Raw genomic sequence first — 144,179 nt, 5'->3', positions numbered from 1 at the left:
GACCAATAGATTCACTGCTCGGTGAGTCCTGACTGACAGGCCAGAAACTGGACATTACAGACCGGAACTGGACATTACAGACCGGGAACTGGACATTACAGACTTGGAAACTGGAAATTACAGACCAGGAACTGGAAATTACAGACCGGGAACTGTTCATTACAGACCGGGAACTGGAAATTACAGACCGGGAACTGGACATTACAGACCGGGAACTGGACATTACAGACCGGGAACTGGAAATTAAGAATAGGAAGTGGAAATTACAGACCGGGAACTGGAAATTACAGACTAAAACTGGACATTGCAGATTGGAACTGAACATTACAGACCAGAAACTGGACATTACAAGAACTGGACATTACAGACCGGGAACTGGACATTACAGGAACTGGACATTACAGACTGGGACTGGACATTACAGACCAGGAACTGGACATTACAGACCAAAACTGGACATTACGGACCGGGAACTGGACATTACTGACCGGGAACTGAACATTACAGGCCAGGAACTTGACATTACAGACCGGGAACTGGACATTACAGGCTGGGAACTGGACATTACAGGCGGGGAACTGGAAATTACAGACTTGGAAACTGGAAATTAAAGACCAGGAACTGGAAATTACAGACCGGGAACTGGAAATTACAGACCGGGAACTGGACATTACAGACCAGAAACTGGACATTACAGACCGGGAACTGGAAATTAAGAATAGGAAGTGGAAATTACAGACCGGGAACTGGACATTACAGACCGGGAACTGGACATTACAGACTAAAACTGGACATTGCAGATTGGAACTGAACATTACAGACCAGAAACTGGACATTACAGGAACTGGACATTACAGACTGGGAACTGGACATTACGGGAATTGGACATTACAGAGTGGAACTGGACATTACAGACCGGAACTGGACATTACAGACCGGGAACTGGACATTACAGACTGAAACTGGACATTACAGACCGGGAACTGGACATTACAGACTGTGAACTGGACATTACAGACCAGGAACTTGACATTATAGACCGGAACTGGACATTACAGGAACTGGACATTACAGACTGGGACTGGACATTACAGACCAGGAACTGGACATTACAGACCAAAACTGGACATTACGGACCGGGAACTGGACATTACTGACCGGGAACTGAACATTACAGGCCAGGAACTTGACATTACAGACCGGGAACTGGACATTACAGACTGTGAACTGGATATTACAGACCAGGAACTTGACATTATAGACCAGAACTGGACATTACAGGAACTGGACATTACAGACTGGGAACTGGACATTACAGGAGCTGGACATTACAGACTGGGACTGGACATTACAGACCGGGAACTGGACATTACAGGCTGGGAACTGGACATTACAGGCGGGGAACTGGACATTACAGACTGGGACTGGACATTACAGACCGGGAACTGGACATTACAAGCCATAAACTGGACATTACAGACTGGGACTGGACATTACAGACTGGAAACTAGACATTATATACCGGGAACTGGACATTACAGACTGGAAACTGGACATTAAAGGAACTGGACATTACAGACCGGGAACTGGACATTACAGGCTGGGAACTGGACATTACAGGCGGGGAACTGGACATTACAGGCGGGGAACTGGACATTACAGACTGGGTATGGACATTACAGACTGGGAACTGGACATTACAAGCCATAAACTGGACATTACAGACTGGGACTGGACATTACAGACTGGAAACTAGACATTATATACCGGGAACTGGACATTACAGACTGGAAACTGGACATTAAAGGAACTGGACATTACAGACCGAGTACTGAAAATTACGGACTAGGAACTGGACATTACAGGCCGGGAACTGGACATTACAGACCGGGAAATGGACATTACAGACCGGAACTGGATATTACAGACCGGGAACTGGACATTACAGGCCGGGAACTGGACATTACAGACCGGGAATTGGACATTACAGGAATTGGACATTACAGACCGGGACCTAGACATGGACATTATGGGGCTTGAGGTGACAGACAGAGGATTCTGGATTTCAGCTCAGGGTGAATTTGAGGAGCAGGAGGTTCAGGGGGTTGATCATCTATTCTTGGTGTACAACAGGCGATGCAGACTTTGCAATGAGAGAGGAAGAGTGTGAAATATTAGATGAGATAAACATAGTGAGAGAGGAATTATTGAGGGGCTTAGCAACTTTGAAAGTGGATAAATCCCCAGGCCCGGATGAAATGTATCCCAGGCTGTTAAGAGAAGCAAAAGAGGAAATAGCAGAGGCTCCAATCCTCTCTGGCTACAGGTGTGGTGCCAGAGGACTGGAGCACTGCTAATGTTGTACCGTTGTTTAAAAAGGGAGAAAGGGATAGACCGAGTAATTACAGGCCAGTCAGCCTAACCTCGGTGGTGGGAAAGTTACTGGAAAAAATCCAGTCAGCATGGATTTGTTAAGGGAAGGTCGTGTCTGACGAACTTAATTGAATTTTTCGAGGAGGTAACCAGGAGGGTCGAGGAGAGCAGTGTGCGTAGATTTTAGCAAAGCTTTTGAAAAGGTCCCACATGGCAGGCTGGTCACGAAGGCTAAAGCCCATGGGATCCAGGGCAAAGTGGCAAGTTGGATCCAAAATTGGCTCAGAGGTAGGAAGCAAAGGGTCATGGTCAAATGGTGTTTTTGTGACTGGAAAGCTGTATCCAGTGGGGTTCCACAGGGCTCAGTGCTGGGTCCCTTGCTTTTTGTGGTATACATCAATGACTTGTACTTGAATGTTTGGGGGGTATGATAAAGAAGTTTATCATAAAATCAGCTGTGTGGTTGATAATGAAGAAGAAAGCTGCAGACTGCAGGAAGATATCAATGTACTGGTCAGGTGGGCAGAACAGTGGCAACTGGAATTCAATCCGGAGAAGTGTGAGGTAATGCATTTGGGGAGGTCTAACAAGGCAAGGGAATACACATTAAATGGTAGGACACTGAGAAGTGTAGAGGAACAAAGGGACCTCGGAGTGCAGGTCCATAGACCCCTAAAAGGTGACAGGCCAGGTAGATAAGGTGCTTAAGAAGGCACATGGAATACTTGCCTTTATTAGTTGACCCATCCACCTCCATGGCACGAACCTGGTATTGCAGTACTTCCAGGAACGGTGCAGTGGCTCTCGGCCTTTTGGCTAAGAGCATTGGCGCAGAGTGATCCTTGATGTGTGCAAGGTGACCTCTGGCGTTTGTGATTTGACAAAGAATTGGAAAGATTGGCAATGAAAAATTTAAAAAAAAGGATGTTCTGCTAGGAGGTGTGTGGGGGGCCTGACCCATCCACCTCCATGGAGGTGTGTGGGGGGCCTGACCCATCCACCTCCATGGCACGAACCTGGTATTGCAGTACTTCCAGGAACGGTGCAGTGGCTCTCGACCTTTTGGCTAAGAGCATTGGTGCAGAGTGATCCTTGATGTGTGCAAGGTGACCTCTGGCGTTTGTGATTTGACAAAGAATTGGAAAGATTGGCTATGAATTTTAAAAAAAAAAAGGATGTTCTGCTTTTGAATGTATTGCACAAATTTTTATATGAATAAAGTATATTTTGAAATTTAAAAAAAAAGGACGTTCTGCTTGCAAGAATCACAGCTTTTGTTCCAAACGATGGTTGCTTGAATTTCATTGAGGAGAACGATGAAGTTCTGGTTGCTGGTTTTGGTCGTAAGGGCCATGCTGTTGGTGATATTCCTGGTGGCCGCTTCAAGGTGGTCAAAGTAGCCGAAGTATCTCTGTTGGCCCTGTACAAAGGCAAGAAGGAAAGACCAAGATCTTAAATGTTTTGGTGTATTATCAGAGATTGAAAATAAATCATTTAAAAATTAAAAAAAAGGACATTCTGCCTGAACTGTATAAAACACAGGTTTATCATCACAGGCAGTCGCTCGAAATCAAGGGAGACTTGCTTCCACTCTAAAAGTGACTGTACAGTCTAATACAAAAATTACAGTCTCTGTCACAGATGGGACAGATAGTGGTTGAGGGAAAGGGTGAGTGGGGAGTCTGATTTGCCGCACGCTCCTCCTGCTGCCTGCACTTGGTTTCTGCATGCTCTCGGCGATGAGACTTGAGGTGTTCAACGCCCTCCCGGATGCTCTTCCTCCGCTTAGAGCGGTCTTGGGCCAGGGACTCCCGGGTGTCGGTGGGGATGTTACACTTTATCAGGGAGGCTTTGAGGGTGTGCTTGTAACGTTTCCTCTGCCCACCTGGGGCTTGCTTGCCATGAAGGAGTTCCGAGTAGAGCGCTTGCTTTGGGAGTCTCGTGTCAGGCATGCGGACAATGTGGCCCGCCCTTACGGTCCCAAGATGGCGGATGGGATGGCAGCGCCCTTGGGAGCTCTCCGTGAACAAATTTCCCCCTGGCCATTTGCTGCCATCTTTCGCTCTTCTCTCCCTCAATCTCCCCTCCTCAATGTTTAAGCCTAATAGTGGGTGCATTTCCCACCCCTAAAATATTTCCCTTACCCCTAAAACCCGTGCTGCAACGGCAGCTACCTGAGCCCAGTGCCCTTCCCCCAACCATGCCTGCTCACCTCCATCACTGAGCATCGGACTTACCTCCCAGTTCGACCTTCCCACCACCAAGCCTTTCACTCCCCATCAGACGTGGCCAACTCAACTACTCCACCCGATTCCCGACGGCATCTGGTGAGGCTCCACAAAACATTGGTTAGGCCACAGCTGGAGTACTGCGTGCAGTTCTGGTCATCACATTACAGGAAAGATGTGATTGCACTGGAAAGGGTGCAGAGGCGAGCTGTGGAAGCCGAGACATCGAATAAATTTAAGACAGAGATAGACAGCTTCTTAACCGATAAGGGAATAAGGGGTTATGGGGAGCGGGCAGGGAACTGGACCTGAGTCCATGATCGGATCAGCCATGATCGTATTAAATGGCGGAGCAGGCTCGAGGGGCCGTATGGCCTATTCCTGCTCCTATTTCTTATGTAATGTTGCCAGGACAGGAGAATTTTGGCTATGAAGAAAGATTGGAGATACTGGGTCATTTCCTTTGGAATAGGGGAGGCTGAGGGGAGACCTGATTGAGGTGTACAAAATTATGAGTGGCCTGGATAGAGTGGATAGGAAGGACCTGTTTCTCTTGGCAGAGGAGTCAACAACCAGGGGACATAGATTTAAACTAATTGGGGGGAGGTTTAGAGGAGATATGAGGGGAAATATTTTCACCCAGAGGGTGGTGGGGGTCTGGAACTCACTGCCTGAAAGGGTGGTAGAGGCAGAAACCCTCACCACATTTAAAAAGTACTTGGATGTGCACTTGAAGTGCCGTAACGTACAGGGCTACGGACCAAGAGCTGGAAAGTGGGATTAGGCTGGATAGCTATTGGTTGGCCGGCACGGACACGATGGGCAGAAATGGCTTCCTTCCGTGCTGTAAATTTCTATGATTCTATGAACAGCTTCAAATAGTTTACATGAAGTGAAGCAAGGGAATTTCAACTCTCCAAACCTCCTGCAAAACCATCTCAAGCCCACAGGGTGGCGGTACAGACACACGAGTCAAAAACTCTCAGCACACCTCGAACACCAGCAGGACCTGACCAGGAGGTGGCAGCGCTGTGCCATCTGGTCAAGTCTCTCTCGTGGGCCCCCCGGACCTGCGAGAGGACACCACCGCAGGTTGGGAGTATAAAGACCTGGAGCACGCCACTACAGCTTCCAGCACGAGTTGTCCCAAGTGTGTAACGACTTTGAGGTGGGCAACTGGGTGATGTCATCAAGGCCCAGGTCGCCGGTTAGAGCGCGGGCTGGAACATCGGTGGGGCCCAGGCACAGCGGAGGAGGGTTGTAGCAGAAGTGCGGCAAATGAGGGTTCGGGGCCCAGAAGAGGTGAGGGCCCAGGGGCAGCACGGGCCAGCCCACACTGCGATATGTGTGTGTGCACTAGGTCCATGTAGCAGAGCAGGTCTACAGTTGTCCTGGTTAACCCTTGCCACTGAATAAAGGTCTAGCTCTGTCAAGCCCGTGTGGTGGTTGGTGTGCAATGGTCACCCCACGTTAAAAAAATCCACACACAGGCATCTTTCACCCCTGGAGTTCAGGTCCTTCATTGAAACATCTGTGAACTCATCCCTTTTGGTGTGAAAGCAAGTCATCCTCGTTCGAGGGACTGCCTATGATGATGATGATGAGTCTGTCTGCTTCAGTCTGTCTGATTCAGTCTGACCGCCTGGCTCAGTCTGACTGTCTGTTTAGTCTGACTGTTTGGTTCAGTCTGACCGTCTGGCTCGGTCTGACCGTCTGGTTCAGTCTGACTGCTCGGCCCTGGGGGTATAACGTATAAAACAAGGTTCGAGTGCGGCGACTCTGGAATATCTTCTCCCCAAACACCAGCGATAGAGAAACAGTTCAACAGACGGGTCGTCCATTGTCGCCGTCTGCATCCTTCACACAACAAGAAACAAGCTCACTGCACACCACGCATTCAACAACAACAATGTGAATTTATAAACAGGTAGCGCCGTTTGCGGGGTAGAAGGATGTAACACGGTCGAAGGGGAGATTTCAGCTGGGGGTCGCACTAGAGGAGCTCCAGGTGGCAGAAGGTGCAGTGACTGGAGGCGTGATTATAAGGAACACAGGAACAGGAGACCATTCAGCCCATCAAGCCTGTTCCCCATTTAACGAGATCATGGCTGATCTGTAACCTAACTCCATATACCTGCCTTTGGCCCATACGTAGAAACATAGAAAATAGGTGCAGGAGTATGCCATTCGGCCCTTCGAGTCTGCACCACCATTCAGTAAGATCATGGCTGATCATTCCCCTTTCCTGCTTTCTCTCCATACCCCTTGATCCCTTTAGCCGTAAGGGCCATATCTAACTCCCTCTTGAATATATCCAATGAACTGGCATCAACAACTCTCTGCAGTAGGGAAGTCCACAGGTCAACAACTCTCTGAGTGAAGAAGTTTCTCCTCATCTCAGTCCTAAATGGCCTACCCCTTATCCTAAGACTGTGTCCCCTGGTTCTGGACATCCCCAACATCGGGAACATTCTTCCCGCATCTAACCTGTCCAGTTCTGTCAGAATTTTATATGTTTCTATGAGATACCCTCTCATCCTTCTAAACTCCAGTGAATACAGGCCCAGTTGATCCAGTCTCTCCTCATATGTCAGTCCAGCCATCCCGGGAATCAGTCTGGTGAACCTTCGCTGCACTCCCTCAATAGCAAGAATGTCCTTCCTCAGATTAGGAGACCAAAACTGAACACAATATTCCAGGTGAGGCCTCACCAAGGCCCTGTACAACTGCAGTAAGACCTCCCTGCTCCTATACTCAAATCCCCTAGCTATGAAGGCCAACATACCATTTGCCTTCTTCACCACCTGCTGTAGCTGCATGCCAACTTTTAATGACTAATGAACCATGACACCCAGGTCTCGTTGCACCTCCCCTTTTCCTAATCTGCCGCCATTCAGATAATGTTCTGCCTTTGTGTTTTTGCCCCCAAAGTGTATAACCTCACATTTATCCACATTATACTGCATCTGCCATGCATTTGCCCACTCACCTAACCTGTCCAAGTCACCCTGCAGTCCATTAGCGTCCTCCTCACAGCTCACACCGCCACCCAGTTTAGTGTCATCTGCAAACTTGGAGATATTACACTCAATTCCTTCATCTAAATCATTAATGTATATTTGGCCCATACCCCTTAATACATTTGGTTAGTATAAATCTATCAATCTCAGATTTAAAATGAACAATCCTTTGTGTGTTATCACACAGAATCTACAGCACAGTAACAGGCCATTCGGCCCAACTGGTCTATGCTGGTGTTTATGCTCCACACGAGCTTCCCCCCACTATATTTCATCTCACCCAATCAGCATAACCTTCTATTCCTTTCTCCCTCATTTATCGAGTTTGCCCTTAAATGCATCTACGCTATTCGCCTCAACCACTCCCTGTGGTAGCGAGTTCCACATTCTCACGTCTCTGGAACATAAGAACATAAGAAATAGGAACAGGAGTCGGCCATTTGGCCCCTCGAGCCTGCTCCGCCATTCAATAAGATCATGGCTGATCTGATCATGGACTCAGCTCCACTTCCCTGCCCGCTCCCCATAACCCTTCACTCCCTTATCGCTCAAAAATCTGTATCTCCGCCTTAAATTTATTCAATGACCCAGCCTCCACAGCTCTCTGGGGCAGAGAATTCCACAGATTTACAACCCTCTGAGAGAAGAAATTCCTCCTCATCTCAGTTTTAAATGGGTGGCCTCTTATTCTACGACTATTCCCCTCTGAGTGGAAATATTCTCTCTGCATCCACCCTGTCGGGCCCCATCATTATCTTATATGTTTCGATAAGATCACCTCTCATTCTTCTGAACTCCAATGAGTATAGGCCCAACCTACTCAACATATCTTTATAAGTCAACCCCCTCATCTCCGGAATCAACCTAGTGAACCTTCTCTGAACAACCTCCATTGCAAATATATCCTTCCTTAAATACAAAGACCAAAACTGTATGCAGTACTCTAGGTGTGGCCTCACCAAAATACCCTGTACAGTTGTAGCAGGACTTCTCTGCTTTTATACTCCATCCCCCTTGCAATAAAGGCCAATATTCCATTTGCCTTTCTGATTACTATGTGTTTCATGCACAAGGGCCCCCAGGTCTCTCTGTACTGGTGCACTTTGCAATTTTTCTCCATTTAAATTATAATTTGCTTTTCTATTTTTTCTGCCAAAGTGGATAACCTCACATTTTTCCACATTATACTCCATCTGCCAAATTTTTGCCCACTCACTTAGCCTCTCTATATCCCTTTGCAGATTTCTTGTGTCCTCCTCACAATTTGTGCTCTGACCCATCTTTGTATCATCAGCAAACTTGGCTACATTACACTTGGTCCCTTCATCAAAGTCATTAAAAAAGATATTAGAGGCCCCAGCACCGATCCCTGCAGCATACCACTAGTTACTGTTTGCCAACCGGAAAATGATCTATTTTTCCCGACTCTCTGTTTTCTGTTAGTTAGCCAATCCTCTATCTATGCTAATATAATACCCCTAACCCCGTGAACTTTTATCTTGTGCAGTAACCTTTTATGTGGCACCTTATCTAATGCCTTCTGGAAATCCAAATACACCACATCCATTGGTTCCCCCTTATCCACCCTGCTCGTTACATCCTCAAAGAACTCCAGCAAATTTGTCAAACATGATTTCCCTTCCATAAAACCATGTTGATTGAATCATGCTTTTCCAAATGTTTTGCTACTGCTCCCACTAAGTAATGGACTTCAGCATTTTCTCAACGACTGATGTTAAGCTAACTGGTCTATAGTTTCTTCCTTTCTATCTGCATCCTTTTTTAAATAAGGGCGTTACATTTGCGGTCTTCTAATCGCTGGAACCTCCCCAGAATCCAGGGAGTTTTGGTAGATTACAACCAATACATCCACTATCTCTGCAGCCACTTCTTTTAAGACCCTAGGATGTAAGCCATCAGGTTCAGGGGACTTGTCCGCCTTTAGTCCCATTATTTTACCGAAAACTACTTATTTAGTGATAGTGATTGTATTAAGTTCCTCCCTCCCTATAGCCCCTTATTGCCCCTTGATTATCCACTATTGGGATGCTTTTAGTATTTTCTACCGTGAAGAGCAATACAAAATATTTGTTCAATGTCTCTGCCATTTTCCTGTTCTCCATTATTAATTCCCCAATCTCATCCTCTAGGAGACCAACATTTACTTTAGCCACTCTCTTCCTTTTTATGTACCTGTACCTCTCTGTTAAGAAGTTAAGGAGAAGATTGAAGAAACAGTGAAAGGTGGTGGAGAGGTGGAGGAGAGGTCACGCAGCGATGTAGAACTGGAGGTAGAGCTAAGACAGAGTCGAAGATAAGGATAGATCAGAGGGACTTTGTGGAGCTCGGGAAGGGCTGGAGTCCTGGGATTGAGGGACAGAGATGGTTTGAGCTGTGGAGCACGGAGGCTGAGAGAAGATCCTCAGGAACACCCACCATCGAGGAGATCAGGGCATGAAGTACTCAGCAGTGAGACAGAGGAGGCACTGAGAAGGGATTAGACTTGGGAAAGAACCTAGGCCTAGAGTCCAACAGGAAACTAGGCTTGTCGAGTAAAGCTCCCTCTACACTGTCCCATCAAACATTCCCAGGGCAGGTACAGCACGGGGTTAGATACAGAGTAAAGCTCCCTCTACACTGTCCCATCAAACACTCCCAGGGCAGGTACAGCACGGGGTTAAATACAGGGTAAAGCTCCCTCTACACTGTCCCATCAAACATTCCCAGGGCAGGTACAGCACGGGTTAGATACAGAGTAAAGCTCCCTCTACACGGCCCCATCAAACACTACCAGGGCAGGTACAGCACGGGATTAGATACAGAGTAAAGCTCCCTCTACACTGTCCCATCAAACACTCCCAGGGCAGGTACAGCATGAGGTTAGATACAGAGTAAAGCTCCCTCTATACTGTCCCATCAAACACTCCCAGGGAAGGTACAGCACAGGGTTAGATACAGAGTTAAGCTCCCTCTACACTGTCCCATCAAACACTCCCAGGGCAGGTACAGCACAGGTTAGATAGAGAGTAAAGCTCCCTCTACACTGTCCCATTAAACACTCCCAGGGAAGGTACAGCACAGGGTTAGATACAGAGTAAAGCTCCCTCTACACTATCCCATCAAACACTGCCAGGTACTGCACGGGTTAGATACAGAGTAAAGCTCCCTCTATACTGTCCCATCAAACATTCCAAGGGAAGGTACAGCACAGGGTTAGATACAGAGTAAAGCTCCCTCTACACTGTCCCATCAAACACTCCCAGGGCAGGTACAGCACAGGTTAGATAGAGAGTAAAGCTCCCTCTACACTGTCCCATCAAACACTGCCAGGTACTGCACGGGTTAGATACAGAGTAAAGCTCCCTCTACACTGTTCCATCAAAGCCGATAAAACTCCTGGATCTGATGGCCTATATCCTAGGGTTTTGAAAGAGGTGGCTATAGGTATACTGGATGCATTGGTTGTCATCTTCCAAAATTCCATAGATTCTAGAACGGTTCTCGCAGATTAGAAGGTAGCTAATGTAACCCCACTATTTAAGAAAGGAGGGAGAGAAATCAGGGAACTACAGGCCAGTTAACATGACATAAGCAGTGGGGAAAATGCTAGAATCAATTATAAAGGATGTGGTAACAGGGCACTTAGAAAGTAATACTAGGATTGGGCAGAGTCAACACGGATTTATGAAAAGGGAAATCATGTTTGACAAATCTGTTAGGTTTTTTGAGATTGTAAGTAGCAGACTAGATAAGGGGGAACCAGTGGATGTGGTGTATCTGGATTTTCAGAAGTGCCACACAAGAGGTTATTAAACATAATTAGGGCTCATGGGATTGGGGGTAATATACTAGCGTGGATTGAGGGTTGGTTAACGGACAGAAAACAGAGTGTAGGAATAAACAGGTCATTTTCGGGTTGGCAGGCTGTAACTAGTGGGATGGAAAAGGATCGTTGCTGTGACCCCAGCTATTCACAATCTATATCAATGATGTGGATGAAGGGACCAAATGTAATATCTCCAAGTTTGCTGATGATACAACGCTAGGTGGGAATGTAAGTTGTGAGGAGAATGCAAAGAGACTTCAACGGGATAGAAACAGGCTAAGTGAGTGGGCAAGAACATGGCAAATGGAATATAATGTGGAGAAATGTGAAGTTATCCACTTTGGGAGGAAAAATAGAAAAGCAAAGTATTTTTTAAATGATGAGAGATTGGGAAATGTTGGTGTTCAGAGGGACCTGGGTGTCCTTGTACACCAATCACTGAAAGTTAACATGCAGGTACAGAAAGCAATTAAGAAAGCAAATGGTATGTTGGCTTTTATTACAGGAGGATTTGAGTACAAGAGTAAAGACGCCTTACTGCAATTATATAGGGCCCTGGTGAGACCACACCTGGAGTTTTGTCTCCAGACTGATTCCTGCTATGGGAGGATTGTCCTACAAGGAGAGATTGAGTAGGCTAGGCCTATATGCTCTAGAGTTTAGATGATCTCATTGAATCATACAAAATTCTTACAGGGCTTGACAGGGTAGATTCAGGGTGGATGTTTCCCCCGGGCTGGGGTGTCTAGAACCAGGGGTCACAGACTCAGAATAAGGGGTCGGCCATTTAGTACTGAGATGAGGAGAAATTTCTTCACTCAGTGGATGGTGAATCTTTGGAATTCTCTACCCTAGAGGGCTGTGCAGGCTCTGATTTTGAGTATATTCAAGATAGAGATCGATAGATTTTTGGATATTGAGGGAATCAAGGGATATGGAGACAGTGCAGGAAAGTGAAGTTGAGGTAGAAGATCAGCCATGATCTTACTGAATGGCAGACAAGCTCGAGGGGCCGAATGGCCTACTCCAGCTCCTAATTCTTATGTTCTTAAACACTCCCAGGGCAGGTACAGTGTGGGTTAGATACAGAGTAAAGCTCCCTCTACACTGTCCCATCAAACACTCCCTGGGCAGGTACTGCATAGCTTTGATCGAGTAATCTGTCTTTACTCAGTAGAGGGAGATTTACTCTTGCTGTCTGCTCCGGTTTGTAAGGGTCTAGTGGCTCCATGAGGAGGAGGCATTGCCGGTCTCTGAAATCTGGTGGAGAAATTGGAAGGGAGAGATTTGGGCTGATCAGCAGAACAGTCTGCAAAACATGAACATTTGCTCACCACAAACCACGGCTTGCGGTGAACTAATCTCTACTTCTGTCTTCTGGACCACAAAGATCCAAGTCACAAACTGAACTGTACCGAGCTCACTGAGATGGACTCCATGTAAGTATGTTCCTGGCTCTCTGTATCTCTCTTTATCTCTCTCTTTCATCTCTCTCTCTCTGTCACGTCTCTTTCTCTCTCTGCCCTCCCTCCTGTCAGGGTGACTTAGAGTCATGTCTAACGATAAAGGCAATGAACAGCTCATTCTCCTTGACTGGAGTAAGCATGAGCCCAGGGCCCTCCCAGTGCAGGCTGTTGGGAGTCTGACTGTGCCTCACTGACCCTAACGGAGTGTGGCAGGGGCCGGATTGACAGATGCTTCCTGCCACTGGGCCTTTGCTGAGTAAAAAATGAACAAGACACATGTGAGAGCTGAACCTAGCACGTAGGGAATAAGCCCCCAGCTCTCTACAGGCTCAGCAGGTATTTCGCTCCCCACACAGCTCTGAACCACTCCTGTATCAGCATCAGGAAACAGCAAGGTCTAGGTCGCCGACTAACACTCACTCTTCCCTACAACCTCACTGTTCAAACCCACACACCATTTCTCATTTTTAATCGGGTAGATTTTTGCCTTTACCCCTGGGGCAGAACACACAGTGGGAAATCAGACAGGAGCTTTACACTATACCACAGAACTCCCCGGAGTGGGAGGGAAATCCGTGGGCCAATGACATGGATGAAGGATGAAGGGCAGAGGAAACATTTCAAGGACACCTTCAAAGCCTCCCTGATAAAGTGCGACATCCCCACTGACACCTGGGAGTCCTTGGCCAAAGATCGCCCTAAGTGGAGGAAGTGCATCCGGGAGGGCGCTGGGCACCTTGAGTCTCAACGCCAAGAGCATGAAGAAAACAAGAGCAGGCAGTGGAAGGAGCGTGTGGCAAACCAGTCCCACCCACCCTTTCCCTCAACCACTGTCTGTCCCACCTGTGACAGGGACTATGGTTCCCGTATTGGACTGTTCAGTCACCTGAGAACTCATTTTTAGAGTGGAAGCAAGTCTTTCTCGATTTCGAGGGACTGCCTATGAAGATGAAGGAATTGAGAGTAGGTTATCCAAGTTTGCAGATGACACTAAATTAGAAGGTACAGTAAGTTGTGTGGATGGGAGCAGAAATTTACAAAAGGGGCACAGACAGATTCAGTGAGTGGGCAAACCTGTGGCAGATGGAGTTCAATGTGGGGAAGTGTGAGGTCACCCACTTTGGACCCAAAAAAGACAAATCAGAGTATTGTTTTTAGAGAGGTGTTGGTGTGGAAGAGCAAAGGGAGTTGGGCGTTCATGGCATAAATCACCAAACCCTGGTGCACGGGTGCAGAAAGTAATCAAGGCGAATGGAACGTTGCCGTTTATCTCAAGGGTGGCTGGAATATAAAGTTAGATTACAGTTATATAAAGCTTGGGCTAGATCCACTGCGCAGTAACTGCGTTCAGTTCTGGGCCCCATACCACAGGGAGGATATATTGGCCTCGGAGAGGGAGCAGCGCAGATTCACCAGAATACCGGGGCTAAAAGGGTTATATTATAAGGGCAGGTTGCACAGACTAGACCTGCATTCCCTTGAGTTTAGATGGTTGAGGGGTGATACAATCGAGGTTTATTAAAATGATAACGGGAACGGTAGCAGACTGGTAACGTCACTGGACTAGTAATCCAGAGGCCTGGACTAATGATCTGGAGACATGAGTTCAAATCCCACCACGGCAGCTGGGGAATTTAAATTCAGTTCATTAAATAAATCTGAAATAAAAAGCTAGTATCAGTAATGGTGACCATAAAACGACCAGATTGTCATAAAAACCCAACTGGTTCACGAATGTCCTTTCGGGAAGGAAATCTGCCATCCTTACCAGGTCTGGCTATGTGACTCCAGACCCACAGCAATGTGGTTGACTCTTATTTGCCCTTTGAAATGGCCTAGCGAGACACTCAGTTGTACACAATTGCTACAAAAAATAATAAGAATAAAACTGGACAGGCCACTCGGCACTGGCTACGGACAACAGCACAGTCAACACTGCACGCGCTCCGATGCTCAGGATTGGGATCACTGGTGGGCGCGGCTGGAAAAGGTAGCTGCGCATCTTTTTAACTATTTCCTGTCGAGCGCCCGTGGGAAGCAGAGGATTGGGATTTCAGGGCCAGTACTGATCAACACCAGCTTCGGAGGGCACTGAGACTGAAACACACGGCCCGCAATACCAGACGGAGAGAATCGCTCCTTCCCACCCAGTGTGTGCTGTACACGCAGCAGATACAAAGACATACAATACCACAGAAGCAATGCAGGAAACTGCAGAAGACCATCGACAGGGAGAGGCTGAAACGTGGCCAATGCAAGGAATATAAACAGGAGACCATTCAGTCCCTTTGAGCCTGTTCTGCCATTCAATTAGAGCACAGCTGATCTGTATCTTAACTCCATTTACCTGCCTTGGTTCCGTATTTCTTAATACCCTTACCCAACAAAAATCGATCAATCTCAGTTTCAAAATTTTCAGTTGACTCCCAGCCTCAGCAGCGTTTTGGGGGCGAGAGTTCCAGATTCCCACTGCCCTTTGTGTGAAGAAGTGCTTCCTGACATTAGCCCTGAACGGCCGGGCTTTAATTTTAAGGTTATGCCGTCTTGTTCTGAACTCTCTCACTGGAGGAAATAGTTTCTCTCTCTCTACCTCATCGAATCCTTTAATCATCTTAAACACCTCAATTAGATCACCCCTTAATTTTCTATACTCGAGGAAATACAAGCCTAGTCTGTGCAACCTGTCCTCATAATTTAACTCTTTCAGCTCCGGTATCATTCTGGCACTGCACCCCCTCCAAGGCCAATATATCCTTTCTGATAGGGTTACAGATACACAGCTAGGGGTACGGATATACAGAACTAGGGATACGGATACAGATCTAGGGGTACAGATACACAGAACTAGGGTACGGATACAGATCTAGGGGTACAGATACACAGAACTAGGGGTACAGATGCACAGATCTAGGGGTACAGGTACACAGATCTAGGAGTATGGATGCACAGATCTAGGGGTACAGATACACAGATAGGGGTACGGATACACAGCTAGGGGTACAGATACACAGCTAGGGGTATGGATACAGATCTAGGGGTACAGGTACACAGCTAGGAGTACGGATACACAGCTAGGGGTACAGATACACAGCTAGGGGTACAGATACACAGATCGTTCCCTGTTACCCACTGTGTGTTGTACATGTACAGCAGCTGACACTGAGGAACACATGGGCCGTACAGTACCAGACGGAGTAACAGAGAAGTTGTCCTTTCTCACCATGCCTGCCTGGTGTGTAGCAGTTGCAACATGGAGGTGTTGAAAGGGCAGCTGAAGAATGAAATTAATTTGAGATGGTTGCTGACTGTTTCTGGATGAGGATGCTTCTTGCCGTCGGTACTTGTTGAAAGGGTCTGTGGTTTGTCGCAGTTGCTGACTGGGAGCTGAATCTCAGGTGCTTGTATTTTTCACCTTGTTCATCCATCAAATCAATCAATAGTGGTCCCATCGATTCGCATTAATGATCCTGCCAGGGTTCGTACTCCGGGAGCGTGGAGTTGTCTACGATGATGAATCATCGTGGGGTTTTACTGTGATTTATTCCCAGGCCCTTCCTGTGTGCTGGATGGAGCTCTCTGATAGAAATAAACTAGAATTCCAGTCAAATTCTGTCTTTATTGGGTGGGATTCCTGGATTCTTGCAGTTCCCCATGGAAACTCGCACCCTGTAATTCCATCCAGTTTACAGCCAGTGATGTTGGGATATGATGTCATCGCACCATTCCTGCCGCCACACAGATAGCCCTCACTCTGCCACTCACTGGACATCAGGGCAGAGAACTGGCTTCACCTATCCCAGACCCATTTCCCTCCTTCCCCCAATCCCCCCCTCCTCACTTCCCTCTGCTCCCCTTTCCCCCGTCCCCACCATCCCCATTAACCCCTACCCATGTCCCCTCTTCCCACCATCCCCATTACCCCCTCACCACTTCCCCTGCTCCCCATTCCCCCTCCTCACCATTCCTATTCCCCCCTCCCCATTACCCCTACCCTCTTCCCATCATCCCCATTAACCCCTCACCCTCTTCCCTCCATCCCCATTATGTGCCCCCTCCCAATCATCCTCATTATCCCCTCCCACATCCCCCGCTCTTGAATTACCCTCAGGAGCAGGAGAATTGAAGCCAAGCGAGTTTTACTAACTGGCTTCCATTGGAGGGACCCAATCACCCTGGGATAGATCATTGGACTGCTGTTCCCAGATTGGCGTACTGCAGCAGGATTCAGGACTGGTAGCTAGAAGGTCAGTCCTGAACCCCCCATCCCAACCCCTCCGCCAGACACATATTCACCCCCCCCATCACCACCACAACAGTGTCAGGGGGACACAACACACTGATGGTCAAGGTGAACTCTATATGATTGAAAATTTGCAACATTTTAAATCCCACCAGAACAATCCTTTCCAAAATGGTGTTCTGTGGAAGAGGAACATTGAGGTCTGAACGAGAGAAGCATTTGATGATGCTGTTTTATAATGTCTGGAGTGAGGGGTCAAGGGTTAAATGGCAGCTCCATCACAGTGCATGTGGAAGGTTAGACAGCTCTTTCAAGCCATGGGAGGTGGGAGCAGGCAGTTTGTAATCCGATTGTGATGCCAGCAGTTGATGATATTCCTCCCTGCCGCCACACTTCACTGCCCCTCCTGACACATCTCCTCTCACTCCCCATCCATCCACTTTCTCATTCACCAGCATCCAGAAGATGGATTGTGGTTGTTACTAATCAGGCCCCAGGAGGGAGGAGGATTACAGCCAGCACCTATGCAGTAACAAACCCGCTCCAATCTTCTGCTTGTTCTGAGCTTTCCGTTCTCTGCAGGTCCTGCTACAACCTCTTCCAATTAATTCCTTCCTCGTACGATATATTACTTTGTCTGTCGGGACAGGCTCGGGTCGAGAAGGTACAATATGCATTTAGAAGAGCAGTTCATCAGCTCACTTTACCAGACGCTGTGCTGACACAAAGATCACCTTCACAATGACCGTTTACCAGCCCGATCCATGTTGAAGATGTAGTTGGGTACGTCTTTGCTCCACCAATTCTCGCTCTGCTTCTTTTGAACTTGGAATTGGTCCATGGCCTTGCTCTGTCCCGGCTCCTGAGCCAGCTCTCCACTTAATTCCATCCCCTTTGCAATCGTTCTTTTTCAAAACTCTATTTCTGGTCGGGTTTTTATAGTTCTTTTAATTTGTTCTGGGGGATGTGGGTTAGATTGGTACGGCAGCAGTTATTGCCCACGTGTAGGGCATTAGCAGTCGATCACAGTGTGGGACTGGAGTCATGTGTAGGCCAGACTGGGTAAGGACGGCAGGTTCCCTTCCCTGAGGGACTTCAGTGAACCAGTTGGGTTTTTACGACAATCTTTGGTTCATGGTTTCACAGCCCACAAATTCACAACTTGCCCTGGTTGTGTTTGAACTTATCCAGTATGATAACCATGGGTCTCTCACACCCATAACCCAAAAAATTATTATCCCAACCCCACTCTTGGCTTTTTTTTTGGAAAAAATCTGAAATTTCAGTTCTCGAGTTACCAACACATGGACCAGTGGGAAAGCTTTTAGGAACAGTAACAGGGACAAAATTAACAATCACTGGGATAGCTGTGGATTAATTAAGGAAAACCAGCACGGATTTGTTAAAGACAAATCGTGTTTAACCAACTTGATCGAGATTTTTGATGAGGTAACAGAGAGGGTTGACGAGGGCAATCCGGTTCACATACATGGCTTTCCAAAAGGCGTTCGACAAAGTGCCACATAACAGGCTTGCCATCAAAGTTGAAGCCCATGGAACAAAAGAGACAGCGGCAGCATGAATACACTGAGTGACAGGAAACAGAGAGCAGTGGTGAATGGGTGTTTTTCGGACTGGAGGAAGGTATACAGTGGTGTTCCCCAGGGCTCGGTACTAGGACCACTGCTTTTCTTGATATATATTAATGACTTGGATGCGAGTGTTCAGGGCACAATTTCAACATTTGCGGATAATATGGAACTTGGAAGTTTAATGAACAGTGAGGAAGATAGTGATAGACTTCAGGAAGACATAGACAGGCTGGTGAAATGGGTGGACACGTATTACGATGAAATTTTACGCAGTAAAGTGTGAAGTGATACATTTTGGTAGAAGGAATGAGGAGGGAACATATAAACTAAAGGGTACAATCCTAAAGGAGGGGCCGAACAGAGAGAGGGGTATGTGTGCATAAATCGTTGAAGATGGCAGGGCAATTTAAGAAAGCAGTTAAAAAGGTTTACGGGATCCTGGGCTTCATAAATAGAGTACGAAAATGTGGAAGTTATGATGCCCCTGTATAAAACACTGGTTTGGCCCCAACTGGAGTATTGTGTCCAATTCTGGGCACCACACTTTAGGAAGGATATGAAGGCCTTAGAGAGAATGCAGAAAAGATTTACGAGAATGATTCCAAGGATGAGGGACTTCAGTTACGTTGATAGACCAGAGAAGCTGGGGTTGTTCTCCTTGGAGCAAAGAATATTGATAAGAGATTTGATAGAAGTGATAAAAATCATGAGGGGTCTGGACAGAGTAGATAGAGAGAAATTGTTCCCATTGGCGGAAGGGTCGGGAACCAGAAGACACAGGTTTAAGGTGATTGGCAAAAGAACCAAAGGTGATGTAAGAAAAAACTTGGTTACACAGCGAGTGGATGGGATCTGGAATGCACTGCCTGAGAGGGTGGGGGAGGCAGACTCAATCTTATCTTTCAAAAGGGAGTTGGATAAGTACCTGAAGGAAACATATTTGCAGAGCTACAGGGAAAGGGCGGGGGAGTGGGACGGACGAGCCGAATGGCTTTCTTCCATGCTGTAACCATTCTATGATATCCTTTATCAGAACCTTCTCCACTCTAATGAAAGAGCCCCAATTTCTCCCGTCTCAACTCACAATAAAACCCTCTTATCCCTGGGGTCATCTTTCTCAATCTCTTTTGTATCTTCCAAATGGCCTTGACATCTTTCCCAAAATAGGCTGCCCAAAATGGGACACATTATTCTAACTGTGGCTTAATGTTCTAATTAGGTGATTCTCAGTGGGAGTATTCGCCATGTGTTCTCTAACTAGCTTCTTTCACTCGATCTGCTTCTATCCAAGTAATCTACATTTCAATTCCTCGCATTGATTTATTAACCTGGAATTGATAGCTATGATTTTATTGGAGGGAGAGTTAATGTAACATCTTCCATAATGATCGGAGACCTCTAATGACTAGGACTCTATCTCCAACACTGTCCAGGGTCTGCAGACAGACCCGGAGCTCCTGGAGTGATCCCGGAGTGATCCACACACACGACACTTCCAAGGGCTAATTTCTATAATCTATTATTGCCTCAACATATTGTGTACAACTCAGTATCGATACACTGAAGAGTTACACCACCTGAAACACCATGAATCTCACTCTGCACCCGTGCTGACATACCCCTCGTGTAATTCAAGCATTTGGAGTTCTTGCTTTTGATTTTCACTGGCCACGTATTAAAGCTGTTAGAGGCCCCAACCCCCCGCCCCTCCCCCCCAACCTCCCGCCCCTCCCCCCCAACCTCCCGCCCCTCCCCCCCACAACCTCTCGCCCCCACCCCCCCAACCTCCCGCCCCTCACCCCCCCAACCTCCCGCCCCTCACCTCCAACCTCCCGCCCCTCCCCCCCAACCTCCCGCCCCTCCCCCCCACAACCTCTCGCCCCCACCCCCCCAACCTCCCGCCCCTCACCCCCCCAACCTCCCGCCCCTCACCCCCCCAACCTCCCGCCCCTCACCTCCAACCTCCCGCCCCTCCCCCCAACCTCCCTCCCCCCCACAACCTCTCACCCCCCCAACCTCCTGTCCCATAACTTGGTGCAATTGCTAACTGCTTTGGGAGACAAAAGAGCGGAAAAACTGGCGATTTCAGGAAAAACTCTGTGGGCTAGAACACTTTTGTGCTTATCGGCCAAAAAGGGGCATGGGCGGTAAAAAAGGGTTTTCAGATCGCCGGCTTCTCGCCCATTCTCAAAACACCTGGTTTACACTCTTGAAAATGGACGTTACTGCGAGCGATATCAAATGGGTGGCAGCGTTAAATTTTTCTGACCGTCTGCTGTAAAGTGTGGCCGCTCTTAGCAACGGCATGGAAATGCTCGATTCCCATGATTCTGGTGGTCAAGGGTCATCAGGTGCAGTAGCAGGACATTTGGAAAAGCAAAATTCGGTCAGGCAGAGTCAGCATGGATTTATGAAGGGGAAGTCATGTTTGACAAATTTTCTGGAGTTCTTTGAGGATGTAACGAACAGGGTGGATAAAGGGGAACCAGTGGATGTGGTGTATTTGGACTTCCAGAAGGCATTTGACAAGGTGCCACATAAACGGTTACTGCACAAGATAAAAGTTCACGGGGTTGGGGGTAATATATTAACATGGATAGAGGATTGGCTAACTAACAGAGAACAGAGAGTCGGGATAAATGGTTCATTCTCTGGGGTGCCGCAGGGATCAGTGCTGGGGCCCCAACTATTTACAATCTATATTAATGACTTGGAAGAAGGGACTGAGTATAAGGTAGCCAAGTTTGCTGATGATACAAAGATGGGAGGAAAAGCAATGTGTGAGGAGGACAGAAAAAATCTGCAAAAGGACATAGACAGGCTAAGTGAGTGGGCAAAAATTTGCTTCTCCTTGTACTTGCGGGGGGTGTAACGTCTGCTCCTCCTCATCTGTCTGTCACCGTACACTGGGCACATAATGCAGTGCAGCGTTCCTTTGGCGATTTCGACTCTGCTGCATGTATTTGGTCACCAAGGGAGGGTGAGAAAGGGCAGGCCCCATTGCAGTAGCTCTCAGTTTGCCACCAATTGCACACAAACAAGGAATGTCCCGACGAACACACCTCTTCAATTCCAATCGGTCACAGTGTGGTCAAGATGTTTTTAGAGATGTTCACATCAACTCCAACGACCTGCAGAGTACATCCGAACTCTGCCGAGGTTGAAGCACATCCTTTTAAAGGAGGCGACATGTGATCTAGAACATGGCATCCATTACGCTGTGATTCATCCCGGTTAGTTCCACTTTTTGTGGGCGACTTTTTGAGCGAGTGATATTGTGGGCGATGTGTGTGTGAGGTGGTGAAATTGATGATGGGCGATCCCCATGGCCGCTAGTTTGGGTAAAAATGCTCTTTACGACAAAAAACAGTCACCGGGTGCTAATATTGAATCTCAGCGTTATTTCTGTGTGGAAAGTAAGTGGGCGGACGGTATTATATTTTCTCGGCATTAAGCCCATTGGAAAAATAACGCTTGCCGATAAGTCTCCTAAAAAAGCCCGTCAGTTTCCATTTTTTGCCAAAATGGGCGATATCTGGACGTTATACGTCATTTCAGCGGTAAAATGGGCGTTAAGTGGGCGTTAAGCAGGCAAAAAAAGTGGAGGTTCTAGCCCTGGGACTTTTTCGGCCAACTTCACAAGTCAATGAGCAAACTTCAGGAGTTCCCGTAACACATGAATGGACGCAGTTTAACTCACACACTCCTGATACATCCGAGTGCTCCCAGCCCACTCCAAACAAAAACAGTGACACAGGAAACCCAGTACAACTCAACAAACTTACAGAAATGATGAACATCCGGTCCATCAAGCATGCCCCACAGCACGATGGCTGAACCATCATGGCTAAACGACCCTTCCACCCCCTGCTGTCGTGTAATCTCCAGGGAGAAGCAAATAACAGGAAAAGAAAACAGAGCCAATAAGAGAAAATACTGTAAAATTCTCTCCGACCCCCTCAGTCCAGGAGATCACACGGACCCAGTGTTATCTATAAAGACACTGAGCCTCTTGATGATGCGATCTTGGCCCCAGTCAGGAATCGATCCAGCTCCCTCTTGAAGGTATACAGAGAGTCAGCATCCACCACACCAGCCCGCAGCACATCCCAGAGGCTTACTACTCTCTGGGAAAAGATGACCTGCCCAACATCCAAACTATTCCTACGCTTACACAGTTTAAGCTCATGTTCCCTGGTCCTCCCCAATCTGTCAAACTGGAATAATCTCTCAATAGGCACACTATCCAGACCTCCCATTATTTTATAGACCTCTATCAGATCACCTCCAAGTCTACGCTGCTCTAAAGTAAACAGAGCAAGGTCCCTGAGCCTATCTGAGTAGCTAAGTTTCTTTAAGTTGAGAATCATTCTTGTAGCTCTCCTCTGGATCTTCTTCAAGGCCACTATATCACCCACCATGTGGTCTGAACAGCGACCTGTACAGTGTCGAAATGTTGTCCATTGACTTATACTGAAAGGTTCTATTAATACAACCCAATATCCTTGTTAGCTTTACCTGCAGTTTCTCTACATTGGTCGTGAATCTTCAGTGATCTTCAGCACAATAACACTAAGATCTTTCTCTCTCTCGACCTCTTTCAGTATGATGCGTGCGTTGCGTTGGCCTGAACAACATGCATGACACTATATGTGGCAACCAGTAACTAGTGGGGTGCCGCAGGGATCAGTGCTGGGACCCCAACTATTTACAATCTATATTAACGACTTGGAAGAAGGGGCTGAGTGTAACGTAGCCCAGTTTTCTGACGATACAAAGATGGGAGGAAAAGCAATGTGTGAGGAGGGCACAAAAAATCTACAAAAGGACATAGATAGGCTAAGTGAATGGGCAAAAATTTGGCCGATGGGGTATAATGTTGGAAAGTGTGAGGTCATGCACTTTGGCAGAAAAAAAATCAAAGAGCAAGTTATTATTTAAATTGAGAAAAATTGCAAAGTGCCGCAGTACAGCAGGACCTGGGGGTACTTGTGCATGAAACACAAAAGAATAGAATGCAGGTACAGCAAGTGATCAGGAAGGCAAATGGTATCTTGGCCTTTATTGCAAAGAGGATGGAGTATAAAAGCAGGGAAGTCTTGCTAGTTATACAGGGTATTGGTGAGGCCACACCTGGAATACTGAGTTTTGGTTTCCATATTTACGAAAGGATATACTTGCTTTGGAGGCAGTTCAGAGAAGGTTCACTAGGTTGATTCCGAGGATGAGGGGGTTGACTTATGAGGAAAGGTTGAGTAGGTTGGACTTCTACTCATTGGAATTCAGAAGAATGAGAGGTGATCTTATCGAAACGTATATGATTATGTGGATGCAGAGAGGATGTTTCCATTGATGGGGGAGACTAGAACTAGAGGGCATAATCTTAGAATAAGGGGCCGCCCATTTAAAACAGAGATGAGGAGAAATTTCTTCTCTCGGAGGGTTGTAAATCTGTGGAATTCGCTGCCTCAGAGAGCTGTGGAAGCTGGGACATTGAATAAATTTAAGACAGAAATAGACAGTTTCTTAAACGATAAGGGGATAAGGGGTTATGGGAAGCGGGCGGGGAAGTGGAGCTGAGTCCATGATCAGATCAGCCATGATCTTATTGAATGGCGGAGCAGGCTCGAGGGGCCGTATGGCCGACTCCTGCTCCTATTTCTTATGTTCTTATGTACATTCATCTAAATTAAGCGCCATTTACCAATGTGTGGCCCACTTCCCTTGAACATCTAAATGTCTTGGGATTTGATTGCACTCCTCTTCCGTCTTAACCCTTGCTCACATTTTGGTGTTACCTGCAAACTTACTGACCATACACACAACACCACCGTCCAGGTCATGAATGAAGGCGGTGAAGAGCAGTGGGCCTGGGACTGAGCCCTGGGGGTCACCACGAGTAACATGTCTTCAAGCTGCAATACATCCGTTAACTGGCTGCGGGATTGGAACCAATTCCGAATGCAGCGTTTCACACTTTTACTGATGCCACAAGATTCTATCTTGTAAAGTAACCTAGTGTGAGGAACCTTATCAAAGGCTTTCTGAACCACCAGGTAGACAATGTCGACCGGATTTCCCTCTTCCACGATCCAAGTGACTTCCTCAAAAAACCCTATAGCATTTCTTCAGCACGACCTAGATTTTCAGAAGTCGTGTTGTCAATTCAGCTCAAACAAAACCAGTGACAGAGTCTTGCATTGAAGGGAAGGGAGAATTAATATTAATTTAATGGAGAGAGTTCTCGATAGATTAATGGAGAGCTCACATAAAAAGTAAAAACAGATCAAGAAATTGGACACAGACATCATAATAATCGCTAATGCTTCAAATATCTCTTTTGCTGACAAATGCCTTAGTCCAGGCAGTTAGAACACTGTCAGACCTGGAACTGGACACCAGATGGCTGACCAGTGGATAAAGTGCTACACCCTCGACCACAGAACGGGACTGGAAACACATCCTCTCCACTGGAAAAGGACCGACACAATTCCTCCTGTCTCCGATCGTCCATCCTTTCCCATTAATGTTATTAACCTGCTATCCAACCCCGACCGGCCGTGATGGATAAGGTTCAGTCTGAGCTGGGATTTGAGTGAGTTTTGGACCCTCAGCATGCTGTGATGTGACAGGAATGCAGCAAGGTCCCGGAAACTGGTACATGGAGGAAGGCGCCCGCCTATTTGCTGGGCGGCGGGTAGAAGCAGTTGAGAAGGTCTTCCTTGTTTACTTTCCCCATGTGGTTGCGAGGAATCTCCTCCATGAGGATGAGCTCTGTGGGGAGACTGTACATAGCCATGTGATCCCTGTAATCAAAATACAATCGGCAATCCGTTACATTGGCAACTCAACACACACCGCCCGCACCCACACACCGCCCACACTCACACACCACCCACACACCGCCCGCACTCACACACTGCCCACACCCACACACTACCCGCACTCACACACCACCCACACACTGCCCACACCCTGCCCACACACTGCCCACACCCACACACTGCCCGCACTCACACACTGCCCGCACTCACACATCGCCCGCACTCACACATCGCCCGCACTCACACAGCGCCCGCACTCACACAGCGCCCGCACTCACACACCGCCCGCACCCACACACTGCCCGCACACTGCCCACACTCACACACCGCCCACACCCAGACACCGCCCGCACTCACACACTGCCCACACCCAGACACCGCCCACACTCACACACTGCCCACACCCACACACTGCCCACACCCAGACACTGCCCGCACTTACACACTGCCCACACCCACACACATCGCCCACACCCACACACTGCCCACACCCACACAATGCGGGGGCTAGACAGTCTGGTGGCAGGGGACTGAAAGACTGTCGTTACTGCCACCAGCCCCCATCAGAGAAAGGAGAACCTCAGCCTCTTGGTGAGCACTGAAACTGAAGCTCAGTGTCTCCCAGACCCTCCCTCTTACCTGGCCCATTCTTTCAGCTCCTTCAGCGACAGCGAACGTCCTTCTTGTAGTTGGACAACTGCCACCACCTTCTGACCCCAGGTCATATCAGAGGCACCGATAACTGCAACATCTGAAATGGCAAATAGTGTGTGAGTGAGCAGGGCTGTGTGTGTGTGTGTGTGTGAGAGAGTGAGCAGGGCTGTGTGTGTGTGTGTGTGTGTGTGTGCGCGTGTGTGAGAGAGTGAGCAGGGCTGTGTGTGTGTGTGTGAGAGAGTGTGAGCAGGGCTGTGTGTGTGTGTGTGTGTGTGTGTGAGAGAGTGTGAGCAGGGCTTTGTGTGTGTGTGAGAGAGTGTGAGCAGGGCTTTGTGTGTGTGAGAGAGAGTGTGAGCAGGGCTCTGTGTGTGTGTGAGTGAGAGAGAGAGAGCAGGGCTGTGTGTGTGAGAGAGTGAGCAGGGCTGTGTGTGTGTGTGTGTGTGAGAGAGAGTGAGCAGGGCTGTATATGTGAGTGAGAGAGAGTGAGCAGGGTTGTGTGTGTGTGAGAGAGTGAGCAGGGCTGTGTGCGTGTATGTGTGAGAGAGCAGGTCTGTGTGTGTGTGAGTGAGCAGGGCTATGTGTGTGTGTATGTGTGTGTGAGAGCAGGGCTCAGTGTGTGTGTGTGTGTGAGAGAGAGAGAGAGAGCAGGTCTGTGTGTGTGAGAGAGAGAGCAGGGCTCTGTGTGTGTGTGAGAGAGAGAGAGCAGGGCTGTGTGAGAGAGGAGGGCTGTGTGTGTATGTGTGAGAGAGAGAGAGAGAGAAAGCAGGGCTGTGTGTATGTGTGAGCACTGCTGTGAGAGTGAGTCGGGCTGTGTGTGTGTGTGAGAGAGTGAGCAAGGCTGACACACTGGTTAACAGTGACAGAGTTGGCGTGACCAGGCTGACACACCGGAACGGGTAACTTAAAATACAGAAGATCGCTCCGGTTGAAAAGGTTTGCATTTTAATCAGAGGATTCTAACCTGCAATATCAGGGTGTCCCAGGAGGTGGCGCTCAACGTCCAGCGCGCTGATCTTGTATCCTCCGCTCTTAATGATGTCGACAGAGGTGCGGCCCAGGATCCAGTAAACACCATCCCTGTACCTCACCGTGTCCCCTGCACAACACAAACACAAACCCAAGTCACAGTCACTGCACTGGACTGCAGCAAAGTGCACATGCCTGTGTGAGTGTGCAGAGTTTGCAGGAGCTGCGAATGCCTGGTCTATCTCCGTGTGCATGAAGTGCTGAGCTCCCGTGTTCGATGTGAGGAGATATTGGAGGGAACGGGCAGTGAGACTGTCCTCATATCCTCTGCGGGACATGCTGCTGGGTTCTGTTCTCTCAGTTGTCACAAGCTGTTTGTTTTCATCACTTTTGCATGAGAATCACGAAAAAAAGTTTATTAAAATTGGTCACTTGATTAAAGAGGTGGGTTAAAGCTGAGAGAGAACATAAAGTCTGTCCCTTTCTGATACATCGATTCCCCTCATCCCTTCTTTCCATCCTCCCCCCCGCCCCAATCCCTTCCCTCGATTCCCCCGATCCCTTCCCTCCATCCCCTCACCCTCAATCCCTTCCCTCCATTCCCCTCGATCCCTCTCACCATCCCTTCTCTACTTAACCCTCAACCAAGGGACACTGGGATAGACCCCGGGACACTGGGATAGACCCTGGGATAGATCCCAGGACACTGGGGCAGACACTGCGCCAGACCCCGGGACACTGGGACAGACCCCGGGACACTGGGACAGACCCCGGGACACTGGGGCAGACACTGCGCCAGACACCGGGACACTGGGACAGACACTGGGACAGACCCCGGGACACTGGGATAGACACCGGGACACTGGGACAGACACTGGGACAGACCCCGGGACACTGGGACAGACCCCGGGACACTGGGACAGACACTGGGATAGACCCCGGGACACTGGGATAGACAGTGGGATAGATCCCAGGACACTGGGGCAGACACTGCGCCAGACCCCGGGACACTGGGACAGACCCCGGGACACTGGGATAGACACCGGGACACTGGGACAGACACTGGGACAGACACTGGGATAGACCCCGGGACACTGGGATAGACACTGGGATAGATCCCAGGACACTGGGGCAGACACTGCGCCAGACACCGGGACACTGGGACAGACACTGGGACAGACCCCGGGACACTGGGATAGACACCGGGACACTGGGACAGACACTGGGACAGACCCCGGGACACTGGGACAGACCCCGGGACACTGGGACAGAGATGCAGCACAGGATACTCTGGGATTATCACAGAATAAGCATATCCTGGCACAAGACAATTTGGCGGGGTGTGTGAAACAGCTTGGAGCCTGGGTACCTGGATTTATACACCTGGCGAGATGACAAGTGGATGCAGTTGAAAGCAGAGCCACAGGTTAATGGGTGAGACCCCAACAATCAAAGCAGCCCAATATCAAAGGTTACAGGACAGTAAATGGTGGAAACCATCTTGCTCTCCTCCCCAAACCACGGAACAGCAAACCCCAGGGAGCGCCCAGCCAGGCTGATTGCACCGGCTGCCTGTGCATTCGATGCTGACACTGTGCGTAGAATTCTCTAATCAGAGGAAACTCAAAGGAGGATGGGTCACCTAGTCCATTGAAATAAATGTCATTAGAAAGCAGCTGGAGGCTGCAAATTGATATTTTCTTAAGCGCAGCTCGCGAGCTGGGTTTTAATATATTCCAAGTGCCATATTATAAATGACCCCTGTCCAGATATATCCAACATATCCAACTTGCAACATCTCTGCAGCAGATTAATCAAACCCTTACTTCAGCACAAGAGTTGCTGCTAGCTCTGAGATCGGAGCTGGTCAGCAGTGTACAGGCTGCTGTTAACCATCTGAGGAGAGGAGCCACAATGTTTGCCAATCCCTTTCCTCCATTCCCCTCGATCCCTCTCACCATCCCTTCTCTACTTATCCCTCAACCAAGGGACACTGGGATAGACCCCAGGACACTGGGACAGCTCCCGTTGCATAACACCATGTATTCAGAGCAGGGGATTATTATGTGAGGTCACTATTAAATCACCAGGAAAAGATTAGGACCCCACGATACAAGAGAAGCCACTGCCTCGTCTATCCTGCATTAAGACAGCATTCCCAACTCATCCGGACAGGGAATGACAGCGTTCCCAACTCATCTGGGACAGAGAATCTTAGCTTCCCGAACAATACTGACTGGAGGGAAGTATGCAGTGGGGGTCCCTTGGGGTGCGTTATTAAGTCTGTTGCTTATCTTGTTGTAGATAAAGGACCTAGACTTGGGTATATGGAGTACATTTGATGTTTGCAGATGACAGAAAACTTGTCAATGTGGTAAATAGTGAGCAGGATAGGAGTAAACTTCACGAGGACATCGGCAGACTGGAGAAATGGGCAGACACGTGGCAGATGCAATTTAATGCGATGTGTGAAGTGGTGTACTTTTGGAGGAATAACATGGAGAGGCAGTATAATCTAAATGGTACTATTTGGGGCGGTCGGGGCCGGGTGGGGGGGCTGCAAGAGCAGAGGGACCTGGGCGTGCATATTCACAAATCTTTGAAGGTGGCGGGGCAAGTAGATAAGACGGGTGAGAAAGTATATGGGATACTTGGCTTTGTAAATAGAGCCATTGAGTATAAAAACAAGGAATCTTGCTAAATCTTTACAAATCACTGGTTCGGCCTCAGTTGGAATATTGCGTCCAATTCTGGGAACCTCACTTTAGGAAGGCTGTCAAGGCCCTGCGGACAGTACAGAGGAGATTTACCAGGATGATACCAGGGGTGAGGGAGATTGGAGGAACTGGGATTGTTCTCCTTAGAGCAGCGAAGGTTAAGGGGAGACCTATGAGAGGTTTAGAACAAGTCGGGAGAAACTGCTCCTCTGGCACGTGGGTCAGTAACCAGAGGTCACAGATTAAAAATAATTGGCAAAAGAACTGAGAGGGGAAATGAGACATTTTTTCACACAGGGTTGTTAAGATCTGGAGCACATGTATTGAGAGAGGGTTAATTTTCAGAGTTATGGGGAAAAAGCTGGGATGTGGGACGAAATTGAATAGCTCTTTCCAAGAGCCAGCACGGGCGTGATGGGCCGATGGCCTCCTTCTTTGCTGTAAGATTCTATGATTCTAATCCAGACAGGAAATCTCCACTTTCCAAACAATCCGGTCTGGGAATCGCAGCTTCCCAAACGATCCCCACAGGGTTTGAGAAGTCTACCTTGCTTCCGCTGAGCAAGAGGCCTGAAAATTATGCCCCGCATCCCAGAATGATATATCACAGGAGGTCGTCATTCAGTCCATCGTGCCTGTGCCGGCTCTTTGGTTGAGCTGTCCAATTAGTCCCACTCCCCCCTGCTCTTTCCCCACATTTGTCCCCTGCAGGTATTGTCGCCGAGAGCATGCAGAAAGCAAGCGCAGGCAGCGGGAGGAGCGTGCGGCAAACCAGACTCCCCACCCACCCTTTCCCTCAACCACTGTCTGTCCCACCTGTGACAGAGACTGTAATTGCCGTATTGGACTGTACAGTCACCTAAGGACTCACTTTTAGAGTGGAAGCAAGTCTTCCTCGATTTCGAGGGACTGTCTATGATGATAATTTATCCAATTCGTTATAATTGAATCTGCTTCCACCGCCCTTTCAGGCAGTGCATTCCAGGTCATAACATCTCTTAACCTCATCTAAACTCGCAACAAACCATGTCTCAAAATCCCGTGGTAAATTCCCTCAATCTCGCGTTAGATTCCTATGTTGTAGTTACTATCTGCAACGCTCCGTCCCTGATGCCACCTTGTATGAAGTCCCACCAATGTACCGCAGTGCCATTCTGCACCACACTATTCCCCCATGTGTGTTTGATTAACTCCGATAACAATGCAGACAGCCTGACGAAAGGTGCCTGGGTAACTTGCTGGGAGCAGGATGCAGGGTGCCTTGTTAATTACTTCCCCAACATACGGTTTAGTTATCGTGGCTGCTGGATCATTCAAAACAAAAGAGGCTTCATTAGCGAGCTACCAGTGAAGCAGAAAAATATCTGTCAAACGAGGGAAAGAACTGGATGAGGCACAGGGAGGGAGGTGCGGACTGGTGAAACATCCCTCAAACAAACTGTGATGGGCTCGAGGGCAGCAGGGTGCATTAAAGATCATTATTCCTTTATGGTACTAATTACCCTCACAGAATGTGCAGCACATTTGAAGCCCTCTCGCTAACATTCGGGTGACCATCACTTATGCCTGTCCCATGTGAAGCAGAGGTCCGTAAGGTCACCTAAATGATGTTTAGATTTGGGATGAAACCGATCCTGTATGAAAATGTCCGGCTACTGCAAAATATGTCAGTCTAAAGTGTCAGCTGTGGCTCAGTGGGTAGCACTCTCGCCTCTGAGTCAGAAGATGTGTGTGTTCAAGTCGCACTCCAGACACTTGAGCAAAAAAAAAATCTCAGCTGACATTCTAGTGCAGTGCTGAGGGAGCGCTGCACTGTCAGAGGTGCCATCTTTCAGATGGGACATTAAACCGAGGCCCCGTCTGCCCTCTCAGGTGGACGTAAAAGATCCCACGTCATCACTATTTCGAAGAAAAGCAGGGGCGTTATCCCCGGTGTCCTGCCCAATATTTCTCCCCCAATCAACATCACTAAAACAGATTATCTGGTCATTAGCACATTGCTGTTTGTGGGAGCTTGCTATGCGCAAATTGGTTGCCGCGTTTTCCACATTATAACAGTGACTACACTTCAAAAAGTACTTCATTGGCTGTAAAACGCTTTGAGACATCCGATGGTCATGAAAGGCACTTTCTTTTAGCCAAGTTGGCCATGAATATTTCTCGGTGTGGGATACAGCATTCTAAAGGGCATTGCAGCCAATGAGTGCACAGCAGGACCCAACGAACTGCATTGAGATATATGAGCGTGTAATCGGATTTGCTGGTGTTGCCGTTAGTTACGGGATGAATATTGCCCGGGACTCTGGGAGGCCTCCTTGCTCTTCCACAAACATGCGATCTTATACATCCACTTTAACCTGTCACCCAAAACATGGCCCTTCCAACAATGCAAGGTTCCCTCAGCACTGCACTGAAGACTCAGCCTAGGTTAGGATGTTTGGTGCCTGTGCTGTATCCAGGGCTGTGAATATTGGCCAAGTCCTCAGTATGAGATTTTGAGCTGCAAGCTGTACATTGCACCAAAATCACAAACAGCAAGCGGTGTAAGGCTGGGCCGAATGGCCTCCTTCTGTGCTGAAACATTCCGATTCTATTCTACCGCACAGCTTATCTGCCCTGTAGTCAGCTCACTGTCCACTCAAACCTATCGTCAGTCACTGATCAGCTTCAGTGGTGTCTCATACAACAGACATAAACTGGTACACGCCTCTCCCCATTAAAAGGATCAAATACAGACTGGTACACTCCTCTCCCCATTAACAGGATCAGACACAGACTGGCACTTTCCTCTCCCCATTAACAGGATCAGACACAGACTGGTACACTCCTCTCCCCATTAACAGGATCAGACACAGACTGGCACTCTCCTCTCCCCATTAACAGGATCAAATACAGACTGGCACTCTCCTCTCCCCATTAACAGGATCAGACACAGACTGGCATTACTCTTCCGACAATAACATCATTGACTGCAACTGAGCAGGAGAGTGGAACAAGAATCCATTATTCCATCTGTGTCTAGGATTTTATCAACTGATACAATAAATGATTGTGTTGGCGACTGAAACAATTGATTCACCAGGACATGTGCAGGAGAGAATAAGAGTTAAATAATTTGGCTGTGATCAGGTAAGTTGTGGTGTTTAATGCTCGGGCTTTTAAACGGTCGAAGGAGGCTCAACAATACTTGAAGTGCCGTAACTTGCAGGGCTACGGACCAAGAGCTGGAAAGTGCGATTAGGCTCTTTGTCGGCCGGCGCGGATACAATGGGCCGAAATAGCCTCCTTCTGTGCTTTAAGTTTCTATGATTCCTTTGTTAGCTCTAGACTTGACTATTCCAATGCACTCCTGGCTGGCCTCCCACATTCTACCCTATGTAAACTAGAGGTGATCCAAATCTCGGCTTCCCATGTCCTAAATTGCACCAAGGTCCGCTCACCCATCACCCCTGAGCTCGCTGACCTACATTGGCTTCCGGTTAAGCAACGCCTCGATTTCAAAATTCTCATCCTTGTTTACAAATCCCTCCATGGCCTCGCCCCTCCCTATCTCTGTAATCTCCTCCAGCCACACAACCCCCCCCCCACCCCCCGAGATATCTGCACTCCTCTAATTCTGCCCTCTTGAGCAACCCTGATTATAATTGCTCAACCATTGGTGGGCGTGCCTTTTGTTGTCTAGGCCCCAAGCTCTGGAACTCCCTCTCTAAACCTCTCCGCCTCTCTACCTCTCTTTCCTCCTTCAAGACTCTTCTTAAAATTTGAACAAGCCTTTGGTCACCTGTGCTAATTTCTCCTTATGCGGCTCGGTGTCAAATTTTTTATCTCATAACACTCCTACGAAGCGCCTTGGAATGTTTCACTACGTTAAAGGCGCTATATAAATACAAGTTGTTGTTATTGTTGTTGATTCTATGAACAGTTTTGAGTTCCTGGAAAACGGTGAGACTAGAAGAGATGGGTCAAAGATTAAATATAAGTTGGGGTTACTGTTACCGAACTCAAAGGCAAACAGCTCTGATAGGCACGATGGCAGCTTTCACTTGCAACATGTCTTTGGTCTAGCAGTAAAAGCCCCGAGTGTCAGCCCTGCCTATAGTTAACACAACTCCCATTAAGGGGCAGTCATTAAAGTGGTTCCACTCACTCTCAATCCATTGCTTCAAGCCCCACTCTAGGAATTACTACCTGATATAGGCTGACTGCGCTGAGGGAGCGCCGCACTATCAGAGGGGCAATACTGAGGGAGTGCTGCATTGTGGGTGGGGCAGTACTGAGGGAGCGGCGCACTGTCGGAGGGGCAGTACTGAGGGAGCGCCACAATGTCAGAGGGGGAATACTGAGGGAGTGCTGCACTGTGGGAGGGGCAGTACTGAGGGAACGCCGCACTGTCGGAGGGGCAGTACTGAGAGTGCGCCGCTCTGTCGGAGGGGCAGTACTGAGGGAGCGCCGCACTGTCGGAGGGGCAGTACTGAGGGAGCACCGCACTGTCGGAGGGGCAGTATTGAGGGAGCGCCGCACTGTCGGAGGGGCAGTACTGAGGGAGCGCCGCACTGTCGGAGGGGCAGTACTGAGGGAGCGCCGCACTGTCGGAGGGCAGTATTGAGGGAGCGCCGCACTGTCGGAGGGGCAGTACTGAGGGAGCGCCGCACTGTCGGAGGGGCAGTATTGAGGGAGCCCCGCACTGTCGGAGGGGCAGTATTGAGGGAGCCCCGCACTGTCGGAGGGGCAGACAGGCGGGGTGGGCGAGCGGGGCAGTGCAGTGCAGACTCACATTGCCGATCCTGCAGCCTGGTGCAAGGATGCCTGTGCGGATTGTGAGGGTTCCCTTGGTCCCGTGAATCTCACCAAGTGTTTGGAACGGTGCCAATGACAAGCTTCTGCATATTTTATGTTGTGGGCTATATCTGACTGTAAGACATCACTGAGTGCTGCATCAACGGAACCCATCTGCTCGCATGAATCATGCACTTCATTTCAGTTTATTAGCTGGAATAAATCATAAATATTTCATTATACATCACCCCGACCGATTGCTGAGAAACACACTCCATTAATACATCTCGGCACCACTCAGCCAGCCGTGGGCCAGGCTATTAAGCAAGATTGATACAGTGAACAAACAGAGATCCTTAGAACCTTTCTGCTCTAGTTGCACCTACAGTGACTGATGCACTCCAACTGTGCAGAACCCCACACTGCAGGAGCAGCAGGGGGAGGGGGAGCATGGGGAGGGGCAGCAGGGGACGGGGGGAGGGGGAGCGTAGGAAGAAGAGGGGGAGGGGAGGAGAAGGAGTAGGACGGGGAGGGGTGGGGGGGAAAGGAGAGGGAGGAGGGAGAGGGGAAGTGTAGCAGAGGGAGAGCGGAGGAGGATGAGGAGAGGAGGATGATGGGGAGTGTGGCGGGGGGGGGGAGTGGGAGGAGGAGGTGGTGGGGATGAGGGGGAGCGGGATGGGAGGAGAGGGAGGTGGTGCCATTGGCTCAGGTGCCTCACTACATCACGTCAGTGAAATGAGGCGTAAAGTCTGACAACTGACACCCACAGAGCTTCTAAAACTCACACACACATACCTGTGGTTTATATCACATTTTATCAAATTAAATGAACAGAGGGTGAAAAATTATAGATCATTTCTAAATGCGCAAAATTATTTTTGAATATTTTTCCAATGCAGAACTGCGTCCCCAAGACTGTGTCTGAGACTGCGTGTGACACTGCGTCCCTGAGACTGTGTCTGAGATTGCGTCTGAGACTTCGTTCCCAAGACTGCGTCCCCGAGACTGTGTCTGAGACTGTGTCCCTGAGACTGCGTCCCCGAGACTGCGTCTGAGACTGTGTCCCTGACACTGCGTCCCCGAGGCTGCATCTGACACTGCGTCACCGACACTGCGTCCCCGAGACTGTGTCTGAGACTGCGTCCCCGAGACTGTCTGACACTGCGTCCCCGACACTGCGTCCCCGAGACTGTCTGAGACTGCGTCCCCGAGACTGCATCTGAGACTGCGTCCCCGACACTGCGTCTGAGACTGCGTCCCCGAGACTGCGTCTGAGACTGCGTCTGAGACTGCGTCCCCGAGACTATGTCTGAGACTGCGTCCCTGAGATTGCGTCTCTGAGACTGCGTCCCCGAGACTGCGTCTGAGACTGCGTCCCCGAGACTGTGTCTGAGACTGCGTCCCCGAGACTGTCTGACACTGCGTCCCCGACACTACGTCCCCGAGACTGCATCTGAGACTGCGTCCCCGAGACTGCGTCTGAGACTGCGTCCCCGAGACTGTCTGACACTGCGTCCCCGAGACTGTCTGACACTGCGTCCCCGACACTGCGTCCCCGAGACTGCGTCTGAGACTGCGTCCCCGAGACTGCGTCCCCGAGACTGTGTCTGAGACTGCGTCCGAGACTGCGTCCCCGAAACTGCGTCTGAGACTGCGTCCCCGAGACTGCGTCTGAGACTGCGTCCCCGAGACTGCGTCCCCGAGACTGTGTCTGAGACTGCGTCCCCGAGACTGCGTCTGAGACTGCGTCCCTGAGATTGCGTCTGAGACTGCGTCCCCGAGACTGTGTCTGAGACTGCGTCCCTGAGACTGCATGAGACTGCGTCCCCGAGACTGCGTCCCCGAGACTGCTTCTGAGACTGCGTCCCCGAGACTGTGTCTGAGACTGCGTCCCCGAGACTGTGTCTGAGACTGCGTCCCCGAGACTGTGTCTGAGACTGTGTCCCTGACACTGCATCTCCGAGACTGCATCTGACAATGCGTCCCTGAGACTGAGTCTGAGACTGCGTCCGAGATTGTGTCCCCGAGATTGTGTCCCCGAGTTTGTGTCCCCGAGACTGCGTCCCCGAGACTGTACCTTGTTAAAAATGTGTCCATAGGATGTAGGCGTCAAGGCCGGCATTTATTGCCCGTCCCTAATTGCCCCTCGAGAAGGTGGTGGTGAGCCGCCTTCTTGAACCGCTGCAGTCCGTGTGGTGAAGGTGCTCCCACAGTGCTGTTAGGGAGGGAGTTCCAGGATTGTGACCCAGCAACGATGAAAGATTGGCGAAATACTTCCAAGTCAGAATGGTGTCTGATTTGGAGGGGAACCTGCAGGTGATGGTGTTCCCATGCGCCTGCTGCCCTTGTCCTTCTAGGTGTTAGAGGTCGCGGGTTTGGGAGGTGCTACCGAAGAAGCCTTGGCGAATTGCTGCAGTGCATCTTGTAGATGGTACACACTGCAGCCACGGTGCTCCAGTGGTGGAGAGAGTGAATGCTGAAGGTGGTGGATGGGGCGGCCAATCCACCACCTTCAGCAGCAAGATGCTTTGTCCTGGATGGTGTCGAGCTTCTTGAGTATTGTTGGAGCTGCACTTATCCAGGCATGTGGACAGTATTCCATCACACTCCTGACTTGTGCCTTATAGATGGTGGAAAGACTTTGAGGAGTCAGGAGGTGAGACACTCAGCACAGAATACCCAGCCTCTGACTTGCTATTGTTGTCACAGTATTTATGTGGCTGGTTCAGTTTCTGGTCAATGGTGATCTCCAGGATGTTGATGGTGGGGGATTCGGCGATGGTAATGCCATTGAATGGCAAGTGGAGATAGTTATTGCCTGGCACGTGTAGCGTGAATGTTACTTGCCACTTATCAGCCCAAGCCTGAATGTTGTTGAGGTCTTGCTGCATGCGGGCACGGACTGCTCCATTATCTGGGGAGTTGTGAATGGAACTGAACACTGTGCAGTCATCAGCGAACATCCCCACTTCTGACCTTATGATGGAGGGAAGGCCATTGATGAAGCAGCTGAAGATGGTTGGGCCGAGGACACTGCCCTGAGGAACATCTGCAGCGATGTCCTGCGGCTGTGATGTTTGACCTCCAACAACAACAACCATCTTTCTTTGTGCTAGGTATGACTCCAGCCAGTGCAGAATTTTCCCCTGATTCCCACTGAGTTCAGTTTTACTCGGGCTCCTTGATGCCACACTCTGTCAAATGCTTCCTTGATGTCAAGGGCATTCACTCTCACCTTACCCCTGGACTTCAGCTCTTTTGTCCATGTTTGGACCAAGGCTTTAATGAGGTCTGGAACCGAATGGTCCTGGTAGAACCCAAACTGGGCATCAGTGAGCAGGTTATTGGTGAGCAAGTGCTGCTTTATAGTATCATAGAATACAAGAGCAGGGGGGGTTATGCTTGAACTGTATAAAACACTGGTTAGGCCGCAGCTGGAATACTGCATGCAGTTTTCACCACATTACAGGAAGGACGTGATTGCACTGGAGAGGGTACAGAGGAGATTTATGAGGATGTTGCAAGGACTGGAGAATTTAAGCTATGAGGACAGATGAGATAGGCTGGATTTGTTTTCGTTGGAACAGAGGAGGCTGAGGGGAGACCTTATTGAGGTGTATAAAATTATGAGGGGCCTAGATAGTGGATAGAAAGGGCCTATTTCCCTTAGCAGAGAGGTCAACAACCAGGGGGCATAAATTTAAAGTAATTGGTAGAAGGTTTAGAGGGGATTTGAGGGGAAATTTCTTCACGCAGAGGATTGTGGGGGTCTAGAAATCACTCGCCACATTTAAAAAGTACTTGGCTGTGCACCTGAAGTGCCATAACCTGCAGGGCTACTGAACTAGAGCTGGAAAGTGGGATTAGGCTGGATAGTCTCTTGTTGGCCTGCACAGACATGATGGCCTCCTTCCGTGCTGTAAACTTATATGATTCTATGACACCTTCCATCACTTTCCTGATGATTGAGAGTAGACTGATGTGGCAGTAATTAGCCAGATTGGATTTGTCTTGCTATTGTGGACAGGGCATATCTGGGCAGTTTTCCACATTGTCGGTTAGATGCTAATGTTGTAGCTGTACTGGAACAGCTTGGCTAGAGGTGTGGTTAATTCTGGAGCAAAAGTCTTCAGCATGACAGCCGGGATGTTGTTGGGACCCATTACCTTTGCTGTATTCAGTGCGTTCAGCCGTTTCTTGATATCACATGGAGTGAATCGAATTGGCTGAAGACTGGCTTCTGTGATGGTGGGGACCTCAGGAGGAGGCCGATATGGATCATCCACTTGGGCCTTCTGGCTGAAGATAGTTGTAAATGCTTCAGACCTGTCTTTTGCAATCATGTGCTGGGCTCCGCCCTCAATGAGGATGGGGATAGTCATGAAGCCTCCTCCTCCTGTTAGTTGTTTAATGGCCCACCACCATTCACGACTGAATGTGGCAGGACTGCAGAGTTTTGATTGGATACGTTGATTGTGGGATCAATTAGCTCGGTCTATAGCATGCCGCTCTGCTGCTTAGCAAGTCCTGTGTTGCAGCTTCCTCAGGTTGGTACCTCATTTTTAGGTACACCTTGTGCTGCTCCTGGCGTGCTCTTCTACACTTCTCATTGAACCAGGGTTGATCCTGATGGTCATGGTAGGGTGAGGGATGCTGGGCCATGAGGTTACATATTGTGGTGGAATACAATTCTGCTGCTACTGATGGCCCACAGCGCCTCATGGATGCCCAGTTTTGAGCTGCTAGATCTGTTCTGAATCTATCCCATTTAGCACGGTTGTAGTCCCACACAACACGATGGAGGGGGTTCTCAGTGTGAAGACGGGACTTCATCTCCACAATGATTGTGCGGTGGTCACTGCTACCAATGCTGTCATGGACAGGTGCATCTGCAACAGGTAGATTGGTGAGGACGAGGTCAAGCAAGTTTTTCCCTCGTGTTGGTTCTTTCGCCACCTGCTGCAGGCCCAGTCTGGCAGCTGTGTCCTTTAGGACTCGGCCAGCTCGGTCAGTGGTGGTGCTACTGAGCCATTCTTGGTGATGCACAGTGAAGTCCCCCACCCAGAGTACATTCTATGCCCTTGTTATTCTCAGTGCCTCTTCCAAGTGGTGTTCAACATGGAGGAGCACTGATTCATCAACTGAGGGAGGGCAGTAGGTGGTAATCAGCAGGAGGTTTCCTTGCCCTTGCTGGACCTGAAGCCATGAGACTTCATGGGATCCGGAGTCAATGTTGAGGACTCCCAGGGCTACTTCCTCCTGACTGTATATAACCGTGCCGCCACCTCTGGTGGGTCTGTCCTGCAGTCGGACAGGACATACCCGGGGATGATGATGGAGGATTTTATGGCATTTTCTGAGATTGATTGTGTCTGAGACTGTGGATTTGAGACTGTGTCCCCGCGACTGTGTCTGAGACTGTGTGCCGAGACTGTGCCCGAGACTGTGTGCCGAGATTGTGCCCCCGATTGACAAGGGCTTCTATAAACAGCTCTTCCCGGTGATGTTCTGACTCACTGCACATATTTGCTAATTAACTGATCACTGCCAGACAGGATTCCTTTGAAGTCGAGTTCTCCAAACTGTCAACAAGATAATTCTATTTCTAGCTATTTGTTCCTCCAGGGCAGTATATTCTGATGAACCAGTGGGCAGGATACCAAGTGCGCTCATTTAAAGCGTGATCGCACAGTGCCAGCTATTCATAAGAACATAAGAAATAGGGACATTTGTAAAAGCATAATTCAATCAAGCAGAGTCAGTACGATTTTATGTTTGACAAATTTGCTGGAGTTCTTTGAGGATGTAACGAGCAGGATGGGTAAGGGGGAACCAGTGGATGTGATGTATTTGGATTTCCAGAAGGCATTCAAAAGGTGTCACATAAAAGGTTACTGCACAAGATAAGAGCTCACTGAGTTAGGGGTAATATATTAGCATAGATAGAGGATTGGCTAACTAACAGAAAACAGAGTCGGGATAAATGGGTCATTTTCCGGTCGGCAAACTGTAACTAGTGGGGTGCCACAGAGATCAGTGCTGGGGCCTCAACTATTTACAATCTATATTAATGACTTGGATGAAGGGACTGAGTGTAATGTAGCCAAGTTTGCTGATGATACAAAGATGAGTGGGAAAGCAAATTGTGAGGAAGACAAAAAAAAATCTGCAAAGGGATATAAACAGGCTAAGTGAATGGGCAAAAATGTGGCAGATGGAGTATAATGTGGGAAAATGTGAGGTTATCCACTTTGGCAGAAAAAATAGAGAAGCAAATTATAATTTAAATGGAGAAAAATTGAAAGAGCTGCAGTACAGAGGGACCTGGGGTCCTTGTGCATGAAACACAAAAAGTTAGCATGCAGGTACAGCAAGTAATCAGGAAAGCAAATGGAATGTTGGCCTTTATTGCAATGGGGATAGAGTATAAAAGCACAGAAGTCCTGCTACAACTGTACAGGGTATAGGTGAGGTCACACTTGGAATACTGCATGCACTTTTGGTCTCCGTATTTAAGGAAGGATATACTTGCATTGGAGGCTGTTCAGAGAAGGTTCACTAGGTTGATTCTGGAGATGAGGGGGTTGCCTTATGAAGATAGGTTGAGTAGGTTGGAGTTCAGAAGAATGAGAGGTGATCTTATCGAAACATATAAGATAATGAGGGGGCTCGACAGGGTAGATGAAGAGAGAATATTTCCACTCAGGAGAAACTAAAACTAGGCGACATAGTCTCAGAATAAGGAGCCGCCCATTTAAAACTGAGATGAGGAGGAATTTCTTCTCTCAGAGGGTTGTGAATCTATGGAATTCTCTGCCCCAGAGAGCTGTGGAGGCTGGGTCATTGAATATATTTAAGGCGGAGATACAGATTTTTGAGCAATAAGGGAATAAAGGGTTATGGGGAGTGGGCAGGGAAGTGGAGTTGAGTTCATGATCAGATCAGCCATGATCTTATTAAATGCTGTCTCCAGGCCACGTCCAAGATCACCCCAACCTCTGTTGTTGAGCTACAGTACGCGGACAACACCTGCGTCTGCGCACATAGAGGCTGAACTCCAGGACATAGTCGACGTATTTACTGAGGTGCAGGAAAGCATGGGCCTTACGCTAAACATCCGTAAGACAAAGGTCCTCCACCAGTCTGTCCTCGCCGCACAGCACTGCCCCCCAGTCATCAAGACCAACGATGCAGCCCTCGACACATGGACCATTTCCCTTACCTCGGGAGCCTCCTATCAACAAGAGCAGGCATCAACGACAAGATCCAATACCGCCTCGGAGTGCGCCAGTGCAGCCTTCGGCCGCCTGAGGAAAAGAGTGTTTGAAGACCAGGCCCTCAAAACTGCCACCAAGTTCATGGTCTACAGGGCCGTAGTAATACCCGCCCTCCTGTATGGCTCAGAGACATGGACCATGTACAGTAGACACCTCAAATCGCTGGAGAAATATCACCAACGATGTCTCCGCAAAATCCTACAAATTCCCTGGGAGGACAGACGCACCAACATCAGCGCCCTCGTCCAGGCTAACATCCCCAGCAATGAAGCACGGACCACACTCGATCAGCTCCGCTGGGCAGGCCACATAGTTCGCATGCCAGAACGAGACTCCCAAAACAAGTGGTCTACGCGGAGCTCCATCACAGCAAATGAGCCCAAGGTGGGCAGCAGCAACGTTACAAGGACACCCTCAAAGCCTCCCTGAAATAGTGCGACATCCCCACTGACACCTGGGAGTCCCTGGTCAAAGACTGCCCTAAGTGGAGGAAGTGCATCCGGGAGGGCGCTGAGCATCTCGCGTCTCAACGCTGAGAGCATGCAGAAACCAAGCGCAGGCAGCGGAAAGAGCGTGCGGCAAACCAATCCCACCCACCCCTTCCCGCAACGACTATCTGTCCCACACGTGACAGAGTCTGTGGCTCTCATATTGGACTCATCATCATCATAGGCAGTCCCTCGAAACGAGGATGACTTGCTTCCACGCCAAAAAAAGGATGAGTTCACAGGTGTTTCAATGAAGGACCCGAACTAGATCCTGAAGGGTGGAAGATGTCTGTGCGTGCATTTTTTTAACGTAGGGTGGCTGTTGCACACCAGCCACCACATGGGCTTGACCGAGCTAGGTCTTGGTCCAGTGGCAAGGATTATCCAAGACAACTGGAGATCTGCTCTGCTGCACGGACCTAGTGCGCACACGTATCGTAGTGTGGGCTGGGCTCCCTAGCCCCGAACTCGCACCTCCCCGGGCCCTGATCACGTCCCTCCACAGTCTCTCACAGCTCCTTTGCCCCGACCTCGCTGCTCCTGCTGTATCTGCCCACGCTCCAATCACTGACCTGGACCTGGTGATGTCATTCTTCACAGCCGTTGCCCTCCTGCGCCAGCTCACGCTGTACCTTGTACTGGCATGCCTCCATGCTGCCCATGGCCGCCGATCACCGCTCCTTTTATGGCCCCGACCTGCCGCACAGGGACTCGTATTGGACTCTTTAGCTACCAAAGAGCTCACTTCAGGAGTGGAAGCAAGTTTTCCTCGATTCCGAGGGATTGCCTATGATGATGAAATGGTGGAGCAGGATCGAGGGGCCAGATGGCCTACTCCTGCTCCTATTTCTTATGTTCTTATGAGCAGCAGTAGGCCAGGAGTATTCGTAATAAGGTGGACGAATTAACTGTACAAGCAGCAATTAATGAGTATGATATAATTGGCATCACGGAGACATGGCTCCAGGGTGACCAAGGCTGAGAACTCAATATCCAGGGGTATTCAACATTCAGGAAGGATAGACAGAAAAGGAAGGGGAAGTGGGGTAGCGTTGTTGGTTAAAGAGGAAATTAATGCAATAGTAAGGAAGGACATTAGCTTGGATGATGTGGAATCGGTATGGGTGGAGCTGCGGAATACCAAAGGGCAGAAAACACTAGTGAGAGTTGTGTACAGACCACCAAACAGTAGTAGTGAGGTTGGGGACAGCATCAAACAAGAAATTAGGGATGCATGCAATAAAGGTACAACAGTTATCATGGGTGACTTTAATCTACATATAGATTGGGCTAACCAAACTGGTAGCAATACGGTGGAGGAGGATTTCCTGGAGTGTATTAGGGATGGTTTTCTAGACCAATATGTCGAGGAACCAACTAGAGGGCTGGCCATCCTAGACTGGGTGATGTGAAATGAGAAAGGACTAATTAGCAATCTTGTTGTGCGAGGCCCCTTGGGGAAGAGTGACCATAATATGATAGAATTCTTTATTAAGATGGAGAGTGACACAGTTAATTCAGAGACTAGAGTCCTGAACTTAAGGAAAGGTAACTTTGCTGGGTATGAGGCGTGAATTGACTGGAAAATGATACTTAAAGGGTTGACGGCGGATAGACAATGGCAAACATTTAAAGATCACATGGATGAACTTCAGCAATTGTACATCCCTGCCTGGAGTAAAAATAAAATGGGGAAGGTGGCTCAACCGTGGCTAACAAGGGAAATTAAGGATAGTGTTAAATCCAAGGAAGAGACATATAAATTGGCCAGAAAAAGCAGTAAACCTGAGGACTGGGAGAAATTTAGAATTCAGCAGAGGAGGACAAAAGGTTTAATTAGGAGGGGGAAAATAGAGTATGAGAGGAAGCTTGCCGGTAACATAAAAACTGACTGCAAAAGCTTCTATAGATATGTGAAGAGAAAAAGGTTAGTGAAGACAAATGTAGGTCCCTTGCAGTCAGATTCAGGTGAATTCATAATGGGGAACAAAGAAATGGCAGACCAGTTGAACAAATACTTTGATTCTGCCTTCACGAAGGAAGACACAAATAACCTTCTGGAAGTACTAGGGGACCGAGGGTTTAGTGAGAAGGAGGAACTGAAGGATATCCTTATTAGGCGGGAAATTGTGTTACATGGAAACATAGAAAATAGGTGCAGGAGTAGGCCATTCGGCCCTTCGAGCCTGCACAACCATTCAATAAGATCATGGCTGATCATTCACTTCAGTACCCCTTTCCTGCTTCCTCTCCATATCCCTTGATCCCTTTAGCCGTAAGGGCCATATCTAACTCCCTCTTGAATATATCCAATGAACTGGCATCAACAACTCACTGCGGTAGGGAATTCCACAGGTTAACAACTCTCTGAGTGAAGAAGTTTCTCCTCATCTCGGTCCTAAATGGCTTACCCCTTATCCTTAGACTGTGTCCCCTGGTCCTGGACTTCCCCAACATCGGGAACATTCTTCCCGCATCTAACCTGTCCAGTCCCATCAGAATTTTATATGTTTCTATGAGATCCCCTCTCATCCTTCTGAACTCCAGTGAATACAGGCCCAGTCGATCCAGTCTCTCCTCATATGTCAGTCCAGCCATCCCGGGAATCAGTCTGGTGAAACTTCGCTGCGCTCCCTCAATAGCAAGAATGTCCTTCCTCAGATTAGGAGACCAAAACTGAACACAATACTCCAGGTGAGGCCGCACTAAGGCCCTGTACAACTGCAGTAAGATCTCCCTGCTCCTATACTCAAATCCCTTAGCTATGAAGGCCAACATACCATTTGCCTTCCTCACGCCTGCTGTACCTGCATGCCAACTTTCAATGACTGATGTACCATGACACCCAGGTCTCGTTGTACCTTCCCTTTTCCTAGGGAAATTGATGGGATTGAAGGCCGATAAATCCCCGGGGCCTGTTAGTCTGCATCCCAGAATACGTAAGGAAATAGTGGATGCATTGGTGATCATTTTCCAACAGTTTATCGACTCTGGATCAGTTCCTATGGACAGGAGGGTAGCTAATGTAACACCACTTTTTAAAAAAAGGGAGAGAGAAAATGGGTAATTATAGACCGGTTAGCCTGTAGTGGGGAAAATGTAGGAATCAATGATTAAAGATGAAATAGCAGCGCATTTCGAAAGCAGTGACAGGATTGGTCCAAGTCAGCATGGATTTATGAAAGGGAAATCATGCTTGACAAATCTTCTGGAATTTTTTGAGGATGTAACTAGCAGAGTGGACAAGGGAGAACCAGTGGATGTGGTGTATTTGGACTTTCAAAAGCCTTTTGACAAGGTCCCACAGAAGAGATTGGTGTGCAAAATCAAAGCACATGGTATTGGGGGTAATGTACTGACGTGGATAGAGAACTGGTTGGCAGACAGGAAGCAGAGAGTCGGGATAAACGGGTCCTTTTCAGAATGGCAGGCAGTGACTAGTGGAATGTCGCAGGGCTCAGTGCTGGGACCCCAGCTATTTACAATATACATTAATGATTTAGATGAAGGAATTGAGTGTAATATCTCCAAGTTTGCAGATGACACTAAATTGGATGGCGGTGTGAGCTGTGAGGAGGATGCTAAGAGGCTGCAGGGTGACTTGGACAGGTTAGGTGAGTGGGCAAATGCATGGCAGATGCAGTATAATGTGGATAAATGTGAGGTTATCCACTTTGGGGGCAAAAACACGAAGGCAGAATATTATCTGAATGGCGGCAGATTAGAAAAAGGGGAGGTGCAACGAAACCTGGGTGTCATGGTTCATCAGTCAATGAAAATGGGCATGCAGGTACAGAAGGTGGTGAAGAAGGCAAATGGTATGTTGGCCTTCATAGCTAGGGGATTTGAGTATAGGAGCAGGGAGGTCTTACTGCAGTTGTACAAGGCCTTATTGAGGCCTCACCTGGAATATTATGTTCAGTTTTGGTCTCCTAATTTGAGGAAGGACGTCCTTGCTATTGAGGGAGTCCAGCGAAAGTTCGCCAGACTAATTCCCGGGATGGCTGGACTGACATATGAGGAGAGACTGGATCAACTGGGCCTTTATACACTGGAGTTTAGAAGGATGAAAGGGGATCTCATAGAAATATATAAGATTCTGACGGGACTGGACAGGTTAGAATGTTCCCGATGTTGGGGAAGTCCAGAACCAGGGGACACAGTCTTCGGATAAGGGGTAAATCATTTAGGACTGAGATGAGGAGAAACTTCTTAACACAGAGAGTTGTTAACCTGTGGAATTCCCTACCGCAGTGAGTTGTTGATGTCACTTCATTGGATATATTCAAGAGGGAGTTAGATATGGCCCTTAAGGCTAAAGGGATCAAGGGGTATGGAGAGAAAGCAGGAAAGGGGTACTGAGGGAATGATCAGCCATGATCTTATTCAATGGTGGTGCAGGCTCGAAGGGCCGAATGGCCGAATCCTGCACCTATTTTCTACGTTTCTATATTTGGTCCCTCGATGTTTTTGGTGGCTTCTACCGTGAAGACCGATACAAAATATTTGTTCAAATTCTCTGCCTTTTTTTAAAGATGAGTTTGAGCTGTTGGTGAGGGATGTCACTTAGTGTCAGTGTTGACCCAGATACAGCGTGGCCAGCTGCATTTTCAAGAACCACTACTCGCTACAAAAATGTGTCTCGTCACCAGTGTGTATCGTTTCACTTCCCACATGAGCAATCCGCTCCGAGCAAGGCTACCAAGTTAGGGACTGAGATTGTGTGCCAGCTGCATGCACGACAACGAAAACTTAGAAAATGATTAGGAATAGAGGTAACATAATTTCATAAATCAATGCTCTCAGGTCCACAGACGAGACACTGCAAGATGGCTGAGGATATATTACAGGAAGTCACAGTGTAATTCAGAGTGTATTTGAAATGATCTATCTACTCCAAAGTTAATTAACGTACACTTTGATTTAATTGCTCCACAATTAGAAGTAAAGAGCTTCCTTCTCCCCGATACCTTGATTATAAAACACTCTTGCTCTCGTTAATAATTCATCATGATCCAGTCATAGTGTGAAATAAGGACATAACTTACAAAGAGGCAAAAAGTACTCTGCAAAAATTAATTATCGATAAACCAGTCTATAAAGATCCAGACACACAGCAAGGAAACATGAAGGCAGATTATCCACAAATTTGCCACAGTGTCTTAAATTGGCATTTTCCAACAGTCTATCGACTCTGGGTCAGTTCCTATGGACTGCAGGGTAGCTAATGTAACACCACTTTTTAAAAAAGGAGAAAGAGAGAAAACAGGTAACTATAGAGCGGTTAGCCTGACATCAGTAATGGGGAAAATGTTGGAATCAATTATTAATGATGAAATAGCAGCGCATTTGGAAAGCAGTGACAGGATTGGACCAAGTCAGCACGGATTTATGAAAGGGAAATCATGCTTGACGAATTTTCTGGAATTTTTTGAGGATGTAACGAGTAGCGTGGACAAGGGAGAACCAGTGGATGTGGTGTATTTGGACTTTCAAAAGGCTTTTGACAAGGTCCCGCAAAAGAGATTGGTGTGCAAAATTAAAGCGCATGGTATTGGGGGTAATGTACTGACGTGGATAGAGAACTGGTTGGCAGACAGGAAGCAGAGAGTAGGGATAAACGGGTCCTTTTCAGAATGGCAGGCAGTGACTAGTGGGGTGCCGCAGGACTCAGTGCTGGGACCCCAGCTCTTTACAATATACATTAACGATTTAGATGAAGGAATTGAGTGTAATATCTCCAAGTTTGCGGATGACACTAAACTGGGTGGCGTTGTGAGCTGTGAGAAGGATGCTAAGAGGCTGCAGGGTGACTTGGACAGGTTAGGTGAGTGGGCAAATGCATGGCAGATGCAGTATAATGTGGATAAATGTGAGGTTATCCATTTTGGGGGCAAAAACACGAAGGCAGAATATTATCTGGTTGGCGGCAGATTAGGAAAAGGGGAGGTGGAACGAAACCTGGGTGTCATGGTTCATCAGTCAATGAAAATGGGCATGCAGGTACAGAAGGTGGTGAAGAAGGCAAATGGTATGTTGGCCTTCATAGCTAGGGGATTTGAGTATAGGAGCAGGGAGGTCTTACTGCAGTTGTACAGGGCCTTGGTGAGGCCTCACCTGGAATATTGTGTACAGTTTTGGTCTTGTTATCTGGGGAAGGACGTTCTTGCTATTGAGGGAGTGCAGCGAAGGTTCACCAGACTGATTCCAGGGATGGCTGGACTGTCATATGAGGAGAGAGTGGATCAACTGGGCCTGTATTCACTGGAGTTTAGAAGGATGAGAGGGGATCTCATAGAAACGTATAAGATTCTGACGGGACTGGACAGGTTAGATGTGGGAAGAATGTTCCCGATGTTGGGGAAGTTCAGAACCAAGGGACATAATCTTAGGATAAGGAGTAGGCCATTTTGGACTGAGATGAGGAGAAACTTCTTCACTGAGAGTTGTTAACCTGTGGAATTCCCTGCCGCAGAGAGTTGTTGATGCCAGTTGATTGGATATATTCAAGAGGGTGTTAGATATGGCCCTTACGGCTAAGGGGATCAAGGGGTATGGAGAGAAAGCAGGAAAGGGGTACTGAGGGAATGATCAGCCATGATCTTATTGAATGGCGGTGCAGAATCGAAGGGCCGAATGGCCTGCTCCTGCACCTATTTTCTATGTTTTTATGTCTGCTCTGCTTGTTCTGGCTCAGTGTAACACCTGAGCACCAAAGCAATTCCCAATCCCAGAGGGAATTCTTGCTGCCCAGAGTGACATTCCCAATCCCAGAGCCTGTTCTTACTGCACACAGAGTTCCCACCCCAAGCTCCAACCTGTTCCACACAATCCCTGTCACAGAAACACTGGCTGTAATGTATGCGTCTGTGAGTATGCTCACAGGTTTGTAGTGCTGTTGCATTGTGAGTAGCTTAGACAGTCACGTGATGTTCGCAAGACTCAATAAAACCCAGCCAGTTAGGTCTAGGTCATCCACGATTAGGTATTCAGTTGTGAGCCTTGTGGATGAATTGGTAAAGTGTAGTGTTATTGTTAAACCTTTGTTAATAAACCAACTTAATAGCAATGTGTTGCTATGAATTCTTAAGAAAAGCACCCATGAAGCAAATACATTACAACCAGTATATCTATTAAGCACATAAATCTTGGCTGACACTCCAGTGCAGTGCTGAGGGAGTGCTGCACTGTCGGAGGTGCCGTCTTTCGGATGAGATGTTAAACCGAGGTCCCCTCTGCCCTCTCAGATAGACGTAAAAGATCCCATGGCACTATTTCTAAGAAGAGCAGGGGACTTATCCCTGGTGTCCTGGGCAATATTTATCCCTCAATCAGCAGAACAATAACAGAATATCTGGTCATTATCGTATTTCTGTTTATGGGAGCTTGCTGTGTGCATATTGGCTACCGCATTTCCCACATTACAACAGTGACTGCACTTCAAAAGTACTTAATTGCCTGTGTAGCACTTTGAGACGTCCGGTAGTTGTGAAAGGCGCTATATAAATGCAAGTCTTTTTCTTTCTTTCTTTCCCACATCGCCAGCACTTCCTACCTCAGAAGAAGTGGGCATTACAGATTTGTCTGAGCCTGTGCATTGTGGCAGCGTGGCAGCCTAGCCCAGTAGTCTGTGCGGCCCCCGGCCTGCGAGCACCATCGGAGCAGGCCGGGGAGCGGAAGGAGCAGCGTGGCAGCATACCACTCCAGGGAGCAGCACGAGCTGGAGCAGGAGAGCAACGGCAGTGAAAAGGGACGTCACCAAGGTCCAGGTCGGTGATTGGAGCGTGGGCAGGTACATCAGGAGCGGTGAGATTGGGGCGAAGGAGCGGCGAGAGACTCTCGAGGGACGTGATCGGGGCCCAGGAGAGGCATGAGTTTTGGGCCCATCAAAGGCGAGGCCCCAGGGGCAGCACGGGCCAGCCCACACTGCGATATGTATGCGCACTAGGTCCGTGCAGCAGATCAGGTCTCCAGTCGTCTTGGTTAACCCTTGCCACTGGACCAAGACCTAGCTCTGTCAAGCCCGTGTGGTGGCTGGTGTGCAACGGCCACCCCACGTTAAAAAAATCCACGCACAGGCATCTTCCACCCCTCAAGATTTAGTTTGGACCTGGAATTTTAGGAACATCATTGAAACACCTGTGAACTTTTTGACGTGGAAGCAAGTCATCCTCGGTTCGAGGGACTGCCTATGATGAAGATAATGACTACAGATAAGGTTTGAAGTTATTAGAGTCAATATTGAGGCCATAGGGCTGTAAAGTGCCGAGCAGGAAGATATGGAACTGTTCATCAAGCTTGAGCTGAGCTTCACTGGAACAGTATGTAGAGGTCAGAGTGGAAGTAGGAAAGGTAACTCGGGTTGCCATCTCCAGGAAGTTTCATCATGTAAACTCCAACTGCCCCGTCCCGCCCCCACACTCCCACCATTGGCCACCCGACATGTCCGTCCTCGCAGTGCCCCGCATTCCCAAGCCCATTGGTGAATGAACAGACTCTGTTGCCTGATTGGACAATTTTTGACTGATGGTCAAACCACCTTTTTGTCCATCTCCCACATTTTCACAACTAATAAACAAGCACGTTCAAAGGAAACATACAAATTTCTTTTAAAGCCCCCAACTTTTATCCCGAGTTGCTCATTGCTGAGATTAATCTTAAATTTCTGGAAACTCCAGGATAATCCTGCAGGTTTAGCAATCACCGAAGGGTAGCTACAGTGCCAAGTGATGGGGAGTTCAAGGTCACTGGGTCAGATCTCCTAGTTCTGTGAAGGGTCTACACCCAGAACTCTTCCTGTTACAGATTCTGAGAGATGGGCTGCACACTTCCAGCAGCTTTATATTCCATACGACCGCATGTGCCAGATGGTCCCTGATCAGTGAGAGGGGATATTAACTTAAATTGGAATTCAGCTCCCAGAAGCGAAAGGCCAGTTTGCAACCAATTCCTCTATCAGATAGGGAGCCCTTCATTCCATCATTGGTTAGATTGGGCCGTGAATCCCAGAGGTGAAAGTGCTGCATTCTAACACACTGCAGCCAGAATAAGTCAGGATTCTTTGACTGTTAAACTGCAGGCATGTGATTCCAGGAGAGTCAGACTGAGGGGACTGCAGATGTGAGTTTAACTGTACTGCTCATTACTAAGTCTTTAAGAGTTAGTGACACTAATGGTCTGTGACAAAGGGTTGTCATTCCACAGCTCTTCCTCCTGGGAGGCAATTAAACACAACCCCTGCCTGCACAATATTGAAAATCATTTGCTTCTTCGAGACCTCAGCTATTCTCAGTAATTACCATGCACAATGTTGCTCGCCATTTGAACCAAACCGAAAATTACCCACATCACAAGCTGTGAATTCCAGATTAAATCACCTACACTTCCCATGTGCCAACTTAGCTCTAACCTGCTCATGTTAAGCCGCGACAATTCCTCAGGGTCAGAATGAGAGGGGAACATTCCTTGGGGGTGGGAGTGAGAAGGGGCCAAATTTCCCTAAACGGAGTGAATGAAATGGTTCAGTGTCTCTCCTTCAGAACTGTGATTCTGCATGCCTGCCTTTTTGACCAACTGGACAGAAAAGACAAAAAGCAAAATACTGCAGATGCGGGAAACCTGACATAAAAACAGAAAATGTTGGAAACACTCAGCAGGTCAGGCAACATCTGTGGAGAGAGAAATAGAGTTAGTGTTTCAGGTCGATGACCTTCCGTCAGAATGCCTGACCTGCTGAGTATTTCCAGCAGTTTCTGTTTGTGGGCAGGAAATGCTGTATTCAGATGACATACAGTGGGTCTGCCTCCAGTTGATTGTCACGGTAGAGAGGGCATTGTATCCTTCTGAACCCCAGCACAGTCCTGTGCATGTCAACAACAACACCAACTTTCATTTATATAGCACCTTCAACATAGTAAAGCGTCCCAAGGCGCTTCACAAGGAGCATTATCAGAAACCGAGCCACAGAAGGAGGTATTAGGGCAGGTGACCAAAAGCTTGGTCAAAGAGATAGGTCTTAAAGGAGGAGAGGTAGAGAGGCGGAGAGGTATACGGAGGGAATGCCAGAGCTTCGGGCTCAGGCAGCTAAAGGCACGGCCGCCAATGGTACGGTGAAAGAAGTCGGGGTGTGAAAAGGGCCAGAATTGGAGGAGCGCAGAGATCTCGGAGGGCTTGAGGAGGCTACAGAGATAGGGTGAGGCGAGAACATGGCGGCATTTGAACAAAAGGATGAGAATTTTATAACTGAAGAGTTGCCGGACCGGGAGCCAATGTCGGACAAGCAGTGTGACAAACCAGAGGCAATGCATGGGTCGAGAGAGGTGGTGGTGAGGTCGAGCTGGGCGTCATCAACGTATACATGGAACCTGGCATCTTGTTTCAGATGAGAGGCAGCATGTAAATGAGAAATAGAAGGGGGCCAAGGATAGATACTGGGGGTCACCAGAGGTAATGGTGTGTTGGGGCGGGGGGGAGCAGGAAGGTTTAGAGGTGTATGAGGAGAGATTGGGTCGACTAGGCCTGTATTCACTAGAGTTTAGAAGAATGAGAGGGGATCTCATTGAAACGTATACAATTCTGACGGGGTTGGATAGACTGGATGCGGGGAGGCTGGGAAGTCTAGAACAAGGGGTCACAGTCTCAGGATACGGGGTAGGAAATTTAGGACCGAGATGAGGAGAAATGTTTTCACTCAGAGGGTGGTGAACCTGTGGAATTCTCTACCACAGTAGGCTGTGGAGGCCAAGTCACTGAATATATTTAAGATGGAGATAGATAGATTTCTAGAAACAAAAGGCATCAAGGGGTATGGGGAAAAAGCGGGAATCTGGGGCCCAAGTTTCCACATGATTTGCGCCTGATTTTTAGGAGCAACTGGTGGAGAACGGACTATCTTAGAAATCGCAATTCTCCACATTTTTTTTTCTGCAGTTCTAGTCAGGTAGAACAGTTCTACTTTGGAACAGAATTTTTTCTTCAAAAGGGGGCGTGTCCGGCCACTGACACCTGATTTCAAAGTTTCCACGGTGAAAACGTACTCCAAACTAACTTAGAATGGAGCAAGTGAAGATTTTTGTAGAACTGAAAAAACCTGTTCTACACATTAAAAAATCAAGCGCAGGTTACAAATTAGGCGTCCAGAACGAGGTTGGGGGGGAGGGGGGGGAAGGGAACTCATTAAATTCTACAATAAATCCTTATTTATACTTCTACAAATATTATACAAATAAATCCAACCTGAATAAACATTTATAAGCAAAGAAAAGATTAAATAAACCATCTTCCTACCTGCGTGAAAGTGCTTCAGCCATCGTTCGAAGGAAACCGCCGTTTGTTGCCGCGCAGGGGAGGGAGGGGAAGGAGACAGCGGCTTGTTGCCGCGGAGGGGAGGGAGGGGAAGGAGACAGCGGCTTGTTGCCGCGGAGGGGAGGGAGGGGAAGGAGACAGCGGTTTGTTGCCGCGCAGGGGAGGGGAGGGAGGGGAAGGAGACAGTGAGAAGGGAAGCCTCAGTACTGATGTGCTGATGGCAATGTGATTTTATTAAAAAATGTTCAAAAATTAAACAGCTACAAAGAACTACAAAAATGGCCGAGTGCCAATGTTTTTTTTCACACTGAGCATGCGCGAACGCTCCAACGCGCACGCGCAGCGTTGCCGGCAGGAAAAAAACTAATTTAAATAGTACCCGCCCCCTCCCATTTACAAAATCGGCGCGAGTGTAGGCTCCGCCCCCCTGGGCGCCGCGCCAAACAGACAAGGAGCTGCAAAGCGCTCGAGAATAGCGCGTTTTTTTTCTGGCGCCGTTTTAGGCGCGAAAAACGGGCACCCAGCTCGGAGGGGCGCCCGTTTTTTATCCTGTGGAAACTTGGGCCCCTGGTGTTGAGATGGATCAGCCATGATCATATTGAATGGCAGTGCAGACTCGAAGGGCCGAATGGCCTACTACTGCTCCTATTTTCTATGTTTCTACATTTCCTTCTTGTGAACATCACGTTACCCAGGCATCCACGCACACATTTGCAAATTAACTCACAGCCACGGTGATGCAAGTGTGTAAAATCATTAACACACCGCACACGACAGAATTCCACCTGTCCCCATTTGTCCATCCCCCTCGCCAATGTTCTTCTCTCACTTTCCCTGTAGTGAGAATACAAACAGTTCTGCCTCTGGCTGCGGGCTCACAGGAACCTGAGCGAACCTCAGTCCCATGGCCCCTGCCCTCGCTGAGGTGTGAGCCTTGCTAAATTACAGAGCGCTGTGTTTTTCCTCAAGCCTCAGTGCAAATAATAAATGTTATTAGCTTAGCTGGGTCCCAGCAGGGCGAGCTCCCGCTCACATGCCTTTGTTAAGTTAGATAGCGTTACGCACAGAGCTCAGCTGGTGCCTTTATGTTAGGAGAAAAGCTATGTCGAGGCGGTGGGGGAGTTGAGCATTGTTTTCTAGTTTTGTTCCCTCCTTTCTTGCAGCTATTTAATTTGGACGGTGAGCACAGAAACTGAGAACAAAATAGGAAAGATTTTTCTTTCTTACGTGGTAATGGAGATGTATAGCAGACCAAGCAATAGTAATTAGTGCTGGGCCAAATATAGAGCTCGTTAGCCGATGAGGAACAGGACCGAGGGCTCTCCTCCAGCACAGGGGCTTTGTCCAGTGAGGAGCTGATCCATTCATACAGCACCCTACAAGGTAAAGAAAAATGTGTTCCACAAACAGAGCCAGGAGGGGAGGGATTAGGAGAGGCCACCGGCGATGGTTTTGAGAAGGTTTTCTAAAGTGGAATCTGTTAAGAGTTTTTTGAGGTTGTAACTCATCATCATCATCATAGGCAGTCCCTCGGAATCGAGGAAGACTTGCTTCCACTCCTGAAGTGAGTTCTTTGGTGGTTGAACAGTCCAATACGAGAGCCACAGACCCTGTCATGGGTGGGACAGATAGTCGTTGAGGGAAAGGATGGGTGGGACAGGTTTGCCGCACGCTCTTTCCGCTGCCTGTGCTTGGTTTCTGCATGTTCTCGGCATTGAGACTCGGGGTGCTCAGCGCCCTCCGAGATGCACTTCCTCCACTTAGGGCGGTCTTTGGCCAGGGACTCCCAGGTGTCAGTGGGCATGTCGCACTTTATCAAGGAGGCTTTGAGGGTGTCCTTGTAACATTTCCACTGCCCACCTATGGCTCGTTTGCCATGAAGGTGTTCCAAGTAGAGCACTTGCTTTGGGAGTCTAGTGTCTGGCATGCGGGCAATGTGGCTTGCCCATGGAGCTGATCAAGTGTGGTCAGTGATTCAATGCTGGGGATGTTAGCCTGGACGAGGATGATGATGTTGGTGCGTCTGTCCTCCCAGGGGATTTGTAGGATCTTGCGGAGACATTGTTGGTGATATTTTTCCAGCGACTTGAGGTGTCTACTGTACATGGTCCATGTCTCTGAGCCATACAGGAGGGCGGGTATTACTACAGCCCTGTAGACCATGAGCTTGGTGACAGTTTTGAGGGCCTGGTCTTCAAATACTCTTTTCCTCAGGCGGCCGAAGGCTGCACTGGCGCACTGGAAGCAGTGTTGGATCTCGTCATCGATGTCTAGCAGAATAGATTGGGGGGAGGACCAGTGGATGTGTTGTATTTTGATTTTCAGAAGGCATTCGATAAGGTGCAACAGAAGAGGTTATTGCACGAAATTAGGGCTCATGGGATTAGGGGTAATATACTAGCATGGATTGAGGATTGGTTAACGGGCAGAAAACAGAGAGTTGGAATAAACGGGTCATTTTCAAGTTGGCAGGCTGTAACTAGTGGGGCCCAAAAAACTCTTAACAGATTTGTCAAACATGATTTCCCTTTCATAAATCTATGTTGACTCTTCCCAATCCAATTTATTGTTTTCTAAGTGCCCTGTTACTACATTCTTAATAATAGATTTTAGCATTTTGCTGATGTCAGGCTAACTGGTCTATAGTTCCCCATTTTCTCTCTCCCTCCTTTCTTAAATAGAGGGGTTACATTAGCTACCTTCCAATTTGCGGGAACCATTCTAGGAATCAATGGAATTTTGGAAGATGACAACCAGTGCATCCACTATCTCTATAGCCACCTCTTTCTAAACCCTAGGATATAGGCTATTAGGTCCAGGGGATTTATCGGCTTTCAGTGCCATTAATTTCTCCAGTACTATTTTTTTTACTACTACTAATTACTTTCCGTTCCTCATTCTCGCTAGACCCTTGGTATCCACTATTTTTGTGAGGTTTTTGAGTCTTCTTCCATGAAGACAGACACAAAGTATTTGTTTAATTTCTCTGCCATTTCTTTTTTCTCCATTATCATTTCTCCTCTCTCAGCCTGTAGGGGACACACATCAGTCTCACTGGGTGAAGGGGTGAGGTACAGTCTCACTGGGTGAAGGGGTGAGGTGACAGGGCGAGGGACAGTCTCAGTGATGGGGTGAGGTACAGTCTCAATGGGTGAAGGAGTGAGGTATAGTCTCAGTGACGGGGTGAGGTACAGTTTCACTGGGTGACAGGGTGAGGTACAGTCTCACTGGGTGACGGGTGAGGGACAGTCTCAGTGATGGGGTGAGAAACATAGAAAATAGGTGCAGGAGTAGGCCATTCCAAGTCACCCTGCAACTTCTTAGCGTCCTCATCACAGCTCACACCGCCACCCAGTTTAGTGTCATGTGCAAACTTGGAGATATTACACTCAATTCCTTCATCTAAATCGTTAATGTATATTGTGAAGAGCTGGGGTACCAGCACTGAGCCCTGCGGCACACCACTAGTCACTGCCTGCTATTCTGAAAAGGACCCGTTTATCCTGACTCTCTGCTCCCTGTCTGCCAACCAGTTCTCTATCCATGTCAATATATTACCCCCAATACCATGCGCTTTGATTTTGCACACCAATCTCTTGTGCGGGACCTTGTCAAAAGCCTTTTGAAAGTCCAAATACACCACATCCACTGGTTCTCCCTTGTCCACTCTGCTCGTTACATCCTCAAAAAATTCCAGAAGATTCGTCAGCATGATTTCCCCTTCATAAATCCATTCTGACTTGGACCGATCCTGTCACTGCTTTCTAAATGAGGTACAGTCTCACTGGGTGACGGGGTGAGGCACAGTCTCAGTGACAGGGTGAGGTACAGTCTCACTGTGTGGTGGGGTGAGGTAAGTCTCAGTGACGGGGTGAGGTACAGTCTCACTGTGTGGTGGGGTGAGGTACAGTCTCACTGGGTGATGGGTGAGGTACAGTCTCACTGTGTGGTGGGGTGAGGTAAGTCTCACTGGGTGATGTAAGTCTCACTGGGTGATGGGTGAGGTACAGTCTCACTGGGTGAAGGGGTGAGGCACAGTCTCAGTGACGGGGTGAGGTACAGTCTCACTGTGTGGTGGGGTGAGATACAGTCTCACTGTGTGGTGGGGTGAGGTAAGTCTCACTGGGTGATGTAAGTCTCACTGGGTGAAGGGGTGAGGCACAGTCTCAGTGACGGGGTGAGGTACAGTCTCACTGTGTGGTGGGGTGAGATAGTCTCACTGGGTGATGGGTGAGGTAAGTCTCACTGGGTGATGGGTGAGGTACAGTCTCACTGGGTGATGGGGTGAGGCACAGTCTCAGTGACGGGGTGAGGTACAGTCTCACTGTGTGGTGGGGTGAGGTACAGTCTCACTGGGTGATGGGTGAGGTACAGTCTCACTGGGTGACGGGGTGAGGCACAGTCTCAGTGACGGGGTGAGGTACAGTCTCAGTGACGGGGTGAGGGACAGTCTCACTGGGTTACGGGGTGAGGTACAGTCTCACTGGGTGACGGGGTGAGGTACAGTCTCAGTGACGGGGTGAGGGACAGTCTCACTGGGTTACGGGGTGAGGGGCAGTCTCACTTGGTGACGGGGTGAGGTACAGTCTCACTGGGTGACGGTGTGAGGTACAGTTTCACTGGGTGGTGGGGTGTGGTACAGTCTCACTGGGTGATGGGCGAGGTACAGTCTCACTTGGTGACGGGGTGAGGTACAGTCTCACTGGGTGACGGGGTGAGATACAGTCTCTTAGTGACGGGGTGAGGTACAGTCTCACTGGGTGACGGGGTGAGATACCGTCTCAGTGACCGGGTGCTCACTGGGTGATGGTGTGAGATACAGTCTCTTAGTGACGGGGTGAGGTACAGTCTCTCAGTGATAGGGTGAGGTACAGTTTCACTGGGTGACGGGGTGAGGTACAGTTTCACTGGGTGATGGGGTGAGGTACAGTCTCACTGGGTGACGGGTGAGATACAGTTTCACTGGGTGACGGGGTGAGGTACAGTTTCACTGGGTGACGGGTGAGATACAGTTTAACTGGGTGACGGGGTGAGGTACAGTCTCAGTGATGGGTGATGAAGGTACTGTAATTACATGCGTGCAGTAACAAAAGCTGGCCGTGTTTTACCCGCATTTCAATCAAGCAGAGTCAGAATGGTTTTATGGAAGGGAAATCATGTTTGACAAATTTGCTGGAGTTGTTTGAGGATGTAACGAGCAGGGTGGATAAGGAGGAACCAGTGGATGTGATGTATTTGGATTTCCAGAAGGCAATTGACAATGTGCCACTTAAAAAGGTTACTGCACAAGAAAAAAGTTCACGGGGTTGAGGGTAATATATTAGCATGGATAGAGGATTGGCTAACTAACAAAAAACCGAGAATCGGGATAAATGGGTAATTTTTCGGTTGGCAAACTGTAACTAGTGGAGTGCCGCAGGGATCGGTGCTGGGGCCTCAACTATTTACAATCTATATTAATGATTTGGATGAAGGGACCGAGTGTAATGTAGCCAAGTTTGCTGATGATACAAAGATGGGTGGGAAAGCAAATTTTGAGGAGGACACACGAAATCTGCAAAGGGATATAGACAGGCTAAGTGAGTGAGCAAACATCTGGCAGATGGAGAATAATGTGGGAAAATGTGAGGTTATCCACTTTGGCAGAAAAAATAAAAAGCAAATTATAATTTAAATGGAGAAAAATTGCAAAGTGCTGCAGTACAGAGGGACCTGGGGGTCCTTGTGCATGAAACACAAAAAGTTAGTGTGCAGGTACAGCAAGTAATCAGGAAGGCAAATGGAATGTTGGCCTTTATTGCAAGGGGGATGGAGTATAAAAGCAGAGAATTGTACAGCGTATTGGTGAGGCCACACCTAGAGTACTGCATACAGTTTTGGTCTCCGTATTTAAGGAAGGATATACTTGCATTGGAGGCTGTTCAGAGAAGGTTCACTTGGTTGATTCCGGAGATGAGGGGGGTGACTTATGAAGATAGGTTGAGTAGGTTGGGCCTATACTCATTGGAGTTCAGAAGAATGAGAGGTGATCTTATTGAAACATGTAAGATAATGAGGGGGCTCGACAAAGTGGATGCAGAGAGGATATTTCCACACATAGGGGAAACTAAAACTAGGGGGCACAGTCTCAGAATAAGGGGCCACCCATTTAAAACTGAGATGAGGAGGAATTTCTTCTCTCAGAGGTTTGTAAATCTGTGGAATTCTCTGCCCCAGAGAGCTGTGGAGGCTGGGTCATTGAATATATTTAAGGCGGAGATAGACAGATTTTTGAGCAATAAGGGAATAAAGGGTTATGGGGAGCGGGCAGGGAAGTGCAGCTGAGTCCATGATCAGATCAGCCATGATCTTATTAAATGGCGGAGCAGGCTCGAGGGGCCAAATGGCCGACTCCTGCTCCTATTTCTTATGTTCTTATGTTGGTGCGGGCATTATCAATGAGTTGCTTCTTATTATATTACCAACTGACCTCGCACTCTGGGTACCTTCACAGTGCACCATTAGAACCGTGATTGTGGTTAGTGCGCAGAGCCAGGTCTGTGCAATTCAGTCAGCCCGCAGTCAATTAACTAATGAGGTCACGACTGGTACCTGGGGGCAGAACGGCAGCTGAGGTTTCTACGTTGTGTAACCAGGGCAACGCATGAATGGAATTAATTTCTATTTAGGGGCATGTGAAAAAGGCAGACGCGGGGATGAAGATAGCAAAACAAAGGAAGATAAGTAGGTTATCCAGGATTTTGTTCTCTGAACTAAAGTTGTGCCATGTCACAGTTCAACAATCTCACAATTAAATGGTGGACCCTCAGGTCAAGCGGGTGAAGCCACTTCTCATCCCGAGTCACGCTGATACCACATCTCATATTCCACCTGGCACATGAGCCTCTTCACCTGGCTGTTAGTCTGGTCATGGAGCCGAGCTGAGTATCCCGGTTACTGACCATTGCCGATTCTCACATGTGAAACTATATTAATCTCAGCAGAAACTGTGTGTATGGGAGAGGGACCCCCGATACACCGATAGGGCAGTGTGTGTATAGTCTCTGGTACACCTCACACCCCTCACTGTAACACTGATATATCCCACACCCCTCACTGTAACAGATATAACCCACACCCCTCACTGTAACACTGATATACCCCGCACCCCTCAATGTAACACTGATATGTCCCACACCACTCATTGCAACACCCTGATATATTCCACACCCCTCGCTGTAACACTGAATTACCCCAGACCCCTCACTGTAACACTGATATACCCCATACCCCTCACTGTAACACTGATATACCCCATACCCTCACTGTAATACTGATATACCCCTCATTGTAACACTGATATACCCACACCCCTCACTAACGCAGATATGCCCCACACCACTCACTAACACTGATATACCCCGCATCCCTCACTGTAACACTGATATGCCCCTCACTGTAACACTGATATACCCCACAGCCCTCACTCTTACATTGATATACCCCACATCCCTCACTGAAACACTGATATACCCCACACCTCTCACTGTAACACTGATATACCCCACACCCCTCACTAACACTGATATACCCCTCACTGTAACACTCTGATATACCCCTCATCCCTCACTGTAACACTGATATACCCCACACCTCTCACTGTAACACTGATATACCCCACACCCCTCACTGTAACACTGATATTCCCCATACCATAACACTCTCTGATACATGCTGATTCTTGATATGTGACGCACTATGTTTGCCTCCTGTGCTGATACTGAAACCCAATGTCAAGCTTTATTTCCATGCTCTGAGTGCCCAGAGGATCCATGTCAGCAGAACTGCTCAATGGGAGGGTTGAGTTGTCAGATAGCTCTGCACGGTACCTGTCTTGAACCAGCCATCCGATGTAAATGCTTCCTTTGTTTCTTTTGTTCTGTTCCAATATTCTTTAAAGACTGATGATCCTTTAACCAGCAGCTCTCCCTCTTTGCCTTCCATTCCATGTCTCACCTATCAACACAAAGCAGTGTCACTTCAAAGTCCGCACGGATTCAGTGCCACTCAGGTAGTTATCGAGTAGCAATGGATAAAAGCTGCCAATTCAATCAACAACCACAACAACAATAACTTGTGTTTATATAGCACCTTTAACGTAGTAAAATGTCCCAAGGACTATTATAAGACAAGAAAATTTGACACCGAGCCAAAAGCTTGGTCAAAGAGGTAGATTTTATGGAGCATCTGAAAGGAGGAGAGAGAAGTAGAGAGGTGGAGAGGTTTAGGGATGGAGTTCCAGAGCTTGGGGCCTCGGTAATAGAAGGCACGGCCACCAATAGCTGAGCAATTATAATCAGGGATGCTCAAGAGGGTAGAAATAGAGGAGCGCAGACATCTCGGGGGTGGGGGGGGTGGGATGGGGGGTGGGGGATTGTGGGGCTGGAGGCGATTAGAAAAATACAGAGGGGCAAGCCCATGGAGTGATTTGAAAATGAGGATGAGAATTTTGAAATCGAGGCATTTCTTAACTGGGAGCCAATGTAGGTCAGCAGAACAGGGGTAATAGGTGAACAGAATTTGGTGCGAGTTAGAACAGGGGCAGCCACATTTTAGATAACCTCAAGTTTACGTAGGGTAGAACGTGGGAGGCCAGCCAGGAGAGCGTTGGAATAGTCAAGTCTAGAGATAACAAAAGCATGGATGAGGGTTTCAGCAACAGATGAGCTGAGGCAAGGGCGGAGATGGGCAATATTACGGAGGTGGAAATAGGCGATCTTAGTTATGCTGCGGACATGTGGTCGGAATCTCACTTCAGGGTCACATATGACACCAAGGTTGCAAACAGTGTGGTTCAGCCTCAGACAGATGTTCGAGAGAGGGATGGAGTCAGTGGCTGGGACCGAAAACAATGGCATCGGTCTTCCCAATATTTAATTGGTGAAAATTTTTGCTCATCCAGAACTGGATGTCGGACAAGCAGTCTGACAATTTAGAGACCTTGGAGGGGTCGAGAGAAGTGGTGGTGAGGTAGAGCTGGGTGTCGCCAGCGTACATGCGGAAACTGACGCTGTGTTTGCGGATGATGTTGCCAAGGGGCAGCATGTAGATGAGAAATAGGAGGGGACCCAGGATAGATCCTTGGGGGACACCAGAGGTAACGATGCGGGGGTGGGAAGAGGAGCCGTTGCAGGTGATTTTCTGGCAACCATTAGATAGATAAGAATGGAACCAGGCGAGTGCAGTCCCACCCAGCTGGATGACGGTGGAGAGGTGCTGGAGAAGTATGGAATTGTGTCAAAGGCTGCAGTCAGGTCAAAATCACAGTGTGTGGTTAGATCATGTGTGACTTAGGGCTCAATTTTGCCCAACCCTTTTTTTCGGCGCACTGAAACAGCGTCGGGAAAAAGTCGCCCCATCCTGGCCGCTCTTCCAAGTCCCCGGAGTCCCAGTGTGGCGTGCATTGTGAAGTGGGGGGGGCGGAGCAACAGGCCAGTACCGGCACCTGCGCGCATGCTCCTGCCCTCCCAGCGTGTCCTGCGGGCTGTGAGCAGGACCCGATGCTCGCAGCCCCTATCCCCGGCCGAAGGGACTCCCCGATCTCGCCGCACCCTATCCCCGGCCGAAGGGACTCTCGCTGAGTTCCCGAGCCGAGGTAGGACTTCAGTTTTATTTTTTATTCATTGATGGTTGTGCTTGAGAGTTTTGATTGGGGTTGGGGGGGGCGGGGGGAGGAGGAGAGTTTTAGGAGGGCGGGGGGAGGAGAAAGAGTGTTTTGGGAGGTGGGTAGAAAGAGTGTTTTTGTGGGTTGGGGGTTGGGAGGAAGGAAGAGTGTTTTGATGGGGGGGGGGGGTGGGAGCGGGAGAACTTAAAAAAAAACTTGTTTTTGGCATAAAGGCAGGACTTCTATTTTTTATTTGTTATTGATTGATTGCTTATTACTTTTTGTGCTTTATTTAGTGTATTGTAAGTCTTGGTGCTTTAAATGCGCCGAATTCTTAACTGCCCGCAATGTTTTTCAGAGCTGGCCACATTCGCTGACCTAAGTCGATTTGGAGTAAGTTTTTGCTGGCCAAAGTGGCATAAATGGCCAAAACTGGCGTAAGTGTCTGGGAACGCCCCCTTTTGAAAAAAAAACGGAAGTAAAAAAAAAATCGCACTCAACTGACTTACTCTGGAGCAAATCTTTTGGGGAAAATGGCATTTTTTTAAACTTACACCAGAAAAAAACAACTTACTCCAAAAAAAATTGATGCAAGTCATGGCCAAAATTGGGCCCTATGTGTCACTGCTGAAAAGGAACTCTGAACTATGTATGAGGCAGGTCCATCTCAATAACTTGCATTTATGTGGCGCTGTTAACGCAGTAAAACATCCCAAGGTGCTTCACGGGAGTGTAATCAAACAAAATGTGACACCAAGCTACATAAGGAGATATTAGGACAAGTGACCAAAAGCTTGGTGAAGAGATAGGTTTTAAGGAGTGTCTTAAAGGGAGAGAGAGGTAGAGAGGCAGAGAGGTTTAGAGAGGGAACTCCGGAGTTTAGGGCCCAGGCAGCTGAAGGCTCGGGCGCCAATGATGGAGCGATTAAAATCGGGGACCAGAATTGGAGGAGCGCAGAGATCCCAGGAGTTTGTAGGGCTGGAAGAGGTTACAGAGATAGGGAGGGGTGAGGTCATGGAAAGATTTGAACACAAGTATGAGAATTTTAAATCTGAGCCCTTGATGGACCTGGAGTCAATGTAGGTCAGAAGCCCTGGCTGGAGAGGAAATAACTAACACAGACATAGATAGAGAAGGGGATTAAATAAAGCAAACAGATCCTGTACTTGGGCACTCATGTTCTCCCTATACATTGCAGTGTTTGTTTATAGGAGATGGTTGGATAAAGGGATCTGCTGGTCCCCATAGGAACTCTCCTGCTTCCAGCCTTCCACTGTTATCATACCACACAATTACATATCTGTGAACTCTTTCAATGGTTGGACCTGCACCAGCCCACCTCGGCCTTCCTGCTGCTGGGGTCACCACTGCAACTTATGCTCCGATATTCTGGGCACTGACTCCACTTTGCTGTGGGGTTGCAACAAATCTGAAGCCGTTCCGAAGTGAAGCAGGTGTTTTGAACCACTGCTATTCCAGTCAATAAAAAACATCGCAGAGCTAAATTAAACTGGGACAGCTGAGTTCTGATTTGAGTAATGTGTTGCTGGCAGCTGGAGTGTTTAGCTCGCTCTGTAAGTAGGAAATCATTTGCAGCACATTCTAACACAGTCACACTGTGGGCCTTTTAACAGCTATTCCGCTACAGGTACAGATGGTGCAGAATTACAGACCGTTACCACCCAGACATTTTAGGAACTCATTTACATAAAATATGAATAATACTGCAGTTGTGTCTAGGAAAGGGCATCTAACTCATTGAGATCAGTCTTTACAACAGCCCGTACACAGACCCCGTACACAGACTCACTTCTCGTTACAGACCCTATACTCATTACAGACCCTGTACACAGACCTGCTCCTTCCTACAGACCCTGTACACAGACCCAATCCTCATTACAGACCCTGTACACAGACTTGCTCCTTCCTACAGACCCTGTACACAGACCCAATCCTCGTTACAGACCCTGTACACAGACCCGCTCCTCCCTGCAGACCCTGTACACAGACCCACTCCTCGCTAGATCTTGTACACAGGCCCACTCCTCGCTACAGACCTTGTACACAGCCCCTGTATACAGACCTGCTCCTCCTTACAGACCCTGTACACAGACCCACTCCTCGCTACAGACCCTGTACACAGACCTGCTCCTCCTTACAGACTCTGTACACAGACCCACTCCTCGCTAGACCCTGTACACAGACCCACTCCTCGTTACAGGCCCTGTACACAGACCCATTCCTCGTTACAGACCCTGTACACAGACCTGTTCCTCCCTACAGACTCTGTACACAGCCCCTGTACAGACCTGCTCCTCCCCACAGACCCAGTACATAGACCCTGCACATGTACACATGGCCCGTACACAATCCCTGTACACAGAGCCCTTTTATGCAGATCGCTCCTCGCTTTTGTCACCTTCACACTCGATTACTCCAACATTCCCCTAACTGACCTTTGATCATCTGATTGCAGTAAGTAAGCCTGCCTCCCCTCCTGACTGAGTGACACTGGCTCCATGCTCCCTGTCTCCCAAAGCATCCAATTTAAAATCCTCATCTTCAAATCCTTCTACGATCTCACACCCTTTGGCCCTCTAACTGTGGCCACCTGTATATGCTCCTGTCCCCTCACCCCACCATAGGCCGTGGAATTATCAATCACCTTGGTTATATTCTCTGGATCTCTATAGACATGCAGTATTAGAGAAGGTTTATTGCAGTGCATTGGCAGTGTACAGCAGTTCCCCTCCATTAGAATATCACAGGATTATAATGGAGACCCATGGTTAAAACATAACTGTAGTCATAATTATATTTAATACACAAAGTCTGGGCTGACACCGAGTGTAGCACTGAGAGAGTGTCTTTCAGATGAGACGTTAAATCGAGGCCCCGCCTGCCTGTGTAAAAGGTCTCATTCCCTTCAACAAACATCTTCCAAACAGATTAACTGGCCATTTATCTAATCGTTGTGTGCGAATTGGCTGCCAGATTTGCCGACATAACGAGTGATTACACCTCAAAAGTATTTCACTGCCTGCAATAATTGGCTACATTCTGGAGATGTCACAGGCACTATCTAAATGCAAGCACTTTGTTTCATTTCTGCACTGTCTAATGAGATGAATATTTGATCAAAGTTCTAACTATCCATAACATTCTTTATTATAAAAAATTATCTTCCCTCCTCAAGTTTTCATATTCTAGAATCTAACAGGCTGACTTGGCAGCTCAACATCCCACCCGGACACACTGACCCTGGGCCCTCGGTCCCACCCGGACACACTGACCCTGGGCCCTCGGTCCCACCCGGACACACTGACCCTGGGCCCTCGGTCCCACCCGGACACACTGACCCTGGGCCCTCGGTCCCACCCGGACACACCGACCCTGGGCCCTCGGTCCCACCCGGACACACTGACCCTGGGCCCTCGGTCCCACCCGGACACACTGACCCTGGGCCCTCGGTCCCACCCAGACACACTGACCCTGGGCCCTCGGTCCCACCCGGACACACTGACCCTGGGCTCTCGGTCCCACCCGGACATACTGACCCTGGGCCCTCGGTCCCACCCGGATACACTGACCCTGGGCCCTCAGTCCCACCCGGACACACTGACCCTGGGCCCTCGGTCCCACCCGGACACACTGACCCTGGGCCCTCGGTCCCACCCGGACACACTGACCAGGAGCATCGGCCACAAGCTGCCTGTTTGTCTTGTCTCTCGGAGCTCATGGTTTAACGCAACTTCTACCAATAACTAAAGCACCTGTCGCTCTCCTGCCACCAACTTGCCGAGAACGAGAGGCGCTGGTATGGACCTGTACAGGTGTTTGCCCGGTGACGGCAGCACAGTATTCGTGTTGGTGTCAAAATCTCTAGAGTCATCGTGTGGAGTGACAGCTGAGAGTTGGAATGAGTCTGGTAAACATTTTCTTGCTCTGCTTTGCCTTGCTGTTACTCCTGCTTCTATCTGGCAGCTGTTTGGGAGAGCACCTCGCCAGATGCTGCAGGAGAAATGAGGCACAAGGTTTGCTATCCAAGGGACAGCTTGCATATGGGTGAACAATGACATCATCTACAAAGCAGTGGCATGGCTTTGTAACTGTGCCAAGTGTGGGATTGATGTAGCATATTCCCACTTATGTGTTCTGGGCTTTGCCAAGCAATTAAATTGCTCAGTTTAAATATCGCCAGGTTCCTGCATCTGATTACAGCACATAAACTTTTAACTGATGAGAATCATTATTAATGACTGGTTTGGCTGTGAGATAAGAGATACAGAGAAAGAAAATAAACTTACATATATAGAACCTTTCACCACCTCAGGATGTCCGAAAGCGCTTTACAGCCAATTACACACTGAGCTCTGCCCATTAACCTGGCATGGACTGGTACACCCAGCTCTGCCCACTAACCTGGCATGGACTGGGACACCCAGCACCCACTAAACTGGCATGGACTGGGACACCAAGCTCTGCCCACTAACCTGGCATGGACTGGGACACCAAGCTCTGCCCACTAACCTGGCATGGACTGGGACACCCAGCACCCACTATCCTGGCATGGACTGGGACACCCAGCACCCACTAACCTGGCATGGACTGGGACACCCAAGCACCCACTAACCTGGCATGGACTGGGACACCAAGCTCTGCCCACTAACCTGGCATGGACTGGGACACCAAGCTCTGCCCACTAACCTGGCATGGACTGGGACACCCAGATGGCCTGGACACCCAGCTCTGCCCACTAACCTTGCATGGACTAGGACACCCAGGTCTGCCCACTAACCTGGCATGGACTAGGACACCCAGGTCTGCCCACTAACCTGGCATGGACTGGGACACCCAGCACCCACTAACCTGGCATGGACTGGGGCGCCCAGCTCTGCCCACTAACCTGGCATGGACTGGGACACCCAGCTCTGCCCACTAACCTGGCATGGACTGGGACACCCAGTACCTACTAACCTGGCATGGACTGGGACACCCAGCTCTGCCCACTAACCTGGCATGGACTGGGACACCCAGCTCTGCCCACTAACCTGGCATGGACTGGGACACCCAGCTCTGCCCACTAACCTGGCATGGACTGGGACACCCAGTTCCTACTAACCTGGCATGGACTGGGACACCCAGCTCTGTCCACTAACCTGGCATGGACTGGGACACCCAGTACCCACTAACCTGGCATGGACTGGGACACCCAGTACCCACTAACCTGGCATGGACTGGGACACCCAGCTCTGTCCAGTTACAGTATTAGACTGATTAAGTATTAATATCCCACTAGTTTAATATCATATTGATTTATTATGGCATTGGTTAATAGTAATATGACAGAAATTTAACATTAATATGGTGCTAATTTATTATCAGTCATTTAAAATAGCCTAGTAATTTCATATAATTTTAGTTTAATATTAACGATACAATTGAATATGATTCTCTGACTAATGTCTGACTGCAGAGTTCACACAGCCTCTTTCTTTGCCCTATTTGTTATTTGATGATAACAAGCTCAACATTTGCCCCTGCAGCACCTCCTGCTGCAGCAAAGATAAACATCTGGATTGTGTCCCAACCTTCTCCACAGGTCCTGGGGCAGCTGGCAGAGGATACTGGCTGCTTGGCAAGTCCGAGTCTATCTGCCTTGCTGCCAGATTAACCAGCCAATGTCGAGTTTCAAAGTGAACTCAACTCTAATCTTCACTATCATTTGGGTTAGTTTGTATTCCAGTTTAGATAAGATTGCACTGAGGTCACAGTTCATATCAACAACTCAGCTTTTTAAAGATCGTGCCACATTATTGGGTCTAGCCTCAGTGCCTGTAACCAGAAACCGCCAAATACACCATAACCGAACCTGTCACCACAAATACACCATAACCTTCTTCATCCAGAGAGTGATGAACCTGTGGAATTCTCTACCACAGAAAGTTGTTGAGGCCAGTTCACTAAATATATTCAAAAAGGAGTTAGATGTAGTCCTTACTACTGGGGGGGATCAAGGGGTATGACGAGAGAGCAGGAATGGGGTACTGAAGTTACATGTTCAGCCATGAACTCATTGAATGGCCTACTCCTGCACCTATTTTCTATGTTTCCATGTTTCTATAACCAAACAGAGACTGTTAAATACACCACAACAGGACCCGTCACCACCAATACCATAAACAAATCCGTCACCACCAAATACACCATAACCGAACCCGTCACTCCAAATACACCATAACCGAACCCGTCACTCCAAATACACCATAACCGAACCCGTCACTGCCAAATACACCATAATAGCAGTCACTGCCAAATACACCATAACCGAACCAATCACGACCAAATTCACCATAACAGAACCAGTCATCATTAAACAGTGGAAAGGAATTGGAGAAAGAAATATGTAAGCAAATCTATGAAATGAGTAAATGACAGAGGGGTCAAAATTCGGTTTCTAATGCCGCTTGTTACATAAGAACATAAGAAACTGGAGCAGGAGTAGGCCACCCGGCCACCCGGCCCCTCGGGCCTGCTCTGCCATTGAATAAGATCATGGCTGATATGATCATGGACTCAGCTCCACTTCCCTGCCCGTTCCCCATAACTCTTCACTCCCTTATCACTCAAAAATCTGTCTATCTTCGCCTTAAATATACTCAATGATCCAGCCTCCACAGCTCTCTGGGGAAGAGAATTCCACAGATTTACAAACCTCTGAGAGAAGAAATTCCTCCTCATCTCAGTTTTAAATGGGTGGCCCCTTATTCTGAGACTGTGCCCCCTAGTTTTAGTTTCCCCTATGTGTGGAAATATCCTCTCTGCATCCACCTTGTCGAGCCCCCTCATTATCTTATATGTTTCAATTAGATCACCACTCATTCTTCTGAACTCCAATGAGTATAGACCCAACCTACCTTCATAAGTCAATCTCCTCATCTTCAGAATCAACCGAGTGAACCTTCTCTGAACAGCCTATGATGATGATGATCCTTCCTTAAATACGGAGACCAAAAGTGCATGCAACATTCCATTTGCCTTCCTGATCACTTGCTGTGCCTGCATACTAAATTTTTGTGTTTCATGCACAAGGACCTACAGGTCCCTCTGTTCTGCAGCACTTTGCAATTTTTCTCCATTTAAATTATAATTTGCTTTTCTATTTTTTCTGCCAATGTGGATAACCTCATATTTTCCCACATTATACTCCATCTGCCAAATTTTTGCCCTCTCACTTAGCCTGTCTATATCCCTTTGCAGATTGTTTGTGTCCTCCTCACAATTGGCTTTCCCACCCATCTTTGTATCATCAGCAAATTTGGCTACATTACACTCGGTCCCTTCATCCAAGTCATTAATATAGATTGTAAATAGTTGAGGCCCCAGCACCGATCCCTGTGGCACACCACTAGTTACTGTTTGCCAATCAGAAAGTGACCCATTTATCCCGACTCTCTGTTTTCTGTTAGTTAGCCAATCCTTTATCCATGCTAATATATTACTCCCATAAACTTTTATCTTGTGCAGTAATCTTTTATGTGGCACTTTATCGAATGCTTTCTGGAAATCCAAATACACCACATCCATTAGTTCCCCCTTATCCACCCTGCTCCTTACATCCTCAAAGAACTCCAGCAAATTTGTCAAACATGATTTCCCTTCCATAAAACCATGCTGACTCTGCTTGATTGAATTATGCTTTTCCAAATGTCCCGCTACTGCTTCCTTAATAATGGACTGCAGCATTTTCCCAATGACAGATGTTAGGCTAACTGGTCCATAGTTTCCTGCTTTTTGTCTGCCTCCTTTTTTAAATAGGGACGTTACATTTGAGGTTTTTTCCAATCCGCTGGGACCGCCCCAGTATCCAGGGAATTTTGGTAGATTACAACCAATGCATCCACTATCTCCACAACCTCTTCTTTTAAGACCCTAGGATGTAAGCCATCAGGTCCAGGGAACTTGTCCACCTTTAGTCCCATTATTTTACTGAGTACTACTTCTTTAGTGATAGTGATTGTATTAAGGTCTTCCCTCCCTATAGCCCCTTGATTATCCCCTATTGGGATGTTTTTAGTATCTTCTATTGTGAAGACCGATACAAAATATTTGTTCCACGTCTCTGCCATTTCCCTGTTCTTCATTATTAATTCCCCAGTCTCATCCTCTAGAGGACCAATATTTACTTTAGCCACTCTTTTCCTTTTTATGTACCTGTGGAAACTCTTACCATCTGTTTTTATATTCCATGCTAGTTTGCTTTCATAATATATCTTCTCTATCATTTTTTTTTATCGTTCTTTGCTGGCTTTTGAAAGTTTCTCAATCCTCTGGCCTCCTACTAGTCTTGGCCACATTGTATGCCCTTGTTTTCACTTTGATACCATCCCTTATTTCCTTAGTTAGCCATGGATGGTTATCCCTTCTCTTAGTCTTTCCTTCTCATTGGGATATATTTATGTTGAGAGTTATGAAATAGCTCCTTAAATGTCTGCCATTGCTCTTCAACCGTCCCACTCTGTAATCTATTTTTCCAGTCCACTTTAGCCAACTCTGCCATCATACCTTTGTAGTCTCCTTTATTTAAGCTTAAGACACGGTTTGAGATCCAGCTTTCTCACCCTCCAACTGAATTTGAAATTCAACCATGTTATGGTCACTCATTCCTAGAGGATCCTTTACTCAGAGATCATTTATTAATCCTGTCTCATTACACAGGACCGGATCTAACATCGCCTGCTCCCTGGTTGGTTCTGCAATGTACTGTTCAAAGGCTAACGGGTGGCTAAGTGCTTAACGTCAGCGGCGACCAGGTTCCTCGGCTCACTGTAAATTTCGTTGTGCGGTGGGGAGCGGCACCAAGTGGTGACATCATCGAGCGTGCAGCGCCCCCTTGCCGCTACCGCTGCGAAATTAGGTAAGTACGGTGGCCTTACTGGCAGGCGTTAGTACCGCCTGGAAAAGTTGGCGGTACATTGGGGATCCTGTGGCGGTAGTATCCAGGGATCAAGGTAAGTGGTTATGCTTATTTTCTTTAGCGTTTATAATAATAACTTTTGTTTATATAGTATTTATTTATTTATATATTAATGGGATCAGTGGGGAAGTGTGGGGAAGGGTGAGGGAAATTGTCGGAAACCTTTTTTTTTCCTAATTTTTTTCATCTCGCATGCCGACAGCCGACCGTGGGAAAATTTAGTCGGCCTCCTGAGCTGCCGCTCTGTTGGTGCCCGAGGACAAGTGTGCAATGCCCCTTTTAGCGCTACTCTCTCACCTTTGGGCGGCAAAACTGAATTTTGCCATTTGAGGTGGCACCTACTGCCTGCCGTTAAAATCAGCACTCAGCCGCTGTCACCACCTCAAAAACTGCGGAACCGAATTTCGATCCCACAGAAGAATAATCATGGGAGATTTTAACTACCCACAAATAAACCGGCAAGAAGAGACAGGTAAAGGAGAAACGGTAATGGAGTTTTTAAACAGTGTATTCAAGACTCCTTTCTTACCCAGTACATAAAAAGCCTAACAAGGGACAATCACTACTGGATCTAGTAATGAGAAATGAACCAGAGCAGATAAGGAAAGTAAGCATTGGGGAACATCGAAGCAATAACGATCACAACATAATAAGATTTAAAATAATGGTGGAGAAAGACACAAGTAAGACTGTTTTTCACAATTACATAAACCATTTGGACTCGGGAATCCGAAGTACAATCTCAAAATTTGGGGAAGGCATTATAGTTAATACTGAGGAAGCGTTCAACAAAATACAAGATGACATTAATAAACTTTCTAATGAATTTCAATGTAGAGAAGTGTCAGTTTTTTATTTGTCCTGGGATGTAGGCATCACTGGTAAGGCAAGCATTTATTGCCCATCCCTAATTGCCCTTGAGAAGGTGGTGGTGAGCCGCCTTCTTGAACCACTGCAGACCATGTGGTGAAGGTGCTCCCACAATGCTATTAGGAGGGAGTGCCAGGATTTTGACCCAGTGACGATAAAGGAACCGCAATTCATTTCCAAGTCAGGATGGTGTGTGATTTGGAGGGGAACCTGCAGATGGTGGCGTTCCCATGCGCCTGCTGCCCTTGTCCTTCTAGGTAATAGAGGTCGTGGGTGTGGGAGGTGTTGCCGAAAAAGCCTTGACGAGTTGCTCCAGTGCATCTTGTAGATGGTACACACTGCAGCCATGGTGTGCCGGTGGTGCAGGGAGTGAACGTTTAAGGTGGTGGATGGGGTGCCAATCAAGCGGGCTGCTTTGCCCTGGATGGTGTCAAGTTTCTTGAGCGTTGTTGGAGCTGCACTCGTCCAGGCAAGTGGAGAGTATTCTATCACACTTCTGACTTGTGCCTTGTAAATGGTGGAAAGGCTTTGGGGAGTCAGGAGGTGAGACACTCATCGCAGAATACCCAACCTCCAACCTGCTCTTGTAGCCACAGTATTTATGTGGCTGGTCCAGTTAAGTTTCTGGTCAATGGTGACCTCCTCGGATGTTGATGGTGGGGATTCAGTGATGGTAATGCAGTTGAATGACAAGGGGCGGTGGTTAGACTCTCGCTTGTTGGAGATAGTCATTGCCTGGCACTTGGGTTGAAAGGAAGAGTATGAAGGCCACACACTGCTTGGACAATAAGAGTCGAAATGGGGAAGAGGAGCAGAGGGATCTGGGGGTACAGATACACAAATCACAAAAGTAGTGAGGCAGATCAATAAGGCCATAAAAAAGCAAACAAAGCACTGGGGTTCATTTCTAGAGGGATGGAATTGAAAAGCAGAGAAGTTATGTTAAACTTGTATAGAACCTTGGTGAGACCACACTTGGAGTACTGTGCACAGTTCTGGTCTCCATTTTATAAAAAGGATTGGGACTAATTGGATTGCTCTTCGAAAGAGCCAGCACAGACTTGATGGGCTGAATGACCCTTTCTGTGCTGTACGATTCTATGATTCTATGATATAGAGGCACTGGAGAAGATTAAAAAATGATGTGCAAGGATGTTCCCAGAAATGAGAGCTTGCAGCCATCAGGAAAGATTAAACAGGTTGGGGCTCTTTTCTCTAGAAAAGAGAAGGTCGAGGGGGGCAGTGAGGGGTGACGTGATAGATTATGAAAAGGTTTGATAGGTTAGACATAGAGAAAATGTTTCCACTTGTGGGAGAGTCCAAAACTAAAGGCCATAAATTTAAGATAGTCACTAATATATTCAATAGGGAATTCAGAGGAAAGTTATTTACCCAGGAGTGGTGAGAATGTTGAACGCGCTACCACAGGGAGTGGTTGAGGTGAATAGCATAGATGTATCTAAGAGGAAACTATGAGGGAGAAAGGAATAGAAGGATATGTTGATAGGTTGAGATGAAGTAGGGTGGGTGGAGGCTCGTGTGGAGCAGAAACGTTGGCATCGACCAGTTGGGCCGAATGGCCTGTTTCTGTGCTGTAAACTTGATGTAATGCTATCTAAGTGCAGCATAACAGAACCAAACACCACATCCAGTCACCAACAGATGCACTGCACAGATACACTCACTGTGCACATGCAAAGCTCTGAATACTAGTTAGAACTATCTAATTTAGTTATCCATAAGGTGAAAATGGCTCTGACAATGTTGGACGAGTGACAGCATATGCCAGCCTCTGCACACCATATCTGTGCAGCCCACAGCCTGACTGTGAGCTCATGCTGCCCATACCTTAGTCTCTCTACTGTTCCCTTCAGCAATGACAGTGTAAGAAGAATGGTTCCTTGTGGAGTTTTCCATTGCAATGCGCACCTCCACTCCTGGCAGTGGGTTCCCAACAGCCCCTAGATACAAAACAAGCACTCAGTGATAGACAGAGAAACCCCTGTAAATACCCCTCCCCACAAACAAGAGGCAGACAAGACTTCTCCTCCAGCATTCCTGAACTGGCCTGGTTAGACACCGGACAACACCACCTGCTCCAGTACATCAGTGTTTAGTCAGAGTTTGGCAGGTTTTCTGCCTGATCTCATTTGTTGTGTCTGTTTATTGAACCACTCAGCTAACTGGGTGACAGCCATTATCAGAGCAGCAGAGCAGCCCAGACCCAGAAACCAGGTGGAGAAGTGTGAAGGAAGTGCCACAACTGATGTCACAGGTTAGATCAGTGCAGCCTGAGCTGGGTCTTGTCACAAGCCAATACAATACGTTGTAGAGTTTGATTTTTCATTGCATATCTCTCCATTTGCAGCCTCTCAAATCACCTGCATTCTTATATAGTCCGATTAAAAGCAGGACTGATTAATGAGTGATAGTCTCACTTCATACAGGAAAATACCAAATCTCAGCCTCTTGAACCCAGAAGGGAGGGTGTTTTATTCAAGCGTTAATTCAGTGACGGCAATCACTCCCTTCAAACCTCATCAGATACTTGCACATCACAAACTCCACCTGAAGCTGCAAGAAAACAGCTTGCTGACTTTACACAATTAAGCTGAGCGCCAGTGCAAAGGAGGCAGCTTTGTGCAGAATAAAGATTGTACTGAGGAGCCTGGGCCAGGTGTGGTGAAAGAAATTTACATCTGGAAACTGAATGGGGGGCATTCCTAATCTCTCCTCATTTGGCTCGGTGTCGAGTTCTGTCTGATTACACCCTGTGAAACAGTTTGGGACATTGTACTATGTTAAAGGCACTATATACATGCAAGTTGGTGTTTCTGACTCTACCCATACAGTAGTAGACCCTGGATAAGCTCCCGATCTGCCTGATAGCAGTTTGATGAGCGGTCACTACTTGTTAACGTATTTAATTGCTGGACTGGCTCCGGCTTGCGTCAGACAAGATACGTTGAATGCTGTTTTGGGTGGTGGCACCTCGGAGGGACATACAGGCGAGATGTTGGGACCTCGAGCACCTGGGCTGTCAACGGCACAACGAGTCTTCTCTGTACGGCCTATTAGCAAACCAGTCAGATCGCCATCTAAATCCCCAATTAAAAGAACTGAATGGGTCCAGTGAGGCATGCACAACACATGAATAATTCATCCTTGATCGCTGCTGCTACCAAGGTGATAGGAGGTTAAAAAAAGAACAAGAAAAATAAACCGGAGTTAGCAAACATGCAGAGCACCAATGGATTAAAGGACCTCAATAAAGCCTTTAAACTATTAACAGCTGCAAGCACATCACTGCATCTTCAGGAGGACCACTATTTGAAGGGGCTGCTCCTGAAATTCTGGCTGCACTTCAGTCCCACTCTCCTGATCTTTGGGCACCCTGTGCGGAGGGGAGCGGGTAGGTCCGAAGGCCTCCTCGTAGGACTGCTCCTGGGCACGGCCAAGGGTGCCATCAGCCGGTCCAGGCAGCGGACGGTCGAGGGGGTCGTTCAACCTGACTGCCTGCCTCTCTTCCGCTCTTACATCCGGTCCAGGGTGTCCTTGGAGATGGAGCACGCGGTGTCCACCGGTACGCTCGCGGCCTTCCGCGAGAGGTGGGCACCGGAGGGACTGGAGTGCATCATCACGCCCGGCAACCAAATTTTAATTTGATTTTACGTTTTAAAGTTAATTTGTTTTAATTGCCGGTGCTTTTAGTGTCCCCTTCCCTTTTATAGGGGGCACTGGGGAAAAATTGTGATTTTAGTGCCCAAAAAAAAAAAAAAAAAAAAAGAAAAAACACAAAAAAAAACAAAAAAGGGGGGAAAAAAAGGGCCTTGTAAATGTCTGGAGTGTCACCCAGGTCGGGTGGCACCGTTTAATGTCTTTATGTTTTGCAGGTAAACTCAAAAGAGTTTCAGGAGGAGGAACCTGCATCAATCTTGCAATCTAAATGGGGCCAATTCCCAATGGGATTGTGGGAGTGGTGTCACGGCTGTGACACTGGTCTCCGCCTGGGGAAGGGGGAGTTAGCAGCAGCATCCCGTGCGCGGAGGTTGAGAGCGATAAATTTATCTCTCCTCTCAATGGGCCCAAGTTTCCACATGATTTGCGCCTGATTTTTAGGAGCAACTGGTGGAGAACGGACTATCTTAGAAATCGCAATTCTCCACATTTTTTTTTCTACAGTTCTAGTGAGGTAGAACAGTTCTACTTTGGAACAGAATTTTTTCTTCAAAAGGGGGCGTGTCCGGTCACTGACGCCTGATTTGAAAGTTTCCACAGTGAAAACGTACTCCAAACTAAAGTAGAATGGAGCAAGTGAAGATTTTTGTAGAACTGAAAAAACCTGTTCTACACATTAAAAAATCAGGCGCAGGTTACAAATGAGGCGTCCAGAACGAGGTGGGGGGGGGGGGGGGAAGGGAAGTCATTAAATTCTATAATAAATCCTTATTTATACTTATACAAATATTATATAAATAAATCCAACCTGAATAAACATTTATAAGCAAAGAAAAGATTAAATAAACCATCTTCCTAACTGTGTGAAAGTGCTTCAGCCAGGGAGAATTCTGCAGCCGTTCGTGCCGCTGAGCGGGAGGGAGGGGGGGGGGAGGAGAAAGCCGTTCGTGCCGCTGAGCGGAAGGTGGGGGGGGGGGAGGAGAAAGCGGTTTGTTGCCGTGGAGAGAGGGGAGGGAGGGGAAGGAGACAGCGGCTTGTTGCCGCGGAGGGGAGGGAGGGGAAGGAGACAGCGGCTTGTTGCCGTGGATGGAGGGGAGGGAGGGGAAGGAGACAGCGACTTGTTCCCGTGGAGAGAGGGGAGGGAGGGGAAGGAGACAGCGACTTGTTGCCGTGGAGAGAGGGGAGGGAGGGGAAGGAGACAGCGACTTGTTCCCGTGGAGAGAGGGGAGGGAGGGGAAGGAGACAGCGGCTTGTTCCCGTGGAGAGAGGGGAGGGAGGGGAAGGAGACAGCGGCTTGTTGCCGCGGAGGGGAGGGAGGGGAAGGAGACAGCGGCTTGTTGCCGCGGAGGGGAGGGAGGGGAAGGAGACAGCGGCTTGTTGCCGCGGAGGGGAGGGAGGGGAAGGAGACAGCGGTTTGTTGCCGCGCAGGGGAGGGGAGGGAGGGGAAGGAGACAGTGAGAAGGGAAGCCTCAGTGCTGATGGCAATGTGATTTTATTAAAAAATGTTCAAAAATTAAACAGCTACAAAGAACTACAAAAATGGCCGAGTACCAATGTTTTTTTTCACACTGAGCATGCGCGAACGCTCCAACGCGCACGCGCAGCGTTGCCGGCAGGAAAAAAACTAATTTAAATAGTACCCGCCCCCTCCCACTTACAAAATCGGCGCGAGTGTAGGCTCCGCCCCCCCTGGGCGCCGCGCCAAACAGACAAGGAGCTGCAAAGCGCTCGAGAATAGCGCGTTTTTTTTCTGGCGCCGTTTTAGGCGCGAAAAACGGGCGCCCAGCTCGGAGGGGCGCCCGTTTTTTATCCTGTGGAAACTTGGGCCCATTGTTTCATTCCTACTAGTCAAGAAGAAGCCATTTTCCCCAGCACGTGAATGTAATATAATAGAACAAGCTCAGCTTCTGTTTGACACGATGTAGGTTCACCTCCAGCACAATGTGCCACAGATTCAAAACAAATTGCCTGTTTCTTTCTGAGACAGCGCACACCCTGGGGGACCATGGACATATGGGAACCTTCTCACCATGACCACGGCTCTTGTGATCATTCATTTAGAATAAAAATCCACGGCAGCTCCATAGGGCACAGTTGGTCAAGGCAGCATGGGTCAGAGTCCGACAGACCAGGGGGCCTCCTGCTCTGTGCTGTTCGCTGATCTCAGCCAGACACTGACATTTTGGCCGTACATTTCAATCGGCCTCAATGCCACTGAATGAAGGAGGAAAGAATCGGCTCGTGGGCCCTGGTGGAGAATGCGTGTATGAATGTCAGGCAAGGATAGGGTCAAGCTCAGCTGGGATATCCCCTATTTAAACAACTTGCCAACATTCATGGTTTAGTCTCACACATGAAGAATGTAACTTCTTTCAATGGCCCTTGGGGGAGGTACAGGAAGTTACACACAGAGTCTCACACAGAGAAACAGTGTCACTCTCATACGCACACAGTCTCTCACACACACAGTGAGGCACGCACACACACACACACACACACACACACAAAAACAGTCAAAAAAACAAGTCTCATACAAACACAGACATGCAGAGTCTCAGGCACACAGACAGTCTCTCACACACACACAGTCTCTCTCACACAATCTCTCACCACACAATGAGGCACACACACAAAAACAGTCAGACACACAAGTCTCTCACAAACACAGACATGCACAGTCTCAGACACATGCAGACACAAACATACAGCCACATAGACTGTCATACAGTCACATGCGCACACACATGTAGAGTCATACAGACACACACACACACAAAAATATTTTTCTAACAAACCTCCTGACAGACTTATCAAACAATTTCTGAAAATCCATAAAACTACATTTCTGCATTCCCTTTATCTATCCAATTGACTACTTGTTTGGAAAACTCTATTAAATCTGTCAAGCATGACTTGCTTTTAACAAATCTATGCTGAATGTCCTTGATTATCCTATACATCTCTAAATGCTCACTAATTGGTTCAAAAATTATGGATTCTAAAATTTTACTCATAACTAACATTGGCCGAACTAACTGGTCTATAGTTAGCTGGTGTATCGTTCTCCCCTTCCTTGACCAATTAATCATACTTTGGAAGTAAGGGTTGTAGATAAAATGCTGGCCAACACACCAAGAGAACTCCCTGCTCTTCCTCAAATTGTGTCATGGGATCTTTAACATCCACCTGAAAAGGCAGAAGGGGCCTGGATTTAATGTCTCATCCAGAGAAAGGAACCTGAGAATTGAGCAACTTGCATTTATATAGTGCCTTCAACGTAGTAAAACGTCCCAAGGCGGTCATATAGGATGTCATTAGTGACTCTGAAAAGGACCATTTCAGTGCCGTTTCAAACCTGATTGGAGAAATTCAAACATGGAGTTGTGGGAAAGATAGCCACGGATTAGGAAGGTGACATCACGTTCCTTTGGAAAGGGCATAACGGGAGGGAGGAGAAAAACTAAAGAAAGTTGCGAGTTCAGGGCGGCAGCTGAATGGATGGTCTCAATCTTAATGATAAAGAAGTCCATGAGCTCCTCGGACTTGTGAGAATGGAGGGGACAGGGAAGAGGGGTTTAAGAAGAGGGCTGGTAGTGGAGAAGAGAAGCTGTGGTTATCTTTGCATTCCAGGATGATCCTGGAGTTGTGAGCAGTTTTGGCAGAGGAGTTTTGCCATGATCTTGTTGAATGGCGGAGCAGGCTCGAGGGGCTAGATGGCCTACTCCTGTTCCTAATTCTTATGTTCTTATGTAAGAACAGGACCCGATAGTGCTTTCTGTGATCCAGCCAGATCTGGGGGTGAATGGCCAAATAAATGTCCCGATATAAATGCTCACGTCTGCGACTTTCGGACTTGAGGGATTGCAGACGAGGGATGTACCAGAGTTAATGACCAGGGTGGGAAAGAGTAAGGGTTTTACTGGGGGCAATGGCACCAAAGGTTGAGGCGAAGGTGTGATTGAGCAGATCGGTGGCGACAGAAATATTATGGTGAATGGAGGGCCAAAGAAAGGCTGGAGAGTTGGGAGTTTCTAAGTTGGGGAGAGCTTTTTCGAGCGGCGGATGCAGAAGGAAGTGGGGTTTGAAGGGGGATGTCAGTACCGCAGTGGAGTGTCAGCCTGGATCAAGTGGTCAAGTCCTCGAGTGGGCCTCAACCACACAACCTTCTGACTCTGAGGCGAGAGTGCGACCGTTCAGACACGCTGACACGGTATGTTGACGGGATGCTGGAATATTTAGACTTTTTTTTGCTGGTTTACGGTTTGCAGTTGTTGAAACAATAAATTGAAGGATTGGTGTCAGCAGTGATCTCTTTGATGGGATCCTCGGCCAAATTCAAATGTCCTCGGATCAGCATTTTTTTCAATGTAAAAGCCAGCTCACCGTCTGCGTGGAATCCCTGGAGCGCTGTGCGACTGCGCAGCTTGAAGGGAACATTGCTCTCCCTGAAGGGAACTATTCACTTCAACAAATTTATGAGGACAGGTTGCAACGACTAGGCTTGTATTCCCTTGTGTATAAAAGATTAAGGGGGGATATCATCGAGGTGTGTAAGATGATTAAAGGATTTGATCAGGTCGATCGAGAGGAACTCTGGTGGGGGGAGTCCAGAACAAGGGGGCATAACCTTAAAATTAGAGCCAGGCCGTTCAGGGGTGATGTCAAAAAGCACTTCTTCACACAAAGGGCAGTGGGAATCTGGAACTCTCTCCCCCAAAAGTTGTTGAGTCTGGGGGTCAACTGAGAATTTCAAAACTGAGATTGATCAATTTTTGTTCAGCAAGTATATTAGGGGTTACAGGACCAAGGTGGGAGTTAAGAGACAGATCAGCCATGATCTAATTGAATGGCAGAACAGACTGAAGGTGCTGAATGGTCTATTCTTGTTCCTACGTTACTGTGTTCCGATGTAAACTTAGGAATAAATATGAAGTGCAAGGTAGTGCAAAAAGGAATTTATACTGAAAAATTCACCTGATAGATTCAATCTAGTTTCACAAATACACAGGTTATAGGGAAAACATGAAAGGTAACCAGGTGTGAGGGGTGATGTCAGGAAGCACTTTTTCACAGGGCAGAGACGGAGGTAACTCACAGGTGAGGGAGAGATCAGAGTGTCCGAGGGGCTGGGTCTGAGGAGACCCATGGGTGAAGGGGAGATCAGAGTGTCCGACAGAGCTGGGAGTAAGGGGGGAGGGGGGAGGGGGGAGGGGGAAAGGGAATCAGAGTGTTCAACAGGGCTGGGACTGGGGGGTGGGGGGGGGGGGCGAGAGATCAGAGTGTCTGATAGGGCTGGGACTGAGGGGGCAGGGGGAGATCAGAGTGTCCGACAGGACTGGAGGGGTGGGGGGGGAGATCAGAGTGTCTGATAGAGCTGGGACTGAGGGGAAGGGTGGGGGGGGGGGGGGGAATCAGAGTGTCTGATAGGGCTAGGACTCACACCCACGACTGCAGGGTAACAAACTAAGGTCCGATTGCTATGAACTGCTGAAACTATCCTTTCGTAATTTAAAATATCCTGGAGATTTGCTGCAACAGGATAAAAATGAGATATAGGGTGTGATTAATCGTTCAATAAATAACTATTTACTCATCCCTGCAAACTGTGAAAAGTAGTACCAGACACAGGGTCCACAGCAGACTGAGGAATTCGGCCCAGTGTGTATTTGCTGGCTTTCTGCTGAAACAATCCAAAACTAATCCCACTGCCCCACGCACTCCTGTCCTCAAATATTTATCCAATTTTCCCTTGAATGATGCAAGGGACTCTGCCTCAACCATTCCCTGTGGAAAAGCATTCCATGCTCCAACAGCCCTCTGAGTAAAGAAATATTTCCTATCCTCTCTCCTCACAAAGTGACAATCTCAAATTAATGCCCCCTCAGCACAGACTCCACAACCACTGCAAATAACTTTCCTGTTCATTCCATCAAAGCACTTCAGCATTCTAAAACCTGCCTACGGCCAATGGCTGCTTCTGCTAGTTCCTTAAACTGCAAGTATACACAGGACATGTGAATACTGTTGAGCAATGAGAGGCATTGTTTGGAAGCACCTAAGCAAGGTATAGGGGCATATTCCAGCGGGTAACACTCTTGTCTCTGACTCAGAAATCCAAGCTCTCAAGTCTCGCTCTAGCACTTGAGCATAAAATCCGGGCTGCCAGTGCAGTGCTCCCTCAGTACTGAGGGAGCACTGCACTGTGAGAGGGGCAGTACATGAGAACATATGAAATAGGAGCAGGAGTAGGCCATTTGGCCCCTCGAGCCTGCTCCGCCATTCAATAAGATCATTGCTGATCGGATCATGGACTCAGCTCCACTTACCCGCCCGCTCCCCATAACCCCCCTATCGCTCAAAAAACTGTCTATCCCCGCCTTAAATATATTCAATGACCCAGCCTCCACAGCTCTCTGGGGCAGAGAATTCCACAGATTTATAATCCTCAGAGAGAAATTTCTCCTCATCTCAGTTTTAAATGGGTGGCCCCTTATTCTGAGACTATGTCACCTAGTTTTAGTTTCCCCTATGAGTGCAAATATCCTCTCTGCATCCACCTTGTCGAGCCCCCTCTTTATCTTATATGTTTCAATAAGATCACATCTCATTCTTTTGAACTCCAATGTGTATAGGCCCAACCTACTCAACCTATCCTCATAAGTCAACGCCCTCATCTCCGGAATCAACCGAGTGAACCTTCTCTGAACAGACACCAATGCAAGTATCTCCTTCCTTAAATACGGAGACCAAAACTGTACGCAGTACTCCAGGTGTGGCCTCACCAATACCCTGTACAGTTGTAGCAGGACTTCTCTGCTTTTATACTCTATCCCCCTTGCAATAAAGGCCAACATCGCATTTGCCTTCCTGATCACTTGCTGTAGCTGCATATTAACTTTTTGTGTTTCATACACAAGGACCCCCAGGTCTCTCTGTTCTGAAGCACTTGGTAAGTTTTCTCCGATTAAATTATAATTTGCTTTTCTATTATTTCTGCCAAAGTGGATAACCTCACATTTTCCCACATTATACTCCATCTGCCAAATGTTTGCCCACTCACTGCCTGTCTATATCCCTTTGCAGGTTTTTTGTGTCCTCCTCACAATTTGCTTTCCCACCCATCTTTGTATCATCAGCAAATTTGGTCACATTACACTCGGTCCCTTCATCCAAGTCATTAATATAGATTGTAAATAGTTGAGGCCCCAGCACCGATCCCTGTGGCACCCCACTAATTACATTTTGCCAAACGGAAAATGACCCATTTATCCCGACTCTCTGTTTTCTGTTAGTTAGTCAATCCTCTATCCATGCTAATATATTACCCCCAACCCCGTGAACTTTTATCTTGTGTTGTAACCTTTTATGTGGCACCTTATCGAATTCCTTCTGGAAATCCAAATACATCACAGCCACTGGTCCCCCCTTATCCACCCTGCTCGTTACATCCTCAAAGAACTGCAGCAAATTTGTCAAACATGATTTCCCTTTCATAAAACCATGCTGACCCTGCTTGGCTGAATTATGCTTTTCCAAATGTCCCTCTACTGCTTCCTTAATGATGGACTCCAGCATTTTTCCAATGCCAGAAGTCAGGCTAACCGGTCTATAGTTTCCTGCTTTCTATCTACCACCTTTTTAAAATAGAGGCGTTACATTTGCCAATCGCTGGGACCTCCCAAGAATCCAGGGAATTTTGGTAGATTACAACCAATGCATCCACTATCTCTGCAGCCATTTATTTTAAGACCCTAGGATGCAAGCCATCAGATCCAGGGGACTTGTCCACCTTTAGTCCCATTATTTTACCGAGTACTACTTCTTTAGTGATAATGATTGTATTAAGTTCCTCCCTCCCTATAGCCCTTTGATTATCCACTATTGGGATGTTTTTAGTATCTTCTACTGTGAAGACCCCCCGATACAAAATATTTGTTCAAAGTCTCTGCCATTTCCCTGTTCCCCATTATTAATTCGCCAGTCTCAACCTCTAGGGGACCAATATTTACTTTAGCCACTCTTTTCCTTTTTATGCCTGTAGAAACTCTTACTATCTGTTTTTATATTTTGTGCTAGTTTACTTTCACAATCTATCTTCCCTCTATTATTTTTTTTGTTGTTTTTTGCTGGCTTTTAAAAGTTTCCCAAACCTCTGGCCTCCCATTAGTCTTGGACATATTGTATGCCCTTGTTTTCAATTTGATACCATCCCTTATTTCCGTAGATAGCCACGGATGGTTATCCTTTCTCTTACATCCTTTCCTTCTTATTGGGATATATTTTTGTTGAAAGTTATGAAATATCTCCTTAAATGTCTGCCACTGCTCTTCAACCGTCCCACTCTGTAATCTATTTTCCCAGTCTACTTTAGCCAACTCTGCCTTCATATCTTTGTAGTCTCCTTTATTTAAGCTTAGGACACTGGTTAGAGATCCAAATTTCTCACCCTCCAACTGTATTTGAAATTCAACCATGTTATGGTCACTCTCTCCTTGAGGATCCTTTACGAGGAGATTGTTTATTAATCCTGTCTTATTACACAGTACCAGATCTAAGATAGCCTGCTCCGTGGTTGGTTCCATAATGCACTGTTCAAGGAAACTATCCTAGATACACTCTATGAACTCTTCCTCAAGGCTACTGCGGCCAATTTGCTTTGTCCAAACAATATGAAGGTTAAAATCACCCATGATTATTTTTTTACAAGTTTCCTTGATTTCTTAATTTCTAATCCTTCCAACAGACTGTTAGGGGCCCTATAGACGACACCCACCAACGACTTTTTCCCCTTATCATTCCTTATTTCCACCCAAATTGATTCAACATCTTGATCTTCTGAACCAATATCGTTTCTCACTAACACATTGATCTCATCCTTTATTAACAGAGCTACCCCACCTCCTTTTCCTTTCTGTCTGTCCTTCCGAATTATCAAATATCCCTGAATATTTAGGTCGCCTTGCAACCAGATCATGCCCATTTGAATCTATTTGTGCTGTCAACTCATCTATTTTGTTATGAATGCTGCGTGCATTCAGAGATTGTTTTTTTTACCCTTTTTTCCTGCTTTGACCCCACTTTCTCATTCACTTTTATGTTTTTCATTCTGTCCCTTCCTGTCATGCTCTGGTTTTATTTCCTTCAGTGCTACCCTGCTCTGTTGCCTTCTCCTTATTCTTTGACTTCTTAAATTTTCACTCAGCTGAACCTACCCCCCCCCCCACCCCCCCCACCCCCCACTATTTAGTTTAAAGCCCTCTCGACAGCCCTAGTTATTTTATTCGCTAGGACCCTAATCCCAGCACGGTCTAAGTGGAGTCCATCACAACAGAACAGCTCCCTCTTACCCCAGTACTGGTGCCAGTGCCCCACGAACCAAAAGCCATTTCTCCCACACCAGTCTTTGAGAGAGAAGAAGTACTGAGGGAGCACCACACTGTCATGGGGCAGTACTGAGGGAGCGCCGCACTGTCGGAGGGGCAGTACTGAGGGAGCACCACACTGTCGGAGGGGCAGTACTGAGGGAGTGCCTCACTGTCGGAGGGGCAGTACTGAGGGAGTGCTGCACAGTCGGAGAGGAAGTACTCTTGGAGGGACAGTACTGAAGGAAACTGTGCTGCTGTCCTTTAGATCAGATGCTCAGGATGTTATGGTACTACTCCAAGAGGACCCTGGGTGTACTCCCAATGCCTTGGCCAACATTCTTCTCTCAACCCATATCATCAAAAACAGATTAACAGGTCATTTATCTCACTGATGTGCGTAAAATGGCAGACACATTTTTCGATATAACATTCACTGTATTTCAAAATAATGTATTATATGCGAAGCGGTTTAAGGTTATGCTGGTAAGCGTATGTATAAATGCAAGACCGTCTTTCCTACATGACCCTGGCATGCTTTAACTACTTTTTTTCAGACCCCAGATTAAATTGTGGTGGTGCTAACCATACACCATCATGTACAAGCCCCTGGGGCCTGGGTACAATCAATGGTAAAAGACTTGTGGCACTTCCTGCGAACATGAGCTTTCAGGCACTCATGTGCATCATTGCTGTTTAACACATTACTCTGACCTTACCTGGCACACGGACTCCACCAAGTGGGTTAGACAGAGCCATTCCGATCTCAGTCATCCCGTATCGCTCCAACAATGTGTGACCACTGATTTCCTTCCATTTCTCCAGAATTGGCTGAGGAAGAGCAGCAGATCCTGAAACCATTAACCTAACAAACAGAAAAATTATAGTTAACACCTATCATGTGGCAACACTCAGTCATATGATGTGATTGAAGCTCATGGGATCATAGAATCATGGAATGGTTACAGCACAGAAGGCCTATTGGCCCGTCGAGCCCGTGCCGGCTCTCTGCAGGAGCACTTCAGTTAGTCCCTTTCCCCGTAGCCCTGCAATTTTTTTTCTTTCAGGTACTTATCCAACTCCCTTTTGAAAGCCATGATTGAGTCTGCCTCCACCACCCTTTCAGGCCGTGCATTCCAGATCCTAACCACTCGCTGTGTAAAAAAGTTTTTCCTCATGTCGCCTGTGGTTCTTTTGCCAATCATCTTAAATCTCTGTCCTCTGGTTCTTGGCCCTTCCACCAATGGGAACAGTTTCTCTCTATCTACTCTGTCCAGACCCCTCATGATTTTGAACACCTCGATCAAATCTCCTCTCAACCTTCTCTGCTCCAAGGAGAACAACCCCAGCTTCTCCAGTCTATCCACATAACTCAAGTCCCACATCCCTGGAATCATTCTTGTAAATCTTTTCTGCACCCTCTCTAACGCCTTCACATCCTTCCTAAAGTGTGGTGCCCAGAATTGGACACAATACTCCAGTTGAGGTCGAACCAGTGCTTTATACAGGTTCATCAAAATTTCCATGCTTTTGTACTCTATACCTCTATTGGTGAACATAAGGACATAAGAAATAGAAGCAGGAATCGGCCATCTGGCCCCTTGAGCCTGCTCCGCCATTCTATAAGATCATGGCTGATCTGATCTTGACCTCAACTCCACTTCTCTACCCGCTCCCCATAACCCTTGACTCCCTTAGCCTTAAAAAATCCAGGATCCCATAAGCTTTTTTAACCGCTTTCTCAACCTGCAATGGCATTTCACCGATTTGTGCACATATACCCCTTGGTCTTCCTGATCATGCACCCCTTTTAGAATTGTACCCTTTAGTTTATATTTCCTCTCCTCATTCTTTCTACCAAAATGTATCACGTCGCACTTTTCTGCGTTAAATTTCATCTGCCACGTGTCCGCCCATTCCATCAGCCTGTCTAAGTCGCCTCACTGTTCACTATACTTCCAAGTTTTGTGTCATCTGCAAATTTTGAAATTGTGCCCTGTACATCCACGTCCAAATCATTAATATATAATCAAGTAAAGAAGTGGTCCTAGTCCCAACCCCTGGGGAATACCACTGTATACCATTATCCAGTCTGAAAAACAACTGTTCACCACTGCTCTCTGTTTCCCGGCACTAAGCCAATTTCTTATCCATGCTGCCACTATCCCTTTTATTCCAAGGGCTTCAGTTTTGTTGGCAAGCCGATTATGTGGCACCTTGTCAAGCGCTTTTTGGAAATCCATGTACACCACATCAATCGCATTGCCCTCATCAATTCTCTTTGTTGGGGAAGTAGCAGCTTTGGCTAAGGGCTTGAAAACAGAGAGTTGTGATGAATGGCTGTTTTTCAGACTGGAGGGAGGTGTACAGTCGAGTGCCCCAAGGTTCAGTACTAGGGGCACTGCTGTTTTTAAATATATATTAAAGACTTGGGGCTGGATTTTCGGCTTTCTGCGATTTCGACCATTTCCGGGCGCAAATCGCGGCGAAATCAAAATGTTAGCGCCGGGTTAGCGTTCCCGCCAGAGCACGCAACTTTCGCCAAATGAAAGTTCACGATGGGCGTTAGCACCACAGAATGTGTGTGCCAGAGCCAAAAGTTCCGACCCTAAAATAATCGGCCGTTCCGCGCACGAGAAAATGTTTCTTTTTTCTTCCCGCGCTTCTGGTCTGCTGTCCGATCGCAAACACTAACGCAGGACTGGGCCGCACGCATGCGCAAAACACCCAGGGCTGAATCAGACATTTTATTATTGGATTTTGATGATGGAGGAGGAGGACGGCAGACAGCGTGCCGGACGATTCTCACAGGAGGCAAACGAGGCTCTTGTGGGGGCTGTGGAGAGGAGATAGCAGGAACTGCACAGGAGGAGTAGATCTAGACCCCTGCCAGCCATTTGTAACAGAATCTGGAAGGAGATTGCTGAGGGGGTCTCTGCACCAGACACAGTGGCCAGGAGTGGGAAGCAGTGCCGGAAAAAGTTTAATGATCTTTGGAGGGTCGTTAAGAGTACAATTTTTATTGATGCACTCTTTTATTACTTAAATCATAAATCTGACACACTATTTGTTCTCATGCTGTTGGTGCCTCTCAGCACTCTGTGGGTTGCCTCCTAAAATACATGACACATAGGTAGGCTTAGTGTGGCACCCTATTTGCCAAAAATGATCTTTCTGAGATCTCATAAGATGGTTCCCCACTCGATGTCCTCCTGATGAGCCACATGCAACTTCCAAGGCCACTAAACAGAGGACTGTATTACATTCAGACAGTAGGGTATAAGTGCTTTGGTGGCTATCTGTGTGTGCCACAAGAGCAGATGGACCCTCTGGTAACCATTCCCTTTTTCATCTTTGCAGGCAAAGAAGTCACACAATCGGCGGGAGCAGGTGCAGACAGGCAACGGCCTACCTCAGACCCTGCCACTCACGGACATCGAGGAGCGAGTGGCAGGCCTCATCGGTGACTCCGGTTGGGCAACTGCCACTGGTGGAGCTGATCCCCGCTTGCATACGGAAGGTAGGTCCTGCACACTGTCTGGGCTGAGTTGTGGCAATGTGATGCAGTGTCTGTGGGCTAGGGTTGGGGCAATGTGATGCAGTGTCTGTGGACTAGATATCATCAACGTAGGCAGTCCCTCGGAATCGAGGAAGACTTGCTTCCATTCCTGAAGTGAGTTCTCTGGTGGCTGAACAGTCCAATACGAGAGCCACAGACTCTGTCACAGGTGGGACAGATAGTTGTTGAGGGAAGGGGTGGGTGGGACTGGTTCGCCGCACGCTCTTTGCGCTTGATTTCTGCATGCTTTCGGCGTTGAGACTCGAGGTGCTCAGCTCCCTCCCGGATGCACTTTCTCCAACTCGGGCGGTCTGCGGCCAGGGTCTCCCAGGTGTCAGTGGTGATGTCGCACTTTACCAGGGAGGCTTTGAGGGTGTGCTTATAACGTTTCCGCTGTCCTCCTTTGGCTCGTTTACCACGAAGGAGCTCCGCATAAAGCATTTGCTTAGGGGGTCTCGCATCTGGCATGCGAACTATGTGGCCTGCCCAGCGAAGCTGATCGAGTGTGGTCAGTGCTTCAATACTGGGGATGTTAGCCTGGTCGAGGACACTGATGTTGGTGCGCCTGTCCTCCCAGGGGATTTGCAGGATCTTGCGGAGACATTGTTGGTGATATATCTTCAGTGACTTGAGGTGCCTTCTATACATCGTCCATGCCTCAGATCCATACAGGAGGGCGGGTATTACTACAGCCCTGTCGACCATGAGCTTGGTCCTCCACCAGCCTGTCACTGCCGCACAGCACTGCCCTCCAATCATCAAGATTCACGGCGTGGCCCTCGACAACGTGAACCATTTCCCATATCTCGGGAGCCTCTTATCAACAAAGGCAGACATTGATGCGGAAATTCAACATCGCCTCCAGCGTGCCAGTGTAGCCTTCGGCCATCTGAGGAAAAGAGTGTTTGAAGACCAGGCCCTCAAATCCTGGGACTAGTGGCATACAGCAACGCAGTTCTGGGGTCGATTCCCGCAGGCCATCTTTCCGGAGGGTGAGTCGGCAAAGTCGATCTGCTGACAGACAGGCAGACGCGGAACTGGACATGGTAGGACTATCCAGGGAGAGCATCCAGCTCACTTGTCAGCTCCTTGATGTCCTGCGTCGGATTCCCGCGACTATCGAGAATCTCACTGCGACCATAAGCAATGCACGACGATTTACGTCATCCAAGCGGTGAAAATAGTGGACGGGCGCTAAGTTTTAGCACCGCCGCAAAACCATTGTCAAAAGTTCCGCCCGGGCACAAAATCTTGTGCGCCTCGTTTTGCGCCAAAAAAAAATGTTTTTGCACCCCGCCCAGGTGCTAAACGGGGCACAAATTAGCCGAAAATCCAGCCCTTGGACTTGGGGGTACAGGGCACAATTTCTAAATTTGCAGATGATATGAAGCTTGGAAGTACAGTGAACAGTGAGGAAGATAGTAATAGACTTCAAGAGGATACAGACAGGCTGGTAGAATGAGCAGACACATAACCGATGGAAGTTAACGCAGAAAAATGTGAGGTGATACATTTTGGCAGGAAGAATGAGGAGAGACTATACTTGCTAAATGGTACAGTTTTAAAGGGGTTGCAAGAACAGAGAGACCTGGGAGTGTTTGTACACAAATCTTTGAAGGTGGCAGAACAGATTAACAAAGCAGTTAGTAAAGCATGTGGGATCCTGGGCTTTATAAATAGAGGCACAGAGTACAAAAGCCAGGAAAATATGCTAGCCCTATATAAAACACGGGTTCGGCCCCAGCTGGAGTATTGTGTCCAATTCTGGGCACCGCACTTTAGGAAGGATGTGAAGGCCTTGGAGAGGGCATGGAAGAGATTTACTGGAATAGTTCCAAGGGTTGAAGGACTTCAGTTACATGAATAGACTGGAGAAGCTGGGGTTGTTTCACCACATGGACTGTTGCGGTTCAAGAAGGTGGCTCACCATCACCTTCTCGAGGGCATGTAGGGATGGGCAATAAATGCCGGCCCTGCCAGCGATGCCCACATCCCAGGAATGAATACATAAAAAACACTCAGTGATGTGACTGAAACCCGTGTAACACTCAGTGATGTGACTGAAACCCGTGTAACACTCAGTGATGTGTGTTAAACCCGTGTAACACTCAGTGATGTGACTGAAACCCATGTAACATTCAGTGATGTGACTGAAACCCGTGTAACACTCAGTGATGTGACTGAAACCCGTGTAACATTCAGTGATGTGACTGAAACCCGTGTAACATTCAGTGATGTGACTGAAACCCGTGCAACACTCAGTGATGTGACTGAAACCCGTGTAACATTCAGTGATGTGACTGAAACCCGTGTAACATTCAGTGATGTGACTGAAACCCGTGTAACACTCAGTGATGTGACTGAAACCCGTGTAACATTCAGTGATGTGACTGAAACCCGTGCAACACTCAGTGATGTGACTGAAACTCGTGTAACATTCAGTGATGTGACTGAAACCCGTGCAACACTCAGTGATGTGACTGAAACTCGTGTAACATTCAGTGATGTGTGTTAAACCCGTGTAACATTCAGTGATGTGACTGAAATCCGTGTAACATTCAGTGATGTGATTGAAACCCGTGTAACATTCAGTGATGTGTGTTAAACCCGTGTAACACTCAGTGATGTGACTGAAACCCGTGCAACACTCAGTGATGTGACTGAAACCCGTGTAACACTCAGTGATGTGACTGAAACCCGTGTAACACTCAGTGATGTGACTGAAACTCGTGTAACATTCAGTGATGTGACTGAAACCCGTGCAACACTCAGTGATGTGACTGAAACTCGTGTAACATTCAGTGATGTGACTGAAACCCGTGTAACACTCAGTGATGTGACTGAAATCCGTGTAACATTCAGTGATGTGTGTTAAACCCGTGTAACATTCAGTGATGTGACTGAAACCCGTGTAACATTCAGTGATGTGTGTTAAACCCGTGTAACATTCAGTGATGTGACTGAAATCCATGTAACATTCAGTGATGTGTGTTAAACCCGTGTAACACTCAGTGATGTGACTGAAACCCGTGTAACATTCAGTGATGTGACTGAAATCCGTGTAACATTCAGTGATGTGACTGAAATCCGTGTAACATTCAGTGATGTGACTGAAACCCGTGTAACATTCAGTGATGTGTGTTAAACCCATGTAACATTCAGTGATGTGTGTTAAACCCGTGTAACACTCTGATGTGTATTAAAGTTTCGTGGGGATAGAATACTTCAGCCTCCAATACTACCCCAGTTGCTGGAACCTGGGATTATTTTCTTACCTGATGTTGCTCTGGCATACACTGCGGATGAAGTCCTTCACGTGGCTCTGTGTGAAGTGCTTGGTGTGGTAGTTGATGAGTTTGGCGTATATAGTAGGTACTGCCATAAACACGTTGATCCGTGGAACTCCTGTGGAATCAGTTCTCAGCAGATATTCCCAAACCTTGGGAGAAAATAAAAAGATTGGAAACATGGTTTGAGTGCCAGCTCTTTGTTTTACCAGTCCTTCCATGGTAACAGGAAGAGTATCTGTGAAAGCCCCCTCCCTACTTCTACTGCCCTGCCATTCGATTGGACTCTAGGAAGCGAGCAGGAGGTGGACCAAGGAACTTGCATTTATACATACAACACCTTTAACACCGAAAACAACCCAAGGAGCTTCACACAGATATAAGTTACACAGGAAATAAACCACACTTCAAATGAAATAATTCTAAAACAAAATGAGTAACAGAAAAAAGTGACAAAAAAGAACACAATGAACCAAAAACCCAAAATGAAAAGCTGAACAAAAGTTCAGCAAAACCAGCAAAGCATAGAAGAGAAAAAAAGGAAAGATGATAGAAGAAGGGGAGCAGGAGGTAAGGAGCGACGCATCGAGACATCGAGAATAGTTACATTAATACAACAAACTCACATTGGAATAGAGTCTAAACATTTCTGAAGAGTCTCTGATATTTGAGAAGAATAACTTTTTTGTTTTGTGTTTTTGGGGGCTCTTTCCAGCCTTCCTCATCAGGCTGGGGTGCAGTCCCGGAGCCCTCTGGGACCTCACTCAAGTGGCCAATCAGTGTAGACGGTGAGTGTCAGCAGGTTAATCCGCCATGAAAGGCACCACAGTTACCTACTGGATGATCAGGGGAAACATAGAAACATAGAAAATAGGTGCAGGAGTAGGCCATTCAGCCTTTCTAGCCTGCACCGCCATTCAATGAGTTCATGGCTGAACATGCAACTTCAGTACCCCATTATAGAAACATCGAAAATAGGTGCAGGAGTATGCCGGCATAGTGTTATCTGCTGCTTATCAAGTTACTTCTAACTTTCTCAAAGTCCACACGACTTAAACAGGAGTAAAGGTGGGATTGACACTGGGCTGGAGTGAGGGTGGGATGACACTGGGCTGGAGTGAGGGTGGGATTGGCACTGGGCTGGAGTGAGGGTGGGATTGGCACTGGGCTGGAGTGAGGGTGGGATTGGCACTGGGCTGGAGTGAGGGTGGGACTGGCACTGGGCTGGAGTGAGGGTGGGACTGGCACTGGGCTAGAGTGAGGATGGGATTGGCAGTGGGCTGGAGGACGGAATTGGCAGTGGGCTGGAGTGAGAGACTGGCGCTAGTGAGGGTGGGATTGGCACTGGGCTGGAGTGAGGGTGGGATTGGCACTGAGCTGGAGTGAGGATGGGATTGGCACTGGGCTGGAGTGAGGATGGGATTGGCACTGAGCTGGAGTGAGGGTGGGATTGGCACTGGGCTGGAAGATGGGATTGGCACTGGGCTGGAGCGAGAGACTTGCACTGAGCTGGAGTGAGGATGGGACTGGCACTGGACTGGAGGACGGTATTGGCACTGGGCTGGAGTGAGGGTGGGATTGGCACTGGGTTGGAGTGAGGGTGGGACTGGCACTGGGCTGGAGTGAGGGTGGGATTGGCACTGGGCTGGAGTGAGGGTGGGACTGGCACTGGGCTAGAGTGAGGGTGGGATTGGCACTGGGCTGGAGTGAGGGTGGGATTGGCACTGGGCTGGAGTGAGGGTGGGATTGGCACTGAGCTGGAGTGAGGGTGGGATTAGCACTGGGCTGGAGGACAGGATTGGCACTGGGCTGGAGCGAAAGACTTGCACTGAGCTGGAGTGAGGATGGAACTGGCACTGGACTGGAGGATGGTATTGGCACTGGGCTGGAGTGAGGGTGTGATTGGCACTGGGTTGGAGTGAGGGTGGGACTGGCACTGGGCTGGAGTGAGGGTGGGACTGGCACTGGACTGGAGGACATAATTGGCACTGAGCTGGAGTGAGGGACTGGCACTGAGCGTGAGTGAGGTTGATTACAGACAACATGATGAGCAAAAGCAGCCAGAGACACAAGTTCTGAGTAATATTGACGTTAGCACCCAGACCCCCTCCTCAGCGAGTCCCTGGGCCACCTGCAGCATTCTGCAGCCCGGCAGTAGCTGAAATGCAGTATTATGTTCAAAACCTTTCTGGGATTTAGTGTCACGATTTTACAGCACAGAATGAGCCCTTTCAGCCCATTGTGCCTGTACCAGTTTTCTGAAAAAAGCTCTTCCTTAGTCCCATCGCACTCCCCTTTCACCTCACCCTTTTCAATGTTTATTTTGCAAATATTTATCCATATCCCTTTGAAAAGCTATTATTTAATCCTTATTTAAAAGATTATTCTTCCACCATTGTTCGATGTCCCAATAAGTCTCTCTTATTTATTTTGCCTGACCTCTCCTGACTTTGGATGATTTTTTAATTTATGTTGCCTAGTTACCAGCACTTTAAGAACATGAGAAATAGGAGCAGGAGTAGGCCATATGGCCCCTGGAGCCTGCTCTGCCATTTAATACGATCATGGCTGATCCGATAATGGACTCAGGTCCACTTCCCTGCCCGCTCCCCATATCCCCTTATTGGTTAAGAAACTGTCTATCTCTGTCTTAAATTTATTCAATGTCCCAGCTTCCACAGCTCTCTGAGGCAGCGAATTCCACAGATTTACAACCCTCTGAGAGAAGAAATTTCTCTTCATCTCAGTTTTAAATGGGCGGCCCCTTATTCTAAGATTATGCTCCCTAGTTCTAGTCTCCCCTATCTGCATCCACCTTGTCAAGCCCCTTCATAATCTTATACGCTTCGATAAGATCACCTCTCATTCTTCTGAATTCCAATGAGTAGAGGCCCAACCTGCTCAACCTTTCCTCATAAGTCAATCCCCTCATTTCCGGAATCAATCTCGTGAACCTTCTCTGAACTGCCTCCAAAGCAAGTATATCTTTTCTTAAATATGGAAACCAAAACTGCATGCAGTACTCCAGGTGTGGCCTCATCAATGCCCTGTATAACTGTTGCAAGACTTCCCTGCTTTTATACTCCATCCCCTTTGCAATAAGGGCCAAGATTCCATTTGCCTTCCTGATCACTTGCTGTACCTGCATACTATCCTTTTGTGTTTCATGCACAAGTACCCCCAGGTCCCACTTACTGCGGCACTTTGCAATCTTTCTCCATTTAAATAATAACTTGCTCTTTGATTTTTTTCTGCCAAAGTGCATAACCTCACACTTTCCAACATTATACTCCATCTGCCAAATTTTTGTCCACTCACTTAGCCTGTCTGTCCTTTTGCAGGTTTTTTGTGTCCTCCTCATACATTGCTTTTCCTCCCATCTTTGTATTGACAGCAAACTTGGCTACGTTACACTCGGTCCCTTCATCCAAGTCATTAATATAGATTGTAAATAGTTGGGGCCCCAGCACTGATCCCTGCAGCACCTCACTAGTTACTGATTGCCAACCCAAGAATGAACCATTTATCCCGACTCTCTGCTTTCTGTTAGTTAGCCAGTCCTCTATCCATGCTAATATATTACCCCCAACTCTGTGAACTTTTATCTTGTGCAGTAACCTTTTATGTGGCACCTTGTCAAATGCCTTCTGGAAGTCCAAATACACCACATCCACTGGTTCCCCTTTATCCACCCTGTTCGAACCATCCTCAAAGAATTCCAGCAAATTTGTCAAACATGACTTCCCCTTCATAAATCCATGCTGACTCTGCCTGGTCGAATTTTGCTTTTCCAAATGTCTTGCTACTGCTTCTTTAATAATGGATTCCAATATTTTACCAACCACAGATGTTAGGCTAACCGGTCAGTGGAAATCTTTTTTTCTGATTTACTTTATTAAAAACCCTCAGAAGTTTGAATACTTCTATCACCTCTCTAAGCTTCTTTGTTCTAATGAAAAGAGTCCCTTGAATTTACAGCCAGACTCAGATTTGAGCCCAGGCATGGTGGCTTATTTCCATTTGGTGAGTATATTTCACACGCCCACCTCCTGCAAATGGCGAGTAACAGTAAAAAGCCTCTTCAAATTGGCCAGCGTCTTGCTTCCTGTTCAGATACCATCTCCCTTTTGACAAATGTATTTTCTAACCATTGCTGACAGGATCACCCCTCCACGCTCCAGCGCCCTGGGCCCAGTAAGGCAGTGAGGAAACATAAATTAATTGAAGTGAATGACAGGTTCTCCTTCATCCCGCCCGCCTGGGACTACAGCACTGAAATCTCCCCACAGCCCTCCTCTCCAGCTCAATTTCATTCCTTTCCACTTCACTGCCTCGCTGCTGCCTCAGGACAGTAACACCCAAGCTCAATGTGTTATGACTTCCCTGCATTCGGACAAACGTCGCAGCAGGGAAACACGGGCAAAAGCTCAACGTATAACATCCCTGAGCAGTACCCGGAACTAAACTACTGCTCCCCACTGTAGTGCCTCCAAACATTCACTGGGCTTGAATAGAAAAGGCGCTCCCATCACTAGCTAAACTGAGAATATAATTATACTTAGAATCACAGAATGATACAGCACAGAGAGAGGCCATTCGGCCCATCGTGCCTGTGCTGGCTCTTTGAAAGAGTTATCCAATTAGTCACAGTTCCCCCCGCTCTTTCCTCACAGCCCTGTCATTTTTTCCTTTTCAAGTATTTATCCAATTCCGTTTTGAAAGTTACTATTGAATCGGCTCCTACCGCCCTTTCAGGCAGCGCGTTTCAGATCATAACAACTCACTGCATTAAAAAAAACTACTCATCTCCCCCTCTGGTTCTTTTGCCAATGGCCTTAAATCTGTGTCCTCTGGTTACCGACCCTCCTGCCACTGGAAACCGTTTATTTCTAACGACTCTATCAAAATCGTTCATAATTTTGATTGCCTCAATTAAATCTCCCCTTAACCTTCTCTGCTCGAAGGAGAACAATCCCAGTCTCTCCACGTAACTGAAGTCCATCATCCCTGGTACCATTCTAGTAAATCTCTTTTGCACCTTCTCGAAGGCCTTGACATCCTTCCTGTAGTGTGGTGCCCAGAATTGGACACAGTACTCCAGCTGGGGCCTCACCAGTGATTCATAAAAGTTTAAAATAAGTTCCTTGCTTTTGCACTCTGGCTCTTCGACTTTTTGCGTTTTCGTCCATTTCCGGGCACAATTCGCGGTGAATTCAAAAATTTTGTACTGAATTAACGTTAGCGCCAGAGCAAGCAACTTTCGCCGAATGAACGTTCACGAGGAGCGTTAGTGTTAACTCCGGTGTTGCACCACACAATTTGTGTGCCAGAGCCGAAAGTTCCGGCGCTAAAAAGACTGGCCGTTCTGCGCATGCGCACATATTTTTTTCTTCGCCGCTTCTAGTCTGCTGTCCGTTCGCAAACGCTAACGCAGGGCGCGGCTGCGCACATGCGCAGTACACCCGGGGCTGAATCAGCCATTTTACATTTGCATCTTGATGATGGAGGACAACGATTCAAGACTGCGTGCCAGGCCACGAGGTTAATGAAGCTCCAGTGGGGGCTGTTGAAAGAAGATGGCAGGAGTTGCATCGTAGGGGTGGATCTGGACCACTGCCATCCATTTTTAAAAGAATTTGGAGGGAAATCGCTGAGGAGGTCTCTGCCTCAGACACTGTGATCAGGACTGGCACACAGTGCCGAAAGAAGTTTAATGCTCTTTCAAGGGTCGTTAAGAGTACAATTTTAATTCTTGCACTCTTTCATTACTTCAATTATTAATCAGACACACTATTTGTTATCATGCTGTTGGTGCCTTTCAGCACTCTGTGGGTTGCCTCCTAAAATGCATGACACATGGATAGGCTTAGTTTGGCACCCTATTTGTCATGAATGATCTTTACACATTATTAAGATTGCTATCTTCGTTGTCCTCCTGATGTACCACGTGCAACTTCCAAGGCCACTAAACAGAGGACTGTATTACATTCAGATAGTATGGTATAAGTGCTCTGTGCCACCAGAGCAGATGGCTCCTCTTGTAAGCATTCCCATCTTTGCAGGCCAAGGAGTCTCACAATCGACGGGAGCAGGTGCGGACAGGCGGCGGTCCGCCTCAGACCCTGCCACTCACCGACATCGAGAAGAGAGTGGCAGGCCTCATCGGCGTCTCAGGTCATGCAGCTGCCAATGGGGGCACTGACCCCCGCTCAGAAACTGAGGGTAAGTCCTGCACACTCCCTGGGCTGGGTTGGGGCAATATCCTGCAGTGTCTCTGGACTAGGGTGAGTGCAATGTCCTGCAGTGGCTCTGGACTAGGGTGGGTGCAATGTGATGCAGTGTCTCTGGACTAGGGTTGGGGCAATGTCCTGCAGTGTCTCTGGACTAGGGTGGGTGCAATGTGATGCAGTGTCTCTGGACTAGGGTGGGTGCAATGTCCTGCAATGTCTCTAGACTAGGGTGGGTCCAATGTGATGCAGTGTCTCTGGACTAGGGTTGGGGCAATGTCCTGCAGTGTCTCTGGACTAGGGTGGGTGCAATGTGATGCAGTGGCTCTGGACTAGGGTGGGTGCAATGTCCTGCAGTGTCTCTGGACTAGGGTGGGTGTAATGTGATGCAGTGTCTCTGGACTAGGGTTGGGTGTAATGTCCTGCAGGGTCTGTGGACTAGGGTTGGGGCAATGTCCTGCAGTGTCTCTGGACTAGGGTGGGTGCAATGTCCTGCAGTGTCTCTGGACTAGGGTGGGTGCAATGTCCTGCAGTGTCTCTGGACTAGAGTGGGTGTAATGTCCTGCAGTGTCTCTGGACTAGAGTGGGTGTAATGTCCTGCAGTGTCTCTGGACTAGGGTGGGTGCAATGTCCTGCAGTGTCTCTGGACTAGAGTGGGTGTAATGTCCTGCAGTGTCTCTGGACTAGGGTGGGTGCAATGTCCTGCAGGGTCTGTGGACTAGAGTGGGTGTAATGTCCTGCAGTGTCTCTGGACTAGGGTGGGTGCAATGTCCTGCAGTGTCTCTGGACTAGAGTGGGTGTAATGTCCTGCAGTGTCTCTGGACTAGATATAATGGAGTAGTGGTGGTTATTCAAATGAGCCTGTGCTATGTAACCTTCCTCATGTCACCCTGCCCCCTCCCCTGCTGCTAATCACTCGTCTGTTGCTTTCTACTTCCAGATGACCAGTCACAGGCACAGCATCCCTCAAGGGAACACTCCACGTCTGGAGGAGAAGGAAGAGGAGGAGGATACAGATGCACTGATTCCAGCGCAGTTTCAATCCACCCCTGTTCCACCCATCGGCACTCAGCTCCTCCGAGGACGATGCGACGCTCTCAGGGTTTGACAACTCCGAGGCTCCTAGGACTAGTGGCGTGCAACAATTCAGTTCTGGGAATCCTGTATGCTATCTCTCCGAGTGAGTCGGTAAAGTCGGTCTACTGACAGACAGGCAGACGCGGAACTGGACAAGGTGGAAATATCCAGGGAGAGCATCTAGGTAAGCCGTCAGCTCCTTGATGTCTTGAGTAGGATTCCCGCGAGCATCGACAGTCTCAAAGCGACTACGGAGGTAGGGTCGCAGATTGTCAGTGGGAGCTGTGATACCTGCGAGGCCATCAGTGCCCACACGAGGCTGGTGGCCTCCAGCAGTGACAGTGGAGTCCTGGAGAATGTGGCGCAAACCCTTGCGGAATATGGCTCATCACAGGCACAAGCTCTGCTTCAGCTTGGGCAGGTGATGCAGTCCATAAACCCTCCCGCCATACTTCTGCGTTCCCCAGTGTCACACCCAAACCAAAACTACCTGTGACTGGCGACGCCGATGAAGAGGCTAACCAGTCCGAAGCCAAGCCTTCCACGCCATGAGCTGTTCCAGTGCATCCCCAGGCAGTGTCTCCATTGTCTCTTCCCCTCCCAAAGCAGCAGCGCTCTGGCAGCCTTGCTGCACGCCATTTTGGTGCCACTTTGGTTAGGAGCAGCAAACAGGGAGGGTGATAAGGGGAAGGGGGGCAAAAGACGTTGGGAAAAAATAGTGGGGCAGGATATTATGTTACTGCGTTATGTTTTTGATGCTGGATGCATCGTATGTTTAATGTCACATTATTATTATGTTGTTGATATTGTTGTTGAATGATCACAGTGCTGGATGCAGCTAATTATTTTATGTTATTTTATTAAAATTTCACAATGAAGGTTGCATTGCAAAGTTTCAAATGATACAATGTTTCATAAATTATTTTGTTCACCTTAACCATTCCTATGTTGTGTCTCATTTGCAGAATAAGAGGGGGAATAGTCAACATGGGATAGAGTGGCCAGGCAACACACAAACGTGCCGTTCACTCTTCAAGCAAAGCATTGAATTATGAGCTGCGGATGCAAGGCTCTTGCAGCGGCGAAATCTCCACGATGACTTCCCTGTGGTTGTGGTGGAGGTGGTGGTGGTGGTGGCATGGGTTCCTCGCCTGGCTCCTCCCTCCCACCCTCCTCTCTCCTGAGGTGGTCCTGCAATCCCCATTGGCAAACCCTGTCCCCGCATGATGGCTAGGTTGTGTAGCATGCAGCACACCACAATGAACTCAGAGACCTGCTGAGGGGAATATTGCAGGCAGCCTCCAGGGTGGTCCAGGCATCGGAAGCGCTGCTTGAGCACTCCAATTGTCTGTTCGACGATGTTGCGTGTGGCTGCATGGCTCTCATTATAGCGATGCTCAGCTTCTGTCTGAGGTTTCCGGAGTGGGGTCAGGAGCCAGGTGGTGAGGCCGTAACCTTTGTCCCCGAGCATCCAGCTCTGGCCTTGTGGTTGACGCTGGAACAGGCCTGAAACACTGATCTCACGCAAGATGAAAGCATCATGGATGCTCCCTGGATATTGGGCATTGACTGCTATGATGAGCTAAGTATGGTCGCAGACAATCTGTACGTTCGTGGAGTGGAATCCCTTTCGGTTTCGGACAACCTCAGCATTCTGTAAAGATCCTCGCAGGGTGATGGGCATACAGTCAAGGGCACCCTGAACCTTGGGGAAACCAGAAAATTGTCCAAAACCTACAGCCGTCTCATTTGGGATCTCCTTGGTCATTGGGAAGTTTATGAAGTCCATCCTGCATGCGTACAGTGCATTAGTCACCTGGCGAATGCAGCAATATGCAGTGTGCTACGAGATGGAGCATATGTCCCCCGCTGATGTCTGAAAGGAGCCGGAGGCATAGAAGGCAAGTGCCACGATCACCTTCACCTCGACGGGCAGTGCAGTCCTGTTGCTGCTGGTAGGGTGTAGGTCTGCCTGTGTGAGCTGGCATATCTCTGTGACCACCTCTTTTCGGAAGCGCAGCCTTCTAACGCACTGTGGCTCAGAGAGCTGGAGGTATGAACGATGTTCCCTGTAAACTCGTGGGGTGTAAGGCCTCCTCCCCATATGACTGCGACCTCTTCGATTACGTTGCAAATGATCAATAAACCTTCTTTTAGCTCGACGCCGTAAAAATATAGTAGCCCGGATTACTGGCTCCCAACGTAGCATGGCCCCCATCTTTTGAAATATCCTTAAATGTCCTTTATAAAACAATCGAGGAACTCACAAACTTCACAATGAAAAGTATGCAGCAATGCAGCGTTCCTCTCCCAATCCTTTTAATCACTCACAATTGCGACTTTCTCCTCCGTTTTCAACATAGCGCCGTTGGCGCTCTGGATCCGACTGTTTTTTCTGGCGGGTTCTCGGGCAGACACTATCGGGCGAAATGCTCGCAAGTTCCACCCGGGGCGCTAGCGCAGCGATGCACGACGATTTACATCATCCAAATGGTCAAAACAGCGGCTGGGCGCTGCTGCAAAACCACTGCCGAAAATTCCACCGGGGCGCAAAACCTAGTCCGCCTAGTTTCACACCCAAAAAAAATCATTTTTGCAACCCGCCGAGGTGCTAACCAGGACGCAAATGAGCCGAAAATCCACCCCAAAGCCTCTATTTATGAAGTCAAGGCTTTTTTAAAACAGCTTTATCAACTTCTCCTGCCAGCTTCAAAGATTTGTGTACGTACACCCCTGGTCTCTCTGTTACTGCAACCCATTTAAAATTGTACCATTTAGTTTATATCGCCTCTCTTCATTCTTCCTTTCAAAGTGCATCACTGATCCCTACCCGATTCCAGAATTCCCCACACTGAAAGAAAGACTTGCATTTCTATAGCGCCTTTCATGATCTCAGTATGTCCCAAATTGCGTAACAGCCAAAGAAGTACTTTTGAAGTGTAGTCACTGTTGTAATGTAGGAAATGCTCGCCCTCCCCATGATGCCTCCCAACCTTCCCTCCAATGCTCAGACTCAAAAACAACTCTCTGCAGTATGTAACAGAGCCTACAAGGGAGCAAGCCATTTTGGATCTGGTCCTGTGTAACGAGACAGGAAAAATAAACGATCTCCTCGTAAAAGATCCTCTCGGAATGAGTGATCACAATATGGTTGAATTTGTAATACAGATTGAGGATGAGGAAGTTGTGTCAGAAACGAGCGTACTATGCTTAAACAAAGGGGACTACAGTGGGATGAGGGCAGAGTTGGCTAAAGTAGACTGGAAACAAGGGCTAAATGGTGGCACAATTGAGGAACAGTGGAGGACTTTTAAGGAGCTCTTTCATAATGCGCAACAAAAATATATTCCAGTGAAAAAGAAGGGCGGCAAGAGAAGAGATAACCAGCCGTGGATAACCAAGGAAATAAAGGAAAGTATCAAATCAAAGACCAATGCGTATAAGGTGGCCAAGGTTAGTGGGAAACTAGAGGATTGGGAAAATTTTAAGCAACAGCAAAGAATGACTAAAAAAGCAATAAAGAAAGGGAAGATAGATTACGAAGGTAAACTTGCGCAAAACATAAAAACAGATAGTAAAAGCTTTTACAGATATATAAAACGGAAAAGAGTGACTAAAGTAAATGTTGGTCCCTTAGAAGATGAAAAGGGGGATTTAATAATGGGAAATGTGGAAATGGCTGAGACCTTAAACAATTATTTTGCTTCTGTCTTCACAGTGGAAGACACAAAAACCATGCCAAAAATTGCTGGTCATAGGAATGTGGGAAGGGAGGACCTTGAGATGATCACTATCACTCGGGAGGTAGTGCTGGACAGACTAATGGGACTGAAGGTAGACAAGTCCCCTGGTCCTGATGAAATGCATCCCAGGGTATTAAAAGAGATGGCGGAAGTTATAGCAGATGCATTTGTTATAATCTACCAAAATTCTCTGGACTCTGGGGAGGTACCAGCGGATTGGAGAGCAGCTAATGTAACGCCTCTGTTTAAAAAAGGGGGCAGGCAAAAGGCAGGTAACTATAGGCCGGTTAGTTTAACATCTGTAGTGGGGAAAATGCTTGAAACTATCATTAAGGAAGAAATAGCGGGACATCTGGATAGGAATAGTGCAATCAAGCAGACGCAGCATGGATTCATGAAAGGGAACTAACTTACTGGAATTCTTTGAGGATATAATGAGCATGGTGGATAGAGGTGTACCGATGGATGTGGTGTATTTAGATTTCCAAAAGGCATTCGATAAGGTGCCACACAAAAGGTTACTGCAGAAGATAAAGATACGCGGAGTCAGAGGAAATGTATTAGCATGGATAGAGAATTGGCTGGCGAACAGAAAGCAGAGAGTCGGGATAAATGGGTCCTTTTCCGGTTGGAAATCAGTGGTTAGTGGTGTGCCACAGGGATCAGTACTGGGACCACAACTGTTTACAATATACATAGCTGACCTAGAAGAGGGGACAGAGTGTAGTGCAACAAAATTTGCAGATGACACTAAGATTAGTGGGAAAGCGGGTTGTGTAGAGGACTCAGAGAGGCTGCAAGGAGATTTGGATAGGTTAAGCGAATGGGCTATGGTTTTGCAGATGGAATACAATGTCGGAAAGTGTGAGGTCATCCACCTTGGGAAAAAAAACAGTAAAAGGGAATATTATTTGAATGGGGAGAAATTACAACATGCTGTGGTGCAGAGGGACCTGGGGGTCCTTGTGCATGAAACTCTTTTAGAGTCTACCTGCAAAACATAAAACATTAAACCGTGCCACCCGACCTGGGTGACACACCAGACATTTACAAGGCCCTTTTTTTCCTTTTTTTTTTTGTGTTTTTCTTTTTTTTTTTTGTTTTTTTTTTTGGGCACTAAAATCACAATTTTTCCCCAGTGCCCCCTATAAAAGGGAAGGGGACACTAAAAGCACCGGCAATTAAAACAAATTAAACTTTAAAACATAAAATCAAATTAAAATTTGGTTGCCGGGCGTGATGATGCACTCCAGTCCCTCCGGTGCCCACCTCTCGCCGAAGGCCGCGAGCATACCGGTGGACACCGCGTGCTCCATCTCCAAGGACACCCTGGACCGGATGTAAGAGCGGAAGAGAGGCAGGCAGTCAGGTTGAACGACCCCCTCGACCGCCCGCTGCCTGGACCGGCTGATGGCACCCTTGGCCGTGCCCAGGAGCAGTCCTATGAGGAGGCCCTCGGACCTACCCGCTCCCCTCCGCACAGGGTGCCCAAAGATCAGGAGAGTGGGACTGAAGTGCAGCCAGAATTTCAGGAGCAGCCCCTTCAAATAATGGAACAGGGGCTGCAACCTCGTGCACTCAATAAAAACATGGAACACGGACTCCTCCAGACCGCAGAAATTGCAGGCGGCCTGGGAGTCCGTGAACCGGCTTAAAAATTTGTTGCACGGCACTGCTCCGTGCACCACCCTGCAGGCCAAGTCCCCGATGAATAGTGGGAGGACCCCTGCGTAGAGTGCCCTCCATCGGGGACCCCCGCCTCCTCCGGACGGCAAGATGGTACGCCATGGCGTGTCCGGACGGCAGGCGAGGATGGCAAAGCCAAAAGGTTAGTTTGCAGGTGCAGCAGGTAATCAGGAAGGCAAATGGAATGTTGGCCTTCATTGCGAAAGGGATGGAGTACAAAAGCAGGGAGGTGTTGCTGCAACTGTATAAGGTATTGGTAAGGCCGCACCTGGAGTACTGCGTGCAGTTTTGGTCACCTTACTTAAGGAAGGATATACTAGCTTTGGAAGGGGTACAGAGACGATTCACTCGGCTGATTCGAGAAATGAGGGGGTTACCTTATGATGATAGATTGAGTAGACTGGGTCTTTACTCCTTGGAGTTCAGAAGGATGAGGGGTGATCTTATAGAAACATTTAAAATCATGAAAGGGATAGACAAGATAGAGGCAGAGAGGTTGTTTCCACTGGTCGGGGAGACTAGAACTAGGGGGCACAGCCTCAAAATACGGAGGAGCCAATTTAAAACCGAGTTGAGAAGGAATTTCTTCTCCCAGAGGGTTGTGAATCTGTGGAATTCTCTGCCCAAGGAAGCAGTTGAGGCTAGCTCATTGAATGTTTTCAAGTCAAAGATAGACAGATTTTTAAGCAATAAGGGAATTAAGGGTTACGGGAAGAGGACGGGTAAGTGGAGCTGAGTCCACGACCAGATCAGCCATGATCTTATTGAATGGCGGAGCAGGCTCGAGGGGCTAGATGGCCTACTCCTGTTCCTAATTCTTATGTTCTTATGCATCAGACATCAGACACCCCTCAGCAGGATCTCATAATATGCAGCTACACCCATATCCTAGGATTTTCCCAACAAGGGTCCCAGACCCTAGTACCACATGCAAAATTCCTAGGCATTCCCTTTCCCAATACCAGTAGGCCCCAGCAGCCAGTCCATTGACCCCAATCCCCACCCTCCCATTGCCCTCAGGTCCCTCACGCTCCCGCATTGTTCCCAGTACTGCTATATCCAGCATTCCTTTCCCCAATGCTCCACACCCACCACTGCCATCTCTATGCTCCACCACCTCTCGACTATCATCCATACAGATCCTGAAACCAGCTCCCACTACTCTTGGAGCCTGAGACCAGCCTCTCCAATGCCCCTAGATCCCAGATCCCTTTCCCAGTGAACCCAGATCTTACCCAGTATTCCTGGATCCCCTATCTTCAGTGTTCACAAAAGAATGGGGCAGCCCCGCCATTGCAGTGCAAATAGTAGTAAGATGTGGTATGTGCTACTGAATTCTACGTTATAAATTTGAATTGCTTTGTTTCAGTTATAATTAGAAAAGCAGAACGAGTCTTTCTGAAGCATCAGGTACCATCGGGTGAGCCGAGGAGCTTCCAGGTCCCACAGCACAGTCAGCAGGAACATAAGAATTAGGAGCAGCAATAGACCATTCGGCCCTTCGAGCCTACTCCGCCATTCAATAAGATAATAAGATCATGGCTGATCTTCTACCTCACTTCCACTTTCCTGCACTGCCCCTATGTCCCTTGATTCCCTTAATATTCAAAAATCTATCGATCTCTGTATTGAAAGTACTCAAAGACTAAGTTTGCACAGCCCTCTGGGGTAGAAAATTCTAAAGATTCACCCTCTGAGTGAAGAAGTTTCTCCTCATCTCAGTCCTAAATGGCCGACCCCTTATTCTGAGACTGTGACCCCTGATTCTAGACTCCCCAGCCAGGGGAAACATCCTCCCTGCGTCTACCCTGTCAAGCCCTGGAACAATGTTGTATGTTTCAATGAGATCACCTCTCATTCTTCTAAACTGTCGAGAATATAGGCCTAGTCTGCTCAATCTCTCCTCAGAGGACAATCCTCCCATCCCAGGAATCAGCCTGGTGAACCTTCGTTGCATTCCCTCAATAGCAAGTATATCCTTCCTTAGGTAAGGAGACCAAAACTGTACACAATACTCCAGGTGCGGTCTAACCAGGGCCCTATATAAATCCTCTTGTAATAAAGACCAACATACCATTTGCTTTCTTAATTGCTTGCTGTGCCTGCATGTTAACTTTCAGTGATTTGTGTAGGACACCCAGGTCCCTCTGAACACCAACATTTCCCAATCTCTCACCATTTAAAAAATACTCTGCTTTTTTATTTTTCCGACCAAAGTGGATAACTTCACATTTCTCCACATTATATTCCATTTACCATGTTCCTGTCCATTCCCTTACCCTGTCTATATCCCCTTGAAGCCTCCTTGCATCCTCCTCATAAAACCTATATTCTCACCTCGCTTTGTATTAGCGAACTTGGATATATTGTACTTGGTCTCCTCATCCAAATCATTGATTATAGATTGTGAATAGCTGAGGCCCAAGCACCGATCCCTGTGCACCCCACTAGTTACAGCCTGCCAACCCATTTATTCCCGATGCTGGGGAAGTCCAGAACCAGGGGTCACAGTCTAAGGATAAGGGGTAAGCCATTGAGGACCGAGATGAGGAGAAACTTCTTCACTCAGAGAGTTGTGAACCTGTGGAATTCTCTACCGCAAAAAGTTGTTGAGGCTAGTTCGTTAGATATGTTCAAAAGGGAGTTAGATGTGGCCCTTATGGCTAAAGGGATCAATGGGTATGGAGAGAAAGCAGGAAAGGGGTACTGAGGTTGAATGATCAGCCATGATCTTATTGAATGGTGGTGCAGGCTCGAAGGGCCGAATGGCCTACTCCCGCACCTATTTTCTATGTTTCTATGTTTCCTACTTTTGTTTTCTGTCCATTAACCAATCCTCAATCCATGCTAGTATATTACCCCCAATCCCATGAGCCCTTATATTGTTTAATAACCTCTTGTGTGGCACCTTATCGAATGCCTTCTCAAAATCCAAATACACCACATCCACTGGTCCCGCCTTATCTATTCTACTCGTAACAACCTCAAAAAACTCCAACAGATTTATCAAACATGATTTCCCTTTCATAAATCCGTGTTGACTCTGCCCTCACCTTAACACCACTGCCTCAGACTGAGCATTCCCACCGTTTTACGGCAATTGCCTTGGCTCAGTTGATAGCGCCAATTCAGAAAGTTGTGGGTTTAAGCCTCACTCCAGGACTTGGGCAGTATTGAGGGAGTGCTGCACTGTCGGAGGGGCAGTACTGAGGGAGTGCTGCACTGTCAGAGGGGCAGTACTGAGGGAGTGCTGCACTGTCGGAGGGGCAGTACTGAGGGAGTGCTGCACTGTCGGAGGGGCAGCACTGAGGGAGCGCCGCACTGTCGGAGGGGCAGCACTGAGGGAGCACAGCACTGTCGGAGGGGCAGTGCTGAGGGAGTGCTGCACTGTCGGAGGGGCAGTACTGAGGGAGCGCTGCATTGTTGGAAGGGCAGTACTGAGGAAGCGCTGCACGGTCGGAGGGGCAGTACTGAGGGAGAGCTGCACTGTCGGAGTGGCAGTACTGAAGGTGTGCTGCACTGTCGGAGGAGCAGTACTGAGGTAGTGCTGCACTGTCGGACCTTCTGTGCCTTAGACTGACATTGAATCGACGTCCCATCTGACGATTTCTTTGGTTCATCAATGCATTAATGATCTCATGCTACAATTCAAAGAGGAGCAGTGAGTTCTCGAGTGTCCTGGCCAACATTTTTCCCTCACCTAATACCACCAAAAAGATTAACTTGTCATTCATCACATTACTGGTTGTGACATCTTACTATGTACAAAGCCTGTTGTATTTATCTAAACAGTGACTATATTGCTAAAGCAAGTCAGTGTATATGAAGCAGTTTGAGACATTCCTGAGAGATGCGAGAAGGGACTAGATGAAGGAAAATCCTGGTAAAGCAGATGATTTCAGGAGATCTCTCTATATAGTGTACAATGCAATCAATCAATGGGACTGAGTTAAAGACTTTCAATCAATGTCAACTACAGAGACTGTTCACAAACTGCAAAACTTCACTCCTGTAGGAAGCGCTCAATTGATCTGTCCCAGGTCCCAATTATTCTGCAGCATACACCCTGTAAATCTGTATTTAATTATCGAGCAATTACCAGGGAGACAAGGCAATACTCCACAATGTTATTATAGGCCGACTGCAGTACACTGGGAAGTCAAACGTTGCTTTAGCCTAGTTTTTCCTGGTGAAGTATCTATCCAAGGGGAAGCATCTACAAAGCCAATATGTGTCCTTCACAGGCTCAATCTCACCTGAAACAAGGCCAGGAAAAGGCTGCTTACCGATTTCACATCATCAACAGTCTCCCGAGTGCCTCAGCCCCACAGACACCTGTCGTGTCAACGCACATTGTTCGAAATTGCATTCTCTCGGAGCCCTTTCCTGTCAATTACCCCACTGGCTTTAAATAACGCGCCAAGACGCTGAAACAGCCTCGTTGCTCAATGTCAGCTCATTGATCCACCTGTGTCACCAAGCAGCATGGTCGCGAGCTCGGATACAGAGGGCAATCAATCACCAGCCTCCAACACACCCGGTAGCCACATGCTCTCGTGCTGCTCCATCCCTCATCATTACTAATTCCACTTAAAATCCATGACTGCAGTGTTCGGCCTGAGCTTTCCCTGTGCACTGAAATCAGTTTATATCCCAGTGCAGATCCCCAACTTTTTCTCAGCCACGAACGCGATGACTGGGGCACCAGATCACTCCACTATTACCCACTGCCAGAGCACTGCTCATCAGACCAAGCACCAGCAACAGAGAAACAAATTCGCTGTAATTTCTGTGAGATTCTCTAACACAATTACAGCCAGCCACATAAGCGATGACTGCTGGCTGAGACAGTAACACAAGCACAGAGAGACCTGAAATTGGAGCTGCAAACAGCCAAGCTTTTTAATTGTTAGCCAGGTGAGAGGCTGAAGCTCAAAGCGACTGATGTCCGCCTACCTCGGACAGATATGGAGCCAAACACCGAGAAACCATCACAACATTCGAATCTACATTCCTCACCCAGTGATACAGAGCAAACCCTCACTGCACAATATTTGATGCACTGTTACTTCATCGAGAGTAGCTGGATACTTCTGACAAAGTTCAGGAAATTAGATTACTGAAGCAAACAGTGTTTTTTAGTGAATTCCATGACAGAAGACTTTCGCAAAATACTCGTTCCACTTCATTCTTTTACAATTGTGCTTGCATTGTTTCCTACTTACCTGCTGGGGTTTGAATTCTGGCAGCATCACGCAGGAAGCCCCCACCCAGAGAGGGCACAGAAGTTTATTGAGGACACCATGGATGTGATGTAGTGGTAGGACGTGTAGAATCACATCGTCCTTGCTCCATCCCCACTGTTTCACCAGGCAGGTCACCTGCAGAGTAACAGAGACTGTCAGTGTCTCAAAGCACACACTGTCAGTGCACAACACACACTGTCAGTGTCTCACAACGCGCACTGTCAGTGTCTCACAACGCGCACTGTCAGTGTCTCACAACATACACTGTCAGTGTCTCACAACACACACTGTCAGTGTCTCACAACATACACTGTCAGTGTCTCACAACGCACACTGTCAGTACCTCACAACACACACTGTCAGTGTCTCACAACGCGCACTGTCAGTGTCTCACAACGCGCACTGTCAGTGTCTCTCAACACACACCGTCAGTGTCTCACAACACACACTGTCGGTGAACAACACACACTGTCAGTGTCTCTCAACACACACTGTCAGTGTCTCACAACACACACTGTCAGTGTCTCACAACACACACTGTCAGTGTCTCACAAACACACACTGTCAGTGTCTCACAAAACATACTGTCGGTGTCTCACAACACACAATGTCAGTGTCTCTCAACACACAATGTCAGTGTCTCTCAACACACAATGTCAGTGTCTCACAACGCACACTGTCAGTGTCTCACAACCCACACCGTCAGTGTCTCTCAACGCACACCGTCAGTGTCTCTCAACACACACCGTCAGTGTCTCTCAACACACCGTCAGTGTCTCACAACACACACTGTCAGTGTCTCTCAACACACACTGTCAGTGTCTCACAACACACACTGTCAGTGTCTCACAACACACACTGTCAGTGTTTCTCAACACACACTGTCAGTGTCTCACAACACACACTGTCAGTGTCTCTTAAGACACACTGTCAGTGTCTCACAACGCGCACTGTCAGTGTCTCACAACGCGCACTGTCAGTGTCTCACAACACACACTGTCGGTGTCTCACAACACACGTCAGTGTCTCTCAACATACACTGTCAGTGTCTCACAACACACACTGTCAGTGTCCCACAACACACACTGTCAGTGTCTCACAAACACACACTGTCAGTGTCTCACAACACACACTGTCAGTGTCTCACAAACACACTGTCAGTGTCTCACAACACATACTGTCGGTGTCTCACAACACACAATGTCAGTGTCTCTCAACACACTGTCAGTGTCTCACAACACACATTGTCAGTGTCTCACAAACACACACTGTCAGTATCTCACAACGCACACTGTCAGTGTCTCACAACCCACACCGTCAGTGTCTCTCAACACATACCGTCAGTGTCTCTCAACACACACCGTCAGTGTCTCTCAACACACACCGTCAGTGTCTCTCAACACACACCGTCAGTGTCTCTCAACACACACCGTCAGTGTCTCACAATGCACACTGTCAGTGTCTCACAACGCACACCGTCAGTGTCTCACAACACACACTGTCGGTGAACAACGCACACTGTCAGTGTCTCACAACGCACACTGTCAGTGTCTCACAACGCGCACTGTCAGTGTCTCACAACACGCACTGTCAGGGTCTCACAACACGCACTGTCAGGGTCTCACAACGCGCACTGTCAGAGTCTCACAACACACACCGTCAGTGTCTCACAACACACACTGTCAGTGTCTCACAAACACACTCTGTCAGTGTCTCACAAACACACTCTGTCAGTGTCTCTCAACACACACTATCAGTGTCTCACAACGCGCACTGTCAGTGTCTCACAACACACACTGTCAGGGTCTCACAACACGCACTGTCAGGGTCTCACAACACGCACTGTCAGGGTCTCACAACACGCACTGTCAGTGTCTCACAACGCGCACTGTCAGAGTCTCACAACACACACCGTCAGTGTCTCACAACACACACTATCATTGTCTCACAACACACACTGTCAGTGTCTCACAAACACACACTGTCAGGGTCTCACAACACACACTGTCAGTGTCTCACAACACACTGTCAGGGTCTCACAACACACACTGTCAGTGTCTCACAACACACACTGTCAGTGTCACACAACACACACTGTCAGTGTCTCTCAACACACACTGTCAGTGTCTCTCAACACACACTGTCAGTGTCTCTCAACACACACCGTCAGTGTCTCACAACACACACTGTCAGTGTCACACAACACACACTGTCAGTGTCTCACAACACACACTGTCAGTATCTCTCAACACACACTGTCAGTGTCTCACAACACACACTGTCATTGTCTCACAACACATAATAATAACATAATAATAATAATTATTATTATTATTAGGGAGGTCCTGCTGCAACTGTATAGAGTATTGGTAAGGCCGCACCTGGAGTACTGCGTGCAGTTTTGGTCACCTTACTTAAGGAAGGATATACTAGCTTTGGAGGGGGTACAGAGACGATTCACTAGGCTGATTCCGGAGATGAGGGGGTTACCTTATGATGATAGATTGAGTAGACTGGGTCTTTACTCATTGGAGTTCAGAAGGATGAGGGGTGATCTTATACAAACATTTAAAATCATGAAAGGGATAGACAAGATAGAGGCAGAGAGGTTGTTTCCACTGCTAGGGGAGACTAGAACTAGGGGGCACAGCCTCAAAATACGGGGGAGCCAATTTAAAACTGAGTTGAGAAGGAATTTCTTCTCCCAGAGGGTTGTGAACCTGTGGAATTATCTGCCCAAGGAAGCAGTTGAGGCTAGCTCATTGAATGTATTCAAGTCACAGATAGATAGATTTTTAACCAATAAGGGAATTAAGGGTTACGGGGAGAGGGCGGAAAAGTGGAGCTGAGTCCACGGCCAGATCAGCCATGATCTTATTGAATGGCGGAGCAGGCTCGAGGGGCTTGATGGCCTACTCCTGTTCCTAATTCTTATGTTCTATTATGTTCTTTATGTCTCACAAACACACAGTCAGTGTCTCACAACACACACTGTCAGTGTCTCACAACACACTGTCAGGGTCTCACAACACACTGTCAGTGTCTCACAACACACACTGTCAGTGTCTCACAAACACACTGTCAGTGTCTCATAACACACACTGTCAGTGTCTCACAACACACACTGTCTGTCTCACAACGCACACTGTCAGTGTCACACGACACACACTGTCAGTGTCTCACAACACATGATAATAACATAATAATAATAATTATTATTATTAGGGAGGTCCAGCTGCAACAGTATCAGGTATTGGTGAGGCCGCACCTGGTGTACAACGTGCAGTTTTGGTCACCTTACTTAAGGAAGGATATACTGGCTTTGGAGGGGGTACAGAGACGATTCACTAGGCTGATTCCGGAGATGAGGGGGTTACCTTATGATGATAGATTGAGTAGACTGGGTCTTTACTCATTGGAGTTCAGAAGGATGAGGGGTGATCTTATACAAACATTTAAAATCATGAAAGGGATAGACAAGATAGAGGCAGAGAGGTTGTTTCCACTGGTAGGGGAGACTAGAACTAGGGGGCACAGCCTCAAAATACGGGAGAGCCAATTTAAAACTGAGTTGAGAAGGAATTTCTTCTCTCAGAGGGTTGTGAATCAGTGGAACTCTCTGCCCAAGGAAGCAGTTGAGGTTAGTTCATTGAATGTATTCAAGTCACAGATAGATAGATTTTTAACCAATAAGGGAATTAAGGGTTACGGGGAGAGGGCGGATAAGTGGAGCTGAGTCCACGGTCAGATCAGCCATGATCTTATTGAATGGCGGAGCAGGCTCGAGGGGCTTGATGGCCTACTCCTGTTTCTAATTCTTATGTTCTATTATGTTCTTTATGTCTCACAAACACACAGTCAGTGTCTCACAAACACACACTGTCAGTGTCTCACAACGCACACTGTCAGTGTCTCACAACGCACACTGTCAGTGTCTCACAACGCACACTGTCAGTGTCTCACAACGCACACTGTCAGTGTCTCACAACACACACTGTCAGGGTCTCACAACACACACTGTCAGGGTCTCACAACACACACAGTCAGTGTCTCTCAACACACACAGTCAGTGTCTCTCAACACACTGTCAGTGTCTCACAACACACTGTCAGGGTCTCACAACACACACTGTCAGTGTCACACAACACACACTGTCAGTGTCTTTCAACACACACTGTCAGTGTCTCTCAACACACACTGTCAGTGTCTCACAAACACACACTGTCAGTGTCTCACAACACACACTGTCAGGGTCTCACAACACACACTGTCAGGGTCTCACAACACACACTGTCAGGGTCTCTGTCAGTGTCTCACAACACACACTGTCAGTGTCTCACAACACACACTGTCAGTGTCTCACAATGCACACCGTCAATGTCTCTCAACACACACCGTCAGTGTCTCACAATGCACACTGTCAGTGTCTCACAACGCACACCGTCAGTGTCTCACAACACACACCGTCAGGGTCTCACAACACACACTGTCAGTGTCTCACAACACACACTGTCAGTGTCTCTTAAGACACACTGTCAGTGTCTCACAACGCGCACTGTCAGTGTCTCACAACACACACTGTCGGTGTCTCACAACACACACTGTCGGTGTCTCACAACACACAATGTCAGTGTCTCTCAACATACACTGTCAGTGTCCCACAACACACACTGTCAGTGTCCCACAACACACACTGTCAGTGTCTCACAACACACACTGTCAGTATCTCACAACACACACTGTCAGTGTCTCACAATGCGCACTGTCAGAGTCTCACAACACACACCGTCAGTGTCTCACAACACACACTGTCAGTGTCTCACAAACACACACTGTCAGTGTCTCTCAACACACACTGTCAGTGTCTCTCAACACACACTGCCAGTGTCTCACAACACACACTGTCAGTATCTCACAACACACACTGTCAGTGTCTCACAAACACACACTGTCAGGGTCTCACAACACACACTGTCAGTGTCTCACAACACACTGTCAGGGTCTCACAACACACACTGTCAGTGTCTCACAACACACACTGTCAGTGTCACACAACACACACTGTCAGTGTCTCTCAACACACACTGTCAGTGTCTCTCAACACACACTGTCAGTGTCTCTCAACACACACCGTCAGTGTCTCACAACACACACTGTCAGTGTCACACAACACACACTGTCAGTGTCTCACAACACACACTGTCAGTATCTCTCAACACACACTGTCAGTGTCTCACAACACACACTGTCATTGTCTCACAACACATAATAATAACATAATAATAATAATTATTATTATTATAAGAAGGTCCTGCTGCAACTGTATAGAGTATTGGTAAGGCCGCACCTGGAGTACTGCGTGCAGTTTTGGTCACCTTACTTAAGGAAGGATATACTAGCTTTGGAGGGGGTACAGAGACGATTCACTAGGCTGATTCCGGAGATGAGGGGGTTACCTTATGATGATAGATTGAGTAGACTGGGTCTTTACTCATTGGAGTTCAGAAGGATGAGGGGTGATCTTATACAAACATTTAAAATCATGAAAGGGATAGACAAGATAGAGGCAGAGAGGTTGTTTCCACTGCTAGGGGAGACTAGAACTAGGGGGCACAGCCTCAAAATACGGGGGAGCCAATTTAAAACTGAGTTGAGAAGGAATTTCTTCTCCCAGAGGGTTGTGAACCTGTGGAATTATCTGCCCAAGGAAGCAGTTGAGGCTAGCTCATTGAATGTATTCAAGTCACAGATAGATAGATTTTTAACCAATAAGGGAATTAAGGGTTACGGGGAGAGGGCGGAAAAGTGGAGCTGAGTCCACGGCCAGATCAGCCATGATCTTATTGAATGGCGGAGCAGGCTCGAGGGGCTTGATGGCCTACTCCTGTTCCTAATTCTTATGTTCTATTATGTTCTTTATGTCTCACAAACACACAGTCAGTGTCTCACAACACACACTGTCAGTGTCTCACAACACACTGTCAGGGTCTCACAACACACTGTCAGTGTCTCACAACACACACTGTCAGTGTCTCATAACACACACTGTCAGTGTCTCACAACACACACTGTCTGTCTCACAACGCACACTGTCAGTGTCACACGACACACACTGTCAGTGTCTCACAACACATGATAATAACATAATAATAATAATTATTATTATTATTAGGGAGGTCCAGCTGCAACAGTATCAGGTATTGGTGAGGCCGCACCTGGTGTACAGCGTGCAGTTTTGGTCACCTTACTTAAGGAAGGATATACTGGCTTTGGAGGGGGTACAGAGACGATTCACTAGGCTGATTCCGGAGATGAGGGGGTTACCTTATGATGATAGATTGAGTAGACTGGGTCTTTACTCATTGGAGTTCAGAAGGATGAGGGGTGATCTTATACAAACATTTAAAATCATGAAAGGGATAGACAAGATAGAGGCAGAGAGGTTGTTTCCACTGGTAGGGGAGACTAGAACTAGGGGGCACAGCCTCAAAATACGGGAGAGCCAATTTAAAACTGAGTTGAGAAGGAATTTCTTCTCTCAGAGGGTTGTGAATCAGTGGAACTCTCTGCCCAAGGAAGCAGTTGAGGTTAGTTCATTGAATGTATTCAAGTCACAGATAGATAGATTTTTAACCAATAAGGGAATTAAGGGTTACGGGGAGAGGGCGGATAAGTGGAGCTGAGTCCACGGTCAGATCAGCCATGATCTTATTGAATGGCGGAGCAGGCTCGAGGGGCTTGATGGCCTACTCCTGTTCCTAATTCTTATGTTCTATTATGTTCTTTATGTCTCACAAACACACAGTCAGTGTCTCACAAACACACACTGTCAGTGTCTCACAACGCACACTGTCAGTGTCTCACAACGCACACTGTCAGTGTCTCACAACGCACACTGTCAGTGTCTCACAACGCACACTGTCAGTGTCTCACAACACACACTGTCAGGGTCTCACAACACACACTGTCAGGGTCTCACAACACACACAGTCAGTGTCTCTCAACACACACAGTCAGTGTCTCTCAACACACTGTCAGTGTCTCACAACACACTGTCAGGGTCTCACAACACACACTGTCAGTGTCACACAACACACACTGTCAGTGTCTCACAACACACTGTCAGGGTCTCTCAACACACACTGTCAGTGTCTCACAAACACACACTGTCAGTGTCTCACAACACACACTGTCAGTGTCTCTCAACACACACTGTCAGTGTCTCACAAACACACACTGTCAGTGTCTCACAACACACACTGTCAGGGTCTCACAACACACACTGTCAGGGTCTCACAACACACACTGTCAGGGTCTCTGTCAGTGTCTCACAACACACACTGTCAGTGTCTCACAACACACACTGTCAGTGTCTCACAACGCACACCGTCAATGTCTCTCAACACACACCGTCAGTGTCTCACAATGCACACTGTCAGTGTCTCACAACGCACACCGTCCGTGTCTCACAACACACACCGTCAGGGTCTCACAATACACACCGTCAGTGTCTCACAACACACACCGTCAGTGTCTCACAACACACACTGTCAGTGTCTCTCAACACACACTGTCAGTGTCTCACAACACACACTGTCAGTGTCTCTTAAGACACACTGTCAGTGTCTCACAACGCGCACTGTCAGTGTCTCACAACACACACTGTCGGTGTCTCACAACACACACTGTCGGTGTCTCACAACACACAATGTCAGTGTCTCTCAACATACACTGTCAGTGTCCCACAACACACACTGTCAGTGTCCCACAACACACACTGTCAGTGTCTCACAACACACACTGTCAGTATCTCACAACACACACTGTCAGTGTCTCACAATGCGCACTGTCAGAGTCTCACAACACACACCGTCAGTGTCTCACAACACACACTGTCAGTGTCTCACAAACACACACTGTCAGTGTCTCTCAACACACACTATCAGTGTCTCACAACACACACTGTCAGTGTCTCATAAACACACACTGTCAATGTCTCACAACACACACTGTCAATGTCTCACAACACACACTGTCAGTGTCTCACAACACACACTGTCAGGGTCTCACAACACACTGTCAGGGTCTCACAACACACACTGTCAGTGTCTTTCAACACACACTGTCAGTGTCTCTCAACACACACTGTCAGTGTCACACACAAACACACTGTCAGGGTCTCACAACACACACTGTCAGTGTCTCACAAACACACACTGTCAGTGTCTCACAACACACACTGTCAGTGTCTCACAACACACACTGTCAGTGTCTCACAACGCTCACTGTCAGGGTCTCACAACACACACTGTCAGTGTCTCACAACGCATACTGTTAGTGCGCAACACACACTAAGTGCCTTACAACACCACCTGCAATACCAGCTCATGTACAGTCTATAATACCAGCTCGTGTACACATCTTTGTGTTCAGCTGTCATTTCACTGTATAAAATATGCGGTGTTTGTGTTGACTCTATCAGCAGTTCCATTGTGCAGTCAAGTTGTGTGAGGGCTCCGTGCTGTGACTGTTCAGCTGGAACATCGCTTTCAGGAGCGTGGTTAATGTGATGAATATTAATGAGACCCCCAGGGTTAACCTGACGGTAAGTGTCTGATCTGCTCTCAACATGATTAGTGATATAGTCACTTGGTTATCAGTTAGAACCTGACTTCAGACAATACACAGCACAAATGTATGAAAGCTCTTAACCTCTCAGCCTTAAAATCATACTGTGAGCAAAGATTCGCAGCTTCCTCTCTCTGCACTGATGTGCTGCACTGAAGGTGTGATATCAGCAGTAGCAACAAAGACAGTAAAAAGACGAGAGGATTGACGATGACACAAATATTGGAGGGCATGCTGACTGTCCAACCCAAGACAGAAATGGCGATGATTTGATCGTTAGGTAGCGGTAGTGGATTTGTACACCATGGAGCATAAATTATTTAGCAGACAAGATGCAATGGAGGTCAGTCAGGGTAATGTGATCTTTACACTTACTGCCCAGGGGGAGAGGGGGCTGTGGGGCGGCCAGCACGCGACATATTCAAACCACCGGCCACTACTGTCATCCCACAGGGTAAAACTGAGGACAGATAACTTGTGGAACACTTGAGTTCACAGGAAAACTTCACCCTTACCCCACATGCAGATTGTGCTGAGCCTTACCTGGAACTCTGACTGGACAAGGAACTTCACCGTAAAAACACTTTGTCATGTCATCAGGACAAAATGAAAATGATACCTTCGATATCTCCACACGTGGAATACTGCAAACTCCCCAATCTGTGCAGCAACCATTGGAGATGTTCCAGCAGACATAGGAACCCTACTGCCATTGATTGATGTCTCTGCCTTAAGGGCACTGAGGATGGGAAATCACGGCGATTGCATCCGGAATTACCCACTTTTTCACACAAATGGTATTGGAAACCTGGAGCTCTCACCCCCCCAAAGGCTGTGGATGCTGGGTGTCAATGGATACCCGGGAGCGAGTTACAGGCTGGAATCTAATCGGGGAGGTTCATATAGAAAATAGCAGTCACCCGGGAGTGGGTTACAGGCAGCAATCTAATGGAATGGTTCAGGGAGATTTATATATAAAATAACAGATACCCGGGAGTGGGTTACAGGCGGCAATCTAATGGAATGGTTCAAGGAGGTTTATATGTAAAATAACAGATACCCGGGAGTGGGTTACAGGCGGCAATCTAATGGAATGGTTCAAGGAGGTTTATATGTAAAATAACAGATACCCGGGAGTGGGTTACAGGCGGCAATCTAATGGAATGGTTCAAGGAGGTTTATATGTAAAATAACAGATACCCGGGAGTGGGTTGCCAGTGCCATGGTATTTTAGCACAGACACATTCGACCCTATTTTTACAGGGCGGTGTGGGAGAGGCTGAAAACAGCCAAAGAACCCGGCAACGCCGGGGACGGGGGTGACACTGCCGAATTTAATGGCTGGATCTCATTAAAAAAATTTCTCCCGTTTCCCACCCGGTAACCGGCCAAAATCGGGCGGAGAACCAGCGGCAGGAGGTCGCTGCTGGGGACCCCCAGGGGCGCTCCCCGACAATCGCAAGGCAGAGGTGTCAGCAGTGATTGAGACTTGCTGAGAGAGGCCATTGAGACATGGGGGTGTCGGCGATCACAGCGAGAGACCATTGGGACTTGGGGGGGGTTCAGTGATCGCAGCGAGAGAGGCCATTGAGACTTTGGGGGGGGGGGGGGGTTGGGTGGTTGTCGGCGATCGCAGCGAGAGACCATTGGGACTTGGGGGGGGTTCAGTGATCGCAGCGAGAGAGGCCATTGAGACATGGGGGTGGTCGGCGATCATGGCGAGTGAGGCCATTGGGACTTTGGGGGGGGGGGGTTGGGTGGGTGTCGGCGATCGCAGCGAGAGGCACCATTGGGACTTGGCGGGTGGGGGGGGGGGGGGATGTCAGCGATCATAGCGAGAGAGGCCATTGGGACACGGGGAGTGTCGGTGATCTCGGCGAGTGGGAGGCGCCATTGGGACATGGGGGGTGTCGCCGATTGCGAGTGGGAGGCGCCATTGGGACATGGGGGGGTGTCGGCGATTGCGAGTGGGAGAGGGAGGCTACTGGGACGTGGGGGATGTCGGCGATCGCAGTGAGATGCGCCATTGGGACATGTGGGGTGAGGTGGGGGTGGGGCAGTTGTGTGCGATCATGGCGAGTGGGAGAGACCATTGGGACATGGGGGTTGGAGCGGCGTCCGCGATCGCGTCGAGTGGGATAAAGGCCACAATCGACAATGGGGAGGCCTCCTGGACCTGAGGAGTGGTGTAAATGGCATCTCTCATCTCCCTTTCCCAACACCCACGCAGCAACTGTTACATTTAAATCGGGCTCCCAACTGCACTTTGAGAGCCCGATTTAAATATGTTAATGAAGTGCCCCACCCTGGAGACCTCGGAACTCGGCGCCGTGAAATCGACAATGGCCGTGTACGCGGCGGGTTGGGTCACCTGCCCCCTTTTTTCATTTTTACCCTCTCCCACCCGTGGTGGAGGGATTAATATGGAGGCCACTGAATCAGGGCTGTGTGTTTGAACACACCTCCTGGTAACCAGCTGAAGAGCAGCACAGAGCTCAGGCAATGGATTGTGGAAGGAAGGAAGGAAGTTACCTGGCTGCGCAGGATGCCGTGGGTGCTGAGGACCCCTTTGGGTGGCCCCGTTGTCCCGCTGGTGTACATTATCATGGCTTTTCTGGAACTCCAGTCTGTGACCACATAACCGGCATCTGCCACGGGAGCGTCGGCCCAGCGCTGCGGTTGTACAGTATCAGGGGACGATTCTTGGGACAGACTGTAACTGGGTAACCGAAGGCATTTCACACCTAGTCTGTCGGCGATTGGAGTCACCAGCTCCACATAATCCTCCTCCACAATGATTAAAGCACTCTGAGAATCGTGAATAACATACTCGAGCTCTGGAGCCGGATGCTTTCTGCACAGGGGCACTGCCACACCACCACTCATCCAAGAGGCCCACTGGGCAGCCACATAAGAAACATCATTGGGACACAGGATTGAAATTCTCTGCTCCTTGATGTCGCCATCAGAACATCCCAATGCACTTTGAATCTTCCTCGAAATGCCCAGGCTGCGTCTGTACAGATCCCTGTAAGTATACCGTCCATTACCATCTACAACTGCAAGTCTGTCTGCGAAGTTGGCAGCTCTGGTGAAGACCTGTTCTGTTCTTGTGAATGAGGACGTTGTTGTACCCAGGTTCCTCCGTAGGTTTTTAAGGATCTTTGCACAACTGACAGCACAAGTGCGTTGGCCGCAGCAATGGACACAGTGTTGAAATACTGATCCAGAGGTATATCTCAGGAAACTGGACAGTATTCTACAACCCATGATCCTGTCTCTGGCCTCGGATAACCCGCCCTTCCTGCTGAGTTAGAAAAAAGGCAACAGTCAGAGTTACAAGAATACTGATGGATGGGGATTGTGTATGTTCATCTCTGAGCTCTGAGCCTAAATCCACTCAGACACACGGGGTGATGATCTCTTTTCTCTTGTGAGCTGGATGGGGCAGTGGGTCGGGAGCCGGATGGGGCAGTGGGTCGGGAGCCGGATGGGGCAGTGGGTCGGGAGCCGGATGGGGCAGTGGGTCGGGAGCTGGATGGGGGAGCTGGATGGGGCAGTGCGTCACGAACTGGATGGGGCAGTGCGTCAGGAGCTGGGCAGTGGGTCAGGAGCTGGATGGAGCAGCGGGTCAGGAGCTGTCCTTTGACCTCTGGGACCTGGGCTTGAATAGATGAAAGTCTGGTCTCACAGTCTAGCTCATTCAGGGTCCTAACTCCAATGTGCTTGGCAAACGTAATGTGCCTCCCAAGGGAGACATTCACAATCCTCAGGCTCTGAAAGCAGCTCAGCCTCATCCAATCAGACCATTGCTCTAAGGCTGGGAGTTCGCACAGTCAGCTGCTGCAGGGGAGGTGGTCTCTGCGCAGCATCCTTCACGTGAAATCTCACTTGGTGGCTCCTGACGCTCCCAGGTGATGTAAAGAAAATAAAGATTTTAGTCCCTTGCTTGAGCGAACGCAAGCACAGCTCAGCAGAGTGTCACTATCCACTGTTCATGGCAAGTGGGAGCTGAATTGACAAAAAATGAATAATCGGGCGAGTCAGCCCCCAACTGAATTCCAAACATTTAGAATAACTGACAAGTTACAAATGAAGGGAGAAATACATATTCATATAAAAAATGTAGTATCAGCACATTCACAAATCTACCTTGTGTCAGCCATGTCTCAGTGGGCAGCACGCATGCCTACGAGTCAAACAGTTGTGGGTTTGAGTCCCACTCCAGAGACTCGAGTACAAAAACTAAGAGAACACTGCCACACTGTTGAGGTGCCATTTTTCAGATGAGACATTGAACCGAGATCCTGTCTGCCCTCTCAGGTGGACATAAAAGATCACTGAAGATAGGTAATTGACCTGAAATGTTAACTCTGTTTCTCTCTCTCCACAGATGCTGCCTGACATTATTTTATTAATTCCTGGGATGTGGGCATCACTGGCAAGACCAGCAATTATTACCCATCCCTAATTGCCTTCTTGAACACTGCAATCCTAGTGGTGAAGGTGTTCCCACAGTGCTTTAGTGGGGAGGGCGAGGTGGGGAGTTCCAGGATTTTGACCCAGCATCGATGAAGGAACGGCGATATATTTCCAAGTCAGGATGGTGTGTAGCTTGGGAGGGGAACTTGGAGTTGGTGATGTTCTCATATGCCTGCTGCCCTTGTCCTTCTCGGTGGTAGAGGTCGCGGGTGTGGGAGGTGCTGTCGAAGAAGCCTTGGCGAGTTGCTGCAGTGCATCTTGTGGATGGTGAAGACTGCAGCCAGGGGGCGCTGGTGGTAGAGGGAGTGAATGTTTAAGGTGGTGGATGGGGTGCCAATCAAGCGGGCTGTGTTGTCCTAAATGGTGTCGAGTTTCTTGAGTGTTATTAGAGCTGCACTCATCCAGGCAAGTGGCGAGTATTCTATCACACTGTGCCTTGTAGATGGTGGAAAGGCTTTGAGGAGTCAGGAGTGAGACACTCGCCGCAGAATACCCAGCCTCTGACCTGTTCTTGTAGCCACAGTATTTATGTGGCTGGTCCAGTTAGCTTTCTGGTTAGTGGTGACCCCCAGGATGTTGATGGTGGGGATTTGGCAATGGTTATGCGGTTTAATCTCAAGTAGAAGTGGTTAGACTCTCGCTTTTTGGAGCTAGTCATTGCCTGGCACTTGTGTGGCACGAATGTTACCTGCCACTTGTCAGCCCAAGCCTGAATATTGTCCAGGTCTTGTTGCAGGCGGGAACGGAGTTGCAAATGGAACTGAACACAGTGCAGTCATCAGCAAACATCCCCACTTCTAACCCTAAGATGGAGGGAAGGTCATTGATGAAGCAGCTGAAGATGGTTGGGCTTAGGACACTGCCCTGAGGAACTCATGCAGCGATGTCCTGGGGCTGAGATGATTGGCCTCCAACAACCACCTTCCTTTGTGATAGGAAAGACTCCAACCAGTGGAGAGTTTTCCTCCTGATTCCCATTGACTTCAATTTTACTAGGGCTACTTGATGCTGCCTTGATGTCAAAGGCAGTCACACTCACCTCATCTCTGGAATTCTGCTCATGTCCATGTTTGGACCAAGGCTGAGCATCCGTGAGCAGGTTATTGATAAGTGTCGCTTGATAGCACTGTCAACAACACCTTCCATCACTTTGCTGATGATTGGGATGATGATGTTAGTCTTGGGTAATCCTTGCCACTGGACCAAGACCTAGCTCTGTCAAGTCCGTGTGGTGGCTGGTATGCAACGGCCACCACACGTTAAAAAAATCCAAGCACAGGCATCTTCCACCCTTCACGATGTAGTTCGGGATCTGGAATATTAGGTCCTTCATTGAAACACCTGTGAACTCATCCCTTTTTGGCGTGGAAGCAAGTCATCCTCGCTTCGAGGGACTGCCTATTATGATGATGATGATTGGGAGTGGACTGATGGGGCAGTAATTGGTCGGATTGGATTTGTCCTGCTTTTTGTGGACAGTATATACCTGGGCAGTTTTTCACACTGTTGGGTCGATGCCAGTGTTGTAGCTGTCCTGGAGCACAAGTCTTCAGCACGACAGCCGGGATATCCATAGCCTTTTCTGTATCCAGTGCGCTAAGCCGTTTCTTGATATCACGTGGAGTGAATCAAATTGGCTGAAGACTAGCTCCTCCTTAGGAGGAGGCCGCGATGGATCATCCACTCGGCACTTCTGGTTGAAGATGGTTGCAAACACTTCAGCCTTGTCTTTTGCACTCACATGCAGAGCTCCACCATCATTGAAGATGGGGATATTCATGGAGCCTCCTCCTCCCTTTAGTTGTTATAATTGTCCATCACCATTCGCGGCTGGGTGTGGCAGGACTGCATTGCTTTGATCTGATCCATTAGCTGTGGGATCGCTTAGCTCTGTCTATAGCATGCTGCTTCTGCTGTTTAGCATGCATGTAGTCCTGTGTTGCAGCTTCCCCAGGTTGGCACCTAATTTTTAGGTGCACCTGCTGTTGCTCCCGGCATGCTCCTCTACACTGCTCATTGAACCAGGGTTGGTCCCCTGACTTGATGGAAATGGTAGAGTGAGGGATATGCCGGGCCATGAGGTTACAGATTGTGGTGGAATACAATTCTGTTTTTGCTGATGGCCCACAGTGATTCATGGATGCTCAGTTTTGAGCTGCTAATTCTGTTCTGAATCTAACCCATTTAGCACTGTGGTAGTGCCACACAAAATGATGGAGGGTGTCCTCAGTGTGAAGATGGGACTTCATCTCCACAAGGACTGCTATTTCTACCAATACTGTCATGGACAGATGCATCTGCGACAGGTAGATTGGTGAAGACGAGGTCAAGTAGGTTTCTCCGTCATCTTGGTTCTCTCTCCACCTACCACAGGCTCAGTCTGCTAGCAATGTCCTTCAGGACTCAGCCAGCTCGGTCAGTAGTGGTGTTACCAAGCTATTCTTGGTGATGGACATTGAAGTCCCTCACCCAGAGTACATTCTGTGCCCTTGCTACTCTCAGTGCTTCTTCCAAGTGGTGTTCAACATGGAGGAGCACTGATTCAACAGCTGAGGGAGGGCGGTAGGTGGTAATCAGCAGGAGGTTTCCTTGCCTATGCTTGTCCTGAAGCCATGAGACTTCATGGGGTCCGGAATCAATGTTGAGGACTCCCAGGGCCACTCCCTCCCAACAGTATACCGCTGTGCCGCCACCTGTGGTGGGTCGGTTATGCTGGCGAGACAGGACATACCCAGGGATGGTGATGGAGGAGTCTGGGACATTGGCAGAAAGGTATGATTCTGTGAGCAAGACTATGTCAGGCTGTTGGTTGACTAGTCTGTGGGACAGCTCTCCCAATGTTGCCACAAGTCCCCAGATGTTGGTGAGGGAGACTTTGCAGGTTCGACTCGGCTGGGTGTGCCGTTGTCGTGTCTGAAGCAGGAGCAGAGGTCGATGCCGGGAGCTCCATCCGGTTTTATTCTCATTATTTTTCGGAGCGGTTTTGTACAACTGAGTGGCTTGCTAGGCCATTTCAGAGGGAAGTTAAGAGTCAAGCATATTGCCATGGGTCTCGAGTCACATATTTGCCAGATAAGGTAACGATGGCAGATTTCATCCGTGAACCAGATGGATTTTTAATGACAAACCTGCTAGGTATTCAATCATTTTCTTATATTTGTAAAAGATCACTATTCAAAGAATCAGAGCACAGGAGGCCGCCATTCGGCCCATCGATTCTGCGCGGGTATTTCAAGCAGCAATCCAGTTAGTCCCACTCCCCCGCTCTTTCCTCGTATCGCTGGGGGGTGGCGGTGGAGGAAGAAAGAGAAGGCAGGAGCGGGGAGAGGGAGGGGGTGGGAAGAGAGGAAAGAGGACGGCGAAAGGAGGTGGGGCGGAGAAAGGGGGGGGCGGAGAAAGTTAAGACACACAGAGTGGGGAAAGGGGGAGGGGGGAGAGAGACACAGAGCGGGGAAAGGGGGGGGGGAGACAGAGCGGGGAAGGGGGGGGAGACAGAGCGGGGAAAGGGGGGGGGGAGACACAGAGCGGGGAAATGGGGGGGAAAAGAGACACAGAGCGGGGGGGGGGGAGACAGAGCGGGGAAGGGGGGGGGGACACAGAGCGGGGAAGGGGGGGGGAGACACAGAGCGGGGAAAGGGGGGGGGAGACACAGAGCGGGGAAAGGGGGGGGGAGACACAGAGCGGGGAAAGGGGGGGGAGGGGAGACACAGAGCGGGGAAATGGAGGGAAAAGAGACACAGAGCGGGGCGGGGGGGGGGAGACACAGAGCGGGGGGGGGGGGCGGGGGAAGAGAGGGTAGCGGAGGAGAAACAGAGAGGGACGGGCTCTAAATGTTTCCGGGATCCCTCCATGATAAGGGAGAATGATGACAATGTCCCTCTCGCTCGCTCCCTTTCCGCTTTTGATTCATTGTCCGCCATTTATTTTACCTCAGAGTCCGCCGGTCCGGAAGTGAAGCCGCCACTAAGAGTCGGGGCGGAACAAGGAGCCGGAGAAGCGGTCCGGGCGGCGGAGGTGGATCGGCGCGGACCGCCCGTCACCCTGGCAACCGGGCCCGCAGGCCCAGTGACAGGACCCCTTACCCACGGCCGGGGCTTTCAGCAAGGTTTGGGAACGAGGACTCCGCCTTCCTGCGGCGCCGGCCGCATTCTCGGGCTCAGCGCAGCAGGTAGTTATGGAATGCAGTCAGTGTTGTAATGTGGGAAACGCGGCAGCCAATTGCGCACAGCAAGCTCCCACGCACAGCACCGTGACAGTGACAGGATAATCTGTTTAGTAATGTTGACTGAGGGATAAATATTGGCCTCAGGACCTCAAACCCGGCACCAAGCTCATGGTCGACAGGGCAGTGGTGATAACCGCCTTACTATATGCTTCAGAGACGTGGACCATGTACAGCAGGCACCTCAAAACACTGGAGAAGTACCACCAACGCTGCCTCCGCAAGATGCTGCAAATCCATTGACGGGATCGACGCACCAGCATCAGCGTTCTCGCTCAGGCCAACATCCCCAGCATCGAAACACCGAGCACGTTCGATCAGCTCCGCTGGACGGGCCACATCGTCTGCATGCCTGACACAAGACTCCCAAAAGAAGCGCTCCACTCGGAGCTTCGGCAAGCGAGCCCCAGGTGAGCAGAGGAAATGCTTCAAGGACACCCTCAAAGCCTCCTTGAAAAAATGTAACATCTCCACCGACACTTGGGTATCCCTGGCCCAAGACCGCCCAACGTGGAGGAAAAGCACCCGGGGAAGGCGCTGAACACCTGGAGCCTCTTCGCCGAGAGCAAGCTGAGGCCAAGCGTCGACAGCGGAAGGAGCGTGCGGCAATCCAGGCACCCCACCCACCCGTCCCGTCCCTTCAACCACCAGCTGTCCCACGTGTGACAGAGACTGTAGCACCTGCATTGGACTCTTCAGTCACCTGAGAACTCAATTCTCGTGTGGAAGCAAATCATCCTCGACTCCGAGGGACTGCTATGATGATGATGATGAAATATTAGCCCCAGGGTGCAGGCAGGACTCGAATCTCAAAAGTCATGAGTTCAAATCCCACGAGGCAAGTTCCAAGTTGACTCCAATAATTTCAACAACAATAACTTTTATTTATATAGCACCTTTAACATAGTGAAATGTCCCAAGGTGCTTCACAGGAGTATTGTGCGATTAAAAATTTGACACCGAGCTGCATAAGTAGAAATTAGCGCAAGTGACCAAAAGCTTGGTCAAAGAGGTGGATTTTAAGGAGTGTCTTGAAGGATGAAAGAGAGGTAGAGAGGTTTAGACAGGGAGTTCCAGAGCTTGGGGCCAAGGCAGCTGAAGGCACGGCCACCAATGGGTTGAGCGATTATAATCAGGGATGCTCAAGAGGACAGAATTAGAGAAGCGCAGACATCTCGTGTGGGGGTGGGGCGGTTGTGGGGCTGGAGGAGATTACAGAGATAGGGAGCGGCGAGGCCATGGAGGGATTTGAAAATAAGAATTAGAATTTTGAAACTTCGGTCACTCATAGAATCATAGAAATTTATGGCATGGAAGGAGGCCATTCAGCCCATTGTGTCTGTGCCGGCCGCCAAAGAGCTATCCAGCCTAATCCCACTCTTCAGCACTTGGTCCGTAGCCCTGTAGGTTAGGGCACTTCAGGTGCATATCCAAGTACTTTTTAAATGCAATGAGGGTTTCTGCCTCTACCAACCATTTCAGGCAGTGAGGCCCAGACCCCCCATCACCCTCTGGGTGAACAAAGTTCTCCTCAACTCCCCTCTAATCCTTCTACCAATGACTTTAATTCTGTGCCCCCTGGTTCGTGACCTCTTGTGGGCTGGCACCATGAAAGCTGTTGGATTGTCACACAAGGCCAACCTGACGGGAACCCTGTCATCCTCTGTCCAGTCTGGCCTACACATGGCTCCTGGATCACACTGACTCTTAATTCCCCCCGGGCAACCAGGAATGGCCAATAAATATTACACCCACATCCCAAGAACAAATAAAAAAAGCCAATGATGAGAGTTTCAGCAGCAGATGCCACCTGAAAGGAACTATTTGCAAGCTCTGGTCGAGGTGAGCTCCTGAGTCTCACGAGGGAAGCAAAGCTTTCTCAAACAATGCCGCATCATAAGATTCAGATATGGGTTTGTGTACACGGTGGTGTGGGCATCTGCACCTATGATCAGCCTGGTGGCTCTGCCTTATTCCTCCCAATCCCCCTCATTACAGAGGTCGTGGAGGGTAGGGGTCATGGTGGTGGGCAGAGTTTGGGGGGTTTACAGATGGGGATTCAGTGCTTCCCTTCCTCAGTCCTTTTTCCTCTACCAGCCACAAAAAATACAACACAAAAGGGAAAATAAACGGAAGGAGAATCGCGGCCCTTACTGCCGGTCAATGTTTGACACTGACCGCAGGCTGCTGACAGATGCCTTTAATCCCATCCCTGACTCAATGAGCGTGCAGTGCAGGGAGCAGGCAGAAGTTGCGACACTCAGTGAATCGCAGCAGATGTCAGGTGTGAGAATCACAAGAGTATATTCTCAATCCTTTCCCCATCTGTAGTGCAGATCTTTGGCACCATTAGGAAGCAGTGATCTTAGTCACTATCTCAATGTCTGGCGGCATTTACTCTGAAACTAGCTGAAAGAACGTGCCGTGCTAATGTTCGTGGCCCAATCATCAGTTAAACCTTTCCATGTCACACTCTACTGTATCTGTACACTGACTGGCATGAAGGATGTGTTTAAAAGTGAAATCCCTACTCATTTATCTCAAAAGATCTTTACAAAGTGACACAGTCTCCAGTAAACGGGCATGTTTTAAACAGGTGCATTGTACAGATGTGTATTTAACAGATGTGTATGGAAGAAGCGTGTGTTAAACAGGTGTTTATTAAACAGGAGTATATTAAATAGACGAATATTAAACAGGTATATATTAAATGATGAATATTAAACAGGTGTATATTTAATTATGAATATTAAAAAGATGTGTATTAAACAACCAAATATTAAACAGGGTTCAGTAGACTAGTGGTTATGGTACGCAGCTGATAACTCAGAGTTCCTGAGTTCAATTTCCACCACCATAATTATTAAATTAAATTCAATAAATCTGGCGATTTGTGGGCTGGCACCAGAAAAAATTAACAATGAAATTGGTCAGATTGTCATCAAAACACAATTGGTTCACTAATGCCTTTACCTGGTCTGGTCTACACGTGACTCCAGGCCTACCCTGTGTGATTGTCCAACTAGGCATGAGCAATAAATGTTGGCTTGCCACTGTTGACCACATCCCCAAAACAAATTGAAGAACAGGTGCCTGTTAAATAGGCGAATATTAAACAGGCTTGTGCTAACCGAACGTGTTAATGTAAAATAGAATCTAATTGGGCCAGGGCTTCAGTCCAGCTGTGACCAGGGTGGGGCGTGCAGGGCAATTAAACACACTCTCCTCGTGTCAGCACCAAACAGATAAAAACTACAATCAGCAGTGGTGATGGCATTAAGGCTTTTAATCCGGTAATTATTAATATTCATGAATTTAGAGGTGGGGACTCCTCCTGAGCCTTGTTCCCCCCTCCCCCGACACACAGTGCTTCCTGCAGCTCTCAGTCCCTGCAGGCTTCTAGTGTCAAGATTTTTAAAGATAATGTTTGATAGTTTCTACACCACAATATGGGATACAGGGCAAAGTGACAAGTTGGATCCAAAATTGGCTTGGAGGTAGGAAGCAAAAGGTAATGATTGATGGATGTTTTTGTGACTGGAAGGATGTTTTCAGTGGGGTTCCACAGGGCTCAGTATTAGGTCCCTTGCTTTTTGTGGTATATGTCAACGATTTAGATTTGAATATAGGGAGTATGATTAAGAAGTTTGCAGACGACACTAAAATTGGCTGTGTGGTTGATAATGAAGAGGAAAGTTATGGGCTGCAGGAGGATATCAGTCTACTGGTCAGATGGGCAGAGCAGTGGCAAATGGAATTTAATTCAGAGAAGTCTGAGGTGATGCACTTTGGGAGGGCTAATAAGGAAAAGGTATACACATTAAGCGGTAGGCCACTTAATAGTGTAGATGAACAAAGGGACCTTGGAGTGCTTGTCCACAGAACTCTTTTTGGGAGGAAACTAAAACATTAAATCGTGTCCCCCCCCGATCTGGGGGACACAACAAACATTTTCAAGGCCCTTTTTTTTTTGTTTTTTTTGTGTTTTTGTTTTTTTTTTAGGTTTTTTTGGGGGCACTAAAATCATATTTTTTTCTCCAAGTGCCCCTATAAAAGGGGAGGGGGACACTAAAAACACCGGCAATTAAAACAAATTAAACTTTAAAACATAAAATCAAATTAAAATTTGGTTGCCGGGCGTGATGATGCACTCCAGTCCCTCCGGTGCCCACCTCTCGCGGATGGCCGCGAGCGTACCGGTGGACACCGCGTGCTCCATCTCCAAGGACACCCTGGCGCGGATGTACGCGCGGAAGAGAGGCAGGCAGTCAGGCTGAACGACCCCCTCAACCGCCCGCTGCCTGGACCGGCTGATAGCACCCTTGGCCGTGCCCAGGAGCAGTCTTACGAGGAGGCCCTCGGACCTACCCGCTCCCCTCTGCACAGGGTGCCCAAAGATCAGGAGTGTGGGACTGAAGTGCAGCCAGAATTTCAGGAGCAGCCCCTTTAAATAATAAAACAGGGGCTGCAACCTCGTGCATTCGATAAAAACATGGAACACGGACTCTTCCAGACCGCAGAAATTGCAGGCAGCCTGGGAGCCCGTGAACCGGCTTAAAAATTTATTGCACAGCACTGCTCCGTGCACCACCCTCCAGGCCAAGTCCCCGATAAATAGTGGGAGGACTCCCGTGTAGAGTGCCCTCCATCGGGGACCCCCGCCTCCTCCGGACGGCAAGATGGTACGCCATGGCGTGTCCGGACGGCAGGCGAGGATGGCAAAGTTGAGAGTGTGCAGGAGCAGCCCGTACAGGAAACCCCTCCGCGCGGAACTGAAAGGCACGGAGGGGATTTCCCCGAGGCGGCTCAAGTTGTGAGGCGCCGGCTCCCGAGGGAGGTTCCGGGGTTTGGCGCCGATGAGGAATTCCGTCCGGACGGGGGTCAGTTCGGACAGGATCTCCCCACGTGCTTGAGCCTCCTCGATGCACCTAACGGAGTCAGGGCCCAGAGCTGTTTTTAGCGACACGATGGCATCGGCCGCGCGGCGGACGTCGGCCGAATTTAGGCGCCGCGCCAGCGTGTCTGGCGCCATCCAGCCCGCTCCTCCGCCATCGAGCAGGTCCCTGACCCTGGTCACCTCACCAGCCACAGCCCTCTCTTCCGACCGCCACCTAAAACCTCGGTCGTGGAGGTACGGATTCCCGAGCAGCGGCTCCTGCAGGACAGCCGCCACTCCAGCCGGCGGAGAGCTGCGCTTGGTGGAGACTTTGTTCCAGACCCTGGTGAGTTCCTTGTAAATGACAGGCAGCTCCTGGACGGCGGTCCTGACGCCCCCCAAGCTCACAAACAGGAGCTGCGTGTCGTAGTTGAGGCCGTGCTGCTGGCAGAAGAAATACGTCGCCAGAGCACGCCTCCTAGGAGGGGGCTCGACGTAAAGGTATCTCTGCAGGGTCTGAAGACGGAAAGTCGCGAGCTGGGTGCTGACGCACACCAACGACTGACCGGCCTCCCCAAGCGGGAGACTCAAGACCGCGGCAGAGACCCAGTGCTTCCTGTTGTTCCAGAAGAAGTCCACCAGCTTCTTCTGTATCTTGGTGACATACGCAGGTGACCAGCCGGTACCACAGCATGGCGGCCACCAGCTGGTTTATGACTAGCGCTCGACCCCTGTAGGACAGCACTCGGAGCAGTCCTGACCATGCGCCCTAGGCGAGCGGCGACCTTGGCCTCCAGCTCTTGCCAGTTCGCCGGCCAGGCTTCCTCGTCGGGGCTAAGGTAGACTCCCAGATAGAGGAAATGGATCGTGCTCCAGGCAAAAGGCCTGAGCTCCTCCGGCAGGGAGTCCACCCGCCACTGACCCACCAGGAGTCCGGAACATTTCTCCCAGTTGATCCTGGCAGAGGATACGGCCGAGTAAATCTTCTGGCACTCGCATCCTCCGCAGGTCAGCGGGATCCTCTACCGCGAAGAGCACGTCATCGGCGTAAGCAGAGAGGACGACCTCCACGCCCGGCCCTTGCAGAGCCAGTCCCGTCAACCTCGTCCGCAGGAGGCGTAGGAAAGGCTCCACGCAGATGGCATATAACTGGCCGGACATGGGGCATCCCTGGCGCACCCCTCTCCCAAAGCGAAGGGGCGCCGTCAAGGACCCGTTAACCTTAATCAGACACTCCGCGTCGGCGTACAAAAGTCGGATCCAGGCGACGAAATGCGTCCCGAACCCGAAAGCGCGCAGAGTTCCGAGCAGATAGTCGTGATCCACCCTGTCGAACGCCTTCTCTAGGTCGAGAGATAGGAAGGCGACCGACAGACCAGCCTCCTGGGAATGATGGATGAGGTCCCGGACCAGATGAATGTTATCGTGGATTGTCCGGCCCGGGACCGTGTAGGACTGGTCGGGGTGGATCATGTGGTCCAGCACGGCACCAAGGCGAGCAGACATCGCCCTGGCGAAGATTTTGTAGTCCGTGCTGAGGAGGGAGACCGGGCGCCAGTTCTTAAGGAGGCGGAGATCGCCCTTCTTAGGCAGCAGGACGATGACTGCCCTGCGCCAAGAGAGGGGCATCTCCCCGGTCGCCAGACTTTCCCCCAGGACGTCCCAGAACGCCCTGTGGAACTCCACGGTCAGCCCATCCAGCCCCAGGGCTTTTCCCCTCGAGAGCCAGTCGAGGGCGACGGTCAGCTCTGCCAGGCTTAGCGGAGCTTCCAGATTTTCGGCGCCCTCCGGGCTGACCTTCGGCAGGTCCTTCCACAAAACTCTACGTGCTTCTCGCTGGGCGGCTCCGGAGAGAACAGAGCCCTGTAATATTCACGGGCCTTGTTGTTGACGCCCTCCGGATCCGAGACGAGAGAGCCGTCGTCGGCCAGCAGCGTCAAGAGCTGCTTATGGACACTCTGTCTTTTTTCCAGCGAGTAGAAGAAGGGGGAGCCGCGGTCCAGATCCCGCAGGAACCGGATCCGCGACCTCACGAACGCGCCTCGGGACCCGACGAGCTGCAGGTCCTTCAGCGCGGCCTTCTTCACTTCGTACACCGTCCGCAGGGCCGGGTCCTGGACGACTTGACCGAGACGGGACTCCAGGTCGAGCACCTCTTTTTCTAGGCGCCCAATCCTGGCCACCTGCCTCTTGGTCGACCCCCTCGCGTAATCTTGACAGAAGACGCGGACGTGAGCCTTGCCCACGTCCCACCATAGCCTCAAGGAGGGGAAGCCCCCTTGCTTCCTTCTCCAGTCGGCCCAGAATCGACGGAACGAGTCCTGGAACCGCACATCCTCCAGCAGCTGGTTGTTAAAATGCCAGTACGTGGACCCCGTCCTCGCGCGGAGCGAAGCGAGCTCCGCCCACACCAGGTGGTGGTCCAAACACGGCACCGGTCGCATGGAGGCCGCCGGGACACAGGAAACGTACGCCCGAGACATGTAAAGGCGGTAGATTCTGGATCATCCTACTCCAGGCCTCACCCAAGTAAAGGCGCTGGAGTCGGGGTGGAGATTTCGCCAGACGTCCACCAAGTCGAAGGACCCGACCAGGTCCCTCAACTTCTCCATCGCCGTCATGCTCTGCGGGGCACCGGAGCGGTCCCTCGCCTCGAGGGTGCAGTTAAAATCCCCCCAGAGGACAATGCAGTCGCCGACGTCGACGGAGCCAAGAAGAGCGGACACTTCTTCGAAGAAGTGCGCTTGCTGCGGGCCGGGCTGAGGGGCGTACACGTTCACGAGATGGAGCGGCACGTCCCCCAGGCGAACCGTGACGTGCAGCAAGCGGCCTGGCACGGGCTCCTCGACCCCCAAGATCTCCGGCTGAAAATGCGGGGCCAACAAGATGGCCACCCCACAAGAAGTGGCGGTGAGGTGGCTCATGCGGACCTCTCCTTGCCATTCCAGGAGCCACGTGGCTTCGTCTCCCGGAACGGTGTGGGTTTCTTGCAGGAAGCACACCGCATATTTCCCCTCCCGCAGGAGCGAAAAATTGTTAAATCTACGGCGTGCCTCTCTGCCGCCGTTGATGTTGAGGCTGGCTATGGTTATCTTCATGACAAAAGCATAGTGCAACCTCTACCTAACCTATTGTGGTGGGGGAGTGGAGTCGTTTGTTGACCTCCACTCCTTCAGCAGCCCAGCGAGGAACCTTTTGAGCCGGCGCAGCTCAAGGCTTTGCACCTTTGGCAAGGGCCCGCCCGCGGCCATGGTTTTAGCGGCGGCGCGGACGGACGCGATGAGCAGCCCCGGCTCGGACCATTTTTCCTGGGCCAGATGGGCTCGGTTGCAGCGACCCTGGCTCTGGGCCAAAAAGTCCCGGAGTTCCTTTACAGGAATGAGGGGGGACTCAGCGGCGGGCACGAGGAGATCCACCGCCTCATTGGCGATGGACTCTAGATCTTCTCCCTCGTTCCCCCACCGAGTCCCCGTCCCCCTCCGGGAAGTCGCCGCCAGCAGCCGGCCCGTCGACCGCACGAGGTACGGCAAACGGCCCGGCCGCTCCATCCGACCCTGGCTCTGCCCCGATCCCACCCCCAGGATCGTCGGCAGAGGAGTCCCCACTGGGCTCTTTTAAAAGCGGTGCTGGGTCAGGAAGCGACAGCGGAAGGGGTTCCTCCTCCGCCCCAGGAACCGGGGAAACCGGAGAGACCTGGTCAAAGAAATGTTCCAGGTCCTCCAATTCCCCCAGCTCCAAAGTAGGGGGCGAGGGTTGGTGTTCTTCCCCCTCCCCGCCGCCACCCCCCGGCCCAGCGTGTGGATGTATATTAAAATGTTTTAAATTTTCATTTTCTGCCGAGTCGTGCAAGTCCCGGAGGAAGTCGGTTGTTGGCTGGGCGGGCTCAGGTTCGGCCTTTTCGGCCCCGCCCGCCTCAGTCCCCGGGACGCTCAACCCGGCGGCAATGCATTCCTCCGCTGGCCCCGCGCCCCCCACGACAGGCAGATCTTCCACGCCATCCCCGGGAGGCAGAGGCTGGGCAGCCTCGACTGTCTCACCCTCCCCGGGGACAGATTACTCTCACCTACGGCGCAGTTTGGGGGCGCTGGTGGGGGACGCGGGACACGCGGCGGGCACCGACTCCTCCGCGGAGGGATGTTGTTCCCCCTCCGCCTCATTGGAGCGGCGCCTCCTTTTGTTCCTGGGGGGCGCGGAGGCAGGGAGACCTCCATGTCTGCCGAGGCCTCCTGCTCCACTCCCCCCTTTTCCTTTTCTTGCCCGCGCCTGAGCCCCTCTGCGATATTGGTCAAGGGCTCGGGCACGGGCTCAGGGCACCCCGCACTCGCCGGTGACAGGGTTGGGCTGAGCGCGGTGATCAAATTGTCTGGCGCACTGAGGGGACCCGCCTCGAGATGTTTCGCCTTCCTCCACGCCTTCTTTCCGGCCGGACGCTCTCCCTCCCCCCCGCCGGAGGCTGTGAAAACAAAGGCCTCCGACGATGCCCGCGCACCCACAGCTCCCGGCACGCGGACGCTACTAGGGGGAGGGGTGGCGGCGCACCAGCCTTGGCCGGCTTCGGTGGTTTGGCGGCCTTGGAGGCGGGGCAGTTCTTGCGAACGTGCCCCACCTCCCTACAGGCATGGCACCGCACGCCGTCCGACGTCCAGAAGATGTGGTAGGCAGTCCACTCGTGCACCACATTAAATGATACCTCCGTTGTCTCCTCCCGCGCCAGCCGGACAAAGAGCTGGCGGCGGAAGGAGAACGCGTGGCGCAGGCTGTTCTCCCTGAGGCCGAGCGGTATGGGGTTAATCCCTGACCTTACCTCCCCCAGTTGGTGTAGGTGAGGGAGGAGGAGCTCAGCAGGAACAAAGGGCGGGACGTTTGAAAGGATGACCCTCTGCGCGGTGGCCTCGACAGGGTCCACCGGCAGGAACGTCCCGCCCACCGTGAGCCCCTTTTCAAGGGCCGCCCGCTCCGACCCCGAAGAACACCGCCTTCCCAGACATCTTGGAGGCTGCGACAATGGCCAAGGGGCCGACTACCCCAGCCATCGCCCGCACGCACTCCTCAATGCTCATTGTGGGATGAGTGTAGCTCTTGACCCCGTGTTTCTTTATTAGTCTGAAAGGTGACAGGGCAGCAGGAGGCGCTGTGGATGTGGACGCCGCCTGCGCATATGTCTTTGTTGGCCCTGCCACCGGCGTGGATGGGGTCGCCATCACTGGGTCACTTTAAGGGCTACACCCACCCCAAAGTCACAGGCCTTAATGGTCTTAAATGGCCTCGTTGATGTTTGAACAGAGGGAGCTCTGAAAGAGGCACACCTCTCCCCTAGATGATGATTGGGGAGGGGCCTTGCTCCCTCTGCTCAGTTGTCTTGTAATTGATTTTTCCAATTAGGAGAAAGGGGCTCTCAGAGAGAGAGGGGAGAGACAGAGAGAGTGACAGAGAAAGAGCGAGGGGGTGTGGGAAAGAGGGAAGCTGTGAGGGCAGGTCTCCCCTCACAGCGATGGATGGGTGTTTTCTTTGGGGTGCACTCCCCAGATGATGGAAAAAAAGCAAGACACAGTCTTTAGGATGGTCTTCGGGTGGGGGGAGAAGATGTCTTCACCTGGGGCAGCTGGAGCCACCCAGGCACACACTCCCAATGATGTTAAATAGGGTGATTAATCAGTTTTCGGCCAGGTAGCTCCAGCTATCCCAGGCTAGGTAATGGGGGAGGGGTGCTTCAGTGGTGTGTGGGGCCTAGTTGTGGGCAAGACCCCCACACACACTTCCACACACACACACACACACCCCCCGCGATGTTCCAGCCCTCGAAATGGTCTTCTTTCCTCCCCCCACCGATACAACAAACTCTTTCGGGGAATGCACCAAAATACACCCACCTTTTGATGATGAAGTCTTTCCATCCTTCCACACTGGATAATTGTTGTTCTTTTTCCCCCTCTCTCCAACTCTTTGTAAAAGTAATAAAGTTTGTTGAATTGTCTGCTCTCCTCCTCTCCCTCTGGATGAATTGGAATTGCAGTAAGCCCCTTCCTCCTCTTCCTGGGCTGTTTCACAGGGTTCACAAAGGCCTTCCAGGCAGGAGCAACAGCAGGGAGCTCCTTCTCTCAATACAGCACAGCTCCAAGTGAATAGCCACGCCTCCAACAGCTCCACCATTGGTCCACAGATCCCTGAAAGTAGCAGGCCAGGTAGATAAGAAGGTATACGGAATGCTTGCCTTTATTGGCCGAGGCATAGAATATAAGAGCAGGGAGGTTATGCTTAAATTGTATAAAACTTTGGTTAGGCCACAGCTGGAGTACTGCGTGCAGTTCTGGTCACCGTATTATAGGAAGGATGTGATTGCACTAGAGAGGATGCAAAGGAGATTTACTAGGATGCTGCCTGGAATGGAGAATTTTAGTTATGAGGACAGATTGGATAGGCTGGGTTTGTTCTCATTGGAACAGAGGAGGTTTAGAGGAGATCTCATCAAGGTGTACAAAATATTCAGGGGCCTGGACATAGTGGATAGTAAGGGTCTATTTCCATTGGTGAAGGGGTCTATTACGAGGGGGCATAGTTTTAAGGTGGTTGGTAGAAGATTTAGAGGGAATTTGAGGTGGGGGCTTCTTTACGCAGAGGGTTGTGGGGATCTGGAACTCGCTGCCTGGAAGAGTGGTGGATGCAGAAACCCTCACCACTTTTACGAGATGGTTGGATGGGTATTTAAAGTGTAGTAATCTGCAGGGTTACAGACCTAGAGCTGGTAATTGGGATTAGACTGGATGACCTTTTGTTGGACGGAGCAGATATAATGATAAGTACTGCAGGGAATCGAATACGGCCAGGGTGATCTTCCGGACTAGTTTCGATCATCTGGATGGGTTGGAGAGGAATTTTCCCAGATTTTTTCTCCCTAAATTGTCCTGGGTTTTTATCTGTTTTTTGCCTCTCCCAGGAGATCACATGGCTCCGGTTGGGGTGGAGTGTAGATGTTTTCAGTATAAGGGGTGACGCAGTTGTGTGAGGCGGACTGGTTGAGCTGGGTGCTCTTTGCCTTTCCGCCATTATTCATAGGTTTATATGTAACCTTTAGTGCGGCTCTTTGTTGGTCTGCGTGGACACGATGGGCCGAAATGGCCTCCTTCTGCGCTGTAAATTTCCATTTTTCTAACAGGAAGAGGCCATCCAGCCCCTCAAGCCTGTTACACAGGAGCAGGAGAGACCATTCAGCTCCTCGAGCCTGTTACACAGGAACAGGAGGAGGCCATTCAGCTCCTCGGGTCTGTTACACAGGAACAGGAGGAGGCCATTCAGCCCCACGAGCCTGTTACACAGGAACAGGAGGAGGCCATTCAGCTCCTCGGGCCTGTTACACAGGAACAGGAGGAGGCCATTCAGCTCCTCGAGCCTGTTGCACAGGAACAGGAGGAGGCCATTCAGCTCCTCGAGCCTGTTACACAGAACAGGAGAAGGCCATTCAGCCCCTCGAGCCTGTTACACAGGAACAGGAGGAGGCCATTCAGCCCCTCGAGCCTGTTACACAGAACAGGAGGAGGCCATTCAGCCCCTCGAGCCTGTTACACAGGAACAGGAGGAGGCCATTCAGCCCCTCGAGCCTGTTGCATCGGGACTCCGACCATACAGCGTGGGATCCACAGAACACCTTGCTACTCCCCCAGCTAGTTACAGAGGCCTTGGAGCAGATTAGACCTGGACGTGGTCTGAGGTAGAATAATCAAGGGAACATGCATGAAGCAGCACCGACTAGCAGCATTTAAACAGTCTCGGGGCTGGGATTACCTCCTCAATAACTCCCAGAATCATTGCTCTCTATTTCATGGATTGCGCCGTGCCTTTGAGGGTGAGAGACATTCCTTTAACGTGTGTGAGCAGATGGCGGTGTGGACACTGCCCCCTGGGGATTTGCTCTGACAGCCCAGTGCGGAGCTGCATTCTGCTGGTGCGAGAGCTGTGTGGCGGAATGCTGTCTCGGTACAGCTGGGCCAGTCACACTTCAGTGACTCACCCTCTCCTGGGACTGCATCAAAGCAACGAGCCACAGACACCAGGGATCGGATTGCTGATCCTTCAGCTTCACTGCCTCATCTTCCTGCCTTAACCGCGTTCCACTCCTCGCGGAAATGAGGCGGGGTGGCGGGGCGGGGGGGGGGGGGGGGAGGAGTAGTGAGAGGTTACATACAGTTATCATTTCACCCCACCCACAGAGAGAGAGGGAGCGAGACAAAGAGACTGAGAGATGCACAGTAGGAGCGAGGGACAGAGTGAGACAGAGGCTGTGCTCCTGAACATCACCCACTGGGGTGAAGGCTCACCCACAGAGCTTTCGAATTGGGTGTCGCGATCAATTAGCTGAAGCACATCAGGTGAGGGCGATTGAAAAGTTACCACAAAGCACAAGGTTCAGGAGTTGGAAATCCCCTGCAGAGAATGTTGGTTTGTAGATCAGGCCACGGTGCAGCATAATGTTACATCTTCAGCCAGACTGGGCAGTCCTGACACATAGCACCATGTGTGAGCAGTGTGTTAATGGACCACGACACTGTGTAACCCAAACAGGACCAGTGACTTGGAACTTACTGCTATATTTAGCTGTTGTGCCGAAACTTCTTTGCTGTCCCAGGGAGAGGAAATACCGCCCAGTGTACAAGGCAGCCGGATCCAAGTTCAACCGCCCACCCTGCCCTCCGCAATCAAAACCCATCTCTCTGCTACCCAAATTCTCTCCTTATATCCAGCTGTGTTCTGAATGTTTTGTCCCTATTACCCTGGCTGGCAGATTATTCCAAACATTTCTCACACTTTGAGTAAAGATACCAGCTTTAACTATAATATTTACTAATTTAAATTTATATTTTGTGATCCAACATAGATGGGAGTGCAGAATACATGGGCCATAAAACGCTAGTTGGGATTCTGGGTTTTGTACAAAGGGCCATTTTTTTAAAAATAAGAAAGACTTGCATTTATATAGCACTTTTCACGACCTCCAGACTTCCCAAAGCGCTTCACAGCCAATAAAGTACTTTGGAAGTGTAGTCACTATTTAATGTAGGAAACACGGCAGCCAGTTTGCTCACAGCAACCTCCCACAAACAACAATGTGATAATGACCAGATAATCTGTTTTGGTTGATTCGGTGATAAATATTGGCCTGGAAGCCGTGATGAGAACACAAAGAGTCGGCAAAGGGTTATAGATAGACTAAGTGAGTGGGCAGTAAGGGCCATCAACTCTGTGAAAGATGCACCTTGGTCTTGCTGAAGTTTGCTGGTCTTCCAGAGCAAGGAGATGTCCACATCTGCGTGTTACAGACTGGCGCAATCCAAGATCCAGGATTACGTGCTGAGGGACGCACTAAAAATTGGTGCAGTCGCCGCAAAGGCACGGTGGGGAAGAGCCACAGTTTAAGGCCCTTCCGCCACGGTAAACCCAGGGGCTGGAATCAGACCCCCCTCGGGCTGTACTTGTAAACCTTTGTATACATCGAGCACCATGATCTGAAAACACCTATGCAGTGCCATGTATAATGCAAGTTCAGCAACTGTTTTAGTAATGTATGTTGTAAAGAAATGCAACTGTACCCTCACCCATTCCGTGTACCGTATAGTGCCACATGTAACGTAATTTGCTGACTGTATTACAATGTATCCTGGATTGTACTGAATTGTACCCTGAAATGTAAAGCAAGCAAATGTATTGAACGGAACTGCCGTCAGCATCCAAATATATTGTATGGAATTGCTGACCGCATCCAAATGTACTGAACTGCTTTCCAATGTATCGTGCAAATTTTTATATGAATATTTTGAAATTTTTTAAAAGTGGGCAGTAAGGTGGTAGATGGACTATAATGTGGGGAAATGTGAGGTTATTCACTTTGGTAGGAAGAATAGAAAAACAGAATATTTTTTAAATGGTGGGAAACTTTTAAATGTTGATGTTCAGAGAGATTTGGATGTACTCATGCAAGAAACACAGAAAGCTAGCATGCAGGTACAGCAAGCAGTAAGGAAGGCAAATGGTATATTGTCCTTTATTGCAAAGGGGTTGGAGTATAAGAGAAAGGAAGTCTTGCTACAATTGTACAGGTACAAAAGCAAAATACTGCGGATGTTGGAAACTGAAATAAAAACAGAAAAGTTGGAAATACTCAGCAGGTCAGGCAGAATCTGTGAGGAGAGAAACAGAGTTAACATTTCAGGTCAATGACCCTTCGTTAGAACTGGAATTGTACAGGGCCTTGGTGAGACCACACCTGGAGTACTGTGCACAGTTATGGTCTCCTTATCTAAGGAAGGATATACTTGCCTTGGGGGGCGATGCAACGGAGGTTCACGAGATTGATTCCTGGGATGAGAGGACTGTCTTATGATGAGCGATAGTGTAGACTGGGCCTATACTCTCTGGAGTTTAGAAGAATGAGAAGTGATCTCATTGAAACATACAAGATTCTGAAGGGGATTGACAGAGTAGATGCTGAGAGGTTGTTTCCTCTGGCTAAAGTGTCTAGAACTAGGGTGCACAGTCTCAGGATAAGTGGTAGGCCATTTAAAACAGAGATGAGGAGGAATTTCTTCACTCAGGGTTGTGAATCTTTGGAATTCTCTGCCCCCAGAGAGCTGTGGATGCTGAGTCTCTAAATATATTCAAGGCTGAGATAGATATATGTTTGGAGTCTAGGGGAATCGAAGGATACAGAGATCGGGGCAGGAAAGTGGAGTTGAGGTCAATGATCAGCCATGATCTTACTGAATGGCGGAGCAGGCTCAAGGGGCCGTATGGCCTACTCCTGCTCCTATTTCTTTTGTTTTTAGGACACTGGGGAAAACGGTCCTGCTCTTGTTAGCCATGGCTCAGTTGTTAAT

The 144,179-nt window shown here is 48.7% G+C and overlaps 1 protein-coding gene across 2 annotated transcripts; it reads right to left on the bottom strand.

The window, feature by feature from the left end:
• Window positions 1-24,945: 24,945 nt before the first annotated feature.
• Window positions 24,946-128,401, bottom strand: acsf3 (acyl-CoA synthetase family member 3). Of its 2 annotated transcripts, none has more exons than XM_070898361.1 (10): window positions 128,146-128,401; window positions 122,267-123,041; window positions 111,086-111,241; window positions 93,116-93,279; window positions 87,001-87,146; window positions 75,090-75,202; window positions 61,620-61,746; window positions 27,185-27,319; window positions 26,209-26,320; window positions 24,946-25,551 (listed from the first exon to the last, which is right to left on the bottom strand). In XM_070898361.1, the coding sequence occupies exons 2-10, from the start codon at window positions 123,002-123,004 to the stop codon at window positions 25,425-25,427; spliced, it is 1,818 nt and encodes a 605-aa protein (XP_070754462.1). In that variant the 5' UTR covers window positions 123,005-123,041; window positions 128,146-128,401; the 3' UTR covers window positions 24,946-25,424. The 2 variants fall into 2 exon arrangements, with proteins under 2 accessions (XP_070754462.1, XP_070754463.1); XM_070898362.1 differs by having other exon boundaries at window positions 122,267-123,038; window positions 128,146-128,214.
• Between the last annotated feature and the right edge of the window lie 15,778 nt (window positions 128,402-144,179).

Source organism: Pristiophorus japonicus, chromosome 13 (assembly GCF_044704955.1).
Source record: "Pristiophorus japonicus isolate sPriJap1 chromosome 13, sPriJap1.hap1, whole genome shotgun sequence".
In the NCBI taxonomy this organism is placed as follows: Eukaryota; Metazoa; Chordata; class Chondrichthyes; family Pristiophoridae; genus Pristiophorus; species Pristiophorus japonicus.
Note: the sequence above shows the minus strand (reverse complement) of the source record. Positions and strands in the feature narration are given on the sequence as shown.

Excerpts from the sequence above, each read along its gene's own strand:
- acsf3 (XM_070898361.1), bottom strand. The coding sequence starts at position 123,004 with ATGGGTTGTAGAATACTGTCCAGTTTCCTGAGATATACCTCTGGATCA. Across the intron at positions 93,280-111,085 it reads CAGAATTCAAACCCCAGCAG|GTTTGGGAATATCTGCTGAG; the intron begins GTAAGTAGGAAA and ends TTTTCTCCCAAG. Across the intron at positions 25,552-26,208 it reads GAGCTGAAAGAATGGGCCAG|GGATCACATGGCTATGTACA; the intron begins GTAAGAGGGAGG and ends TTTTGATTACAG.